Source organism: Cupressus sempervirens, chromosome 7 (assembly GCF_028749045.1).
Source record: "Cupressus sempervirens isolate cs-2001-9-10 chromosome 7, ASM2874904v1, whole genome shotgun sequence".
Classification (NCBI taxonomy): Eukaryota; Viridiplantae; Streptophyta; class Pinopsida; order Cupressales; family Cupressaceae; genus Cupressus; species Cupressus sempervirens.
In genome coordinates this window covers 482,286,600-482,430,778 of record NC_143124.1, presented here as the reverse complement: position 1 = coordinate 482,430,778, position 144,179 = coordinate 482,286,600, and positions in this window count along the sequence as shown.

Sequence of the window (144,179 nt, the reverse complement as noted above, 5' to 3'; positions counted from 1 at the left end):
TTCATACAATGAACTTCCAAGCCTGATCATAGGTATTCTCTAGAATTATATAGTGTTTTTGGGTTGTTATTCACTCCTTAGGACTCCTCTCTAAAACTTTTCAACTTTCTCACCAAAAGTTGGTCAAGCAACTTTTAAAAGTTGCAAAGCTGTACAATGCAACTTTTCACCAATTTAGTCAAATGGCCTCCCTATCTTCTAAAACATAGCCACAAACCTTAAATATTGTAAAAACCTCACTCTAACTCTTTCTAATCCCTATTTACCTCATTATAAAATTATCATAATGCCTTGTTTCAATCATAAGGCTTTACAATTTAGCCCAAATTGCACCTAGTAAAATGGCCCTAAGAACTTATGAAAAAAATCCCTAATGTATTCCTAGTATGCTCAACATAATATTATCTCTCAAATGAAAAATTCCCTAAGGATCACACCTACACAAAAAAAAATATGAAACATTATATTGCCTAGGCAAACCTTAGGTGCTTCTTGCTTGAGGAATTCACAGTTTTCCAAGTTGATAGAAAACTTCTCCTTCTATAACCTTTTAAACACAATCTCAAAATGTTTCATATGTTCCTCTTTATTTTTTCTAAAGATGATTGTCATCTAGGAACACAACCAAAAACCTACCAATGTAGTCTATGAGCAGTAAATTCATTAACCTCATGAATGTGCTAGGGGTATTTATAAACCCAAATGGCATAACTATTCACTCATACAACCCTTCAGTGGTCTTGAATGTCGTTTTTTATTCATCTACCTCCTAGATCCTAATCTAATGGTAGCCACTTTCTAAATTCAACTTGGTGAAGTACCTAGATCCTCATATATAATCCATAAAATCCTTAATCCTAGGTATGGGAAACCTATATCTAATTTTGATTCTATTAATAGCCCTAGAATCAGTACAAAGTCTCAACTTACCACCTTCCTTAGATGTCAATACCAGTGATACTTCACAAGGATCAATGCTATTGTTTATCAATCCCTATTCTAGCAATTCCCACACTTGTCTACCCACTTCTTGGTTCTTCACTGGAGTGATCTTGTAAGATTCCTTATTAGGTAACAAGACCCTTAGGATAAAGTCAATATGATGACTAGTATCCCTTTTAGGAGGTAGTGTTTCATGTGTTCCATCAGTGATTATTTCTTTGAACTTACCAAGAAAAATTTGCACCTCCTTTGGTATAAGTGTTGGCATAGTCTTCTCTTCTCCCTTAGGCTGTACCCCCTTAGGTTGTACCATGATAGCATATGATTCACCACCTTATTGTAGGATGTTGGAAAACTCTTTGCCACTACTCAACAATACTCTAGGGGTATTTGATTTTGGTTCTTCATCCTCTGTTAATGATTGTATTTTGAATATCCTACAATACTTAAAAGAAATGGTATTTTCCTTCCCATCATAAATGACACCACTTTTATACTTCCATGGTCTTCTCAATAGGAGATGACATTAATGTATAGGAAAGATATCGCAAATTAGTTTATCCTTCTATCCACCAATAGAGAACCCTAACCATGCTTGTTCATTCAGTAGGACACTTTTACCATTTTTGAACCATTTCACCTTGAGTGGATTGGTGTGGGATATCTTCTCAAGTTTGAGCTTCTTCATTGTCTATCCAGATATTATGTTATCTTTATACCCTAAATCCACAATAACCTTGCACACTTTAATAAGTATTTTGCACCATATTCTAAATAAGGCTCTCATTTGCTTTCGTTCTTCATTCACAAGTTGTCCAACCAAAAACCACCTAAATATTAGGTTCTTCCCTAATTCTAACTTAATGTGGTTGATCTTAGGTGACTTTATACCTGATGTGTCTTCTTAAACATATCCAATCCTTATCTCATTGTTAGAATAGGATGCCTTCTTAGGACACCTATAAGAAGGATGATCCAACAATCTATAACTATATAAATTCATATTAGACAAGCAAGAATTTATCCTACCTAAACCACTTCCTTTGTTAGAACTTCCTTAAGATCCTCTACCTCTTACATGTCCTCCTCTTGGAGTGGTTTCACCCTCATTCTCTATAGACTTTGACTCCCCTTGGTTCATTGACTCAGTTTGTCTGCCTTAGTAACCACCTCTTTGATCAATTTCTCGACCTCTACCTTTGGTGAATTATTCATGCTTTATTTTATTCTTTTCTTCAATATCTATAGCCAATTGATAGCACTGGTGCACTATTTTATGACTAAGAAGAGTCATCTCTTCTTGAATGGTCCATCTCTTCTTGAATGGTCCATCTTAGGGCACTAAGGTATCTATCAACCTTAAGGTTTTCATCCTCTACCATATGTGACCTCATAAAAAGCTTTTTAAATTCCTCATTATAGGATCTTACATCAAGATCCCTTTGCTTCATATTCTTCCTCTTTTAGTGCAACTAAATTTCATAATCCTCTGGGATATATGCTTCTCTCATCTTAAGAAACAACCCTTTCAAGGATGAGATAGGTTTCTTACCTTCTTTTTACCTCTCTCCCTAAATGAATTTCCACCATGTCAGAGTAAAGCCTCTCAATACTTGATTTTCCTAGCTTGACTTTCTGAGCCTCTATGATGCCATCACAGTCAAAATGTTTTTTTGTCCCTTCTATGCAGTCCATGACTAGATTTGCCTCCATCTTTCCACTAAAAAATAGAATTTCTTCTAGTGCCTTACCACTCATAGCCTTCAATTACTTCAACAAAGGCTTCCCTATGATAATAGGGTCTATTATATGAACTTCATTCTCTATTAAAAATTTTGGTTGTTTACTATAAACATTTTCCTTGACTTCATTAGTATTTTCTTCCGTCTGATCCAACTTATCCTCTAGTTGGATTAATCCCTCTTAGAGAGATTTTTTTCTTCCTCTCTCTCATTTATCTTGTTTTGAAATTCTACATTGGTCACCATTTTGGTTTCTCCTACTCATTATTTAGTCTAAAACATATATCCACAAGCCAAATCTTTTGGGGCTCTAATACCACTATGATAGGGAGGTTGGCTAAATCTTTCATTGATTTGTGCTCTTGATCTTCTTACAAGACTCTTAGGGTTTCTCTTCTTCACCCCTTATTACCTATAAGACCTTAACTATCTTATGGTCCCTTGGTTTCTCTATCAAACCCAACTACCAAGAAATATTATACTATCAAATCAAAACTTGATGCTTTCACACTTCATTTACCCTAGCACTTACAATAACATAAAGGCTCTCAACCTCTAAATCCTAAACCAGACCTTCCAAAGGTATGAAGCTCTCATTAAAAACCTCAACTCAACCAATTAGGTGAGTTATAGGTCTTATCAATTTGATCTTCTCACTTCATTTCTTGTTTTCTTCACAATTAGGCCTAAAGGGCTAGTAGCCCCAATTAGGTCTCCTATAGCGAGAAAATAGGGGTTTTCTCCTATAAAATACAAAGGAACTCTAAAATATATTTAGGTTTCTTGGTTCATATTCCAACTCCTTAGGTATTTTTTATGTCTTGGGGTCATACATTTCCATCCATTACCCTATCCCAATTTAGGTGAAAATAGGGCTTTTTAGGCATCACTAGTTTCTTTAGCAAACAAGATTGTTTTAGGCTTGTTCTTGGATTGGTATGATCCTCTCCTCTTCAATAAATTATGGTAATACTTCCTTATTCCATTTCCAAAATGAATTTGGACTTTATCATTTCTCCTCTAGAAGATATCTTGGTTTCTATATGGTCTTCCCTAGCTAGAATCACCATAGTTTGGCCTAGGAAAAGACTTTAAAAATAGTTTTTCTATATTTGAGGGAACTTTTTTCTATAAACATGATATAAATAGAGTCTACTCACTATTTTCAAGAGGTCATATAGATTGAATGGTGGGAAAGTGAGTTAGAACTCCATCTTCAAGAACTACCCAGACAAAACTAGTGGCAGTGTAGAGCCAAAGTAATTTCACAAATGGTAATTAAATAAATCAAGATCCCTATCTACCAGAACATAGATTCAATAAAAAATGAGAAAAAAAATGTGCACAAGTGATAGTATATATCTTTAACTCCTAACTACCTATTGTCATTAAAACTAAAGGATTTCCTCACAAAATAGCTTCAAATGCTTATTGCAAAGACTTTCATCCTATACAATGAACTTTCAAGCATGCTCATAGGTCTTCTCTAGCCTTATATAGGGTGGCTGGGTGGTTATTCACTCCTTAAGACTCCTCTCCAATGCTTTCAAAATTTCTTTCCAAAATTTTCTCATGCAACTTTTAAACATTACAAAGTTGCACAATGCAACTTTTATGATTTTTTGCAACTTTCACCAATTTGGTCAAATGATCTTTCTATCTTCTCAAGCTTAACCATAAACTTTAACTATGGTAAAAAAATACCCTAACTCTTCCTAGATCCTATTGACCTCATGATGATGTCATCATCATGTCTTGTGCTAATCAAAGGGCTTTACAACTTACTATCCCCTAGTTGCACCTAGTAAAAGGCCCTAAGAACCTATGAATAAAAATCTCCAATGTACTCCTACCATAATCAACATGAGGTTATCTCCCAGATCAAAAGTTCCTTAAGGCTTGCACTTAAACAAAAAGAAAGCATGAAACCTCATATTTCCTAAGAAATCCTCGGGTGCTACTGTACCAAGTCTACACACACACAACCTAAGTGTTAGTACAAAATAAAACCAAGATCTCCAACCCAAGAAGATACAAACCAAACCAAGAACTAATCTCACACTACCACCTCATCATTATCACAAGCTCCCACTAAATTGTGTATCCAATCTATCCATGACATCGTAGTGACAAAAAATATCCTCTAACTATGAGAATCAATCAATGCATAAGACCATCAAAGGAATCAATGTGCACATCATGAACTACTCAAAAGAAACCAAGTAACCATGATCCTCAACCAAGAAGATATACCACAATAACCAAATTAGGAATAAAAACCAATGAGTACCAATTAACTACTTGTATATCCAACCATGTCATTCCAAAATCTATGGTTTTTCCTTCTCTACCATTTTCTATTTCTAGGGATAAAGCATGTTTGTTATTGAGTCTTAAACATTTCCAAACCTATCTAAACAAAAAAAGGTCAAGACTCCCCTATCCTGTCGAGTTGCTTTGCCCTCAACAGGATTGTTTTCGACTACTGCTTGCTTCCCACTATCTTGTTCAAACACATTGCCTTGAGTGAATCCTGAAACATTGTCCAAATGTCTTATTGAGTTAACCTCATTTTCTGACCAATCAAATTTGTCTGATAAATCTGTCCAATATATTCGAATAGTCTAAAAATCTCTTTGAAATCCAATGTTGCTATCAATTTGGTCCTAATTTTTCTGCACAGACTTGTACTTTCTCACATGAGAATTAATATTTTTGCATGAGCCTATTTAGTCTTCGCATGAGATCTTGTGTATACTCATGCAAGATCATACCTCTGTCTTAGCTATCTTGTCATTTCTTTGCATGATACATAAAATTTGTCACGCAAAATTAAACCACTGAAATTAGTCTTCGTGCGACCTGTTAAAATTCTTTGCACGGCTTGTAGAGAATCTTCACATGAAATCATGCTCTAAAATTGTCAAATTAGTTAGTTTGACCAATCTACAATCTTTTTTTAGTCAATTTTCTGCACTGGGTTGTCCTTTCTATTTGTACACAATCCTAAGTAGTGGCATTTAGCTGGACCAAAGATTTTTGATCTGCATTTCGACTAGTCTCATCTTTTACTTCTTTGGATTCTTGTTCCTTATATGCTTGTCATACTCTGTGTTATGATAGTCATAACCTTTGTCTATTATATCCTTCAAATTAGACTACTCGTGCCTTAGTATACAACATTCTTGTCTTACCCTATTGAGACTCAGTCTTAGTGTAATCCTTGTCCAGGTTCTTGCTTCTTGTCCTTGTCTATGACTATTGCAACAAGAAGTGGCAACATGTTTTATCCTCTTAGATTTAGGCGAGGTCAAGCCAGGGGTCATAATCATGATAGAGGTTACTTACCTTTTGTTACACAATCTGTATCTAGTTCGACTAGTGAGGCATCTTCACAATCTCCCACACTTGCCAGGTCACCTCGAATTCAGTGAATATTTTCAATAAACTTGCAACAAATTAGGAATCCTTTTTACCAAGAAGACACTGAGATAGGTAGAGGTCCTTTGTAAACACAACACACTAAAACTAAACATGTTCCTACAATGACTAATCATGAACCCGAACATGGTAGTCATAGTAGACATCAAGAACCACCTAGGAATGACAAAGAGAAAGAGAAATAGCATGTTACTAATGAGGAATAGGAAGAAGTGGAAATACTCCCTGAACAACTATCAAAATGTTGAAGAGACAAAAACTTTCAAAAGGTCATGGGAATTCTAAACTCCAAAAGAAATTGAAATTTATGCAAGACCAATTTTCTCAAATGATGCATGAGAAAGAGAAACCCATGAAAACATACACATTGGATGCTCTTTGCTCATTCTCATTTGACAAAAGCATTAACATGCCGCCTTTCCCATGAGGCATAGAGCTACCTAAGTATGACAAGTACTTTGGTACCACTGATCACCAAGATCACTTGCAAGAATTTGGTGCTTTTTCCATGGAGTTTATACATGATCAAACCTACCTCATGCATTTATTCCCTAGAAGCTTAGGCGGTCAAGCTTTGGAGTGGTTCTCACACTTACCTCTTGGTATCAAGATGTTTGACAAAATTGCCAATCTATTTTTTCAGTAGTACTCTCATAACATTCAACATATTGTCCACATTTGAGATCTATGCAACCTTAAACAAAAATTTGGAGAACCTTTTCTCACATTCCTCCAATGGTGGAGACAACTGTACACTAAGTATTCCCACAAAATTCTAGAAATGGAGAAGCTTGACATTTTCAATAATAACCTTCTAACTAATTTTAGATATAGAGGCCAACTGCAAGATCCACATACCTTTGAAGACATGATCATAGAGGCTACCCGTATCAAGGAATTTATGGTTAAGGAAGGTGAACTCACTCTTTAGAGAGACATAAAATATGGTTCCACTTCCAACAAGGATAAAACCAAACATGTCAACAAGAACCGAGAAATTGTACATGATGGAGTCATTGACAATGTCACATCCAAACGTGCTAAACTGGCATTTAATCTCAAAGAGGGCCTCAAAGTGGCAAAAAATGTTGAGAAACCTCCCCTTGACAACAAGGCATCTAGGAACAAACTAAGAAAATCATGGGCAACATGCCCTAAGAAAGATTATACACCCTTGGGAGAACCTCTGGACATCATTTACAAAACATTCCTACAACATAAGATTATTTCACCAATGGATAATCCTCATCCCTATGATCCACAACCATGTCCACCATGGTGGAATGAAACCTCATTCTGTGAGTATCACCAAAATAAGGGACAGAAAACTAGCAAGTGCATAAATTTGTACCATAAAGTCCAGGACATGATTGATGTTGGTGCTCTTGTGGTAGATGGACATAAAAAAAAATTGGATCACAAGGTGTTCAAAGAACCTTTCCCAGCTTATGATAAAGGAGACCTCAAAACTACAACCCTATAACAAGGTCAACTATGCATATTCCAATGATGACAATGTCATTCACATGGTTGAACTTGTGGATTCTGAATACTACAACGTTATTACCATTAAGGGCAAACAAGATAATGACAAACCCAAGACACCATTTGTCTTAAGGGGCCCTTCTCCCAATGCAATGGATAATACAGCCTCACAACATTGTGCCAATGTTGTCACTCATTCTTGTGCCAAGTTGGTGCTCAAAGGCCCTGCTCCTCCTACTTCTAATCTTGAACAACACAAAGACAAATCCCTTGCTAGTCCATCTGGCAAAGGTACAAAACCTACAACGAACTTGACAACAACCAGTTATAGTGTTCTTGATCAATTGAAATGAGCTAATGCTCAGATTTCTATCTTTGAGCTACTTAAAATCTCGCTTGCTCATAGATAGATTCTAGACAAAGCCCTTGTTGAGGAAAATGTTCCTCAAGATTTTGATCTTGAGCAATTTCAATCCATGGTAGGTCACTTGACCTCACCTTATCTCATGACCTTCTCTGAAGAGGATGATAACTCACTGAGTCACTGACACAATCAACTGCTACACATTGAGGTTATGATCCATTAGACATGTGTTCATTGGGTACTCATCAATAACAACACTGGCCTAAATATTGTCTTTGCTACTCTCCTTAGAAAATTGAATTATTTGAAGGACTCTATTGATCCTCGATGTAAGATTATGATCAAAGTGTATGATGAAGTGGAATGAAAGTCTTTAGGTCTTGTGGTTTTACCCATTCCTATCGATCCTGTGGAAAGGGACGTCACCTGTCAAGTGCTTGACATTCCCTTGGCTTACATCGTTCTATTAGGATGGCCATGGATACATGAGATGTGTGTTGTACCATCCACATACCACCAATGCATCAAATTCCCATTTCATGGTTCTGAAGTTACTATTCCTACCACAACAAGCTACACCTGCAATATGCTCAAGGCTACTGAAACTTTCATCCCTGCTAATTGTGAATCCACTGATCATCATGACCATAAGTTGAAACAAATCGAGCAATCATTTAAACTAAAAGAAACTGGCATGGGATAGTATCACATTGAACCATTGTTTTCATTGACATCTCTTCTAGAATCTCCTCATCATTATAGGAGACCCTCAGAGGCAAAGAAGTCATTCATACTAACACCTTAGACTAAGTATAATGGAAATTTTGTCAAGGCTACAGTGCCCATAGAGGATGAAAGTGAAAATAGATCCATTGCAACATGGCTTTATAAAGAGGAAGCCCTAGTGGACCTAACAAAGAAAGCTCAAGAAATCACTCCTAAGAATTATGGACTAGGTCTTAGGCTTATGAAGTGTTTTTGTTACAATGGAATTGGCCCTATTGGGTGCAATAACAATGGCCTAATTGATCCTATCAAAACAACTACTCAAAGGAACTGTGATACAACTAGCTTAGGATTTAAGAAGGTCCCTTTCCATTTGGGACCAGATAAATTCATACCAACACTTGAGAGTTCATCTAAAAATGAGTCACAAGCTGAGTTAGATACTCAAGTGGAAGAATTTGATGATGAGGATTCCTATCTTCATCCTATTCCTTATGATGTCACTAGATTCTTTGCTGAACCAAATGACTTTGTGCCACGTGTTAGAAGTGTGGATCATACTAGTGACTCTTCTAAGGACAATGCTAAGCAACTCAAATATCATTCAAAAAAGGAAGAATTTAGTCAGTCATTTCATATTGAGTATTTGTGTAAGAACCCAGAGGATGAAGGTGAGTATGTCCCTATCACTATTGGGGAGTTCTATAGTCTCTCACCATGTAGCACTGATTCTAAGGAATATGAGTTTGACTCTTTTTTAGAAGTGACTACTGATAAAGACATTGACGAAGTGCATGTCTATAAAAACCAAATCAAAGTAGGTAAAACATCTAGGGTTAGGTCACATGGGTCTAATCCAACTAGTGGCCTAGAGTCATTAATTACTGAGGTTCATACTCAGAGGCATTTGAACACACCTATGGATGAGGTCACTGTAGGTCTCAAATTACTAGTCCAAGCACTTAATGACTATACTATTAATGCAATTAAACTAGCCACTACTCTCTCACTGACACATCCCTAGCTTATAGACTGGAACCCCAATGCATCTAGTGAAGTGCCCACGTTCCATAATGATTATTCTCTCACCTGTTACCTAAACACTATCAAACTTATAATATCTTCCACCAATGAGTAGAGTTTCAACATGATTGTGGCTGATATCAAATATCTCAATAATACAATTAAAAAGAAAAAATACAAAAGGTTTGATGGTGAAAACCACATTGTGGCAGTGTCAGAACCCAAAACAGTAAAAACAAAAGACATATCCAAGGGTGAAAACCTCTTTGAGGCACCCATGGATGAGATATTTGATGTGCTTCCCAATCACTTTTTGGAGAGATCATCAGTGTTGATAGAGCCAATGTAGAGAATTAACCTAGGCACAAAAGAACATCCTCATATGATAGATCTGGCATAGTCGCTATCACCTGAAGAGAAGGAAGAATTCATTACCTTTTTCAAAGAAAAGAAAATAAATTTTTCTTGCACATAATCTGACATGCCAGAATTGGATCTTGATCATATCATGCATCAATTTTTCATAGTACCAGGCATCAAACTAGTTAAAAACAAGCTTTAGAAAATGCATCCTCTCATTGCATTGCTCGTCCAAGCAGAATTGGAGAAAGCTCTAAAAGTTGGTTTCATCCGTGCAATTGATTATGCTAAATGTGTTAGAAATAAGGTGTCTCAACCTTGTATAATTCCTATTCTTATTATTATTTGTTTTGTAAAATGTATTTTTGCAAATAATATGTAAATGTGAGTGTACATGTCTAGTTGGCACGTTGATCACCTACATGTGTCGATATCTTGAAGTATGTGAAGGAGATCATGACCGAAATGGTTATGACAGATTCCTATGACATGTAAGAGCTATTTAAGGAATAAGATATGATAGGTGTAAGAGAATCTTATGACATGAGGCCTATTTGGGTTCCCAAGAATGAGTGATTGGTGTGTGTAAGAGAATATGCCAAAAATAGGTTGGTATGACAGATTCCCTTACACTTCTCTTATGACCGCTATTTTTGGCAGATTCTATGACAAGCTGTCATTGCCTATTCAAGGGATGGATGCCCTTTTCTTGGTATTGGATGTACATGTGGCATTGTGCATGTTTCTTGGTGGTTGAGCCATGAAAAATGCCCAACTCCTTTGTGGGCATTTTTTTGGGTCTTAAGATGTTCATAAAATGAGTATTGCATGTTGTAATGCAATAGTGTGATAGATGAAAGTTTGCAGGTACTGAGGTGCTGCTGGAGTCTTCTATTGTTGATGTTGAACTTGCATTGCAAGTGTATTGTAATCTTGTGTTGAAGATAATACATTGTGTAGGTTCTGGAGGGGTGGGGTTGTTTTACCAAAAGGTTTTTCCCCACCGGCAAATCTTTGTGTTATGTGTTTCTTTCTCTGTCTATTTTTTGTATGCATGGTTGGCCACTATATTGTTGTTTACATGATATTGAATCTATAAGTGTAGAATATTTTAAAAGGATTTGCACCATACTTTCCTTATGAGATTAGTTTAGGAATCTATTTCTGCACTTGAGTTTCCTTACAAGTGGTATCAGAGCTTGATCAACTTTTGATCCTAGTTTTTGGGTAGGGTTTTTTGAGCTAATCTCAAGTTGAGTGAGAGTCTTGTGTAGAGTATCCTAAATATTATTTGTAGATTATGATGGCGAGTTCATCATATGGAAGAATGGAGGTGGAGAAATTTAATGGCACTAATTTTGAGTTGTGGAAACTCAAGATGGAAGACATGTTGGAAGATCGTGACCTATGGGAAGCAACTACAAGCGCTACAAGACCAGCAACTATAACTCAAGCAGATTGGGATATCAAAGACCATAAAGCTAAGGGTCTCATAAGACTTTGTTTAACTGATGCAGTCCTTCTGAATTTTCTAGATGAGAAAACCACATATAGTTTGTGGGAAAGACTTGGGGCTATGTATCAGGCCAAATCTCTAGTGAACAAGTTGTTCCTAAGGAAGAAGTTGTATTCCCTATGAATGGAGGAAGGTGGATCCTTAACAGATCATTTAAATGCATTTAATCTACTGGCTGCACAGTTGACATCAGCTGGTGTCAAGTTAGAGGAGGAGGATCATTGCTACACACTTTTGTGTTCTTTACCGGATTCATGGGACCATCTTGTGATGGCTCTCGGAAGCACATTAGTCACCTTCAAAATGGATGATGTGGTGTCTTCGCTGCTATCAGAGGAGATGCAGAGAAAGGCTTCTATTTTAGAAAAAGAAGCCCTTGCCATTCGTGGGAGATCCATGGAAAGAGGAAATAAAAATGACAATAAGTTTGACAATAAGGGTAGATCCAAATCCCATGGGAAGTCAAAGACTTCTGATAAGTCCAAGGTAAAATGTTGGAACTATGAAAAGACTGGCACTTCCATAAAGATTGTAAAGAGCCTAAGAAGAAAGCCTCAGATTTTGGTTCTGAAAAATCTCAAGAAGATGGTGATGCATTCATCATAGCTTTGGCAGCCCATGCATTTGATGATGTGTGGTTGGTTGTCTTGGGTGCATCTTTTCACATGACCTCTCATCAAAATTGGTTCTCAAAATATAAAGACTTCAATGGTGGAAAGGTGTACTTGGGTGATGATTCGTACCTGAAGATAGTTGGACGCAGAAGGGTCACTATCAAATTTCCTGATGGATGAGTAAAGGGAATGAATGGAGTTATGCACATTCCAGGTCTAGAACAAAACCTATTATCTATAAGTATGCTAAATGATGTAGGTGTGCAAGTTTTTTTTTTGAAAGAAGGATGTAAGATGATTAGAGGATCGATGGTGCTTGCTAAGGGTACTAGGAGAGGTACTTTGTTTCAGCTAGATGCATGTATTCCTCTATGTAATAGTTCTTTATCCTCACCATCTGAATGAGCAGTCAAGAATTCTATGGTTATTGGTTCCGATGGCAATGCAAACACTTTGGAAGGTAAGCTTCCTACAGAAAAGACAATGTTGTGGCATATGAGACTTGGCCACATTGGTGAGAAGGGTCTCAAAACCCTGAAAAAGAAAAATCTCATTGAGGGGTTAAATGATTGCAATCTTGAGTTTGAATTCTGTAAACACTGTGTATATGGTAAACAAAATCGTGTTCAATTTTACTCTAGTTCTCACAAATCTTCTGATGTTTGGATCTTATTCATTCTGATGTATTTGGTCCTATAAAAGTTCCTTCGATCTCCAAGTCTGTATTTTTTGTATCTTTCATAGATGATTACAGTACAAGGACATGGATTTATTTCCTTAAAAGTAAGACACAAGTCTTTAGTCGATTCAAGGAATTTAAAGCCCTTGTAGAGAATCAAACTAGTAAGAAGATTAAGTGTGTGAGAACTGACAATGGTGGTGAGTTTTGCTCAGTAGAGTTTGAATAGGTCTGTAAAGAAAAAGGTATCAAGAGGCATAAGACAACTCCTTATACCCCGAAGCAAAATGGAGTTGCAGACATAATGAATAGGACACTGATGGGGAAGGCTAGGAGTATGCTTAGTGGCGCTGGTTTAGAACAAAGGTTTTGGGCTGAAGCTGTGGCCACTGCTTTCTATCTAGTTAATAGATCTCCTACATCAACTCTTGTTGGTAAGACACCCATGGAGGTGTTGTCTAGTAAGAAGCCTTCAATTAGACATCTTCATGTTTTTGGTTGTGAAGCTTATGCATATGTTCCAAAGTAGAAAAGATCTAAGTTGGAAAACAAAGCTGTTAAATGTATTTTCATCAGGTACAGTGCTGGTGTGAAAGGATACAAGCTTTGGGATCCTGTGACTAGTAAGGTGTTGTACAGTAGAAATGTTATTTTTAGAGAGTTAACATCTTCTCCTATTGTACTACAACCAGATGAAAAAGAAAAGGAAAAAGATGTTGTTCAGTTGCCTCCTACCCCTGAGAAGACTGAACAGAGAGACCATGTTGGGTCTAATGATGAGGAGAGCTCTAGCAGCTTTGATAGTTTAGAAGAAGAGGAAGAAAAACATCAACCTTAGCCCTTGAGGAGATCCACAAGAGAAAGAAAGCAACCAGAAAGGTTTGGTTATTCTATGTTAGATTCCAGTTGTGCTTTTGCTTTGATTACTAACACTGATGAGCCTAGATTTGTGAAAGAGGCTTTGGGCATGAAAGATGCAGGTTCTTGGATTGAGGCTATGGATGATTAGATGGCTTCATTGGAGAAAAATAAAACATGGGACCTTGTACCTTTTCCTAAAGGGAGAAAACCTATTGGCGATAAATGGGTGTTCAAGAAGAAATTCTGTGCAGATGGCAGTGTTGAAAGGTACAAAGCTAGATTGGTCGCAAAGGGGTATTCACAGGTATAGGGAATAGATTATGGTGAAATATTCTCTCCTATTGCAAAGTTGACATCCATTAGATTTTTGTTATCTCTTGCTTCATCATATGATTTAGAGATAGAACAGATGGATGTGAAGACAACTTTCCTTCATGGTGATTTGGAGGAAGAGATTTATATGTCATAGCCTGAGCACTACATTGTTAAAGGTAAAGAATCCTTTGTTTGCAGATTGAAGAAATCTCTATATGGTTTGAAGAAATATCCTAGGATGTGGTACCTTAATTTTGATGCCTTTGTGTTGTCAATTGGATTTGTAAGATCGAAATCAGATCATTGTGTTTATTTCAGAGTTGAAAATAATCGCCTTCTTATTGTTGCATTATATGTTGATGATATGTTTCTATTTGGGAAGGGTAAGGGTATGATTTCTGATTTTAAATCTCAGTTGTCAACATAGTTTGAGATGAAAGATCTTGGGGTTGTGAGGTACATCTTGGGTATGGAAATCAGTAGAGATAGGTCTAACAGAAAACTTTGGTTAAGCTAGAGTAAGTATGTGAAGTCTATGTTGGACAGGTTTAGCATGGCAGATTGTAGATCACTATGTGTTCCTATTCATGTGGGAACAAAGTTATCTATAGATGATTGTCCAAAATCTTCTAGTGAGGTGGAGGACATGAGTAGAGTACCTTATGCTAGTGCAGTTGGCAGTCTTATGTATGCTATGGTCTATAATAGACTAGACATTGCCCAAGTAGTGGGAGTCCTAAGTCAGTTTATGGCTAATCCTGGATGGGTACATTGGGATGTAGTGAAGCGAGTATTCAGATATTTGAGGGGTACATCAAATTACTCCATATGTTATCATGGTAACTCTTTTGGATCTTTGCATTCAGTTTGTATTCATGGGTTTGTGGATTCAGATTGGGCAGGTGATATTGATCACAGGAGATCCACTAGTGGTTATGTGTTCACTATGTTTGGTGGAGCAATCAGTTTGATGAGTAAGTGACAACCTGTGGTTGCTTTGTCCACTACAAAAGCTGAGTACATGGTTGCTACTCATGCTTTTAAGGAAGCCATTTGGCTTAAGAGATTGTGTTCAGATGTTGGTGTTGATGCAAAACAGATTACTATTTGGTGTGACAGTTAGAGTGTTATTTGCCTTGCGAAGAATCCAACTTTCCATGCCAGAATGAAGCACATTGATGTGTAGTTTCACTTTGTGAGAGATATGGTGGAAGATGGAAAGGTAAATTTAGAGAAGGTAGATATTGTGAAGAATGTTGTAGATGCATTAACAAAACTAGTGGGCACTGAGAAGTTCATATGGTGTTCGGAGTCTATGGGCCTTTCAGCCTATAGCGGTTAGTTCCTATTATGTTCCTATTGCTCTTACAAGGTGTTCGACAAGTGGCAGAATGTTAGGAATAAGGTGTCTAAACCTTGTATAATTCCTATTCTTATTATTATTTGTTTTTTAAAATGTATTTTTGCAAATAATATGTAAATGTGAGTGTACATGTCTAGTTGGCATGTTGATCACTTACATGTGTCGGCATCTTGAAGTGTGTGAAGGAGATCATGACTGAAATAGTTATGACGGATTGCTATGATGTGTAAGAGCTATTTAAGGAATAAGCTATGATATGTGTAAGAGCATCTTATAACATGAGGCCTATTTGGGTGCCCAAGAATGAGTGATTGGTGTGTGTAAGAGAATATGCCAAAAATAGGTTGGTATGACGGATTCCCTTACACTTCTCTTGTGACCGCTATTTTTGGCAGATTCTATGACAAGCTGTCATTGCCTATTCAAGGGATGGATGCCCTTTTCTTGGTATTGGATGTACGTGTGGAATTGTGCATGTTTCTTGGTGGTTGAGCCATGAAAAATGCCCAACTCCTTTGTGGGCATTTTGTTGGGTCTTAAGATGTTCATAAAATGAGTACTGCATGTTGTAATGCAATAGTGTGATAGATGAAAGTTTGTAGGTACTAAGGTGCTACTAGAGTCTTCTATTGTTGATGTTGAACTTGCATTGCAAGTGTATTGTAATCTTGTGTTGAAGATAATACATTGTGAAGGTTTTGGAGGGGTGGGGTTGTTTTACCGAAAGGTTTTTTCCCACCGACAAATCTTTGTGTTATGTGTTTCTTTCTCTATCTATTTTCTATATGCATGGTTGGCTACTATATTGTTGTTTACATGATATTGAATCTGTAAGTGTAGAAGATTTTAAAAGGATTTTCACCATACTTTCCTTATGAGATTAGTGTAGGAAGCTATTTCCGCACCTAACTTTCCTTACAGAATGGATATCCAATATTATTCTAGTTTCCAAGCACGATAAATCTACCCTGGTTTGTACAGACTTTCATGATCTTAACTTGGCATGTCCTAAAGATGACTTTCCACTCCCTAATATTGATATGATCATGGACATGATGGCTGGCTATGAGATGTACTCAATTATGAATTATTTTTTTGGATACAATTAGATAAAAATTGTGCCAGAAGACAAGGAGAAAATAACTTTCACATGTGCATGGGGAACTTTTTTTTGGAATATGATGCCATTTGGTTTGAAGAATGCTGGTGCTACGTATCAATGGGCTGTAACTACAATTTTCCATGACATGATGCATAGAACCATGGAGGACTACATTGATGATACCTTGGTCAAAAGTGCTAAACGTAATACTCATCTATAAGATTTGGGGCCCATCATAGATTGTATGGGAAAATTTAGTCTTTGACTCAATCCTAAGAAATGCGCATTTGGTGTCACATCAGGGAAGTTGCTAGGATACATTATTTCTGCAAAAGGAATTGAGGTAGATTCAAAGAAAGTACAAGAAATAATGGACATGCAACCACCTCAAAACATCATTCAAATGAGAGGACTACAAGGAAGGCTCCAATCTATTCGCAGGTTTATTTCACAATTGGCAAATAGATCAAAACCCTTCACAAAGACCTTGCATAAGGGTGTGAAATTCAATTGGAACTAAGATTCTGAGAAAAGCTTAACACAGATCAAACAATATCTTGTCAATCCACCAATCTTGATGCCTCCTATCAATGGGAAGCCTTTTCTCTTATACATCTCAACAACTAAAACATCTATGGGAATCATTTTGGCTCAGAAAGACAATGACAAGAAAGAAAGAGCTATTTATTACTCGAGTTGGACACTGATTTCTTATGAGAAGAACTATAGCATTATTGAGAAAGCTTTCTTGGTAGTTTTCTTTGCTTCCCAAAAGTTGAGACACTACATGCTCGCCCACCCTATGAGGATCATGGCTAAAATAGATCCACTAAAGTACTTGCTCAATAAGGCAGATCTCACAGGAAGATTGGCTAAATGGGTTATGATACTTAGTGAATTTGACATCCAATATGTTGAGTACAAGACCATCAAGGGATAGGCAATTGCAAATCAGCTGGCCGATGCACCTATATAGAGTCTTCTACCAATGAACATTGATTTCCTAGATGAGTCAATTTTGACACTCATGCACCACACATGGGTTATGTTCTTTGATGGGTCCTTCACACAACAAGGATCTGGTATTGGATTAGTCTTCATTACACCATAGAGATACTCATTACCCAAAGCATACAAGATTATGTTTCCCTATAAAAACAACATTTCCAAATATGAGGCTTTGATCAATGGCATGAAAATTGTAGATGAATGGAGAGTGGACTAGTTAGATATCTTCGATGACTCTTAGCTTGTCATCAACCAAGTTAATGATGTGTACCAAACAAAGGATGAGAAAACTAATTCATTACAAGCACATGGTTGATGACTTAAAGAAGTATTTTGCACACATCACCTTCCAGCAAGTTCCACAAGTAGATAATAAAGCAGCTGATGCCATGGCCACTCTAGCCTCCCTGCTGCAAATGCCTAAAAATGCTCTTCGACATGAGTTCTTGGTGGAAGCGTTACACTATCTAGCCTATGATACCCCCAATTCTATCATGGTCTATTCTATTGTTGGACAAGAATCATTCCACTACCATCACATTTATTCCTACCTCCATAATCAAAGCATTCTGGAAGGTTTGACCCAGAATGAGAAACATTACTTAATCTGTAATGCTTCACATTATATCATTATTGCTAATGATCTATATAGGAGAGGTGTTGATGGAACACTCCTTAGGTTTTTAGAACTCAAAGAGTCCAAATGTGCACTAATTGAAGTTCATGAGGGCATTTGTGGATCTCACTCCAATGGCCTAGCACTACCTCACAAACTTCTTAGAGCTAGTTACTATTACTCCAAGAAGATATCAAGTATGCTAGATCCTATAAGTAGTGTCAGCTACATGGGAATCTAATCCATGCTCTACCTTGAGATTTGATTCCCTCTACTACAACATGGCCATTTCAATAATGGGTCTTCGACTTAGTGGGATAGATCCACCCAACTTCCTCTGATGGACATAAGTTCATTATCACAACTACATATTACTTCACGAAGTGGGTAGAGGCAGTACCTCTCACAATTACCGATGGGAAAATTGTAGTACTTTTTATCACAAACTACATCATCTATAGATATGGTGTAATGTCCTCAATCATTACTGGTAATGGAGAACAATTCAAGAACAAAGACCTCGAGGAGCTCTGGAAGAAATTCAAAATCACACAACATTGGTCTTCCATTTATTACCCCTAGGGTAATGGGCAGGCTGAGGCATCGAATAAGGAAATCCTCAAAATTCTTCATTGTACAATCAAAAAATCAAGGAGAGATTGGCATCTCTAGATCAATCCAGCCCTATGGGCATATAGGACAAGCATCAGAACTCTAATTGGCATGACTCCCTTTGCTTTGGTGTATGGAGCGAATGTTGTGCTTCTAATAGAGGTTGAGATTCCTACTTTGAGAATCTCTATGAAGGGCCCTATTAATGATGATGACTACATGATATCTCAGCTTCAAGAGCTTGTGTTATTGGATGAATGTTGATAAGTATCATGTGATCATCTATAAGCATATCAACAATGAAAGCCAAGAAGCTACAATCGGAGGGTCAAGCCACGTGACTTCCAGCTGGGTGATCTCTTCTTGAGAGAGAACCCTAAGAATCAATAGCAACGAGTCCAAAAAGGGAAGTTTGAACCAAATTGGCTTGGTTCCTACATCATTACTATAGTATATGGATCCAACACCTATCAGTTTTCCATAATTGAGGGAGAAGTTCTAAAGGAGCCTATCTACACTCTCCACCTGAAGCAGTTTTATAGTTGAATGGATAGTAGTACCTCTTTGTACATATCTATATGTCCTAAAAAAAATCATAAAAATTGAAAAAGTCTTGAAATAAATTGTTACCGTAGTGAAAACCTAGCAATAGACACCTTGGTAACAACAAAAAAAGTGAAAAAAAAATCAAAAATACAAAAAAAAAAAATGAACAAAATACAAAAAAGTGCCATTTTTGAAAACCTAGAAACAGGCATCATGGTAGTACAAAAAGAGAAATTTCTACCAAGAAGGTGAAAACCTGGTAAACAAGTGCCTCTTGTTCCCAATGCTCGATCTTGTAGCGCATCTTTTGGCTCTCTGTACAATTGCTTCTACTTTCCTACTTTTCCTGCTTTTCGCTTATGTATCCATGGATTGAGTCTTGTCATAGCTCGGGGGGATTCCCCTTTAGTGTCACTATTTTTGAGATTCTCCTCATAGAATATCCTTCATGATAGTCATGAGTGGTCCTCACTATGTCTACCTACTATCACTAGTGTAACTCTTTTCGAGATTCTCCTCATAGAATCTCCTTCGCGACAGTCACCAGTCATCCTCACTATGTCTGCCTACTATCGCTAGTGTCACTATTTTTGAGATTCTCCTCATAGAATCTCCTTCATGATAGTCACTAGTGGTCCTCACTATGTCTGCCTACTATCACTAGTGTCACTATTTTTGAGATTCTCCTCATAGAATCTCCTTCGCAATAGTCACTAATGGTCCTCACTGTGTCTGCCTACTATCACTAGTGTCACTCTTTTCGAGATTCTCCTCATAGAATCTCCTTTGTGACAGTCACCAGTCATTCTAGCTATGTCTACCTACTATCGCTAGTATCACTGTTTTCAAGATTATCCTCATAGAATCTCTTTTGCAATAGTCACTAGTTGTTTGAGCTATGTCTGCCTACTATTGCTTGGGTCATGTCTTCGAATTTCTTTATGGAAGATCTCTTTTGCAACAGTCACCAGTGGTCCTCACTGAGTCTGACTACTATTGCTAGTGTTGGTTTTTTTCAAGATTCTCCTCATAGAATCTCTTTTGTGATAGTAACTAGTGGTTCTCACTGTGTCTACCTATTGTCGCTAGTGTCACACTCTTTTTGAGATTCTCTTCATAGAATCTCTTTCAGGACAGTCACTAGTCATTCTAGCTATGTCTGACTACTATTAGTAATATCACTCTTTTCAAGATTTTCCTCATAGCTTCCCTTTCATGACAGTCACCAATTGTTCTAGCTGTGTTTTCCTACTGTCACTAGTGTCACTCTTTTCAAGATTCTCCTCATAGAATCTCTTTCACAACAATGACCAGTTGTTTCAGCTGTGTCTGCCTACTATTGCTTGGCTCACGTTTCTAGATTCCTTTATGGAAGATATCTCTTGCGTTAGTCACCGATCATCCTGGCTGTGTCTATCTACTATTGCACAGTCCTTTTAGGTTCTTCATCAGGAATATTTCTCTTTGAAATTAGTCACCAGTCATTCTGACTGTGTCTACCTACTATTGTCACCTTACTAAAGAGATTTCATTCATGTTCTAGACACTAATACTTGACATCAATCCTGAAACATTGAACTCAAAATGACATACTTGTTTGGATATGGTGAGCATTTTCTTTGATTGCTTTGTTTTTTTTGCTTTCATCATGTCTCCTTGAGCAACTCGATGATGTCATTTCTGATTAGAGAAATAATGACTGGGGGTGTGATCTTTTCTTTTCTTTCTATTTGTAGTTTAGTTCTAATTAGTTGACATATTTCTATAAGAGGGGTGTCCACTATAAGAGCCTCTATCTCGCATTGGATGGCCGTGTGTACCTCGACTCCTTTTATATGAGTACATCAATAATGCTAGTACTTCTCCTTGTCTATTGGAGTGAACTCTTCATGTTATAGTATATACTGATACTCATCCTATTAAGTGAATGTATGCATCACTACAAGTATACCTAGCAAACTTCTATCTTAGGTTATGAATGTAAGGGTCATTGTGGATAGAATACTTACTTAATATTGAACATGAGATGAATCCCCATGTGTTTGGTGTGCTTTTCATGCAAGCAACATTCTGGTCATCCTAGCATTTGTGCTTTGATACTTTTATTAACTTGCTATATTAAAAGGGACAAATGTTTTGGTCATTCTGGCTTCTTGTGCCTTGAATGCTTACATTTAATTCTGACAAACCTCTAACGTATGGTCTATTCATATTCCCATGATTGCAATGTTAGTGGGAATTATATAACATATGAGCTTTGTTCTATATCCAGTAATGATAAAATGTCAAGTCTTGGTAACTAGACCTAGGGCCACATTTAATATAGTCTTGCATTACATAATTCACATGCATAAATACGCAATTCGGTTGTGATTCTATTTCTCCCCTGCTTGATGAAGAATTGGGGGCATCTTCAAACCTATCAAGTTTCTCCATGATTGCACAAGCATTTGGTTCATCGATTCGTGCTCCTCAATGGAATACCTATCACTATTAAGCAAAAATATGCAACACTACATGAGATGTTAGTCCATTTCCATATGCATTGCATCCATATACTCATAATATCTACTCTACATGCTCATAATCACATCACATAACATCAAAATACATACACATTTGTATCAAAGTACAACATACATCTAATAATCATCATATTGGCATCTCATGAACATTAAAGTGAAGCAGACATAGACAATGATATGTACACACTAATACTCAACTCAAAAAATCTCATATATATATATATATATTTATCAAAAAAATGGTTCAATACAATAATAGGCACGAGTCGAGTGCTATCGATCAAAAATGATACAAAATGGTGTTTGCACACCAATCAATACATAGCTAGAGATCAAAATCAAGAGCTAGGTACAACATCTAACTCTACCTTGTACTCTCATATCTAGGAGGAGTAGGAGCAAGAGCAATAGGTGGAGGAGGAGGTGGTGGTATGTTCAACCTCACAAGAGGTTGTGCACCTTAAGACTCTCGTGCATACTAAGAAAATCACTGCACCTATAGAGCCTCATTAGGCACCACTACTAAATATGCAGCAAAATAGTACACTACCCAAGCTGACTATAAGTAGACCTCATCCTGTAGCATCTCTGCTCTCCAGTAAATAGTCTCGGTGTGCTCTCACCATTGATCGATCTCCCACTGTTGCTCCACAAGATGTGCATCCTGGAAAGCTACCTATATCTACAACTCTCCCAACTATCGAGAGGCCTGACAAACCCACTCTTGGAAGCATCACCTTATGTCATGTGTTCTAACAGTAGGCTAATCAGGCATATCCTCATCCAATATCTCTATTGCCCGCTGTTATGGTGGAGCCTACTACAATGGTGTCTAATCCTCAGTCCTCAACCTCTATCGCCAATTGTGCTCTACCCCACTACATCTAGCCCCTAGGTCTGATCTCATCTGTCATGCAGGGATCTCCACCTACCTCACCCTATGTTGCACCTCTGGTACTAGACCCTGTGGTTTTTGCTATGGCTACATTTATGGCTGTGGCTATGCCTCCTACTACTAAGGAACCTATCACTGTGTCTAACCTACCATCCCTAGTGGATTAGTAAATCTCAAGAATGGATGGCTGATCAAATGAGCTTGATAAGTAGGTGTCATCCCTACATCTTCTACCTCTAGACGGTAGTCCCACTAAATCAAAACTATGTTATGCACCTCTATCATGGATTGGCCTGGATCCATATGTGGAGGCCACCCCCACATTATGTCCCTCTGGAGTCTGGTGTAGGCATAGTATTCCTGTAAAATATCCTATGGTCAGATGTACTACTGCCACACTTGTGAAATTGCAAACTACTTTATGATCTGTGTAGTCTTGCCCAATAGTGGCTACAAGCTGAACATCTAGGGAAACTCTCTCTAGGCATCATCCCAATCCTTTGTCTCTCACTAGGGCTACCATATGATGGAGACCAGGTCATCAAGATGTGTCCTCCAATGCTCTTTCCTACTCAGGAAGACCTGGGTAACATGCCCCTGATATCTAAAAATATATGGCTCCATCAGCTCTTCAGCATCCTTGTGAATGGGCCTACATATGGGAAGATTCTCCCATGCCTAGATCTACAACACATAAACACTGGCGGCCATAGTATTCTTCTCATGGAAGACTATCTCATGCATCTCATGGAATAGGTGGGCTAGCATACACTAACCCCACCCAAAAATCACAGGTTCCTCTACCATCCAATGAAGCATAACTCCCCACTGACATTCTAGCCCATGATGTCCTCTGTTAGGCATTAGAAAGCAACTCAGGAAGATCACTAGCACAGATGCTAGTCTATACATCTATCTGTATGTGTGCATTAGCTCATCCCAATTGATGGCTCAACCTCTCTGTAGCTCCCTCCCAAACACAATAGAAAGTGCCTCTGTACCTACTTGGGGAACTATATCATTAACCACTCAAGCTCTATGGAAAGGGATCCACAATATCCTCTAGATTTCCTCCAGGGTGATCGTCATCTCTCCCATTGATAGATTGAAGGTGTTCATCTTTGAATGGAAATGCTCCGCCAAAGCTGTGAGTAAGCCGTGATTCACCATCATGGCTAGGATTCGACATAGTGAGGAAAAGCCCAATCAAGTGATATGTGCTCAATCTTCATCATCAAGACTCCACAACACCTCCCCATATGGTGGATAATGTGATTTGAATGACACATCATCAAAGACCTCTTGTACACATAACCAACAAATGACAAGCAAATGATTAGTACCAAAATGAAATGATGAAACAAAGCTAATAAAAATGCAAATTTTAATTACAAAATTGAAAGTTTTAAACTCTGCTATCATGGGTTCTCGCATGAAGATATTCAAATCTCGCACAAATATCTCAAGATCTCATGTGAATTTTCTACCCTTCATGTAAAGAATCTCTTCATCGCATGAGAAATGAATTTGTGGCATGTGAAGAATATCATTCTTCATGCGAGAAGTGGGTATCTCGCACACAAGAAACCTCACCGATGCTCGCAAAGAAATAGTGCACCCTATTTCTTTACACGAGAAAAGAACATCTTCATGTGAGAAAGGATAGTCTCATGCAAAGATCGATTGGACAACCCTAAAATGTGCTAAAATATGCAATAAATAACCTCAAATTACGTAAAAGTGAAAGTATGAAGGTGGGAAATCGATGACTCACTGGTGGTCTATAGTCTGCTGGCCGATTACATTGTCTAGAGCACTCAAAATGATATCTCACATCCACTACCATGTCCTCCTTAAAGATCAAATAACTCAAGGACAAAAAAAGAACAAATGAATTAAAAATAATCTTTTGGGCCCTTTTATAGCTATTGACCTATTTTTTCAAAGTGCTTTGATTTGCGCAAAAATCACCCCCTAGCTAATTTGACCATTCTGAATCCTTTTTTGGGCTCGAATATGAAATCAAACAACTTAAGTGCCTCAAAAATGCATTTCAAAATTTTGGGGACCGATGCAATCGAACTCTTGTGTAGCCCAAATCTTTTTGATACTTCACAATTCTTCAAATCTTTTCAACTCAAAATCCTCCATGTTTTCAAATTTTATTTTTTGAAAAATTCAACTCAAGTCAACTATGGTCAAATCTGGTCAAATTTTGGTTACACTTGGTCTTTCGGACCTCAACATCTTTGCCAATCAACTCTAAATTTTCTTCTAATCATTATGATCTTCTCTACATTCTTTTGAATTTTTTATTTCTTTTGCATATCTTTCTCTACTATTTTACATCATATTTCTAGTGTGTCATCTTTCAATTTTGCTCCCAAGGGGGTAGGATGATTACATCATTGAACTTGATTTTAAATCAATTTGAATCTTCATCACTTAGGACATCTTGTTCCCTTCTTATGTCCTAATCACTTGGGGCATCTTGTTCCCCCCTTCTGACATATTTTTCATCTATGTCATCTTGTCATCAGTTGAATACAGGTATTGGGACAATCTAAACCTTGAATCTTGAGGATCAAGCCTCATTTTGGGGATGATTCTATGACTCATAATTCAATCTTGATCTCCTATCAATCTCAGGTATCTAGACATTCTATTTGGATCCTTAAAGGTTAAGCTCTGATCTAGAGATAATCTTTTAAATGCTATCAATCTTAGGTATCTAGGTGTTCTATCTAGATCCTTAAAGGTTTAACTTCATTTTGGAGATAACCTTTTAAATGTTATCAATCTTAGGTATTTAAGTGTTCTATCTAGATCCTTAAAGGTTAAGATCTGTTCTAGATGTCTGAATTCTTTTAGAATAACTAAGAGGGGGGAAGGGGGGGTGAATAAGTTATTCAAGTTCCAAAATTCCCTATTAATACTTTTTTAATGAATCCATACCCTTTTCATTTATTCAAACTTAAATCAGTCATATAGGCAAATTACTTTAAATCAACATGCAAAGATAAAACATTCAAGATCAACACATGACACAATGATTTATGTGGAAACCCAATTTGGGAAAAACCACCAGTAACATGCTTCTTGATTCTCACTCTTCTGAAGTGATGCCCTATTAAAGGCTTACAACACACTGTTAAATGTGACCTTGTTAGAGGATTTCACCAAACTGTTAGGAATGGGCCTGGTTAAAGGTCTTTAGAACCTTCACTTGGAATGTCACCCTATTAAAGGATTTATCTAATGGTTGTTAAACCAACCTAATTCCATAAGATTTATCTTATTGTTACAATTGCAAGAAAGTAACGATAATGGTCTTTTGATCTGACATAACTTACAACATACTTTGCAGATTTTAGATCACTCTTTCAGTTCAATCCTTATGCTTGGCTTCAATCACTTCAGCTCTGACTTCTTGTTTCCCTCTCAAGCTTTATCTCCTTGAGTCTTCTTACTCACTCTACCAATGCAATCATTCTTGTGGTCATCTATTTAAGCAAAGTTCCTATGCTTTCTTCTCCTTAGCACATTCTACAACACTTCATGCTTTTATGCTTAACCATGGCTCTCTCTCTCTCTCACTATCTCCCTCTTTTCCACACTTTAATTATTAACTTATGTCTTCTTATATAGAAGTCTAATTTGCCTTTTGCCGCTCAATTTTCCTTTCCAATTTTAGAGTTTCAAAATGGATTAGGTAGGATACAATATATTTACCCTATTTCTTGTTCTCTTCTAGAAACTTTGCCAGTTGTATCTATAAAAAAAATGTTCTACATCATATTCTGTGCCACCAACTCATCATTTTTATCTTCCTTTTAATTCACAGATTTCTAGATAACAACTTTTTTGGCTTAGATTTGATGAATCTTCGATTTTCAAAATAATGTAGCAACTTGGCATTATTGAGTTGCTGGTGCTCGCCACCTCTGTGTTACTTGGCATTATTGAATTACTAGTACTCGACACCTCTATGTTACTCGGCACTTGATTCTGCTCGGCACTTGATTCTGCTCAGCACTTGGTTTTTCTCGGCACTTGGTTTTGCTCGGCACTTGATTATGCTCGGCACTTAATTTTGCTTGGCACTTGATTCTACTTGGCACTTGGTTTTTCTCGGCACTAGGTTTTTCTCGACACTTGATTCTACTCTGCACTTAATTCTGCTCGACACCTGAACTTGCTTAGCACTTTAACTAGGAATTTTCTTGGCTCTTACTAGCTTGCTCGGCTCCTTTTCTCTAATGAACTTAGTTTGAGCTTTACAAAAGAATCAGCTAAAACCTTAGATCTTTAATATGTTTCATTGTGCTCATTCTTCGTATCTTATTAGTATGTCTTCCAATACACTTTTTCATCAATGGCTTAACTGATCCTTGTACTTCATTACAACATCATAACTTCAACCTTTTTCTAGGTGTTCTAGTTACATCTTATTGATTGCCTCCACCTTGACAATCAACTAATTGATAGTATTTGGATCACTAAATCAATTGTCATCCCTGCAAGTAGCAAGTTTGACATCAATGACAAAACAATGATTGAGGACATTCTTTACTAGTTCCATAAATTTTTCAACAACTTTTCTTATAATCATTTCTTATGATCATTTCAATCATTTCCAACAATCTCCCTCTTTGGCATTGATGGCAAACCAAACTGATCAAGTAATCAATTTAGTTACCACCATGTTTGTATATGTTAGCTTGCTTCATTTTCACTATTGATCTCATATATCTCACTCTTTCATATATATCTCCCTCTTTCTTTGCATTGATCAGTTTTCTACATATTTCTCCCTCTTTGACATAAATGCCAAAGATGTAGCATCTTTATCATACAAAATATAAGCTTTGGCTTCTTGTTGTCTTTCTCCCTCTGTCACCATGCTTGTGACTGATTTGGAGTTTCTGTTCCTTCTATCATCCTTTGCACCAACCTGTTAATATTTCAATGATTTATTCCTGTTGATGCAAGGTAGCTTCCTTGTTGCCTTAAACTACTTGACTTAGGGGTATAACCCCCAGCTTGCCTCTAAGATATTCATAGGCATCCTTGGGCAATGGTTTGGTAAAGATATCTGCAGTTTGTTCCTTTGTGTGAATGTATTCCAACTTCACTTGTTTATCTTCTACCAATTCTCTGACATAATGATACTTGATTGCAATATGCTTGGTTTTCACATGCATCACTAGATTTTTGGATATATTTATAGCACTTGTATTATCACAATACAATATCACCAGTTTCATTACTTCTTCTTTAATTCCATTCAATAGATGTGTGAGCCATACAATGTTTGTACAATTGACTGCAGCTGCCACATATTCTGATTTTGCAGTGGACTGGGATATACATGTTTGTTTCTTGCTAGTCTAGGTAACCAGCCTTTTGCCTAGAAATAATGCACCTCCACTTGTGCTTTTTTTTGTCATCAATGTTTCCTCCCCAGTCTGCATCTGTATATGCATTAAGTTCAAATTTTCCATTCTTTTGTAGTATAGACCAAAGTCATCAGTCCCTTTGAGATATCTCATTATTCTTTTTACTGCTATGAGATGATTTTCTTTAGGATTAGCAGAGAACCTAGCCACTATTCCAACTGCTAATGCTATGTCTGGTCTATTATGTACAATGTATTGTAGTTTTCCAATCATGAATCTGTACATTGTTTGATTGACTTCGGCTGACTCATCATTTTTGGATAACTTATTTCCTGTGGCCATTGGTGTGCTGACTAGTTTGGATTCCTCCAATCCAAATGTTTTAAGAATTTCTTTGATGTATTTTGATTGTGTAATACATATTCCGTGTTTGAGTTGATGTACTTGCAATCCAACAAAAATTTTGATTTCTCCAAACATAGACATCTCAAATTCATGTTTCATTTTGTCAGCAAAGCCTTTGCAAAGTACTTCCTTACCACCAAATACTATGTCATCCAAAAAAATTTCAGATACAATAATGTCTTTACCCTCTTCAACTTTGATGTACATGTTGCTGTTATCATCAATTCTTTCAAATCCAATTTGCACTAGATACTTGTGAAGTCTCTCATACCATGCTCTAGGTGTGCTTTGTGTAACTTACACACCATATCCTTGTTGTTTTCATCAACAAATCCTTTTGGTTGTTCGATGTAGACTTCTTCTTCTAGTATACTGTTTAAGAAAGTGGATTTTACATCCATCTGATAGACTTTAAAATCTATGTAGGCAGCATATGCAAGTAAAGTTCTTACTCCTTCCATTCTTGCAACACGAGCAAATGTTTCTCTATAGTCTATTCCTTCTTCTTTAGCATAACCCTTGCATACTAATCTGGCTTTGTTTCTAGTAATCTCACCATTTTCATCTAGTTTGTTTCTGAATACCCATTTGGTGCCAATTACATTCTTGCAGTTGGTCTGGAAACCAAACTCCAAGTTTTATTTTTTCTTATTTGATCAATTTCTTCTTCCATAGCTTTATACCAGTCATCATCTTGTAATGCGCCATGTACTATCTTGGGTTTAGATTGGCTAATCAGACATGATTCATGTCTTAGTTTGTTCCTTTTCATTGGTCTTGCATCTTTGTCACCAATTATTTGTTCAGTAGGGTGATGTCTTTTTACATATTTGGATAATCTTGGCTCTGTCCTTGTTTCCATGTTTGATCTTTCAGATTCAGGATCACTATGTTCTTCATTGTCAAGTTGTTCTTCATCATGTATGCTATCTTCAGAATCAGATTGTGCATTTTCTTCATTCTGTAACTCAGTTTCTGAATGCAACTCGACATTCACTGGTTGTGAATCGGCTGAAACTGACAGTTGTTGTTGATTTTCAATTTGATTGACATCATCCTCATCAACAGTCATTCCTTCATAAGAATATACAAAGGTTTTGTATTCCTAAATTTTCTTTGGTATTTCAGCTTGGACTTCTGTGTGCTCATCAAAATTTACATTTGCACTTTCCACAATTTTGTTAGTGTTAATATTTAAACACTTATATGCCTTACTTCTAGTGGAGTAACCAAGAAATATACCTTCATCACTTTTTGCATCAAATTTCCCATTTCTAACATCCTTAAGGATAAAACATTTGCAACCAAACACTTCGAAATGTTTTACATTTGGTGAGTAACCATACCATAATTCAAAAGGTGTTGTATTTGTACCTTTCTTGACTTGTACTTGGTTTAGTGTATGAACAACCACGCTTACAGCTTCTCTCGAGTATTTTAGAGTAGCATTCTTTTCCATCATTAAATTTTTGGCATAGTCAATTACAGATCTGTTTCTTCTCTCAGCAATTCCATTCTGTGGGGGAGTTCTAGGAACTGATATTTGTCTTTTGATTCCATTGTCATTACAGAATATCTCGAATTCATTTGATGTAAATTCACCACCTCTATCTGATCTTAGGAATTTCAAGCTTTTTCTAGTTTCCTTTTCAACTCTAGCCACATACCACTTAAACATTTGAAAAGCATCAGATTTTTCTTTTAAGAACATAACAGTCATCATCCTGGAATAGTCATCAATAAATAACATTATGTATTTATCTCCTCTATAGCTTTGTATTTCCATTAGACCACATAAGTCAGTGTGAACTAACTTAAGTATCTCTTTAGATGTATAGTTTTTGATTTTGAAACTTGACTTTGTCATCTTTCCTAGCTGACATTATTTGCACATGATATTATCAGGCTTCTTTAATTTTGGTAAACCTTTGACTTTCTTCATTCTACTGATGTTGACTAGATTGTCAAAGTTGACATGACATAATCTTCTATGCCATAACCATTCATCATCAAATTTTGCAAATAAACAAGAAACATCATCCATATCAAGGTAAAATAAGTTACTCTTTGTTTGATTTCCTTTTCCTATCAGTTTACCATCATTGTCATAGATTTTTGCAGTTTTGTTTTCAAATTCCACTTTGCAACCTTCATTGCCTAATTGTGAGACACTCAGAAAATTATAGTTTAATCCTTCAACATAGTATGCATTGTCACATGAAATTTGGTCTGTGAGCTTAATGGAACCTTTTCCTTTGATTTAACATGGAGCATCGTTACCAAATCTAACATTGTTTCCATCATATTGAGTAAAGTTAACAAACTTACTTTTGTCTCCTATCAAGTGATGTGAGCATCCACTATCTATGATCCATCTATCATTCTTTTTCATACATGTCACTAGTGCTATGGCTTCTTCTTCATCAGATTGGTCCTTCATGGCTACATAAACAACTTCATCATCATTATCATCAAAATTTTCTTCAACAATATAACACTTCTTACCTTTTTCTTTGTAATCTCTCTTGTCATCATCTCTTTTGTTCTTGTATTTGGTTCCTTCCTTGGAATCCTTTTTCTATGGACATCTTGCAGCAATATGACCTACTTCATTGCAATTGAAACAAATGATAGGCATCTTACCTTTGAATTTTCCTTTGCCCCTATGAAATCTTCTAGCGAGCGATGCTTCCAATTGTTCCACATCTTTCTCATCAGTGCTACTATCACTAGATACATACTTTATTTTTCTTCCTTTCCTTGATTTCACCTGTTCGGCATCTTTCAGTGATAACTTGGCCTTAAAAATAGATTCAACATTTTTAGGTTTGTAGTTGTCAAAGTTAGATAACTCAAATGCAGTGAGTCTACCTATTATACCTTCAAAGCTTAGATTATTTCCTGGTATACATCTTAGCTCTTATATTGCTGACACTTTAATAGCATAGATAGGGAGCAAGGTTCTTAAGAACTTACTATTAACAGTGTCTTCATCTAGTTGGCCACTCAAGCATCTTATTTCACTTAACACTTTATTTTTGCACCATACTGAGCAGCATTCTCATTTTCTTCCATTTTCATGTCATCAAATTTTCCTTTGAGACTTTCTCTTTTTTGCTCTTTGTACATTCTAATCTCCTCCATATATTTCTGATAGGGCTTTCCACATTTTGAATGTAGTGTCACATCCTTTGATATCATCAAATTCAGCATAGCTGAGTGTAGAGGCAATTTCCAACATTGTCTGGTTGTGTTCTTGTTTGTTTTTCATGTCTTCGACAGTAGGAACACATGTTGGATCTACATGTTCAGTGACAATTGAATTTTGAGCATAATCTCCTATGGATCCAAGACGTGGCTTCATCAAACTTTTCCATGCAACAAAGTTGTCTTTGTTGAGCTTGGGAACTTCTCTCCTTGGCATTTTGATTTTTTCTGCTAGTAGTCCCTTTAAACTGAATCAGCAGTCAGCTCTGATACCAATTGTTAGAATTCTTTTAGAATAACTAAGAGGGGGGGTGAATCAGTTATTCAAGGTCCAAAATTCCCTATTAATAATTTTTTAATGAATCCATACCCTTTTCATCTATTCAAACTTAAATCAGTCATATAGGCAAATTACTGTAAATCAACATGCAAAGATAAAACATTCAAGATCAACACATGACACAATGATTTACGTGGAAACCTAATTTGGGAAAAACCACAAGTAACATGCTACTTGATTCTCACTCTTCTGAAGTGATGCCCTGTTAAAAGTCTGACCTATTAAAGGCTTACAACACACTCTTAAATGTGACCTTGTTAGAGGATTTCACCAAACTGTTAGGAATGGGCCTGGTTAAAGGTCTTTAGAACATTCACTTGGAATGTCACCGTGTCAGAGGATTTATCTAATGGTTGTTAAATCAACCTAAGTCCATAGGATTTATCTTACTATTACAATTGCTAGAAAGTAATGATAATGGTCTTTTGATCTGACATAACTTACAACATACTTTGCAAATTTCAGATCACTCTTTCAGTTCAATCCTTATGCTTGGCTTCAATCACTTCAGCTCTGACTACTTGTTTCCCTCTCAAGCTTTGTCTCCTTGAGTCTTCTTACTCATTCTGCCAATGCAATCATGCTTGTGGTCATCTATTTAAGCAGAGTTCCTGTGCTTTCTTCTCCTTAGCACATTCTACAGCACTTCATGCTTTTATGCTTGACCACAGCTCTCTCTCTCACTATCTCCCTCTTTTCCACACTTTAATTATTAACTTATGTCTTCTTATATAGAAGTCGGATTTGCCTTTTGCCGCTCAATTTTTTCTTTCCAATTTTAGAGTTTCAAAATGGATTAGGTAGGATAGAATGTATCTACCCTATATCTTATTCTCTTCTAGAAACTTTGCCAGTTGTATCTTAAAAAGAAACATTCTACATGGTGTTCTGTGCCACCAACTCATCATTTTTATCTTACTTTTAATTCACAGATTTCTAGATAACAACTTTGTCGGCTTAGATCTGATGAATCTTTGATTTTCAAAATAATGCAACAACTCAGCATTATTGAGTTGCTGGTGCTTGGCACCTCTGTGTTACTCGGCATTATTGAGTTACTAGTGCTCAGCACCTCTATGTTATGCAGCACTTAGTTTTGCTCGGCACTTGATTCTGCTCGACACTTGGTTTTGCTCGGCACTTGGTTTTGCTGGGAACTTGGTTTTGCTCGGCACTTGATTCTGCTTGGCACTTAATTTTTCTCAGCACTTGATTCTACTCGGCACTTGGTTTTTCTCGGCACTTGGTTTTGCCCGGCACTTGATTTTGCTCGGCACTTAATTCTGCTCGGCACCTAAACTTGCTCGGCACTTTAACTAGGAATTTTCTTGGCTCTTACTAGCTTGCTCGGCTCCTTCTCTCTAATGAACTTAGTTTGAGCTTTACAAAAGACTTAGCTAAAACCTTAGATCTTTGATATGTTTCATTGTGCTCATTCTTCGTATCTTATTAGTATGTCTTCCAATACACTTTTTCATCAATGGCTTAACTGATCCTTGTACTTCATTACAACATAATAACTTCAACCTTTCTCTAGCTGTTCTAGTTACATCTTATTGATTGCCTCCACCTTGACAATCAACTAATTGATAGTATTTGGATCACTAAAGCAATTGTCATCCCTACAAGTAGCAAGTTTGACATCAATGACAAAACAATGATTGGGAACATTCTTTACCAGTTCCATAAATTTTTCAACAACTTTTCTTATGATCATTTCAATCATTTCCAACACTGGAGATAATCTTTTAAATGCTATCAATCTTAGGTATCTAGACATTTTGTCTAGATCCTTAAAGGTTAAGATCCATTCTAGAGATAATCTTTTAAATGCTATCAATATTAGGTATCTGGACATTCTGTTTGGATCCTTAAAGGTTAAGCTCCATTCTAGAGAGAATCTTTTAAATGCTATCAATATTAGGTATCTAGGTTTTCTACTAGATCCTTAAAGGCTAAGCTCCATTTTGGAGATAGTCTTTTAAATGCTTATCACTCTCAGGTATCTAGGTGTTCTATCTAGATCCTTAAAGATTAAGCTCCATTTTGGAGACAATCTTTTAAATGCTATTGCTCTTAGGTATCTAGACATTTTATTTGGATCCTTAAATATTAAGCTCCGTTCTAGAGGTAATCTTTTAAATGCTATTGATCTCAAGTATCTAGACATTCTATTTGGATCCTTAAAGGTTAAGCTCCATGTAGGTGATAATCTTTTAAATGCTTATCAATCTCGAATATCTAGACATTCTGTCTAGATCCTTAAAGGTTAAGCTCCATTTTGGAGATGATCTTTTAAATGCTATCAATCTTGGGTATCTAGACATTCTATTTGGATCCTTAAAGGTTAAACTTTGTTCTAAAGGAAACCTTTAAAATGCTTATCAATTTTGGGTATCTAGGTATTCTGCTTGAATTCCTTTGGATTAAGCTCTATTCTAGAGATGGTCCTTAAAAGCTTATCAATTGGTCTCTGTATCATCAACTTCTGAACCAATCTCATCTTCACATCATGCTTTCTAATTTTCTTTGTATTGAATGTGTTTCTCACACATTCATTCAAAGAGGGGGAAAATGTAATACCCCAAAATTGGCTCATTGCCATTATACCAATTCTAGTCTATTATGATCAGCTCTAAAGTCCTATTTCACTAGGCAATTCTCATTCTAATTCTTGCTACTTGACTTAATTGTCAAATGTAGAAAACCCTAATCTGCATTAATCATGCTATTCATTTAATTCCTAAAGTATTGACTCGAATTAGTCACATTAAACCTACTGATTACAATTTAATTTAATTTTAAGTATTTATACTTTAATTAAATTAAATTACTTCCTAAAGCTAATGTACTATGGAATTAAATTTATTTAATTTAATAACTATACCTATTTTTAATTCATTAAAAAAAATTATTTAATTAAATGGAAAGCTATTTCTAATTAATTAAGCAAAGTTATTTAATTAAATAGGAAGTTATTCCTAATTAATTAAATGAAGTTATTTAATTAAATAGAAAGGTGTATCTAATTGATTAAATGAAATTATTTAATTAAATAGAAAAATATATTTATGAGAGCATATATCATTTTATTAAATTAAATATCTCTCCTAATTTTCTCTTCAGTTCAAAAGTGGAAATTCCTAGTTCACTGCTGATCAAATTAGAAGTGATCCAGATCACTTACTCTCACACTACAGTTTATTTGAGCTGACTAACTCTTACACTTAGATCTGAGCCAGTTAACTCCCTCTAATTTGGGAATCTTCCACCTTAAATAAACCTCATCTTCAATCCTAACCATTGATTGAAGTCAATCTCAACTCTTGGAGTATTTTAGGAAAATATATTTAAGAGACCCTCATTTCTTCATTTTGGGGGATGAATTGAATTTCTATCGAAGTGCTATTGAAATTCATACTCACATTTTCTCTCATTTTCCCACATTTTGCATACACTTGCATCCTTAGTTTAATTTCATTTAGCTTAACTATGCATATGTTAATCTAGTTTGCTTTATTTTGTTCTTAGATTACATTTCTCATTTAAAATAATTTGCACATTCATCTAAACTAGTTGCATTCATCAAATCCTTTATTCTTAGAGGGTCGGGTTGCCTGCACCTCAATTCTGAGGATATCATCAGGAAAAATCCCTCTAGATAGAAGGCAATAGGTTAGCTTGCAGGGCTAATCTTGGATGAACAATCTCATGTTCATTCTAGGATGAATTCACACATAATGACCATGTTGAAGAGTGTGTGTTAGTATAGGCCACAATTTACACATACACCATGAACCAAGCATCTAACTCTCAAAGTGTCCAACCTATCAGCATAAAATACTAAACCAAAATCCTCAACCGTGACTATACCTAGTAACAACATTTTATCTCTTCTACCTGAAAAAATAATTAGAAAATCATGTGACTAAGGGCTTAGAAAACCCAAATCTAATCCACTAATTTGAATATGAATAAATGATGATATATCAATGGGAAAAAAAGCCCATATCCAAGCCATAAATGCATTGTGTGATATAGACTGGTTATAACACTACAAAACTTGTAGACCCAAAAAGTCATTATACATATCCAAACCAAATACTAATAACCATTGTTAGAATATATATAATCTACTAATATAACTAAGTAGGGAAATGAATAATTTATCCAACTAAAATCACAAATAGAAATCTTAAATAATATTAACCATATGACTAATTTAAACTAAAAGGGTAGTAAGATGCTCATACATAATGAAACCAGATATGTTAACTAGGGAAACCCTGATGAGAGGGAAAACTCTTGTGGAGATGTTACCCACAAGATGGTGTACTAATATAAATATTCCTCGTTAGAGTATAGACCCAGTTAGGAGTCTGTTACAACATTTAGTACATAGGATTCCCTATTAGAAGACTTTGAGTCCCTATTAGGAGATTCCAACACTGTTAGGAGTTGTGTCAACCCTATTAGGAGTTGTGGAAGATAGTTGGACCCACTACCAAAAAACTTTAAGAGCAAGACCAATGAACCCACTATCCAAATGATCTTTGTATTATTCCTTATAGAATAATAGAACTAAAATGTACCTTTTTCCTCTATCTCTATCTTGTCAACTAGACTTATGCTCGTTCAAATCTTGCAACCAGATCCCAAATCTTGCATCCAATAATGCCTTGAATTGTTTACACACATTTAGTAAGAACTCTTCTCCTTTTTCCACTTCACACTTCTTGAAATAATAGATACATACATCACACTTTTCAATCAAGGAAAATGTCTTTCCTTTATACCATATGTTTATAATAGTTCCTTGAGTTGGCCTTGAGGATTTCCCAATTAATTAAAATAAGGTAAATAATTAATTACAAATATAATAGCACTATCATCTCATAGTCTATGCCAAACTTTACACATGTGATTCTAAGTCTTGCACAATCACTAACATCATTATTTGACTATCTATGCATCTCTTCATTACATCTAGGATGTAAGATAGCCAACAATCATTAGGAACTACTTTCCTAATACTCTCTCTCTCTAAACTACTCTCTGTAAATTAGGTAAAAAATCATACGCCATCAACTTAGACTATATGCACTTAACCATATCATTAGGACACTTTTTTGTAAATGTCCATAACTACACATGACTAGACAATCAAACCATTGTCTATACCATCAAGATCTATGTCTATGACTCTGTCAATCTTTATAAAAACAATGCTATGTTGACATCAATAACAAACATGGTCATGAATGCAACATATCAATACTTTGTAATGCTTAAGATATTCCTCCAATGTATTATCATTAGTATTCATACTAAAAATCTCCCCCATTGGCATTAATGACAACATAGATGAAAAATATCTAAGTTCCAAGATTACCAAGTAGAATTCTACTACTACTTTTCTCCTTCATTTCATGCATATTCTCCCCCATGATTTAGAATTTTTTTTTAATCAGCTACTCCAAGTCATCAACTAGGTTGAGTGTCCAAAGACATTGTTCAATGCCAAATACCAAATACCAAAAGTCCTCAGTGACTTAGTACATACCAAATACTCCCCCATATATGATGCATCATCATTTAATTTATTCAAGTAATAGTGCTTCATACCACTAGACTGATGCACTCTCTACATCAACTATTTAGAAGTAGGCGGGGGCATAACACCAAGCATACCTCTTAAGTAATCAAATGTATCTTTAGGAAAAGGCTTCATAAAGATATCTACAATTTGATCCTTAATACTTACACACTCTAATGTTATCTCCTTTTCTATTGATTTCTCTCTCAGCACATGATACTTAATAGATATAAGTTTTGTCTTAGAATGCAATATACGATTCTTAGACATACTCACTATACTTGTTTTATCATAGTAAATGATAATTGGTTCTTCATTTAATTTTGATATTCCTTCAACATCAACTTCATCCACATAACTTGATTATAGTTATTTGTTCTGACAACATACTCTATCTCAATAGTTCTCTCTGAAATACAATCTTACTTCTTGCTTAACCAAGAAACCAATATTCCTCTAAGAAATAATGTTGCACTATTGGTGCTCTATCTATCATCCACATTGCTTGCCAAATCAGCATCAGAATATGTGCACAAAGTGAAATCACTTGATCTTTCGTACCAAATTCCACAATCCGATATCCCTTTCAGATATATGAAGACTTGCTTAACAACTACAAAATGACATTCCTTAGGATCAGCTTGAAATATAGCTACAATCCCAACTACATTTTCTATATCTAGTCTAGTGAATCATAGATCTATAGTTCTTCTACTCCACTAAAGGTATCTCATCTTTACTAGATAACTTGTGAAATATTACGATAGGTGTGCCAACAATTTTACAACTTTCCAAACCAAACCTTTTCAACAAATCTTTTAGATACTTAGCTTGTGAAATAAATATACCATCATTATTTTGTACAATCTACAAATCTAGGAATAAACTTTATTTCTCCTATCATGCTCATTTCAAATTCATTCTTCATCTCCTCAACAAATTTATCATTGTTTTCATGATTACCTCCAAAAATAATGTCATTGATAAATATTACAATGATCAACAAATAATCTTCAATTTCATTCAAATACAAGTTATTATCTATCATCCAACCTTGGATACTAGGTTCTTGGTGCTTGCTTTAGACCATAAAGAGATTTCTTCAATCTTCATACCATTTCTTTGTCTTTTGATAAAAAAATAACCTTCAAGCTACTTAATATAAACCTCTTCTTCTAGTTCTCCATTTAGAAACATAGATTTAACATCCATCTGACAAACCTTGAATTTCTTGTTTGTTGTATAAGCTGGGAACATCCTTATTGCTTCAATTCTCACTACAAGTGCATATGTTTCCTCATAATCAATTCCTTCTTATTGTGAATAACCTTTACAAAAAAGTTTGGTCTTATTTCTCACGACATCTCTTCGCTCATTCATCTTATTCTTGAAAACCCATTTCATTCCTATCACATTCTTGTCTTTTGGTCTAGGAATTTTTACCATGTATCATTCTTTACTATTTGATCCAATTCTTCCTTCATTTCTTGGATCTAATGATTATCTTTTACTACTTCATCTTCGAACTTGGGTTCAACTTGAGACATCAAGCATATCTCCTCATTTACTTTGTTCCTTGTCATAAAACCTGTATCTTTACCTCTAATCATTTTCTCAAGAGGGTGATTCATTGTCAAAATTTAGTTAGGGGTAGGAGTTGACATGTCAACTCTTATCTCTTCTCTAGGTTTATAACTGTGTTCTCCTCTATGCTCAAAGGTTAGCCATCATTATGCAAGTCATTGTTAGTCTTAAACAAAACTTTAGCATTTTTTCTAACAATTCTAGAATTATCACCTTCTTCATCTTAATTATAATGTATCACCTTTTCTTTGGTTCTAAACTTATCATCAATCCTCAAAAAACATTTAGGAGATTTTTTTATTAAAGGTAAATAAGAATCTGCTACTAAATTTTATAGCCAAGTAGGATCTTACATTTGTGTATTCAACATTTTCTTAGTTCTATATTTTATACATATATAAGCCTTAATTGTCAATGAATAGCCAAGAAACATACCTTTATTTCTTCTTTGATCAAACTTATCAATATCATCATCTCTCTTAATATAACAGTTAATTTCCAAATATCCTAAAATATTTGACTAATGGTGAATTTTGAAAACATAGTTCATAAGGTGTCTTGTCCATATCTTTTCTGATCTATACTTTGTTCAGAGTATATATTGTTGTATTAACTGGTTCTCTCAGGAATGTCTTAGAAACATTATTCTCAAATAATATTGCTCTAGGTACTTCTTCTATAGAATTATTTCTTCCCTCAACAATCTCATTTTTCTTAGGTTTTCTAGATGCAGATAGTTGTCTTTGGATTCCATTTTCTTCACAAAATATGGTAAATTCTGAATTATCCTCCTCTATTAGATCTCAAACACTTAATCTTAACACCAAATTCACTCCCAGCTCTATTCTTATATATCTTAAACTTCTCAAAAGATTTTGGTTTCTCTTTAAGTAATGCTACCCACATCATTCTAGTAAAATTTTCAACAAAATTCATAAAATACCGTTCACCATAGAGTCCTCTAGTTCTAGAAGGGCCACTCAAATCTATGTGAATAGTCTCTAGCTTCTCTATGGTAGTGAACTTCTTGCTAGGCAATGTTACCTTCCTTTTCTGAGCTAAAATACATTCCTTACACACAAAATTAGTAGGCTTAACAATCTTAGGCAAGTCTCTAACTACAAAAGTGTTACTAAGTTTCACAATATTATCAAATTGTATGTAACAGAATCTTCTATGCCACAACCAACTGTTATCTAGTTTTTCTATCAAACATGTCATCTTAGTAGGATCCAACTGAAATACATTACCTCTTGATCTATTGCTAGTTCCAATCATCTTACCATCTTTTTCTTTGATAGTGCATTTCTTCTCAGTGAATTGAAATAGGTAACCCTTCTCTACTAATTATCCAACACTCAACAAGTTATACTTCAATCCATCATCAAAATAGACATCATTAGTGTTAGTTTTACCATCAAGAGTAATGATTCCAATTCATGTTATATGACAAGCTATCTTGTTACCAAATATAACAATATCTCCATCATGATTCTTGAACTTAATAAACTTATTCATATTAGAATTCATGTGATGTGAACAACAACTATCAATTATCCAATCATACTTCTTTTCCTCTTGGATAACTAGAACTCTTTCTTCTCTAATTTTTCTATCTAGATCATCTTCCTTGATAGCCACAAATCCTAATATATCATCACTTTCACTTTGAACTTTTTCATCATATACTTATTCTTCATTTTCATAAAAATAATTTATAATGCAAGGTAGGTCAGGAGAGATTAAGGCCAAAAGGCACACTTAGATACCCAAACCACAATGCAAGAGTTAACACAATAGAAGCAAACACAAAAGAGAACAACACCATAGAGAGAGAACAATATTATTTATTGATTCATGAAAATATTTTCATATATGGCCATTTTTAAGGCCTTCTAGGTTACAACTAGATAGAAATACATTCATGATCTAAGATCTAGCTTCAAATTTTCACTTTCCAGTTCTGCTCTCCAATCCTCTCCTAAAGACTACCCTAGCTTTAAGCCTAAACACTCTATTTATACTATTCAAAATGGCTTATAGATCATTCTATAACATAAAGAAGCTACAAGTTATCTCTCAAAAAATATTAAATACACATCATGAAAATAAACCTAACATTAAATACACAAGTCAGCCTGCATCAACAATTAAATGTCCAAAAATCAATGTCTAAACAAAATCATGATATCTCTGAGTTGTAATTGAATTAGAACTCACAATTTGAACTATGGGTATTATTTTAGTTCCTCTAAAACCCCTTAAGTGCATAAGGGCTGATTCACTAAGGATAAGTATGCATCCATCGTAGAAGTCAAACATAGAAAATTGCCATGCAAGACTACCAGAAATTGATCCTCCAGGAGAATTGGCATTTCTCCCAACTCATGAGGAATTAGAACATGTTCCTTTAACCATAGATAGTACTCTAGTTCCTCTATTTTAATACCTAAAAAGTGTATCTTCTCATTAATTATGAAAAACTAGTTGTACATGGTTTGCAAAAGGCACCCAAAAACCATAAAGCACAGTTTCAGCAATAAGGTAAAAATTGAATACATACATGATAGTAGTGCAACCCAAGATGCTCCTACATCAATTTCTATCTCTATCTCTTCTAGGGTTAAACTTCCCTTTATAATTTTTCTCTCTTTTGGGACATCTAGATGCATAATAAACAAATTCATTACAAGTCCAACATTTAAAGATTTTCTTACCATTTTTTCTCTTCTCACTAGAATGGTTATTCCTTCGTCAATCTTCTTGTCATCATTAGCTCTACTGCTACCAAAAAAATCTCCATAGGTTCTTGTACTTATTGTCAAATTAGTTTAATTTTTTTTTTGGTACTAAAGGCTATTTTAACTTTTATAAGTTCATTAGATTATCTCAAATCTACCTCACCTAATTCTAATCTTCTAAGTAATGTTTCCTTAGTGAAATCCTTAGGGTATTAAGGCATCACTAGTTGAATCATCTGCATTTTTGGCTTAAATGATGGTATAAATCCTTCCAAGATCTTCCATATGACTTTATCATCTTCCTTGGTTCCACCATGAGACTGAATATAGGACCATTTCTGTTATTTTTCCAATATAACTTCTTATAGATTCATCTTCCATGATTATAGCATTTTGAATTGCACATTTCCAATTTTGTAATCTCATTCTTTTTGTGTGATCATCACCTTCAAAAGTGGATTCTAATTCTTTCCAAATTTCATGAGATGTTATAAGTGATTTTACTTGATTGTACTCATTCTTTGGAAGTTCTATCAGTTGGGCTTCTCTTATTCTCATTTTACACATTAATAGATTTCTCTCTTCTTCACTGCATCCTTTGAGCTTTTTATCTTCAATGATTTACTTCTCACTTTTTGTCAAGACTAATATCATAGACCCATGCACAATAGATGAGTCTTCCTCTTCTCATTCTAACTATCATAGTTAGCCCCATCAAATCTTGGCCTATCATTAATCAACATATTCACCATTGATCTCCCAAAGTTATTAAGCCTATTCTTCAAAGATCTGATGCTTTGATATCAATTGTTAGAATATACAGTCCACTAATATAACTAAGATGGGAGGGGGTGAATTAGTTATCCAACTAGTAACACAAATAACAATCTTAAAAAATATTAACCACATGAGTAATGTAAACTAAAACCACAATAAGACACTCATACACAATGACACAAGATATATTAAATAGGAAAGCCCTTGATCATAGGAAAAACCTTAGTGGGGATAGTACCCACAAGATGATGTACTAATATAAATATTCTTTTTTATAGGATAGACCCTATTAGGAGTTTGTTACAACATTCAGTATATATGAGTCCCTATTAGGAGACTTTGAATCCCTATTAGGAGATTCCAACCCTATTAGGAGTTATCTCAACCTTGTTAGGAGTTGTATGTACCCTCTTAGGAATTGTGGAAGATGGTTGGACCCACTGCCCAAATAGCTTCTTTCCAAAATAATCTCTATATTATTCCTTGTAGAATAATAGAACTAAAATGTACTTTTTCCCTTTATCATTGTCCTGTCGACCATACTTCTTCTCCTTCAAATCCTATAACTAGATCTCAAATCTTACATCTAATAATCCCTTTGATTACTTATGTACATCCAGTACACACTTTTTTCCTTTTTTGCACTTCACACTTATTGCAATAATAGATACATATATTACACTTTTCAATCAAGGAAAGTATTTTTCCTCTATGCCATATCTTCATAATAATTCCTTGAGTTGGCCTTGAGGCTTTCACAATTAATTAAAATAAGATAATTAATTAATTACAATTACAATAGCATTGCAAGCTCACATTCTATGCAAAACTTCACATGTGCAATACTAAGGCTTGCACACTTGGTGACATCATTAGCTGATTGTCCTCTATCACTAACTAATTGTGCATCTCTTCATTACATCTGGGATGTAAGATGGCCAACAATCATCAAGAACTTCTTTCCCAATACTTTGTATCTAAACTACTCTTTGTAAATTAGGTACAACTTCTATACACCATCAACTTAGACTCTACACACTTAACCCTATCATCAAGACATTGTGTTGTAAATGTTCATAACTACACATAATTGAACAATCAAACTATTGTCCTTACCGTCAAGATCGTTTTCTACTACTCTACCAGTATTTATAGTAACAACATTATGTTGACATCAATGACAAACATAGTCATGAATGCAACATATCAATACTCTCCAATACTTAGGATACTCCTCCAATGTAGTATCATCATCATTCATCCTAACAACCATATCATCATGAGACCAATCTAAAATATAAGATGAGTATACAATGACATCAAATCTCAAATTTCCAAACATATAATTCCATAAACTCACAATGTTACCATAGTTAATATAAGTCATAAAACATTCAGATTAATATATCATCAAATAAATTGTGTCAAACCTACACCAAATATTAATCAATTTCTAAAGCTCTCTAAGATCTTTTTGATGATTATTTGAAGTCCATAATATAATTTTGCATGCGCAAGTTATGCCCAATTATGTGCTCAAAGTAAATAACATCTAACTTTTTAGCTTTTAAAACTTGACAGAATGTCAAAATTATAAAATCAAACCTACACCATGTTGTATTTCTCTAAATTATGTTTCTAGCTACTATAAGAAGTCCAAAATCTAACATCCTAAGTGAAAGTTATGGTCATTTTGAGACAATCTTTTTCACATTACAGCTATGAATTTTTTTAAATTTTTTTGTGGTGATGAAAATTCTGATAGGATTAAATTTGACAACCATCACATGTTGAAACTTGAAATCTTTTGCATTTTCTATCAACATGGTCAAACTAGGGCATATTATATATCAAAATTTATGGAAAATCCAACCCAAATCCAATAGTGAGCTCTATTTTTTTTCTAGGAGGTCATTTATGCAAGATCCCCCCTAAAACCTTCATTTAAATTAAACATCCAAAAAAAAAATTTGACCAAGAATTTTGCATGCTAGAAATCTATCAACATTCAATCATAAAAAAAACTCAAAACCCTCATATATACAAGAAAAAACTTATAAAATTCATATATATTTCCCTCACTTTTATTCTTTCATGCACTCCCATGGATTCAATCTAGGATTACAACAAGAAAATCATAGCTCTAATACCCCTTGTCAGGAAACATGCATCCAATTAATATTACTATTTCCACATAACCCATAGTAAATCTCAAATAAATATGTGATTGAAATCCACATATAAGAGAATAGACAACATACCTATAAAAATGTGACACAAAATATACCTTAGGAAACCCTCATTGAGGGAAAAGAATAGCCTCCAAAAGAATACATCACCTTATATTTTTTTAGAAAAAATACCATTGCAATACAACCATGGAAGCCTTCAAATCCATAGCCACAACCAAGGAATCCATGTGAACAAGCATGAACCCACACATCCCATCCAATGCTTCAAACCTTCACAAATTCTCTCTTGGCTAAGTTGTGAAGTCTTATCTTTCTCAACTTTCCTTTTTTCATTTTGCCTATGCCTTTGTAACTATGCTTGTGGTTTCTTATATAGTAGCAAGTCCCACAAAACCACCAAGTGGTATTACACAAACCATGTGCTAAATCCAAATGCTACCTTACCCATTGAGCCCAAATTTAATACCAAAAATTTAATTCTTTTCCCATATTAAATAATTACATCAAATATTATCACAATCTTGCAATACAACTCATCAAGGATATCTCATGGAGATCTCTACATGTTGTGCATCCATCACGGTGCTCCGAGGTGCAACATTATATTGTAAAATAAAATAATACAATATAAATAATATTATGTAATGTGTGAAAAACTCATTTTCTCAATAGTATCATATTCATACAAGAGTCATAGGTGTCATGCTTCCTTGATGAAATTTTACTATTGGAAGGAATCCAAATTCAAATTCTCCTAATTGCTCCTCGATATACTAACATGTCACTATTAAGTGTAATGATGAGTGCACTCCTACACTCTCATGACATGGTAGTCATGAGTATCTTACTCTATTCTTTATTTTCTAACTTGTCCAAACCATTTGGGATGGCCATTGTTCTATCTTATTTCCATTTTTCTTGGCATCCTTCTACTCATACAAACTTCACTTAGCATACTTTGACTAAGTGGATCACCTATGTCATCACCTTTTCTGGGCTCATACTTCTTCTCTTCTATGATTATCATTTTGAATCTCATGAAAATCTCTACATGTTGCACATCCATCTAGGTGCTCCTAGGTGCAACATTACATTGTAAAATAAAATAATACAATATAAATAATATTATGTAGTATTTGAAAACCCATTATCACAACAGTATCATATTCATATGAGATTTGTAGGTTTCATGCTTCCTAAATGAGATTCTATTGTTGGAAGGAATTCAATTTTGAATTCTCCTAATTGTTCCTTGATATACTAACATGTCACTATTAAGTGTAATGATGATTGCACTCATACACTCCCATGACATGGTATTCATGGGTATCCTACTCTACGATTTATTTTCCAACTTGTCCAAACCATCTGGTATGGCCACCAATTGATCTTCTTTCCTTTTTACTTGGCATCCTTCTAGTCATATAGACTTCACTAGCATACTTTGACTATGTGGATCACCCATGTCATCACCTTTGTTGGGCCCGTACTTCTTCTCTTCTATGATTACCCTTTTGAACTAGAGTCACACATCAATCTTCCTTGAAATTCATTGCTCCCTACTAGTCTTTGTCCCTTCTTGTGTCTCAAAATCAATGACAACACCTTTGATAACTAAGTATTCTAGTTTGTCTACTGATTAGCCTTTAGGGTTCAAGATGATTATGCCAATTATCTCCCTATTTAGCATTGATGCCAACACTTATACATGTTATCACCCTTTTGGTCTATTTCCTTCCCTTTTTCATCTTCATTTAACATCTCCCCTTGAGATGATGCATTTGTATTCTTTGATCATTCTTTGACTCCTTTTCTTCTCTTTTTTTTTATTTCTTTCGATTTCTCTTCTCAGCTTCTTTTGCTTGTATGCTCCCCATTTATTTCTCTTCTTCTATCTTCTCTCAACTACTCCCCCTTTAAAAGAAAATTCCAAAGGTACCCATCTTTACTCTTCTTTTCTTTTGACTACTCCCCTAGTGGAGTAGTCCCTTTCTCTCATCAATCCACCATTAGAATTCTTTATTTATGGATCATGGATTGATGTCTACCTATTTATCATTAGTTCACTCTAGATAGGGGTAAGACCCCAAACCTTTCTCTTAGATACCTAAAAGTATGCTTTTGAAGAGACTTTGTGAAGATATCAACCAATTACTCCTTGGTTGTTACATATTCCAACCTGGCTTCTTTTTCTTACACTTTCTCTCTCACAAAGTGGTACTTTATTGAGATATTTTTTATCTTTGAATGCATCACTAGATTCTTGGATATGTTGATTTCGCTAGTGTTATCATACTTTATAACTATTAGTTCCTCTATTTTCTCTTGAAATCCTTCAAGTAGTTATTTTATCCCAATATTTTGAGCATAATTCATTACTTCAACAACATATCCTACTTCATTTATTAACTGTGATATGCATTTCTACTTTTTGTTGACCCATGTAGCCAATCTTCCTCCAAGAAAGAATGCACCACCAATTGTGCTCTTCCTATCATCTATGTTTCGCACCTAATCAGCATTAGTAAAGACACTAAGCTCAAATTTTCCCTTGTGAGAATGCCATAGGCCATAATCTTTAATCCCCTTTAGATATCTAAAGAGTCTCTTCACATATACCATGTTTGATTCTTTTGGGTTGAAAAGAAAGATGTCTAAACATTTGTGTTATATATGCTCTAGTATGCATGACATAATATAGTTTACCAATCATGGATCAATAAAGTGTTTCATTTAAATTAGGGCATTCATCCTTCTTTGAGAGCTCACAACCCATCACCATTGGAGTTTCTATAGGTTTTTCTTCCTTTATACCAAACATTCTAGTATTTCCTTTACATATTTTTTCTTCCCTATGAAGATCCCTCCTTTTGGTTGGGAAATCTTAAGTCAAATGAAGAACTTGTTTTCTCTGATCATGAAAATTTTGAATTCTCTCTTCATGGCTTCAACAAACTTAGAACTTATCTTATCATCTCCTTTGAAGATGGTATCATCAAAAAATTATTCTAATGAGGTCTCCATGGAGATAAAATTGTCTTTTGAGTCCATGCTCCTCACAATAAATTTATAACTCTTATTAGGTGAACTCACCTCCTTGTTCTGATCTCAAGATCTTCAATGTGCTACTAGTCTCCCTTTCCACTTTTTCCTTATAGAATTTGAACATGTGGAAGGATTCTAACTTTTATTTTTAGTAGAAATTCCACATCACTGTACAAAAATTATCAATAAATAACATGAAGTATCAGTCACTAGATACACTCCTCATCCTCATGGGATCACATAGGTTAGTATGAACTAGATGTAGAACTTGTTCAGAAGTAAATGACTTTCTAGGAAAAACTAGAACTTCCCAACTTTCCTAGTTGACAATCTTTACACATAACATTGTCTGGCTTAGTAATAGAGGTTAAACCCCTTACACAATTTTTCCTTCCTACCTTTAAAATTCTTTGAAAATTACCATGACATAGCCTTCTATGCCACAAAAAACTATTATCATTTTTAGCTACCATACAAGTATTATAAGAAACATCATGTATTACCTCTACTTTATTATCTTTTAGCTAAGAGCTTTCCTTTCTTATCAAATATCCTGCAAGACCCTTTGTTAAACTAAAACTTATAACCTTTATACATTTTTGAGATACACTCAAAAGTTTATATTTTAGTCCTTCCACTAGATATACATCTTCACAAGTAGTAGATTCATTTAGGGCTATAGTTCCCTTACCTATTAGTGTTCATGGTGAGCTATTTCCAATCTTCACCATTCCTCCATCATAGGCCTTGACCTCATGGAACTTTCATCTATCACTATACATGTGGTGTGATAAATCACTATCTATTATCTAGTTCTTTTGAATACAAGTACTAGATATTAGGACTCTGTCCACCATTTCTTCTATGATGGAAACAAAGGATACTTCATCCTCATCCTCATCATCATCACTAGTTGTCTCCTCATCAGTTACACCTTCTTTAGAATGTATCATCACTTCTCCTTTTATTTAGTTTTTTTCCACCTCTTATTGGTCCGTTTCCATTTTTTGTTCTTACTCTAATTATTGGCCTCTTTTTCTATGGGTTCTGGACATCTGGTAACATAATGTCCTCCCTTCTTATTGTTAAAGCACTTGAATGCAATCTTTTCTTTGTACTTCCCTTTTCCTCTAACCATTTTTTTTTGTGCACATGGCCTTGGTCTCTTCTTGTCCATTTTCTTTAATATACAAAATCTCCAATTCTCTTATGTATCTTGATGCAATTTCCTCCACTCTTCCATTTTGTGTTGCAGCCAGTGCAACTAAGTCTTTGAAAGTGGTTTCAACCTTGGGTGTTTGACTATTATTAAATTTTCTAAGATCAAATGCAGTGAACTTTCTTACCAAGATATCAAGAGATACCTCCATCTAGTCTTATGTATCAAGAGATACATCCTTCATCCACTTGTCATTGGTCTTAATATCTTCATCTTTTTGCATCCTTGTGTCAATAAAATTTCCTCTTAGGCTTTTAGCTTTATACTTCATGACATGGTTGTTTCCACCAAAGATATTTTGAGCTTCTCCCACATCTTATATGTTGTTTCTAGGTTTTCAACATACTTAGAGTAAGATAGGGTTCTCACTAGAGAATTCATTGTGGTTATGTGTATCTATTTCTCATTCAATTGGTCTAGGTTGACTTGAGAAATAGTTTCAACATATTTGACCTCAACATGGGTCTAGTAAGCATCATTGAGAGTTCTTAGATGAAAAAACATAGTTTTACACCATGAGTTGTAGTTTTCCTTGGAAAAATTTTGTACATCTCTCTTAAACATCTTGATCTTTTCCTCAATTTGTTAAGATTTGTACTTCAGAGGACTTAGGATCTCATGCCAATTATTGGTCCTACCATAGGTTAGTATATTGAGGGGGGAGGGGATTAAACATGTATACTTTCTATTTTCAACTTGTCACTCTCTACTACACTTCACAATATTTTATGGACTTTTTTTGGGCTATAACCTAACCCCTCAAGACTAGGAAAAAACAAAGAAAATGAAAGTAGAGAAACATAACATAGTATTTATCTTGTGGAAATCTGATTAAGATAAAAACCATGATGTAGGAGTTGATCTTCAAAAATTATTTCAATATCCTAAAGTTTGTTTGGTCAAGATTTTATCTATGTTAGAAGATTACAAAGACACTATTAGGTGTCACCTAGTTAAGGTATTTTGATAAGACCTATTAAAGCCTTGCCTTGTTAGAATTATCCTTGTTAAAGGACTTATTAACACATATTAATGTGTCACCTAATTAGGGGATTTAGTAAAAAAAAACCCTATTAGGTTCCACTCACAACATAATTTGTTATTGTGAAGATTATTAAAGAATAGGGAATGATCTAACAAAGTAACTACTAAACTTACCTTGAAATAGATCCTTCTTTGTCTCTCTTTACTTTTCTAGAAATTTTATCTACTTTCTCTTAGCTTTAAAACTTCAAAATTTGATCACATGTGTACTTGTCTCTCCTTTCTCTTTCACATGGTTATGCTTGTTATGTTCAAGATTACTAGCTTTTGCTCAACACATCAACTCTTCATCGGTGACTTCTCTATCACTCTCCTTCATACCTTGAGATTACACTTAGTTGGTCTCCTCTATCTCTTTGGCTAATCACTCAACAATATAACCTTTTATCTTTCAATTCTATCCCGGTTTATACTTTCTTCTTGCTTCACTTAGAAAACCTAGTCTACAAATTCAAATTTTGAATTTGCACCCCTACTTTGAGCTAAATTTTTTGTGCACCACTTTTTTCAAATGTAGCATGTTTGTAAAGGATTCATGAGTGTTATGTATCCTTGATGAATTTATCTTATTGGAAGGAATTAAAATTTGAATTATCATGACTATTCCTTTATATACTAACCCATCACCATTAAGTGTAAAAATGAGTGCACTCCTACCCTCTTTCTGACATGGTAGTCATAGGGTATCCTTTTCCATGATTTAGTTACTAACTTGGCCAAACCATCTTGTATGGACACTGATCAATCTTCTTTCCTTTCTTCTTTGTATCCTTTTTCTCATATAAACTTCATGTAGGATACTTTATCTAAGTGTATCACCTCTATCATCACCTTTGCTAGGTCCATACTTATTCTCTTCTCTAATCACCCTTGTGACCTATAGTCACAAAAAAAGTACCTTGATAGTCATTTCTCCCTATTTTTATTAGTTCCTTCTTGTGTCTTGAAATCAATGAAAACACCTTTGGTAACTAAGTTTACCATTCTATCTATCAGTCAATTCTAGGTTCAAGATAGTTATGCCAATAGAACATAGGTAACATCCAAGACATGAGTAAGGTATGTAAAGGACCTTGTGGTTGCTTTTTACATCATGCTCCAATTTATGTTCCTTATGGAGGCTTTTGGAGGTTTACAAGAATTAAGTGACTTATTATTCTTGATTTCTATTAAATGTATTCAACATATTTAAGTTTTCCATAAAAATGTGTTCATTCCAAGTGGTATCAAGAAAACATCTTTACACAATGAAAGTAAGAAACAAATTAATATTTTAAATTTGTGAGTTATTTTGGGGTAGAAATTTCTCTTATTTTTGAAAGATATTTTCTTTATTTTAAACACTTTCCAAGGATATCCTAGAACATCTATAGTTTATATTTTAGTCCACTTGTAGAAAAAATCTTGGAGCTATTATAGAATTAGGTGTCTAAGAAAATACTCTATTAGAAAATAAATCAATGATATTTTTTTGGATAGTTGAACAATGTCATGTTGGTCACTTTATAGTTATAATTTCAAGGTACTTAAAGTTTTAAAAAAAATATTATGAAGGGAAAAATAGAACATTCACTCTCAATAAAAGTCTAGGGAGTGATGATGTAGTTGTATGCATTAGAATCAAAATACAAAAGATATAAGGCCAAAGCCAAACATCTCACAAACTAAATCAATTAAAAAACATTTATGATAAACCAAAAATGAATGTAAATAATAAAACATGCAAAACTGTGTCTCCATGTAGCCTTCTTCATATGTAGATGTGGGTATAATTATGGATGTGTGCTCAAATTTGGTGCTCAAGCTTCAATAAGGATGAATTTGACAGATGCATGGAAATCTGAGTATCTCTAAATAGCACTTTAAAACTAATTAGCTCTCAAAATGGTATGGTAATTCTATCCAGAAGGTGGATGATTTGTGAGAGGAGAGGGGTTCAATTTATTGGCAATTTGGTGAGAACGAGATAAAAATTCCTGATGGATAGTTAACTGGGTGAGGTGTGAGATAGGATTCAGTTAACTAAGATAGATAGAGGAGATGAAATTGTGTGTTTAGAGATGGATGTGGGAGATGTGGCATGAGAGTGGACTTGATCTTGAGTTAGAGTGAATAAATTATACCATAATTTATGCAAGTGATCTAGAGAGGGATTCTAGACATGCAAGAGGAGGTGATGTGGTTTAGTTAACGTGGGTGAGGTGGATCAATTAACTAGAGGATGTGGGAGGCTCATAAATAAATAGTTTAATTAAAAGAGGAATTTTTTTTTTTGATTAAGGAAAACAAGTTTTAATAGGGCCCTAAAACCCATAAAAAACAAAGAATAGGTTAAAAAGGGACACTTAGATTAATAGTATTAACTAAAAGGAACAACTGAAATAGCCCCTAATAAATAAAATGAAGAAACCTGAAAAGACTAGGGGGTCACAAAAAAAAACCAGGGCCAGCTAAAAAGGATAGGAAGGCCACTTAAGTGATTTCTCTCAGAATTCCCATTGCACTAATTTCTAGCTCCAACAATCTACTAGTTACCTCCTTCATGTCTGGGAGATCCTTATCAGGTTCTAAGACGTCCTTCTTCATCATGCTACATCTAGTATGCTTCCTTAAACTATCTCTAGGTGTCTCATCCTTGGAACTATGGGGAGCTAGGTCCTCCTCCTTCTTGGTACTATGATCCTCTACTTTTTTAATGAGAAACTTTATATTCTCATTAGTGTAACACCAAAAAATTGGTTAAATGCATAACATACTATGAGAAAATCACAAGACTCAATAATCATATATTAGCACCCACTAGTCTACCATGAAAGCCAAACTAATCAATAAAGCAATAGAAACCCCCTCTTTCATTTGTAGCTCCCATGTCCTTCTTTCTTCTCCAAATGATTGCAGCTCCAATTTTCCTATAGTGCACACAAGCTTGAAGCAAAAGCCTATGATGTAGATAATTCCATGAGAATACTAAAGTGTGATTTTAATGTGAGAGCAAGAATGCAAAATAAAAAGAAGCCAAGGACTTGAAAAATTCTCAAGAATTAGGACCAAGGACTCAAGACTTCAAGGATTCAAGGACCGAAAATGAGAGAAAGAGTGTCCAATTTATAATCAACACTCAAGGTGAGAGCATTGGATTTGTCACCCATAGATATCTGATGTGGAAAGAGATTCCTTTCAGAATCCATGATGCATATGACAAAAAATGCAAATTTTAAGATTCTATGATGCATGAAAGTCAAACTTGGCTAAATGTGGAAGAGAATCTATGACGTGTCATAAGACACCTCAACCCACTTAAAGCCAAGAATCTATGACGAATAAGCCAAATAGGGACATGCGTAAGAGATAAGAATATTTGATTATGACAAATCTTATCCAAGTGTCAAAGGAGAATCCACGCAGTGTCATATCCAAGTGTCACGATTATGCAATATTTTATGGAATATTCAAATTAAAAATCCTTTTATTCCACAAAATAAGAATTAGTAGAAAATGGATTTAATGATGGAAAATGGAACTTAGGAAATTGTAAATTTCCATGGTTTGCCGATAATGAATCAATTAATTAATAAAATTAATTAATTGAGGATGATAATTAGGAAGAATAATTAGAAAGAATAATAGAATTAAATTATGGGTTATTTAATCCTATAGAGAAAATTAGTAAATGATTGGCCAAATTGATTAAATGAATGCGACTGTATCCTTTGATGAAAATGTGATGATGATATAGATATCAAGTAAGATGATGAAAAGTAGACCAAAGCCATGGTCATATTGATTGATTGAAGTTGATAACATGCCAAGGACACATGACATGAATTGGTTGATATGTAACATTTAACCGACATTGTAAATGCTACAGGATTGAAATTGATTGAAAAGGTTTGATCATAATAACATTTATGGACACTGTCAATATTATTAAAATGGTTGATGATGCCATGATCTAACATTGAAAGCCTCAACAATGTCAAAGATTGGATGACATGAATCATAGTTTGACTTAGCACTGTGAGCCGTGACAATACTAAGGTCAGATTGATAAGATTGATAGGTTGATTGGTTTCCATGGAACTGAAAGCCACAAAAATACCTAGGAATAGATAAATGATGATTGATTTGGGATGTTTGATATGTTTTGGGTTGATTACGACTGATTCCAAGTGATTCTGGGTTGATTTGGGGTGATTCTGAGTTGATTTGAAATGGTTTCTGAGTTGATTTGCTATGCTTCCGAGTTGATATAAAATTGATGTGAAAGAGGATACAAATGATAAAGTATGATCAATTTTTTCCAAAAGATCAAAGTTGGTAGAATGAGAAAATGTGTCAAATTAGTATGAAGAAGTGATGAAACCATAGATGCAAACCATTTTTTAGCGTCTACATTTTGCCCCTCTTTGACACAATGTGATTTAGAGCATTGTGTCAAAGAATGCTAATGGAAATGGCATAAAAACATGCCCCAGCGATATGGTATATATTTATGCCCCCTTGAGAAATTGACCAACATAGGCATATGATAGGTCAATTTCATCAACAACGAGAAAATAAAGCCATAGCAACTGACATATTGAAAATTAGAGTTAAAATGCAAAAGTTATGGCCTTCGGACTACAAATAGGCATCACGACCAACACAGAAAGGGTTTTTGGCATAGCCATCTAGGCAGCAACAAGTTATAAAAGGGCTTGGAGAGGAGTTTGAAAGTCACTTTCACTCTCTCATTTGGAAGGAAAGAGCTCTAGAGCAAGGAGGATGGATTGACTACCTAGGGAGCAACATCATGGGGAACGGGTGCAGACCTTCTGACGGCGAGCAGATGCTGGACCTTCGGTGAGTACATCGAGGACATCTTTGGACTTTTTATGTTTTTTTCATGCTTTTTACTATATTTCCATGCTTTTTTACTACTTTTTAGGCACCTAAGAGTCTGTCAGGGGGAAATGGGGTCAAATAGGGTCAACCAAGGGTCTTGGGGCTAGTTAGGGCTTCCAAATGCCCCAAATACACCCAAAATGCAGCCAAGTGCATCAATGATGTAGTTGGTATGACCAACTATGTCAATGACGCAATTGGGAACCCCAACTGTACCCTAGGATGCTTTGGGGCTCTGATCGGGGTCCAAATGGTCTCGGATCGAGCTAAAACTTGGTATGGGTTAGCATAACCCTAGGGGGATGTTAGAAACATGAGAAAATATAGTCAAAATTGGTCAACATGATAAGAATTTGGTCAAACATAGGGCAGATGTAGGTCAAACCTAGGTAAATGCTGATAGGGAACTGTGCAAAGGGCACAAAAGAATGCAAAAAAACTCGAAATGACTCAAAATTTGGAATACATGTTCAAAAACCCTAGGAAGAGTTGAAAACATAGGTTAACTAAGGCTAGGATAGTTTTTTTAAAAAGTCAAAGTTGGTCAAACTTAGTGTTGATGGAGGAAAAAAAGTTGACCGATGGATAGGGATAGGGTCAAAATGATGCAAATGAGCTCAAAATGGCCTGACACTTGGAAGACATGTTCAAAACCCTAGGAAGAGTTCAAAACATAAGTCAAATTAGTCAAAAATGCTTAGAAAAAAGTGAAACTTAGTCAAACTAGAGTCAAACTAAGTTAAACTTGGGTGAAAGGTAGGGTAAACTAGATGTAAACCATAGAAGGTGTACATAGGCTATGTGATTATGCAGGAGGAGCTGCCCCTATTATGGGTACAAGGACATAAGCCGCAAAGCCTTAGACTATGTCATTAGATGACACCTAGTGAGCAGGGGATATTGGCTACATTAGGATTATATCACATGACGTTTATACCAGAGATGAGGGGGAATAGGGCTTTGCTAACAACTTTGACAGAGAGGTGGCACTCAGAGATGAGTTCATTCCACCTACTAACTGGGGAGGTGATCTTGACACTAGAGGATGTATGGTGCATACTTAGGATCCCAATCCATGGAGAGCTAGTAGTGTATGACTTGGCTATAGGGTGAGTAGCTCTACATCGATTATTTGGATGTGAAGATGCAGAGCTAGGGATATGAAACTATGAGATCAGATGGGACTTATTGGTGGCACGCCATGAGTGGCTAACGATTGTGATTTGTTGGGTTATTGGTGGATTGCTGACATGGATTCCAAGTTGGATGGGGTTGATTACTTGAGCAGATGATCATGGAGGGAACTATGTTTTCTTGGGGCCCATGCATGTTGGGGATGCTATATTATTATCTGCATCAAGTAGTGTACAGAGGGGAACCATCCTTTAGCACTGGTGGCACCTTATTATAGATTTGGGCCTATGAGCATATTGCAATATTTAGGCCTCTAGTAGAGCAAGTTTTGGTGGATGATATGCCATATGGTTACAGCTATAGAGGGTTTCCTAGCCCGAGGACCATTGAGATATGAGAGGTATTTTTGTCATCAGATAGACACAATGACTCAGTTCATATGGAGACCATATAGAGATTGCCTCAGATGAGATGTTGATGACATCCACTTACCCTATTATAGGTAGTAGGGCTACCTCATAGGGTGCACAGTGATTGGTCACCTGGTTATAGAGATGTACCTACTAGAGTAGGTACGGAGACCGTTTTGGGAGACACAGGATGTAGCTATAGGGTTAGCACTGTTTACTTGATCTAGAGTAGAGGTGCTAGAGTGGGGACCACCATGAGGACATAGGTAGCATATGCATAGTTAGTAGAGTTACAACTGAGGCTATGGGGGTAAGCAATAGATATAGTGGATGTAGGCACAACAACAACATATGATAGGTGGTTTGCATAGCATCAACCAAGACCATTGACAGATCTAGTAGTACTAGTACCCTAAGGGAGGCCACAAGATGAGGAGGATGATGAGGAGGAGGAGGATGGGGGAGAGGATGAGGAGGGATTTGATGATGGTGATGATGAGGAGGGAGATGACACTGAGGATGATGAGAGGGGGGATGATTAGAGTGAGGATGAGGGTGATGATGAGGATGTAGGGGATGATGAGGAGGATTTTGGGGGAGGTTATGAGGGAGCTAATGATGAGGAGGGTAGAGGGAGTGTGGGTGGGAGTGGGGATGACTACTAGGAGGATAGGGATGTAGCTATGATGGATGTGGAGGGGGAATCCTGTGGATGACACTAAGAGAACATTAGTACTAATACAGGTAGGGCATAGTCCTTTAGATCTCTTGGAGGTGATCAAAGGGCTACAGATTCATTTGGGTCAGGTTGTGGTAGAGAGGGATGTTGTTACAGTGGAGAGAGATTAGGCGATGGCTAAGAGAGACCAAGCTAGGGCCGAGAGAAATGCAGCTATGTACAGGGCAAAGATGGTAGCATAGGAGTCTCAAGAGTTCATTAGCAATATCAAAGATGCAAACTTTTGAGATCTAGTGATGATGATGAGTAGGGCTCACAAGGAGGCATAGTATTGGCAAGATCAGTATGGGAGGGTGGTGCCACCAGGGTAGAGAGTAGAGAGTTTTTGTGCATTGAGATCTCATTCCCATAGGACATAGAGGACACAGAGTAGTGCAAGGGTGATGGGGCCTATGAGGCCACCACAGAGAGCAGAGGGATCATCCCCAAGGCCAAACAGAGGCCATGAGGCTAGGGATAGCACGAGATGACACTGATAGACTCACATATAGAGAGGCCTCTCTATGTTACTTTTTGGCTTCTATTATGTTCTTTTATGGTTCACACCTATAGGCAGTTAGTGTTGATGTAAACCATGGTCACATACTCTACCACCTTTGTGTGACATTTATGAGATGGACTTATGTTATGTTGACTATATGTTATGGATTATGCATATGCTTTAGATGTTTTATATGGATACATTTATGCTTTTTGTGTAGACTTATATATGATGACATCACATGTTGATTCATTAGATGTTAGGTGTAGGAAATTCCATCTTTTATTTTTGCCACATGTTTTTCTCATGAATGAATGCTTAATGTAATGCGAATGATATTGAATGGATGTAAATGAATGAAAATGAAAGTTAAAATGATAGGGAATGAATGCATATGAAATGTAACATGGATGCAAATGAAATGTGAATGCCATATTTATTTCTTTGGATAATTTTGGACTTTGGACATATGTAGGAATGTAGGATGGCAATGCTTTTGGTGTATCAGAGTATGAAACCAAGGTAGCAGATGAAGAAGATAAAAAAGACCAAGGAAATGAGATGAAGAATTGTTAGTATGATGGAAAGAATTTTTCTTGAAGAAAGTGTACTATATGTCAAATGGAGCTTTATTTTGATATGGAAAATAGAATGCAATGCATCATGGCATAAAGGGCCAGAGCATGAATGCAAGCCTTTTGCATAAACAAGCACGATGCAGGAAAAAAATGACCTTATCCTTCCTAAGGCATGTGTACATGCCCGTGACTCTCAAAGGTACATTAGAATAGACAGAAATAGAAAAAGATGACCATGAACCATCTCGTCCACTCTCATAGATCAATTTATATCATCAACTAGCATAGGGCCATGATAAAAAAAAAAGCAAAAATAAATCACTCACTAAACAGCATGAGCCAATAGCTATTCTTGTCCATTATTATGTTCTTGTTAATGTTTCAGGTGTGTAGATAGTGTTTCACATGTTGATAATCTTATAGTTTTGGTTGTGGATTCAGTTGATAAGTTCATAGTGACATGTTGGATTGATTGTTGGTTCATGTTACTCAGATATTGTGATTGGCATTGAAGTGTAGTGCTTTGAGTTTTAGTCTACAAAGTGCAAGTATTTATGCAAAAGGGGTGGTTATCCACAGTGAAATGTGTACAAGGTTTATTGCATATTTTTTATGGGTTTTCTAATTTTAGGGTTTTTGAGGATATTTGATGTTTTGCATTTTTTTTTTATGACTTTTTGTTATTCGTTTTGATATTTTTTCATGACTTTTTTCAAATTTTTTGGTATTTTTTCAGCAATTTTAGAGAGAATCAAGTGTAGTGCTTGCAAAGATGCATGCTGTTGATGGACATGGGCAATGGTTCACCCTCTAGAGTTGCAAGTTGATATACTTTGGACCCAAAAGATGTAGTAACTACATAAGGTCCTTCCCAATTTGACTCAAATTTGAATTGTTTTTCTCTATGCTGTTGTGTTTTGTAGTTCATCTTTAGGACCAGATCACCAACCTCAAAATGAAAACCTCAAACATTCTTGTTATAGCTCCATTTGAGTCAATTTTGGTAAGCTTTCAAGTATGTCAAGGCAACTCGTCTTCTTTCATCAAGCATTTCCAGCTCATGGAGTCTAGATATTCGGTAGTTTTCATCATCATCAACATCTTGTAGGGATACTCTTAATGATGGAATTTCAACTTCAATGGGATGTATGGCCTTAGTGCCATAGACAAGAGAGTATGGTGTTGCACCAGTAGGAGCACAGACACTTGTTTGATTTGCCCAAAGAGCTGGATTTAGCTTGAGGTGCCAGTCTTAGCCCAAATCATTGACAGTCTTTTTGAGAATCTTAATGATGGTCTTGTTAGATGCTTCTTCTTGGCCATTTCCCTATGGATGGTAAAAACTAGAATATCTATGGTATATGTTGTACTTCTCATAAAGCTTTTCTATAGCTTTATTTTAGAATGGAGTACCATGGTCAGTAATAATAGCCAAGGGGACTTCATACTAACATATGATGTAGTTTAGAATAAACCTTGAGATCTACTTGCTAGTGGTGAAGGTCAAAGGGATAGCTTCAACCCACTTGGTAAAATATTATATTGCTGTGATAATGAACTTATGACCATTAGAGGATAGAGGAGAAATAGCTCTGATAAGATCAAATGCCCATTGTGAAAAGGGCCATGGTGATATGACTAGCTGAAATTCTTGTGCTAGTGCATGGATTAGATTGCTATGTATTTGACACTTATGACATGTTTTGGAAAAGTCATGGGAATCCTATTCCATGGTGGGCCAATAATACCCAGCTCTGACAAGTTTTTTGGCTAGACTTAGACCATTCAAATTTCCTCCACATATACCTTTGTGAACCTCATGTAAGGCAGTTTCAGCTTCTTGCAAGTCAAGGCATCTGAGAAGGGTTTGGTCAAAAGATCTCTTGTAAAGGGTGTCATCGATGATGACATATCTAGTGGCTTGATGGATAAAGGATCGACGGTCATTTTTGGATAAGTTGGGTAGTGGGATTTGGGCATGTAGGTAATCATAAATGTCTTCATACCAAGGAGAATTAGGACCAACAAGTTCACACACAAACTCAGATTAGGGGAGCTCAAATGTTGGAATCAAAAGTTGGTCAACAAGGAATTCACAGTGTTGCACATTCTGAGGCATATCAATCATAGAAGTGATGGTAGCCATAGCATCAGCTTTCTTGTGGTGTATTCTTGGGAGGTGACAAAAAGAGATAGTAACAAAATTAGATTTAAGGAAGCCTGCCATCTACTTGTAGGGCATTAGTTTATCATCTTTGGTTTCATAGTCATCATTGACTTGGTGGATAACCAACTGGGAATCCCCAAAGACTTGTAAATGTTGAATGTTCCATTGGATGGCTATCTTGATCCCTGTGATGAGTGCCTCATATTCTGCTATGTTTTTTGTATAGTGGAATGCAATCCTATATGACTTGGGGATTATGTCTCCTTGAGGAGTGATAAACATAATGCTAGCTCTTGAACCATTTGTGTATGTAATCCATCAAAATAAAGCTTCCATTCATTAGCTACATCCATGTGAAATATGGCTTCATTTGGGAATTCCATCAACATGGGATTATCACCTGACATAGGGGCTTCTACTAATTGATCTGCTATCACTTGCCCTTTGATTTCCTTTCTATCTTCATATTCTATGTCAAATTCTTTAAGGACCATGACCCATTTGGCTAAGCATCCTCTAAGAGCAGCCTTGCTAAGGAGGTATTTCAGTGGGTCGATCTTAGAGATGAGCAATGTTTTCTAATGGAGCATGTAATGTCTAAGCTTTTGGGATGCAAAGACAACAACGAGGCATGCTCATTCAATTAGTGAATAATTTAGCTCATAGCCCAAAAGTGTTCTACTGATGTAATATATGGCTTGCTCTCTTCCTTGTTCATCATTTTGTGCTAAGAGAGCCTCTAATGCTATATCTGTGGTAGATATATAGAAGATGAATGGTTTTATTGGAATAGGAGCCATTAAAACTGGTGTATGTAGAAGATAATCCTTGAGTTGTTGGAAAGACTCATGGCACTACTTATTCCATTGAAAGGATACTCCTTTAGATAAGCGGTGTTGAAAGGAGTGACACTTATTGGCCAATTGTGCAATGAATCTGCGGACAGATTGCAATCTTCCTTGTAGCCCTCTTAGAGTTTTTAGATTTGTTGGAGGAGGCATGTCAAGTATTGCTTTTACTTTCTTAGGATCCACTTCAATGCCTCATTGAGAAACAATGTAGCCTAGGAGCTTTCTAGAAATAACTCCAAATACACACTTTTTTTGATTTAAACGAAGCTTATAGCTTTTCATTCTAGTGAATATCTGATCTAGGATGCCCAAATGATCCTTCCTTTTATAGGATTTGAAAAGTAAATTTTCAACATAGTCTTCCATGAGGATGTGCATGAAATCATGGAAGATGGTGGTCATTGCTCTTTGATATGTTGCCACCACATTTTTAAGACCAAATGGCATGACATTCCAGCAGTATGTTCCCCAAGGACATGTGAAATCTTTCTTGTGTTGATATTTGAGGGCTATTCTTATTTGATTATAGCCAAAAAAGCCATCCATTAGTGATAACATCTCATACCTAGCTGTCATGTCTATGATGATATCTATGTTTGGTAAAGGAAAATCATCCTTGGGACATCCCTTGTTAAGATCATGAAAGTAGGTGCATATCTAGATGCCCCCAAAGTGTTTTCTTACTGGTACTACATTAGATATCCACTCTACATAAAAAATGGGTCTTATAAAGCTGGCATCCAATAGTTTCTTCAATTCAGCTTTGACAAGGAGGGAAACTTGAGGATGCATTTTCCATAGCTTTTGCTTTACTGGTTTCATTCTTGGTTTTAGTGGTAAGAGATGAAGGACTAGATCGGGGTTTGCATAAGACCAAGCAAAGTTGATCTACCTCTCTAGAAAAAATCTAATAAATTCATCCTTCTCTTCTGGTGATAATGAGACTGCAAATTGTATGACTTTAGGGTTGTTAGGAGTTCCCAGATTAATCTCTTTTGTCATCTCCACAAGTAATGTTGATCTCTCCTTTAATGGGGGTGTGTCCAATCTTCCATCCTCAAGTGCCTCAGAGAAGTTTTCACCCTCAGATATGTCCTTTATTTTTACTTTTTCATGATCTAATGGTGCCTTTTGATTTTCATCAAGAGACCTACTTGTGTCTTTTTTTGTTATTTTCTCAATTTTGTGACTAGAAGATGGAGTTGACTCCCTAAAATATACCATGATGTTTAGATTAATGGAAAATCCAAACTTGAGATCACCTTGTGGTACATCTTCATAGAGCTCAAAAAATTCTGTGATGGCATCATCATTTTCAAAATCATCAAACATTGGTGGTCCTTGTCGGTCCCAATCAATAAGTTCAGGGAAAACTAAGGAAATGCCATCATCGGTGTTGAATAAGCTTTGGTCCAAGGCATATATATGGATATCTACTTCAGTAATGTCATCAGGATCATGTTCAGAAGTAGGAGGGCCTAGATCCCAGAATGTTTTGATCCAAGGCGAAGAATTGGTTTGAGTGATAGGTGTATTGACATATTTATCTTCCGTAGGTAAGCTATCTGGGTCTACAAATATATGATCAAGACCAAGGGAGGTATCAAGATCATCAATGTTAGATACAAATTGGGTGGGTTCAGGTTGGTTGTTCTCAGATGCCTTGTCTTCATTTGAAGCATTCACCTCCTCAAATGAGGATGACTCAGTATTAGGAAGACCCAAAACAAATGGTTTGAATCCAAGTCCCAAGCTATGAGGTCATCTTGATGTAGTGATGGGTTGAACAATGCCTTTTTTTTGGAGTCCTAGGCCACTACATCCATCATATCCCTTTTTTTGCATGATGCTAAATCTAGGTCCATACATGTCGGGGGATATGGGAGTAATTTCTTGTTCTACTTTAGCCTTTTCAATCCATGTATAGGTATTTTCATAGACATGTTCATGTAGCCCACCTCACTAGTGAATGCCATAGAAGGTCTCTTTTTAAGTGCAAACTTAGGCTTGTTTTGTATAAGTTGAGGTTTACCGTATGACTTGGAGGATAAAGGAAGTTTCCGAATGTGAAAGGCATGAGACACGGAGTACTCACCGTAACCTTGGTCTTGTATTTTAAGCTTTCCTTTGGATGCAGGTGTGAGCGTGGAAGGATCAACATACTTGGAGAACTCTAGGGGATTTGTTGCATGGTTTGTTGGGACCTAGTATGCAGTGGTTCCTTTAAGATTGGCATAGAACTAGAAGGGATATAGATCACTTGGGATGGTTACCTCTACATTATTATAGGAGAACTTTAGGCACTGGTGATATGTAGAAGGAACTGCTTTCATAGCATGGATCCATGGGTAGCCTAGTATCATATTGCAATTCATCTCTATGTCTAGGACCTGGAATAAAGTGTTCTTAGTAGCTAGACTAATTTCGATAGGTAAGATGATAACCCCTATAGAGAAATTCTCAACATCATCATAGGCTTTGATTGTGATCCTTCGAGAGGGATCCACATCATTTTCAAAATAACCCAAACCTTTGACTACTTTAAGTGTACAAATATTTAGCCCTACTCCTCCATCTATCAAAACACGCCGAACTTTAACATTGTGGACAAAGACTTCGAGGTGGAGGGGATCATTGTGGTTTGGTTTGTCTTTAGGAACATCCCAAGGGGAAAAAGTGATATGTTTTGATGCAGATAGGTTCCCAGCCATGGCTTTGAACTGGGCAACATCAATGTTATCTAGGATGACTAACTCTTTAAGGGCTTGATCCAAGATCTTCTAATGTTGGGGAGATGCACGTAGTAGGTCCAAAATGAATATGTGTGCAAGGGTTTTTTTTGAGTTGTTCAACAAGGCTATAATCAGATGAAGTAGGAGTAGTAGGTCTACTGGGGGTTGTAGGTCTAGTAGAAGTAGTAGGTCTAGATGGGGCTCTAGGTAGGGTGATCTTGCTACGGCATGTAGTGATAGCACAACGAGGGTCTTTAGCCTTCAATGTGAATGTGGATATGCAAAAATTAGACTCATTAAAGCAATTGATGGTGTAGTCATATCTGGTGCATGTGTAATTCATATTACCTTGTGAGTTTGAGTTTGAACTTGAGGGTTTCTCTTTGTCATGATTACCCAAAGGATCTTTGAAAATAGTGTGATTAGAGTTGGATGCTAATAGTGATGGATCAACTATGATTACACCATCATCAATAAGTTCTTATATTGCATGTTTCAATTAGAAGCACGATGAAGTCTTGTGTCCTTTGGTGCAATGGTAATCACAATACTTTTTGTCATCCCACCAATCTACTTTAGTTAATGGTTCATCTTTGATTGGGGGTAGCTATTGGAAGTTATTACTCAGTAATTATTGCAATGAAATCTCAAGAGGTATCCCCAATGGTGTGAATTTTCTATCCTTGGTACCAGGATGTCTTTGAGGTTTGTCTTGCATGGAAGTCTCAGTTTTCTATTGTTGAGGTGTTGTTTGATTAAGAGTTTGTGAATTTGTAAGATTTGCACCTTTCAAAGTCAGTTGAGGTTGTTATGTGCTAATTTTGTGGGCATCCACAATGCCATCATTAGTCACATTCTTGTTTTTGGAGAAATTTTTTTCCTTGTCATTAGACAAGTTGGTGTTTGTGTTTTCTTTGTTTATCTTGACGATTCCCTTACGGATAAGAGCATCTTCAATACTAGCCCATTTTTTCATTAGTTTAGAAATGGTGCTTGGAATCTTAATTTTGAGTTCATACATTGAGTCTGGGACTAAGTTTTCAATGCACAAGTTTACTTGTTCTTCAGGAATGTCTAGTGAGCATTGACTAACTAAGATTCTACAACGTAGTAAGAATGTGATGAATGATTCTCCTATCTTCTATTTAGTTGAGAAAAAATTAGAAAGTGTCACCTCATTTGTAATGTTGAAGGCAAAGTGGGAGATGAACTTGTCTGCTAGCTCTAACCAAGATTTGATATTACCAGGAAGTTTGGAGTACCATTCAAGTGCGGGCCCACTTAGAGAATGAGGGAAAAATATCATAAGGTAAGTGGGTTCATCACTGAGTTTGATACATGAAGCACAAAATTCTCAGATGTGATCAATAGGGTTTCCTTTTCCTTAGTATTTTTTGAACCTTGTTGCTTCAAAGTATTTTGGGAATGAAGGCATATACAAACTTTTATCGAATGGGTTAGGATGTAGGTCCCTTTCTATTTATAGACCCTATTTCTTTTGGACTCCCAATCCCTCAACTTGTTTGGAAAGTTGCTTGAATTGTTGTCATAGTTATTCATTGGGGTTTTGCATGATGGTCTTTCCTTCAAGTCTTTTGTGTCTATGAGTAGACCATTTTCTATGGTGGGAGCTATGTCTACTCAGTTCTGACATTTCTGTGTCTGATGAGTCTGGTGAAGTGTCGCTAGGTGGTGGAGTTATGTTGGCACCTCGAAGATAGAACAGTCCTTGTTGTTGGGGAAATTGTTGTGGTATTTCATGTGGCACTTGTTGAGGGATTGACTATGATTTTTGCACCATGTGTTGTTTTTGTGCCATGTGTTGTGGTTGTTGTTGGGATACCTCTGTTGGTTGTATGTGAGACCATGTACGTGAGTGTTGTTGTAGGTGTATCTATTGAGGTTGTTGTGGCACATGTTATTTTTGTAACAAATGTTGCTGGTACATAATTTGTTGCTCAAGGTCTCTTTGATATTATGTTTGTCATTTGAGTTGTTCTTATTGTTTAGCAAACATTTCTTCTTGTTGTTGGAATTTTTGCTGAAATTGTTGTTGATAAGTTGTGTGTAAGTCAAGTGGTTTCACATGGGACTACATATTAGGAATGTTGGATGTTTGCCCCACTTGAGGTTGTTATCATTGTGGTTGATGTTGTTGTTGATATGTGGGATGTGTGTTAAGTGGATGTAGACTTGGTTGTGCCTTGTAACTATTGAGTCCTTGTACCACTGTAGGTTGTTTTTTTTGTGGGGGTTGACTAAGTCCTTGAGAATTGAATGTAATGTTTGGATTGTTGTTTTGGTACCTTTGTGTGTTAGATGTTCCTGCTTGTGACATCATATTGACTTGACTATGAGATGTGTCCCTGTTGGGAATGGGCATAATGTCAATAAGACTTTTCCTCTATGTTTCCATAGGGATGGTTGCACTTGATGTTTAACATGTTGTAGTTATGAGAGGCTCCATAGCATTTGATGTCATAGCACTTGGTAAAGTTAGGAGCAAAGGTGTATTTTGTTGATTTACTTCTGGAGAAGGTATGTCTAGCATCCCTAGAGCACAATTCCCTTTAGGTGCATCTTTTTGTTGCATCATGTGACTAAAATCAAGTCTTAATGTCCTTTTGGGGTGTTTAGGGATTGGTGGTATTTCGTCGAACAAGGGTTTAACATTGATGTTTTCAAATGTACTTTGGAGGATTTTGACGGTTGATTCTTGATGGGACCTTATAGGTGTCATTGTCATGTTCAAAAACTCCAAATGTTGTTTTCCCTTTCTAAGTCCAAATTGATCATGGGTTTTATTTTTTCAATAGTTGTGTTGGTTTGATGTTTGGACTTGGGTCCTTCCACATCTAGGTTGAATTTGACAATTTCTTGGGCTGCCAAAAGTTTGAAGTTTTTACAAAAAAAATTTTCTTGACATGCTCCAACCATTTCTTCTTCGGTGATGCCATAGTCAGTGTCAGAGTCATCACTAAGGTGTATAGTACCTTGTTGTATGTTTGATGTGTTATAGTTGAAGGTACTTGTGTTAGGCTAGAAAAATTCAAAGGAGTGTGATTGTTCATCTTTAGGTGTGGTTGGTATGCTTCCTCCTCCTAATGGTATTGGCACAAATATAGGTTCAAAGTCAGGACTCCATTGAACCATTCCATGTGTGGGGGAAGTCTTTGGAGGAAATATCATGGTAGGTGCATTTTTTGAAGTTTTTTGTGTCATAGCTTGATTATGAGGATCTTGCGGATACATGTTCAAGGGGTCTGCTAGTAATGGTTGTGATGCCTCGATTTGGTCTTTGCCGAAGGTTTTTTGGGATTTATTGCTCTTTCTCTATCTTGGATGATGTTTTGGTTGTGCTTGTGTCTCAGAGAAAAAAGGTTGATAGAGTTCCTTGGGTCTCTAAGCTGATTGTGTCCTAGTAAGTGTTGGCATGATACTTAAGAATGCAGATACAATGGAAATTTTGAGTGTTTTGAGTGATTTAAAGTGGTGGGTATGCAAGATGTGAGTGTTTTTGGGATTTTTAGGTGTTTAGGAATGTTATGAAATGTGAGGAAATGCTAAATGAATTAGGGTTTTGATGTGAAATGTGAAAATGTCCTAGGGATGTTATGCAAATGCAAATGCAAGGTGATGTTTTGAGGGTATGCAAAATGAAGGTATGCCAAATGAAGGTTAGGGTTATGTTTTGAACTTGGTAATGAAACTAATGGTAGGTGTATGGAAGGTAGACTATGAAAAGGATGGTTTCCAAGGGTTGATAATGACATTTAGGATATGAAAAATGAGGGTAAATGATCAAGAAGGCAATTTGGTTGATGGGTAATCTGATAGGGTTTGGTAGTGAGAATGATACTAAGGTTTGGACCATGCAATATGAAAGGGATATACCACTAGGGTAAGTCAAAGTGATGTTTGGGGATGCTAGGGATATGATTATGCTATGATAAAGGTATATGGAAAGTTTTGAACTTAGGTAAAACCTTTTAGAAAGTATTTTGCCTAGGAGTTTAACCTTGTGATAAAGGACTTTGGATCTTGACAAAAAACTGATAAAAGTCAAAAATATCAAATTAATAGAAGATGACAAGGTCCAATCTATCAAGACATAGAGATATTTTGAGCCAAGAAAATGATAAGAAAAGATAAAAAGACTAGTCAAGATCCATTATCCGTCAACACTAGGAGATACTCTAAGACTCATACTTTTTCTATATTTTTGACTAAATTCAAAGGTTTTGGGGGTTCAAAATGATGTTTTGGGGGTTCAAAATTTTGGTGATGCTGAGTGGATATGGATATGGACAATTCGTATAATGTAAAATGGGATTTTGGGTGCAAGATGCAGTTTTGGGTCAAGTGCAGAATGGGGAGGTGTAGAGGCTCCTAGATGCAATTTTAGAGTTCTAAAGTGTAGTTTGAAAGGCCAAAATGGTCCTACAAGTGACCAAGTGTGCCCTAATAGTTCCAAGTGTACTAAAACAGTACCAAATGCATCAATGACATAGTTGGGGATGGTTTGGGTGCAGTTGGTAGTTTCTGGGCACAGTTGGTAAGTTAAGAAGAATGTTTGCTGATCCTAAATGGTATGGTTACCAAACTGATATGCCAAGAAGCTAAGATGATAGGGTTGATGTTAGGATGGGTTTTGAGATGAAAAAATAATATTATGATCTATTTAATGATTTCTTAAGTGAAGTTGATGAAGACTAGGTGATGCAGAATGCAGATCTGGGCAAGCTAGTGCAAGGGGAGCTAACCGAGTACCTAAAGACATAATTAAAGCCCCAAAATGTTATCTAGAACCCAAAACTAGGTCTTAGAACCACCAAGTGTTCCCAAAAATTGTATATTGCATCAATAAAATAGTTGGTAGTTTCTTGACGTAGTTGGTAGACTGGGCTAAAACCAAGGCAATTTTGGGACCTATGATTTCCAGATTGATATCACAGAGAGGTAAATAGTAGGGAACAATGTTAAGACTAGTATGAATGTTCAAAATGATGGTTAGGACACCTAAAATGATGGATAAACTGGTCAAGATGATGAATAGGTATGCAAAGATGCGAGGTGGTGAATGCAAAGTGTTGATTTTGAGATGGGAATGCAAAAGACTAAGGGAGGTAAAACTAAACCTAAATGGATGCAATATGAAAGGTAATAGATGCTAAATGAGGAATAAAAGGTGGAATGTGAAGTCAATATGATGAAAAAATGAGGCCTATACTAGGGTGAGTTCAAGTGAAGTCTATACAAGTGTGAGATCTACATTTTGCAAGGCATGTTTAGGAGCACAAGTCGCCATGTTTTCCAAGATTTGAGTGTGTTGAACCAAAGTTTGCAAAGTTTGATAAAGGTTCAAATGTTTTGGCAATGTGTAATTTTTGGAGAAGGTTCAAGGTGTAAATTTTAATGTTATCTATTATCTTCATTATGTTTTACACACACGCAAGACACATTAAGACAAGAATAGTTGTTGTTAAAAGTTAACAAACACACCAGAACCTAGGCTTTTAGGACTGTATCCACTGAATTCCTACTTGAACCAAAATTTAGCCATGCTTATCTAGGGTAGAAAACCTAGGATCTTGACACCATAGAATCCCCCTTATAATGCACTCACTTGTCGGGGCTACCAAGATCTGCTTCCTAAGGGGCATGACTTGCAAAGGGACTGTTGCCTCTACTAAGGACCGCGAGAATGTAGGATGTCTTCATGGGCATGGGTGACCCCTTGAGCCAGTGGATAGAAAGGATTTTGGCCACTAAAACATGGTTTTTAGTAAGGACATTATGTTTGAAAAGTGAATGATAAACTAATGTACAAGGTCTCCCAGCCTCGAGAACCAGGGTTTGACACACCACAAGGGTACTAGAGGAGAGCTATCACACAGTAATACTGCTGACACAACTTTCACTGTAATCAAATTTTATATAGCGACTAGAATGTTGACCTAGCTTTGGCTCATTAATACTCTGAGGTCATCCATTGGCATACCTAATATTGAGTATCTTGGTCCAAGGGAAGCCTCTTATAGAAGTTACACAAATTTATCTTACACCCAAGATCCATGAATGGTGAGGGGAGAGGAAACATCCAATGCAACTCCTAGGGATTTAACACTATAGAGACACTAGGAAGAAAAGAAAAAGGTTCATTTTAAGCACCAAACGAAGTGTTATCTAATCTAGGAAATCCACACATATAGTTTTGAAAGACACACAAAGTCTTCGACAACGTCCTACAAAGCACACATTAGTAGTTTCCTTTGATCACGTCTTCATCCAATGATCACCACATGCTGAAAATAGACCATTAGTAACAAAAAATCACCTAATATATGTCCTAGAGAGTGATAGGAACCTTAGATGCAGATTCTGATTGATGCATGTTCTTACTGTGAACCCAAGTGTGCTTTGACAGAGCAGATTGCTCCCCAGAAGGCCAAAATGGCTCTGAACACCCCCAAGTGCACCTAGATAGTGTAGACTATGTCAATGACATAGTTGGGGCCCAATTGGGCACAATTGGTAGTTTTAGGGCATAGTTGTGAAGTCAGGTGCAAAGTGTGGGGAAATGGTGCCTAGACAAGACCTAGAAACTAAAATTCTCCAAGTTACACTCCCAAGTGCACCCAAACAATGTAGACTACATCAATGACATATTTGGGACCTAGTTGGGTATAGTTGATAAGTAAAAAACAACAAAAAGAGGTTTTGGTAGCTTTTGGACTCCTAAAACTGCTCCTAGGGGTCCCAAGTGTGCCTTTACAGAGCAGAGTGCACCCTAGGACATCAAGCTAATAGAATGCATGAAATAAGAGAATATAAGAATTTAATTGGACCCCTAATTAATATAGCTCTAAAAAGGAATAGTAGATTTTCGTTATACCCTTCCAAGTGAGCTCCTTCCTTGTGTAGAAAAAGATTTTAGTGTGCAAGGAACATTAACATTAAAGAAAGCATTCACAAACTAAAACTTAATTCACATATATGCTTAGACAAAGAAAAAAAAGCAAGAGATGCAAAACTCAAAGGATGAAGCACTTCATTGCTTTCTTGATTTTGCAGATGTGTCCTTTGATGTGGATGTATGCTCAATTTCTCAAAGTTTCTTCAATGGAGATGGATAATGGTGAATTGGTAGCTTTGTGAGCTCTCAATTTGGCATTATAAGGGTAAGATTGATGGCTTTTGTTCTCAAAATAGCATGGTAACTTTAGCTCAAAGATTGTTGGTTTTGAAATGGCTTGGGATGGGATTCAATTTATAGGCTAAGGGCTTGAGGGATGGAGGGCTTAGATGCAAGGATGGGGAGATGGTTAAGGAGGGTTAAGATGCACTCAAAGGGGAGAACATGGATTGTGCTTGTTTAGCACCAATGGGAAGGTGACACTTGTCACAAGGAGGATGAGTGTGAGAGGGTAGGGTGAAGGGTTGGTTAAAGGCATGATGAGTGGGGTTGAGTATGTAAGAGAGATGTAAGAGGAATGAGTTTGGAAGAGGGAAGAGTGTGAAAGATGGATGTAAGAGTCATGAGTGGGCTTGTAAGAGTCTTTTATGGTTTGTAAGAGCACTAATGACTTGGTGCTTGGGATTTTTGAGGGGAGACTTTGGTTTGGTTTAGGAAAGTCTTAAACTTTTTTAGGGAATGTGACATCATTAAGGGGTGGATTAGGCTTGGGTTTAGGATTAGATTAGAGATGTTAGAGATGTGAAAGTGGATGGCATTAATGAGGGTGGGTGAGTTAGTGGCTAAGCTAGGTTAGTATGGGTGGATGGGGTGAATTAGGGTAAATGGAGGATTAGGGATAGGTTAGGGGTTTTTAGATTTGAGGATTTTATTTATCAAATAGATTTATTTAATAAATGAGGATTTTTGGAATTAGATAGAAGAATAGGATTTTATTGATAAATAATAGGTTATTTGATTTATCAATTAGGACTATAGATGATTAATTAAATTAATCAACTAGGGATGGAAAAGGATTAATTAAATAAAAATTTAATTAATGATGCCTTTAGAGATAGCTAAATAGGATTACTAAAGCGATGTAATCAAATTTAGGTGTTTACACCTTGAACCTGCAAGCACAAAACAAGAAAACTTGAGTTAGATATGCATGTTCACATCGGGTTCACCAAATGTAGCAACAGAAAATGGGTTAAATGCATAACATACTATGAGAAAATCACAAGACTCAATAATCATATATTAGCACCCACTAGTCTACCATGAAAGCCAAACTAATAAAGAAAGCAATAGAAACCCCCTCTTTCATTTGTAGCTCCCATGTCCTTCTTTCTTCTCCAAATGATTGTAGCTCCAATTTGCCTATAGTGCACACAAGATTGAAGCAAAAGTATATGATGTAGATAATGCCATGAGAATACTAGAAGTGTGATTTTAATGTGAGAGAAAGAATAAAAAATGCAAAGAAGCCAAGGACATGAAATATTCTCAAGAATTAGGACCAAGGACTCAAGACTTCACGGATTCAAGGACCAAAAATGAGAGGAAGAGTGTCCAATTTATAATCAACACTCGAGGTGAGAGCATTGTATTTTTCACCCATAGATATCTGATGTGGCAAGAGATTCCTTTGAGAATCCATGATGCATATGAAAAAATATGCCAATTGTAAGATTCTATGACACATGAATGTCAAACTTAGCTAAATGTGGAAGAGAATCTATGACATGTCATAAGACACCTCAACCCACTTAAAGCCAAGAATCTATGATGAATAAGCCAAATAGGGACATGCGTAAGAGATAAGAGTATTTGATTATGACAAATATTATCCAAGTGTCAAAGGAGAATCCATGAGGTGTCATATACAAGTGTCATGATGATGCAATATTTAATGGAATATTTGAATTAAAAATCCTTTTATTCCACAAAATAAGAATTAGTAGAAAATGGAATTAATGATGGAAAATGCAACTTAGAAAATTTTTAATTTCCATGGTTTGTAGATAATGAATCAATTAATTAATAAAATTAATTAATTGAGGATTATAATTAGGAAGAATAATTAGAAAGAATAATAGAATTAAATTATGGGTCATTTAATCCTATAGAGAAAATTAGTAAATGATTGGCCAAATTGATTAAATGAATGCGACCATATCCTTTGATGAAAATGTGATGATGATATATATATTGAATAAGATGATGAAAAGTAGACCAAAGCCATGGTCATATTGATTGATTGAAGTTGATAACATGCCAAGGACAGATGACATGAATTGGTTGATATGTAACATTTAACTGACATCGTAATTGCTATAGGATTGAAATTGATTGAAAATGTTTGATCATAATAACATCAACATACACTGTCAATATTATTAAAATGGTTGATGATGCCATGATCTGACATTGAAAGCCTCAACAATGTTAAAGATTGGATGACATGAATGATAGTTTGACGTAGCGCTAAGAGCCATGACAGTACTAAGGTCGGATTGATAAGATTGATAGGTTGATCAGTTTCGAAGGAACTAAAAGCCACAACAATACCTAGGAGTAGATAAATGATGATTGATTTGGGATGCTTGATATGTTTTGGGTTGATTAGGACTAATTTTGAGTCATTCTAGGTTTATTTGGGGTGGTTCTGAGTTGATTTGAAATGGTTTTGAGTTAATTTGGTATGACTCCGAGTTGATATGAAATTGATGTGAAAGAGGATGATCAATTTTGGCCAAAAGATCAGAGTTGGTAGAATGAGAAAATGGGTCAAATTAGTATGAAGAAGTGATGAAACTATAGATGTGAACCATTTTTGAGCATTTACAATTAGCCTCTTTGAGAATGTTACAGCTTTGTTCAATTATAATATGCATTGAGCTCTCGATCATTTGGCCCCTATTCTTCAAATCCTCCACTCTGTTGTCCATGATCTTTTCATTCTTCATTATGCTATTCTTTAAGTTTTAGTTCTTCCTCTCTAGGCTACTCACTCTATATTTGAGCTCTTGGATTTCATGAAAAATCCATTTGTTGGTGCGAAAGTTGTCCACTATGCTATTTTTTGCATTATTGAGGACATCCCATTTGAGGATTTTCCTTTGTGGTGTCACTAAAAATCACTATGGTTGGGTCAATCAACTCTTCCACTTGGATTTCTCCCTCTTCATTCTCTTTGACCAAAGTTTTGATCAATTCTCTATTAAACCTCATTTTATAAAAAATAGTGTCAAAGTTTCTCCACACCATATATTTATCCTTTCTCTTAATCGAGCATTCGTATGTGCTAGATCTGAATTCCTCATAGCCCTGCTCTTGCTCCTCCCCTTGACTCTAGTTAAAAACCCCTTTAGCCCCATCATTCCCCATCCCCTATTTATCCTCCTTGGAATTAGAGACTTCCTCTCTTTTCTAGCCCCTAGAGGTCATGGCTTCCTCCTCTTTGCTGGTCAACATTTTGATGGTGAAATTTCTCTTACCCCTCTTCCTCTCCATGCCCTTTCCTTCTTTGAGATAAGTCTTCTCCTCACTTTTAGTACTATCATCCCCTGTGCCCATGCCCTCAACCCTGTTGTTATAGTCCCTATCTAAGGATGTGTCAAACCCCTATTTAGCATTAGTTAGTGATTTTTTCAACTTCTTTTCCTTTCTAATGGTTCTTTTACCAGAGTTTTCAATGGAGACTCATCCTCTTCTGAGTTCATGTGCATGTCAAGGTTGTCCTCAGTTTTAGAAGGCATATAGTCTTCACCTGACTCCTCAAAGTCCCCTCTGCCCTTCATTCCCTTCTTCCTATTCTTAATTTATTTTCCATAGACTTAGCCTTAAAAAAATTGTAGATTAATAGAAAAATCTCCTCATTGAGGGACAAGTTGCTAGAATGTTTTTCCTTATAATCATTAATATTCTCAGTGATAGAAGAGTAGAGGTAGAAGGGAATAGATATCTTTACCCAATACCTAAAATGGTTGAGAGCCATGAAATGATGAGTGCAAAGGTAGTCAAATCTGGTGTTGAGGGAGATATACTTGATAATAACCCATAGCACAAACCTCCACAATAGGTTTGATGGAGCTTGATAGATTGTAAGTACCCTTCTATACCAAAGCCTTTTTCTCTTGTAAATCCTTGGTGAATTCAGTCACTACTTGCCCTAATTTTTTTTTTGTCCCTATAGAATTTATTCCCCATAATAGTAATGTTAGTCATAGTGGATATAATATCCTTCATCACCATGAAATCCACTCCCATCAATTTTAACTATTCTCTCATTCTAGCTCTTCACCATAGTCCTAGTAATGGAGGGTTTCCAACCATGGAGATATTCAATGAAATTCATAATTTCTCATTCTTTTAGAATGCTCCACACCTTGGAGCATCTGCACCACTTCTGAGCTTTGTCCTCTAGTTCCCTCCTATGTCTTTCCCCCACCATGATATCTTCCTCTATGAAAGCTGTATTTCTGGTATTGATGCCTTTCAAATTTGGAATATCTTTGGCCCTCCTCATTTGCTTGAAACTTCATTTCACTTTGTGAGCTTTCTTCCCAATATCAATCCTTGAAGTAAGTTGATGGATGTTGTTGGTGTGAAAAGTACAAGTGCTATTGTACTTACACATCACATTTTTGCACATTCCCCATAGCTCATAAATAATCATAATAAATCTACACACCATATTTCTAACCATTCCTTGTAACTCATAAATAATCATAAAGGAGTATTTATGATTCCTAATGTACCTAGGATCCTTTCCCTTTTGATCAACTCATTAATATCTGACAAGAAATTATACCCATCCATCCACTTAGCCACTTCATTATACTTGACTTCCTAGTTAGCCAACCTATTCACCACTTGATTGGTTTCCCAATATTTGTGAGGCACATAATATTTTTTGAATGTCTTGTGGTGTTGGATTCATTCTTCTATGATATGCTCTATCATCCATGTCGACTTGTTCTTCTCATTAAGGAAATCTATAATATTTTTTGAATCTCCATCTAGAAATAGATTTTTTAACTCCCATTTATCAAGCTAGTTCGATTGTTTGATGAGATGAAATCACCTTCACATAATGATTAGTTTGAATTCCTATGGGGGTAGAAACCATGATAAACCCTTTATCAAAAACATTTCTAATGATACTACCCACCCCTGTCTTTTTTAGGTTGCCTTTGGCCGCCCCATCAAAATTAGATTTATGCCAACCCTTAGGTGGAAGTGTCCATCTACAATCATCCTTCTTATTTTTGTCCCTTCCCATTGTGTAGAGATAGGGGATAGGACCTTTGATTTTGGTGTATTTTTCCAACAAAGCATTAAGACATTTTTGTAAGACAATGTCTACCTTAGTTTCCTTCTCCCTAAAAATTATGTTGTTTTGCTCTTTCCAAACCCCCAAAAACACATGGGGTAAGGTCCAATTCCACAAAACCATGGTATCACTCCCTAATACCCCATGGTGCCATTCTTCAAAGAGCCCCAAAATGTTGGAATGAAAGCACCAGGTCATGTTGAAAAAAGACTAGAAAAGAGACTAGATAGATTTGATGAAAGGGCAATGGATAAAGATATGCTCAACACTCTTATAGTGATTTTTGCATAGAATGCATCTATTGGGCATTATATTCCCCCTCTTGGTGAGGTTATCTAACATAAGAATGTGGTTTTGGAGCATAATCTAGAAAAATAATATTCATTTTTGGTATGAGACCCGAATACTAGACTTTGTCCCAAACAGGGGCAGGGCCATTATTTTGCATAGTCTCATATCTAGAGGCCATTGTGTAATTCTAATACACAATTTCCCCCTAGATATGGTATCTTTGTTATGGGATAGGGGAATATTCCTAACCATGTCCATCAATGGCTTGAGCTCTAGGGACATCTCAGCTAGATCAATCCACTAGTTATGGATTATGTAGTCCCTCCCCTTGCTCCCAAATCATTCCATGCAATCATTAGCCTACCTATTAAATGGTTCTTTGTCCCATAGAGACCCAGATCTAATTCAATCATCATGCCAAAATTTATATCTTCTCCATTACCTAGTTTCCATTTAGCTTTCTCAGAAGCTAAGATCATCATTCTCAAAAAGGCATTCCAAATAATAGAGCCCCGTGGGTCAGGATCCCTACTAATAAATTGTCTAATATTGATGTTAGCATCATACTTAAATTGAAAAATATCTCTCCATTCCCCATTGGTTTTTAAGATCCTCCAAATCTAATTTCCTTGAAGGGAACAACTGAATTGTTTCAACTTTCTTATCCCCAAACCCCCCTCCTTCTTGGATCTACAAATGTTCTCCCAAGCCACCAAAGAATTATTTATTTTATCATTAGTGTCTAACCATGTGAAATTCCTCTGACTAGCTTCTAGATTATTAGCCACATTAGAAGGGAGAGAGAAGAGGCTAAGAGCATAAATGGATAGATTCTACAAAGTGGATTTGATTACCATCACTTTACTAGCTTGACTCAGAGTGATGCCTTTTTATCCTACCAACTTCTGATTAAATCTATCAATGAGATTCCTCCAAAAAAAATTAGGAGGTTTTCTCCCCAAGAAAGGGGAGACCCAAATAGATGGATGGAAGGACCCCAACATTGCACCCTAGTATGCTAGCAATTTTCCTCTGTCTATCTAGTTAGGTGTTAAAAAAGAACACTTAACTCTTGTTCCAATTGATGAGCTTCCTAGAAGCCTTGGAATAAGTATTGAGAATGATTTTCACAATCCTAGCTTCTCTCACCAAGATCTCACCCCCCAAGATGGTTTCATCCATGAATTTTTGGTGGATGAAGACCAAGGGATTAGAGGAAGGTTTTAGGCACACTAAATTCCCTCTACTTATTTTGAAATGAATGAGCCTACCTAGGCCTTTAGCCATGATGATGAAAAGGATAGGAGAGAGAGGGTCTCCCTACCAAAGCCCCCTTGAGGATTTGAAGAATTCAAAGGGGGTTCCATTAACCATGATTGCAAAGGAAGGGGTAGCAAAAAATTGAGAGATAATATTTCTCACTCTAGCATTGAAGTTGAAAGCTTCTAGAATTCTATCAAAAAACCCCTAATCCACCCTATCATAGGCCTTAGAAAAATCAAATTTTAGAAGAAAACCCTCATGTTTTCTAGCTTCAAGGGAATGAATCACTTCATGAACCTCAATGATGGAGTCTAGGATTTTACTACCAAGGAAAAATCTTGACTGTTGAGGTGCAACAATCTCTAGAAGTAATTTGATAAGACCTTCATGAAAATATTGTAAAAAGGAGTTGCAAATGCTAATCACTCTAAAAGATTCAAAAGAATATGCACTAGTGATGTTAGGAATCAAAATAAATAAATAGAGCATTGATTTCTTTAAGAAAGTTCTTGGCACCAAACCATTTTTGAACAGCTTTGACAAGATCATATTGAATACATCTGAAAGAAAAAGGTGAGGAATCCATTAGGGCTAGCGACCTTCTTAGCTCGCAGAGAAAACAACCTCCTTAATTTATTCTAACTTTGCAATAACCACTAAGGCCCAATTATAAGAACCACTAATAACACTCATAATGGTGTTAAGAATAACATTTTGGTCCTCTTCTTCCAAGTCAAGGTCTTTAGCAAGCATGGAAGAAAAGTACTTGATAGCTTCCTCTGCTATCTCATTATCTTCACTAATAGTATCATTCCCCTTTTTTATCTCACAAATTCTATTGGTAGCCCTATGTTTTAAAGTGGAGAGGTGGAAGAATCTTGACTTTTTGTCCCCTTCCTTGAGCCAGACTAACCTAGACCTTTGCCTCCAAATTATTTCCTCTTTCCCCACAATGTTGTGAAGCTCAGCTAGAATATCCTTCTTAGAATTTAGGTTAATATCATCATGACCTCAGGTCTAAATCTCTTCCTAAAATGTTTCCAAAGTCCATTTTGTTCCATTTTTGAATCTCCAATTTGATGAATCCAAGTTTCTTAGCTACCTTATACATGGTAGTTCCTTCAACCTCTATCCCCAACCACTCCTTAAATTTTTCAAATAGGTCAAGGTGTATAGGCCACATATTCTCAAATATAAAGGGGAAAGCCTTCTTTCTATTTACAAAATCTAGTGTAAGAGAGATCAAGGAATGATCTAATTCAAGATGCATCATAGATGAGACCTTGCACTAAAAATGATTCATCCAATCCAAAGTTATGAGGGCCCTACCCAATCTCACCTGGATGCATTCTGTACCAATTCTCCTATTGGACCATGTAAATTTAGCTCCCCCAAGATCAAAATCTAGAAGGGCCAAGTCCCTCTTCATGTTAGCCAAATGTTTCCTACTATCCACATCAAACGTGAGTCCTCCTAAATTCTCTAAGGCCAAGAGAGGGGTATTGAAATCACCCATAATAATGTGCTTTGGTTCACCCATTTGGGCCACCAAATCATAATATTTTTTCCAAAAAATTCTTCTACTATTCTTAGTATTAGGGGCATAGATGTTCATCAAAAACCAACTAACTTAAGCATTAGGATTAAAGAACTGCATGAGAAAAACATTAGCTTCTTCAAAGAAGATGTTAGCTTCGAAGGTATCCTTCTAGATTATTAACAAGCCACCAAAAGCCCCATCAGAGTCTATAGCCATGTTCTTCATTCCTTTACAGAAAAAATATCTTTTCAACTTTCTCCTCAATTTTTCTTTCTTGTATGAAAAATAAATCTAGCCTATGATCTCTAATGATATTCCTAACAATTTCCTTTTTGTGGTTTCCATTGAGTCCATGAATGTTCCAGGAAATAATCTTCATGCTTTATATTGGTTGCATGTTTCCAGGATGGTTCTTTGGGTCCCATCCAGAATATTCTTCCTTGTTTCTTCCTTTCTAATTTGGTTCTTATTCTTCTTGCCATGAGTGCTAGATTTTCTTCTAGTATCAAATTTTACCCTGCTCCTTGTTGCTACAGGCAAGACCAGCAAGGGGTCCTTGTTGTTTTTCTTTTTCTTGCATGAGATTTTATTAAATAAGTAAAGTATTTAATTAAAATAAGAAATTTTGGTGCATAATATTTAATTAAATAAATGAATTATTTAATTAAAAGAGAAATATTTAGTGCAAGAGTTATAATTAAATAAATAAATAATTTATTTAAAAGAGGAATATTTAGTGCATGAGGTTTAATTAAATAAATGAAAAGAAATATTTACTACATGAGTTAAGTTTGGGTAACTCTTGGTTTAGGGGATGAGTTTGTGGGTGGAGGGATTTAATTAATTAAATAGGGAGGGGTTTTGGAGATTAAATTAAATGGGTTTTGTATTTATTTAATTTAATAAATGAAGGTAAATTTTAGTATTAAATTAGATTTTTGGTTATCTATTAATTTATTAATTTGGCTATAATAAATTAATTAAATTAGGGGATAGTGAAAATATTATTTAATATTTATTATTTAATTAAGATATTCTTTAGATGACTAAATTTGACTACGAAATTATGTGATTAGAATTAGGTATCTATATTTTGTGCCTCTTCGATATAGTGTCTGTACAACACTATTTTGAAGACATTTTTTAAATAATAGATGACAAGAAGAAGCTTTTAAAGCAACTATATTGCCCCAATCTTGAAAAATGAATGTATTGTCTGATGCCCCATTAAGAAGATGATGAAGAGAGAAAATAAGATAAGATGGCATCTTGAAAAGTGACCCATACTCTCACTATGGGAGTACAAGAAAATAGGAGATTACTTGTACAAATTAGACAAAATTGTGAAATAGGATAGAGACCATGAGGGAAATTGAGGATTCTACTTTTTAATTGAACCCTTAGGATGTGGTGGATGAATTGGTGGGATTTTGGAAAATTTGTAGGATTTTTGGATAGGTTTGAAGATGGGATAAGTATCTAGGATAGATGTTAATAGGATGATTTTAGGATGGATCCTAATAGGATAAGAATGCACTATTTTTGGTGTTTCCTTGTTGTGAAATGGGTGGGTGAGATGGAATCCATTTGAAGCTTGAGTTTTGGATTCTCCATAAAGAGAATCACCATGTAGTTGAGAACTTAATTTAATATAGAAATATTAATGATAGGCCAAGGTTGCCAAGAACATCAAGGCCTAGTCATTATTCTTGCATAGAACTAAAATAAACATGCAAGGATTGCCCCAGCATCACACATGAAACCCAATAAGAATCAGAGTGAAAATCATATTGGGTAACTAACAAACAAAGAGATATTTCCCAAGTACAAGATGTAATCATAAATTATCATATGTTTAGATGTACAAGGGTTATACTAGACTAACTCATAGGTTAACAAAATGAAAGATAGATCAAGACCTTTCTTGCCAATTGGCTCATTTGTAGCATACCATGATATGAATGATCATGGTGACCTTGAGGAGGGGATAACCAAATTTAGTAGAAAAGATAATTAAGAACCAAAATTGAAATCCAACATCAAAATCAAGAGTAAATCAACAAAAAATATATTTGTATGACCCGATACTAATGGATCCAAATCTAATGAGAGGAAAGATGTGTCCTACAAGGACTTATATTAGAACCTAGAACCTAGACTCAAAAAGAAACAGTTAGCCATTTTAGCCTCTCCCCCTCATTTTGTTCTAGTGTTTCTATGCTCATGAAATGCTCAGGGCGATAGTCATGTCCTACATTCTGATACATTGTTCATAAATTACCATGCAAACATAAAAACATTGGTTATACATCCTTTTTTTTTATATTTCTAAGTTTTTAATTTCTTCATATTATATGTCAAAATATTTATGAGTATTTCAAGTTATGATAGTACAAAATCCTTTCAATCACCTTGTTGCTCCAGCTTGTGATCTATCTATTATAAGGGATGTGAGGATGCAAAAAGTCAAAATAACAGTCACCATAGCTTCACAGCTCTTAGGGCTAACTATTAAGACAAGTTCATGAAGGAGCAATTAAATAGGAATCACATGATTTTAGAAAGTTTCTAGCTAAATGTTTTAAGTTACAAAGGTTTGAAAGTCAACAACTTTAGTCAAGATTCATAGCTTTCAATGCATTGCAAAGAGTTAGGAGTGTGACCTAGTGGTGATGATGTAGCATTGGATAGGTGTCAACATTTTAGGAGATCTTGAAGAATCAATTGAAGAAATGTCTTAAAGGACCATGATCAATCATAGTCATTGATCAAAAGTAGATCAACACCTATCACTTTCTCACTTCTCAAAGATGTAGGAAGTATAGCTAAAATGAGAAAGTGACAAGATGACATGTGTCCTATTTGCCAAAAGAGAAAACTGAGCATTATTCCATGATCACAAGTGATCAAATAAACTCTAGTTTCTAAGTTGTGAAAGTGCAAAAGACAATAGTAGTTAAGTCAAATGGTTATTGCAAAATTGAAAATGGTTAAGGGTAACCCAAGATTAAGGTGGTAAGGAAATGAAGCCTAATGTTTTGGATTTGTAGGGTTAAGAAATGAGTTAAGGATTTAAGTTGTGAGGTTACAATGGCATAAAATAGTTAACATTAAAGGGTTATTGCAACATTGCAATTTTTCATTAGTAGTCATGGTCTTTACTTGCAAAGTAAAATATTTGTCAATCAAAATAGTGATCACAACAACACATGATTCAGAAGGGCATTATAACTAGTGGTTACAAAGAGGTGACATGGTTAATATCTAAGGTCTTTGCAACATCGCAAGTGATGTAAATGTTAGGTTCTAAACCATTATGAAGATGTGAGCTAGTAAATTTCATGATTGTCACAAGATCACATGGGTTAATGAATAGGAGTGATGGAAACTATGAACTAGTGATAAAGCATATAATCAAGAGGCCATAGTTGTGTAAAGCCATGTAGTCAAAGAAGGAAAACTAAAGTGAAGTGGTGAACAAGAGCAGGCACATCATCGTAGGATTGACATGATAGTTAGAAAAAAAAGGAATGATCTAGTAGAAGGCTTCAAAGATATGGGTCCACATGGCAAGGTCAACTATCAAATTCAATTAACTTAATAACATAGTTGACTTGACATTATTGTGAACACTATCAAGAAACTCATCAATGGTGAGCAAATCTTTTGATCACCTACAAGCACCTTTTGTATTCTCAATGCTTAATAAGTGCAAGTTTCATTTAGACAGTGGGAAAAATTTTTGCATTATGCTCCTCATGAGGTATTAGATTGATGCTATCTATAAAGACAAGGAGATGTGGCTTTCTGATTCTTATGTGCATCAGGTTATATCTGAGGAAATAGTTTTTTAAGAGAGACTCAAGAGGCTCTCTTCTAATTGCAGTGGGAGGAAGAACTAAAATAGAGGAAATATGAGGAGGAGGCAAGACCCAAGTTTTCCCAAATGCAGAGAGATGAAATGTAAAAGCCTCCAAGGAAGAAGTTTGCCAACTTCAGACAAAGCAACCCTCCTTATATTTTTATTTCTTTCTTCCCTAACCCTCAACCTATAGTTCGGACACCTCCACATGTCAATGACTATAAGCCCCAAAATGATGATTGTCCCTCCTTTTTTGTTCATGAAGAAGTGGATATATCTTTTCCCATGCCAAAGACATTAAATGAGCAATTTTTAGCTTATGATAAGTGGCTTGATGAGGTTGCAAGGTGGTAAGAGATAGAGAAATAGTAGGATTAGATGGTGTACCATGCCTATCTCTGACTACAAAATGAAGAGAGCGAGAGAAACATAAATTTGTAAGAAAAAATGTTATAGCAAAAGAGGAGGAAATGAGGCTACATGTGGCTCATTTTTAAACCAAGGAAGAAGAGGCAACCCCTTCTCAAAAGTATGTCACCCCAAGATTCAAGAACCCCCCTCCATTACAAGAGCCTACTATGGCCCCATGAGTCATCCATACTTGTCACAGTTTCACTCTTTGAGGGTGGACTAGTTGTATGGACTCCTGATGGCCCAAACATGGAGTTTTAGGAAAAATAAATGAACTAAGAAAAACCACAAAGAGAGGAGTTACAACTTGCTGAGGAGAACAAAGAGGTAGTTGTTGAGAAGAAGGAATGAGATGTACTCCTCTTATTTGAAGAGCTTCCCTCCTTTGTTAAGGAGAAAGAAGAAAATAGGACTTTTTCTTCTCATGAGGAAAAAATCATGGCTTTTGAGTCTTTACAAGTGAATGAGGACCTTCTGTAAGTTGAGCAAGAAGAAAATAATTTTTAACCTCAAGGATAGCCCTATCCTTGAGGAGGAACATGCTGATATACATGAGATTGTCCCTCAGCCTATGTATATTACTACAAAAGAGCAGGAGGATTCTGATGAGGAGACCTTTTGGGATGAGCTGGAGATGTTCTGTTCATCCATGGACATAAATAAACTTTCCCTTTCATTAGATAATCATGAGCTATAGCAACAATAAGATTAATATGAGCCACTTCCAAACCAGTTGGATTCTACCATTGTAGAGAATTGCATGATCAAGGCTAATTTCTTAGACCTAATATCATCAAGAGGATGTCACATCAAGTATCTAACTTTGAAAAAAATTAGTAGGTTGTCCTCAATCATCCTTGCCCTTGAGCATGAAGGTGAAGATAGCAAGGAGGAGCGAGTGATTTTTTCTCAAGAAGAGAATGTCCCAATACTGGAAAGCTTCACTGCCTCCAGCATTGGGAAGCAAGCATTCCATGCAACAACATGCTTGTCATGCTTGCTAGTATTTTTTAGTTTCCCATGTACATAAGAGAAAAAAAATTAGCTAGTGACGAAGGGTTGTTACTTCAACAAACCAATTAATGGGTTTGTTTGAGCTTTCATCTCTATAAATTTTTGTAAATAGTAGATTAGATGTTTTATACTTTTCAAGAAATGCATGAGCACATGTTATTTCTCTATGAAATAGAAAGTTTTAAATTTTTTTGGTTACAGAGGTTACAATTTTATATGGTTTTTTTCATACTAGGGTTCATTTTTTGTGACTCTATAGCCCAATGGATTGCGTAAGGCCATTGGTACATGCTCAGTAGGAACACATACATTGGTACATTTTTCATTTTGGCCTCCCCCCTCCTTTTGTTCTAGTGTTGCCATCCTTACAAAATCCTCAGGGTGATAATCATGTCCTACATACTATTGCATTATTCATAAATTTCCATGCAAACATAAAAGGGATACGTAAAAACTTTGGTTATAGGTTCTTTTCTTTTATATCCCTAAATCTTTAATTTCTTCATATTATGTGTCAATATCTTTATGAGTATTTCAAGTTGTGAAGGTGCAAAATCCTTTCAATCACCTTATTGCTCTAGTTTGTGATCTAACTATTGTAAGGGGTGCAAGGATGTGAAATACTTAAGATAACAGTCATTAAAACTTTATAGTTGTTAGGGCTAACTATTAAGTCAAGGTCATGAATGAGAGATTCAATGGGAATTGCATGGTTGTAGTAGGTTTCTAGCTAACTGTTTTAAGTTACAAAGATGTGAAAGTCAATATCCTCAGTTAAGATTCATATCTTTCACTGCATCACAAGGAGTTAGGAGTGGGACCTAGTGGTAATGACATAGCATTGGACAAGTGTTAACATTCTAGGAAATCTCAAAGAATCAAAGGAGAAAAGACCTCAAAGGCTGGTGATCAATCATAGTCATTCATCAAAAGGAAATCAATGTTGGTCAATTTCCCTCTTCTCAAAGATGCATGAAGAATAGCTAAGGTGAGAAATAAATGAGATGACACATGTACTATTCACCAAAAGGGAAAAGTCAGTGTTATCACATGATCACAAGTGATTAGAGAAACTCTAATTTCTAAGTTGTGAAGGTGCAAAAGATAGTAGCAATTAAGTCAAATGGTTATTGCATCATCACAAATGGTTAAGGGTAATCCAAGGTTAAGGTGGCAAAGTAGTGAATTGTATTGTCATAGATTTACAGGATTAAGAAATGAGTTAAGGATTCAAGTTGTGAGGTTGTGAGGACATAAAATAGTTAACATTAAAGGGTTATCACAACATCGTAAGGTTTCATTTGCAGTTAGGGTCTTTACTTATGAAGCTATAAAGAAAAATGGTGGTCAATAAAAATAATGATTGCAACATCGTATGATTAAAAAGGGCTTTGTATATGGTGGTTTCAAAGAAATAAAACAATTAATATCTAAGGTCTTCATAACATCATAGGTAATGGAGATATTAAGTACTAAACCACTATGAAGATGCAAGCTAGTAAGTTTCATGATCGTCATAAGATGACATGGGTTAATGAATGTAAATGATGGACAACTATAAAGTAGCAATAAAGCATAGAATCAAGATGCCATAGTTTCACAAAGCCATGTAGTCAAAGAAGGAAAACCACACCAAAGAAGCAAATGAGACCAAGAGCATCATCCTAGGATTGACACGATAGTTAGGAGAAAAAAGGGAATGATCTAGTAGACCACTTCAAAGATATGGGGCCATGTGGTGAGGTGGACTATTGAATTCAATTGACTTAATGATACAACTAACCTAGTGTTATTGTGAATGCTATCAAGCAACTAATCAATGGTCAATAAATCATTTGATCACCTACAACCACCTTTTGGTGTTCCTAATGCCTAACAAATGGAAGTTTAATTCTAATGCCACCATGGTTATCCATACTGATTAGAGAAATTTCAGCCATTGTTTATGTCTCTTCAAGGCCTGAGTTGCATGTAGAGATCACATTTTTTTAGTGTTGGGATGGTGCATCTAATTAGATATTTCTCTTATCAATAGTTATTTCACTTCTACAAGTTAAACTTAGTGGTTGAAATTAGGGTTTTAGCAACATATTTGAGTTCTGCCTAAACTCTATAAAAGGTAGTTGTAAATATGTTTTAAGGGTTCTTCTTGATTTTGTTATATTTACTTGTAGTAGCCTTGCAATATACAATTGTATTCCTCGCCTTTCATTAATGAAATAGTTGGTTTCTTACCACTTCTTGTCATTCACTAGTTAGTGCATCTATCTTGCCTCTCCTTGAAAGTTTCTTTTATTTTTCTCCCAATTCTACATGTTGTGTTTGATCTATTGATAAAGGTTGTATTGTGAAGATTTATTCATTTCAATGTTCTTATTAGTTTATGAAATTCATGTGATTATTTGGGAGTATAATAGAGGTAGGACATATGTATTTGGGCTTTTCATTGATGTATTGTGCATATAAGGGTAGAGTTGTAACAATTTCAATTAAGTGCATCACTCCCTTTCCTTTTCAGCAATTTACTTTCATGCATCTCCTTATCCCTTTCCCCCTCAATTAGTAGTTAGGGGCATCATTTTTTTAAGTAAGTTAGTCTTCTCTAGAGACTCAATGTCATATTTCAAGTGCCATAGCTTGGAGATTGTTTCCATGTTTCGCAAGGTTTCCTTTAGGTCAAACTTCAGGAAAGAGTGAAAACTTTTGTGACAACAACAACCATAAATTCTAAGGAAAACACTTTAGTGACACATGATCTCATTAGGACTTTTTGAAGCACAATGTAGTGAGAACTAAAGGACTAGATCTAATGTTATCTGACATGATACTAGACTATGTATAATGGGACTAACTAACAATGATTACTAGGCACTAACAAAGGATGAGTTGATGACCATTGATTCATATGGGGGGATAGTATGTACAATGAAACTGACTAAGATATTTATAATGGGATATTTATAATGACTAACATATCCAATGGTCTGGATATGTTTGTGTTATGTACAAGGGATAGTGAGGATATGTTTGTGTTATGTATAGGGGATAGTGAGAATATGTTTGTGCTATGTACATGGGGTGGATTTGTATAGTACATATTTTGAGGGTGAAGGATAGTGTGACACATTTGTGTTAATCTAAGATTGGTTTTGACAAGTGAGTGTCTATACACTTAAGTGATTTACTTAGTTCATGTCAAACAAGTAAAATATGTCAAGCACAACATATAAGATAGAACAAGTCAAGTAAATAGTGAGTATCAAGCCACTCAAGTACTGAGTCACTAAGATGCCAAGTAGATAATATGTGTTGAGTAAGTAGTACATGTTGAGTCATTTATATGCCGAGTGATTGAATTAAAGTTACAGTTAGTGTCAAGCACTAGGGACTTCAAATGTTGAGTACCATAGTTTTGAAATAGTTTTTTGTATTGGCACAAACTACTATGTAAATTCATTTTATGTTGACTTAAGGATTGATTTACGATCTTTTGTTGATAATGATGAATCTTAATTGTGAATCCCTATGTATTACATGCATCGAATCAATAAAAAGGAAGGTTAAAGTGGCAATATGGGGGAATCATAGCCATTGGTTCATACCTAATCTTAAGTCACCTAGGTCTTCTTAAGGAGGACAAACCCTAAATGTTCTAAGTGTAGAGGAGAGTTTGTATGCACAAATAGGGCATTCATATTGTCTAAGGTATTATAATTTGAGTTTCATCGTAGAATTAGTTAAAGGATAACAAAGGAAAGGAAATAGTGGACAATAGAGAGACACTTGATTAGAAAGGATCAAGTATACATTAGTATAGAGGTGATCTAACAACAAGCAATAGAGTGTTAATTGTAGGATCATTGCTAAGACATTCCAATAGGTGAATTAGTAAAATCTCTTAACAAAGTAGTCCTAACAAGCTATATTGAAATCCTTTAACAAGGTGCTTGCTTAATTATGAATTCAAGTCCTTTAATTAGGCACACTTCTATCAGGGTTTTGAAATCCTTTAATAAGGTAAGACCTAATAGTCCTTGCAAGATTTTAATAGGGTAGACCTTTCAGAGGGTAGATCATGTTTTGTCATCAAACATTGTAACCTTCATTAAATACACTTCATTACTATGGTAATGAAGATTTGTGGGTGTCATCCCCATCCCAATTTTACCTTCTCATTAGAGGGTTTCTAGGTAATAGTATCTTGTGTCATACATGTGTGAATGCTTACTTGTTTATGTACTTTAGATGTATATGTGTTATATTGTATTTCAGTTTACTTCTTGAATTTTGAGATGGATGTATGGTGAATTTTTTTATGGGTAAAATTTTCAAGCATTGATTCACCCACCCCCCACCCCCCCTTTCTTAGAGTTTACCTTTCCTATTTTAATTCCAACAATTGGTATCAAAGACATCTAGGAAATAGAAGTCTACAAGTTGGAAAAGATTATTGAGAATCAAGTGATTAAAATACTACTAATTCTACATCAGTTGAATGAAGCAAGAGATGATCTAAAGAAATCATTGAGAAGAAGGAAGGAAATTTATATTGAAGAGAATGACACACAATATCAAGAGATGGACACTACTAAACTATTTGCAAATGAAAAATCCAATGAATTTGATGTAGTATTTGCAGATCTAATGGAGAAGAATAGTACACTAGTTGAAGAGATCAAAATTCTAAAGAAAGAGTAGGAATCAAAAGCCATATTGCTATGTGAGATGACTAACCAAAAAAGGAAAGTTATGGAAGACAAAATAATGATTGAAGATGATAAAAGAGTTTTGACTAGAAGACTAGAAGAGAAATCATCAAAGATAAATAGGGTTGCTAACATGCAACTGGAGATAATGAATCAATTCATGATTGCTAATCATTAAATAAATAGTAAAGACATTGAGATCACAACACTAAAGTTGTAAAATGAATAGTTGAGCAATGATCTACAAAGGGAAAAAGAGTTTGTTGAAAGCTTCAATAAACCTAGTGAATCCATCAAGTACTTTGAACAATTGATGAGATCCCGTAGATCTAGCAATGACACTTTTGGATTGGGATATAATAGTAGTAAAGAAGGAGAATCATCCAACAGAGCTAAAAATAGAAGTGACAAAGCCAAGAACTCCAAATGTACTTGTTATAATTGTGGTAAGATAGCTCATACTGGTAATGTTTGTAGGAGCAAGACTATAAATCTGAATTTTAAGTAGAAGAACATGGGAAACTACCACAAGTGTAATAAACAAGTTCATCAGGCACATGAATGTAGAACCAAGACCATGCATAGTCAAAGATTTGAAGGAAACTACTATAACTATTAGAAGTATGGACATAGAGCTTTTGAATGTAGATCCAAACTCAAGTGGTCATTAAACAAGTAGAGAAAGGGGGAAAAAAATGGAAACTCTTAAATTGGGATTATAATACAAGGTATAGTTGTTACTACCATCAAGAGTATGGATATATTCCTAAGAATTGTATTGCAATAGATTTCAGAAGTGATTACAAAAGGTGGTTGAGTCAAACCATATGTTTTAGTTATTTTAAGATTGGTCACATAAGATGAAATTTTCCAACAAGGTCAAAGTAACCAAGTTGTGAGTTCAATAAAGGAAAAGGAAAGACAAATATTGAGAATGTCAGAGATAAGATGAACAAGACATGGAGGAGAAAGGAAGATTGCAACACATCATGTGTAGATGGGATAACTTAACCCAATTGGTTAGGCAATCACACCTCCTCAAATTAAGAAATCAAGAGATATGTGGGACTAATATTTAAAAGGATAAATAATAAATTAGTTCCAAGGATTTAGTTTTGAAAAGATTACATATGCATGAATAAAGATGCAAAGTGTTGTTAGGAATCAAGAATAGATCTTTAAGTTTTTATCAGTATTTATCTTACTGCTAAGCTAGAAAAGTTGTTAGTGAAGGTTGAGCTCGTTGTGGTTGTCATGTGTATCTAAAAGAAAATGGATTCTAGGTGAGCCATAAATTCAATTGAATCTAAGCTTACAACTATGTAGGAACTTAGCATTAAATGTAGTATTTTAAGGGCTATTGATCAATTTCTACTCATTTGACATCATTCAAATTTGATGTAGAGAAAGATTGCTTAAGGTGATCTAAAGAAATTGAATTAAGCATTTGTAAGAGATATAAAACATTGTTTGATACCATTCCAGCAAGATTCACAAGGTATTTATCATGTACTGAGCTATGGAGTTTTAAATTTTGCAAACCTTAGTTTAAAGTAATGGCATCTAGTTCTTCAATACCCAAGATTGTAGAGGGAAAAGTGGTTTTAAATGTGCAATTGATAAGAAATGAAATTGAACAACCTACTTTTAGGGCTATCCCAGATATAGCTTACAAAAAGAATATGTTCGGTGCATTATCTATGATACCACCGCAAGTTTTGATGATACAAGATGTTAGAAACTGTTGTATATGCAAAATTGGAAGTATAGGTGATATGGAAATCAAGGAGACATGTGGAAAAGTATGTGAGAATGGAGCATTGGAGGAAGAATTTAAAGTTGTTGAGAAGAAAGCATTAACCTGTGCCCTAGATTTCCCCAACCTATTCAAAATAAAGTGGATACAAATTATTTTGAGTAGAATTTAGGACAAATCTATATGGCTAGAGAGTGGAATAGTAAAAATGACCAAGAAGATTGTATACAGAGTCACAAGCTATCCAACCCTAGATTAGCCCAAGACAATGAGAAGTAAAGCTAAAGAATTAATTGAAAGAAATATAGGGGTTATGCAGAATAAATGAGGGATGAAAATTGATACAACCACAAATCCCTAATAGATTTTGCAGTAAGGATTATAACACATAAGTTCTAGCATTCTAGTAGATTAAATAGTTTACCTTGCATTGTAGTTGACGTGGGTTACAAAATAGTGAAGAAGGATCATACTTATGATCTTGTTGAGTTGTAGTTGCAAAAATTGATTAAGAATTTGGGAGCTATCAGTAAAAACAAAAGTGCACAATGTAAATTTGAATCCATTCATGTATGCATTTTATTTTATGTATATAATACATTTCCCATATTTGGTTAAGTTGCATGGAAAGTAAATAGACCTAGTGTAGTTCAAACAGGTGAATTTATTGAGCAAGTAGGTTATAACTTTCAATATGCCATAACAAGTTATTTTGAAGATTTCAAACAATCAATGAAGAAAATACTGAAGATACCAGTCTCACTATGGAGAAACATTTTGATGACGTTTGCTTCCTAGTTGACACTGGCTTCACATATGTTTAGGCAAAAATTCCTAGAGTGTGATGGCTAAGGCCATTAGGATATGAAATAAATGATGGTGAGGCCTCTACAACAATCATAGCATTACTTGCAGAAGAAGTGGACAAATAAGTCACAACATTTGGAAACTATGACATGGCAAAATCAAAGATTACAATGGAATTGAAGACTAGCTCAATCATCAGGAAGAAGAATAAACTAGTTAAGAAGTTGAAAAATATATTTAGTGAAGGAGTAGAGGAAGAGGAAGAGGAAGATGATGAAGAAGAAGATGAAACACAAGCTTAATGACCATTATCATTAATACAAGGTTAGGGAGAAGACCAACAAGAAGAAGTAGAAATTGTAGAAGGTGCCAAGGAAGAAGAAGCCAATGAAGCACCTACATCTACTAAGAAGAAAAAGTGAAAAGAAAAGACACAAGTAGTGAATAAACTAAAGAAGGTTGCTAAACCTACTCATCCTAAGAATATAACATCTACCAGAAGGGCTAGCTCTAGATTCACTACACAAAAGGCTAAAGAAGTAGCTAAGCCTAAGGAGAAGAAATTTGAAGCTTAGAAGAGACCAAAGAGGAAATATGTTTCTCTAGTTGAATCTGATGAAGAGAAGATTGAATTGGAATGACAATAGCCAATTTCAAGTGGTAAGTAATAATCCCTCTTCAAATTGAGACAATCTATGTGAAAATCTTAGGAACAATGTTGATTTATCAAAATTCTCTCATATTGAGCTTGAAATCTTGGGAAGATTGAAAAGAACCAAGTTGAGGAGGTAGTATATGTCATGATGGAAATATTAAAAAATACTCCTCTAGAACTTCCCAACTTCATGCCTAAAAGCTTGTATGATAGAGTTGAGCAAAAGTGGCATTATTGTTTAGACACCGAGAAACAAATTAGGGAGATAACTCTCGCCCAAGTTATTCCATAAGTTAGTAAGGTTGACATGAATAAAGTCATTAAGAGGTATGTTGTAATATTTGTGCCAAAATATAGGGCATTCTGTATACTAAAAAACAATATTGAGGATGTTATATAGAAGTCTAAGAAAATATAGAAAATTGTTAACCTCATAATGGTTTTTGACACTTGAGTGCCAATACACTTACCTACTTTCTATATTGGAGCTAAGTACACCATGCATGTTGAGCAATGACAAATGTTGAGTTAGGAAAGACTTCAGATGCCGAGTGAAGATCAGATACCGAGTGTTAACAAGTGCCGAGTAACAGAAGATGTCGAGTGTTAACAAGTGCCGAGTAACATAAGATGCTGAGTGTTAACAAGTGCCGAGTAACATAAGATGCCGAGTGTTAACAAGTGCTGAGTAACATAAGATGCTGAGTGATACAATTTTTTTTAGGTGCCGAGCTATACAGGAAACAGCATGTGCCGAGTATCAACAATACTTTAGGAGTCGAGTAACTCAGAATATCAGCATAAGAGTTCGTAATTGCACAAACTATGATGCTAACAGTTTTTGCAGCTGACATAAGGTAAATCTCGAAGGATTTAATGATAAGATCAAATCTTTTATTTTTCCCATGCAATCTACATGCAGCCAATAAGAAAAATGATGAAGGCATGCAACCAATAGAAGAAGTGCAAATAATAAGCGAAAAATAAAGATTGAATATGGATCGTAGATCCATACCTAACCCTAAATTCTCAAATGTCTTTATAAGGAAGACAAAATTTCATTGAAAAGGAGTGAGTGGACATACAAGGGTGCACAAGGAAATCTATTTTTAGAAGCAAGGGTTATCAGATCTCAAAAGGATCAAGATCAAAGAAAGTGGAACAAGTGCCTGCATTCAGCAATCAAGGATTGTAATCTATCACGTTCATTATACCTAATACTTTCTAGCAATTGTATTAGAATGAAAATCCTATGGTGATAGGTTAGCTTAACAACTACTTCGTAGATCCTTTAATTAGGTGATGAAATCCTTTAACAAGGTGACACTTCATGTAAAGTGTTTGAAAAGCCTCTAACTAGATCACTATTAATACAGTGTAAAGCCTTTAACAGGGCAAACCATCAGAAGTGGTTGAACAATATTGCTGCAATAATTTTTGTGGGTATCATCCCCACCCCAGTTTTACCTTCTTATTCCTGGAGGGTTTCCAGCTCACCAAACACCAGTTTTATGAGTTGTTGATGCATGTATTGGTTTCATGTTTACTTGATGTATTTACATGAATGCAATTTACTTTCAATTAAAAGTTTTATTGGTTAAAGTGTGATACTTCTAAATCACCCCCCCCCCCCCCCCCCCACCTCTCATAAGTATTCTTTCCATATTTAAATATTCCAACAATTGGTATTAGAGCATCCAGATTCTCACAAGGAAAAGCCTAACAGCTTGGAGGAAAAGATCTAAAGATGGAAGCTTTCAAACTTGGAAAGATAATTGAAAATCAGGTGATAGATGTGCAACTTGCTCTGCTTAGCTTGGAGGAATTTAGAAACAAGTTGAGAAACTCATTAAAAAAAAGGAAGGATCTAGCCATAGCTGAAAATGATATACACTACAAGGAGATTGATACCACCAACATATTTTCCAATGGAGATACTAAAGAGTTTGATGCAGCAATAGCAGAACTGATGGAGAAAAATAAAGTTCAACCAGATGAGATAAGATCTCTCAAGATAGAACATGAGTCATAGGCCATAATGATATGTGAAATCACTGAACACAAGAAAATAGTAGTTGAAGATAAAGTTATGATGGAAAATGACAAAAGAAACCTTGCAAACATACTTAAAGAAAAATGTATTGAATTGACAAGGATGTCAAACATGCAGATGGATACACTTGCCCAACTGATGAACCTTCATCATGTACTCAATATGAAAGATATTGAGATCTCTACTTTAAAGATGCAAAATGAACAAATGCAAAATGAATTAAATAGAGAAAAAGAGGTAGCAGTGAACCTCAACAAGTCAAGTGAAGCTATCAAGTATTTTGAACAGTTTTTGAAATTCCCAAAATTTGCCCATGATACATCAGGACTAGGATACAATAGCACTGAAGTTTGGGAATCATCAAAGAGTGCTGAACAAAGAAGTGATAAAGGTAAGAATTCAAAACCCACTTGTCATCACTATAATAAGAAGGGGCATACAACAAATGTGTGCAGGAGTAGAAGATTCAATCAATCAAACACACCCAAAAATAAGAGTTTCTATCACAAGTGCAACATGCAAGGACATATGACACAAAATTGCAGATCCAATGTCACAAGGACTCAGAGATTTGATGGACATTTTTATAATTGCAAAAAGTATGGACATAGGGCATTTGAGTGTAGATCAAAACCTATGTGGACATCAAACAAACCAGAAAAAATAGAAGGGAATGAAAGTCATTATCATTGGGATTACAATACCAGGTATAGTTGTCATTATTGTCAAGAATATGGACATATACCACAGAACTACATAAGAACACATTTCAGAGGAAACTACAAAAGATGGTTGAATTAAAATACATTTTTTAGTTGTTTGAAAATTGGTCATATCATCAGAAACTGTCCTACAAGATCAAAGGCATCCAAGACTGAAGAAAACAAGGGAAAAGGAAAAATTGATGTCGAAAAGATAAGAAGGCAAATGAATAAGACTTGGAAAAGGAAAGATGAGTGCAACACATCAGGTGGAGGGATCACTTCACCCAATGGGTCAAGTGATCACACCTCATCAAACTAAGCATAAGAAGTATATTGGATTGATATATAAAGCTATATCTCACATTAGTCTCAAGACAAAGAAGCCATGCTAAGTATAAATCTGCATGAAATAAGATGTCAAGACAAAATCTAAATGTTGTTGCCTAAATATCTTTGGATGCTGACTTAAATTCCAACACATGCTGAGATCCTACTAGTGAGTGAGCTGATAACTGATGCCAAGTTGGTTAAATCCAATGGAAGCCGAGTAAAAGTGGAAATATAGTGCAAGCTGAGTTGGCGGTTGAGCATTTAATGAGATAGAAATAGGGTATATTATCGTAATTTCAATCAATTTTACTGATCATGATCAAAGAGAAAAGAAGAAAAAAGAGAGATGAGCAACTTCATAGCAAGAATCTAGTGTTTCAAGTAGATTTCAACCTCATTCAACATGTTTTTCATTGATCTCAAGGTATTTTCATTTGTGCTGAGCTACGCAGTTTCGTATCTTTTTATTGTAAAAGCCCTAGTTTGCATAAATGGCATCAAGTTCGAAGAAAACTAGGGATAAAGAAATATTTGAAGTTCAGTTAGTTCCAAATGAGATCAAGCAACCCAATTTTTGACCCATTCCCGAAGTTGCCTACAAAAATGACCCAGTCGGTGCTCTCTCCCAAATTCCCCCAAAAGTTGTAATGGTCCAAGATGTGAGAAAGTGTTACAACTGTAAGATAGGTTCCCTAGGAGACATGGAAATAAGACAAGCTTATGAGAAATTGTGTGTAGATGGAGTCTTAAAAGATGAATTCAAAATCATTGAAAGAAAGGGTTTAACCTGAGTTTTGAGCCTTCCCACCGTATTCAAAACAGAATGGGTTAGACTTGTGCTGAGCAAAATTCATGGTGGAAATTTGTGGTTAGAAGATACTCCCATCAAATTAACAAAAGAAATCATACATAGAGTAATAGGGTACCCAACCCTAGATCAGTTCAAAACTTTGAGAAGTGAATCAAAGTAGGTTATTGAAAAGAACACTAGTGCCCAATGGAACAAAAGAGGAATGACAATCCACACCATACATGATCCTCTAGTTGAGTTTGTTGTTAGAGTCATCGCCCATAAATTCTACCGATCCAGTAGACTCAACAGTGTACCATGTATTGTAGTAGATGTAGGCTACAAATTGGTGAAAAAAGATCATACTTATGATCTTGCAGAATTGCAACTATAGAAGATCAATGAAAACCTAGCTACCATAAGAAGAACAAAGGGCACTCAATGCAAATTTGGAACAATCCTAGTTTGCATATTCTTTTATGTTCAAAATGAGTTTCCTTCTTTTGGAAAAGTGGCATGGAGGAATGACAGAACCATCATTGCCCAAATTAATGAATATATAGATCAAATGGGAGAAAATTTTGATACCTTGATGACAAGCTATTTTTAGGATTTCAAGAAATCCATGAAGCAAAGATCAAGGATACCAGTTTCCTTAGTGGAAAAATGTACTAATGATATATGTTTCTTAGTTGACATTGATTTTACCTATATTCAAGCAGTAATACCAAGGGTAAGATGGCTAAGGCCATTTGGATATGAAATTAATATTGATGAGGCATCTGTAGTAATAATTGCATTATTGGCAGAAGAAACAGATAAAAGTGCTCCACATTTTGGCACTTATGATGTGGTAAGATCAAAGATAAACATGGAATTAAAAACTGCTTCCACATTGAAGTAAAAAGACAAATTATTAAAGAAGATTAAGAAGAAATTTGGTAAAGAGATTGAGGCTGAAGCAGAAGAAGAAGAAGATGACAATGATGATGAAGATGAGAAAGAACAAGGGCCAATGGAATTAACTCAAGGTCTTGGAGAAGACAAGGAGGAAGGAGCAGAGGAAGAGGAAACCAAGGAAGCACCAACTGAAGATGAGCCAAAGAAAAGAAAGGCAACAGAATAGCCTTCAGCTAAGCTCAAATCAAAGAAAGCTGCCACACCATCACCTCAAAAACCAACAACACAAGTAGCAACAAGGGCCTCCAATCAAAATTCCAAAGAGGAAGTTACAAAGAAGAAACAAATCAAGGAAACATAGGAAGAGGTTAGGAAAAGAAGAAGATATGTTGCTCAACCTGACACTGATGAAGAAGACCAATCTAAAAACGTAAGCCACTCTTCAGTTGATACATTATGTAAAAAGATTGGAATTGGTGAGTTAAGTAATTTAAATAAAGTTGATTTCAATAAATTTACTAAAGAAGAACAGAATAAGATAGAAGAAATAGTTTATGGAATGATGGCACAGTTCAAGTACACTCCACTTGAATTAGATGGACAATTGCCAAAAGAACTGTAAAAAATTGTAGAATACATATGGCATTTCTGTTTGAAAATGGAGAAGGAGATGAGGGAATCAACCCTAGCAAGTGTATTGCTTGATTTGACTAAGGAAAAAGTAAAGAATGCAGTCAAAGGGCACAATAATAGGTTTACACCTAAATACAGGGCATTCTTCATACTCCAAAATAGGATGGAAGAAATTGTTCAAAGAACAATGAAATCATGCAAAAACTTGTACAAAAAGATTGAAGATTTTCTTGAAGAAGAATACAAGGAAGAAGCTATTGTACCAATAGGGGAGAGGAGAAAAAGGAAAGAAGATGAAGAAAAGAAAAGAGAAGAAGAAAGGAAAGAAGAAGAAAAAAAGAAAAGAAAAGCGAAGAAGGAAGAAGAAAAGAAAGATGGAGAGGAGGAAGAGACACAAAAATAGGATATAATGGGAAAAACTGAGCAAGAGCAGCAACCAGATCAGAGTGTGCAAGAAACACAATTGCCACCTCCTAGCCCTCCTCAAGCATCCATCTCACCTGCAGATACTATAACTATTATTGATGTTCTTGATACTTCTGGTCAAAATATCAATCCATTAACTGTAGAAGATGTTAAAAGAATTCTTGACCAATCTACCCAACAAGCAATATTATGTGCAGATCCAGTATTGGTTAGTATGGATGAATTGTAGAAACTAGTAGAAAGTACAGCCAAAGATAAGGTGAATCCACAAGAACCACCTTCTATCATCTCTACAACTACTAGTAGTCAATTTCAAATGCCAACAAGCATAGTTGATGCTGCAACACAGAAGCCAAGTGCAGCTGTAGAAAAAGGAACAGAACAAACATGACAGACTATTACATCTAATCCTACAGCACAAACACAAGATGCACTTCCCAATATTACAATAATTGATCATGGTAGATAGAAGGAGGAGGAAACAGTGAAAACTCCTAAAGAATAGGAGGAAATACAAACATTAATAGATTTTCCTACCTTGAGAACTCCTTTACACCAGCCATTGCAAATATCTGTACCAACATCTAGTACTACCAGAGTTGCAAGGGTACTTCACTATGGAGAACCTGAATTAGATGAGGAGATAGTCATACCAGGCTATGACTCAAAAATAATAACCATTGATCAAATCAATGAGGTGCAGGAAGCACTGAATAGGAGGAAAAGACAGGAGATACTCAGGAAGGAGTATAAACAAAAGCAAACACTCTATGAAATTAAGGACATCTTTATGGATTCCTTCAATTTGTAATCACTAGATGAGTCAAAGCATATCATGGAGCAATTATTAGATATTATTGACCAGGTGACAAACGAAGATCTAGAAACAAATGCAAAACTTATGGAATGGCCAGAGAGAAAATTCCAAGGAAAAGTAAATGAACAAATATCAAGTCAAATTGCACTTTCACAGGTTGAATTAGCAAAGCTCATTAACAAAGTGAAAAAGGTACTTGAGAATATATTCTCATTGTACAAAAAGCTGTGTGATTTTTTGTACTTCACACAAGAGACAAGCCAAAAGATACTGAGCCTGGAAAGAAATTTAAACATTTCAAGCATGCAACTACCAAATGATCCAGCTCAAAGTGAGAAACATTTTGTTCAATCGCTTCACACTCACAAAGAAATAGCTATATTAACAATAGATGAGGCTAATATCAAGGCCAAACTAATACAGCTCTAGTCTTCCATTACCCCACATTTAGAATTACTCCATAAAGAGAAAGTATATGCTGAAACTATTCTCAACAAAGACCCAAATCTTTCTACTTCAGAAGGACTTATTCATCTTTTTGTCGAGACTGCCATCCAACATAAGTCAGTGGAAATTGCTTTGAATAATTGAGATGCAGCTCTTAGGATGATTATGGAAGTAAACAACACATTTTTGGCTAAATATGGTCTTAACCCTTAAACATTCTTTGACATAAGTGTTAAAAAATGGCGAGAAAAGAGACATAATAGGGGGAGATACATATATTATGAGATGAATTAATAGGGAGAAAAGATACAAAGGAGGAACTTGATATACAAATAAGGCATAATCAACTCAGGGGGAGTTACAAAATTTTTGAGGTATATATTGTAAGATTGTTAGTTACAAATTTTGATCAAGTTTTCTTTAAACTTTGTATATACCAATCAGATTAGTAAATGTACTCATAAGGTTAGTTAAGTGTTTTGTCACTCATGTCAAAGGGGGAGATTGTTAACCTCATAATGGTTTTTGACACTTGAGTGCCAATACACTTACCTACTTTCTATATTGGAGCTGAGTACACCATGCATGTCGAGCAACAACAAATGCCGAGTTAGGAAAGACTTTAGATGCCAAGTGAAGATTAGATACCAAGTGTTAACAAGTGTCGAGTAACATAAGATGCCGAGTGTTAACAAGTGCCAAGTAACATAAGATGTTGAGTGTTAACAAGTGCCGAGTAACATAAGATGCCTTATTTTTTTAACAAGTGCCGAGTAACATAAGATGTCGAGTGATACAGTTTTTTTTAGGTGTCGAGCTATCTAGGAAACAACATGTGCCAAGTATCAACAATAATTTAGGAGTAAGTAACTCAGTATATTAGCATAAGAGTTTGTAATTGCACAAACTATGATGCAAATAGTTTTTGCAGCCGACATAAGGTAAATCTCAAAGGATTTAATGATAAGATTGAATCTTTTATTTTTCACATGCAATCGCAGCCAATAAGAAAAATGATGAAGGCATGCAACCAATAGAAGAAGTGCAAATAATAAGTAGAAAATGAAGATTGAATATTGATCGTAGATCCATACCTAACCCTAAATTCTCAAATGTCTTTATAAGGAAGATGAAATTTCATTGAAAAGGAGTGAGTGGACATACAAGGGCGCACAAGGAAATCTATTTTCAGAAGTGAGGGTTATCAGATCACAAAAGGATCAAGATCAGAGAAAGCGGAACAGGTGCCCACATTTAGCAATCAAGGATTGTAATCTATCAGGTTCATTATACCTAATACTTTCTAGCAATTGTATTAGAATGAAAATCCTATGGTGATAGGTTAGCTTAACAGCTACTTCGTAGATCCTTTAATTAGGTGGTTAAATCCTTTAACAGGGTGACACTTCATGTAAAGTGTTTGAAAAGCCTCTAACCAGGTCACTATTAATACAGTGTAAAGCCTTTAACAGGGCAGGCCTTTAATAGGGCAAACCATCAGAAGTGGTTGAACAATATTGCTGCAATAATTTTTGTGGGTATCATCTCCACCCCAATTTTACCTTCTTATTCCTGGAGGGTTTTTGGGTTACCAAATTCTAGTGTTATGAGTTGTTGATGCATTTCTTAGTTTCATGTTTACTTGATGTATTTACATGCATGCAATTTACTTTCAGTTAAAATTTTTATTGGTTAAAGTGTGATACTTCTGATTCACCCCCCCTCTCATAAGTATTCTTTCCATATTTGAATATTCCAAAAATTAACATATAGATTGTTAACATCTAGTAAGTTGAGAAAACACCTATTGAGGTAGGTGAGGATGAAGAAGATGACAGTAAACAAGGAAAAATTGAGAAAGGCACATATATAAGCATTGATACCTAGCCACTAGCTAAAAAAGAGAAGCAAACAGAATAGAGTGTACAAGATACACAAGTGCTGACTACCAGTCCTCCATAGGAGATAAATCCAAACACTAAAATTGTCAAAGTTAAGAATGCCTATGAGACTATTGCTTAGAAAACCAATCCCCTTATAGAGATTGATATTAAAAAGATACTTGTTGAGACCACTCTCCATGCCAAAGTATGCGACAACCCTATACTAGTGAGTGTAGATGAAATTTAAAAGAAAGATATAATAATTGTAGGGGAGGAAGTAAAAATACTAGGCACACCTATAGTCACTCCTCAAGTCACAAGAGTACAACCTTCATTACCTATAGTGGTATATCAAAGGAAGGAGATAGTAAGTTCCAATGTTAGTACACTTATGCAAGACACTCTAGTCCCAATGAATATGCATGAAACTAAAAAAGCTAAGGATGAGATGGATAGAGAAGACCAAGTAGAGACACAGGAGAATGAAGGCACTCAAGGAAAAATAGGTCAACTAGATATACTTACACCTCAAACACAAGGCCAAGGTGCAACTAGAACTATAGAGGAAGAGAAGGACAAGACTAAAGAGTTAAGTTTGACATCCAAGCCAAAGGAGCATCTAGAAATTCAAACACTAGCAACATTACCATAATCTGCTACTCCTTCTAGTCAAGCTCCTCATAGTCTGAGCACAAATGCTACACCATTGCAATTTTCAAGGTTGAGTCCTAGCTCATCTAAGGAAGAAGAGGTAACACCATATGGTGATGTTAGCCTAGATGAAGAGACTATATTTCCTAAATTTGAATTGATAGTAATCATAATTTATTAGATGGGTATATTACAAGAGGCCCTAGAAAAGAAGAAAAATAAAGAACTACTCAAAAGGAAGCATAGGCAAAAGCAAGATTTCATTGACATCAAAGAGATTTTCCCAGATGCATTTAGTCTACTGACTCCAAATAAAAACAAGCTCATCATTGAACAATTAACCAATATAGTGGAAAGGGTTAATAACACATACCTAGATACAAATGTAAAACTACTTGAATGGTCTAAAAGGAAGTTCCAAAATAAGGTAAATGAGAAGATATCAAGTTCTATTGCATGAAGATAGGTTGAGCTAGCAACCAAGATAGAGAGTGTGAAGAAGGTAATATAGAATATTTTATCTTTGTAAACCAAATTGTGTAATCCTTCACTCTTCACAAAAGAAATAAGAAATGAGTTTGGAGAGCCATATATAGTTATTTGGCACTATTTTGCCCAAGGCTCCAACTCAAAGTATGAAATACTTCAAGTACCTCTTATAATCCCAGAGTTAGTTAGCACCTCTACAAGTAGATGAAACCAACATTAGGGCTAAATTGATCAATATCTAGTCAACATTGACTCCACACGAGGAGATATTGCATAAGGAACTAGGCTATGTTGAAATTCTTATGTAGAAAGATCTCCATCTTTCTACACTGGAAGGCTTAGTCCACCTTGCTACCGAATTGGCCATCCAAATAAAGTCCTTGGAAGTAGCTTGTGATAATTGGGATGTAGCTCTAGAGATTATACCTAAGGTCCATAAATTTTTTCTAGGAAAACACACTATTAGTGTATAACCCATGTAACATATGTTGAGCACAACATATAAGATAGATCATGTCAAGTAAATAGTGAGTGTTGAGCTACTCAAGTGCCAAGTCACTGAGATGTCAAGTGGATAGTATGTGCTGAGTGATTCAAGTGTTGAGCAAGAAGTGTATGCTGAGTCATTCAAATGTTGAGTGACAACATTGAAGTTAAAGTTAGTGTCAAGCACCAAGATTTTAGATGCTAAGTAACATAGTTTTGACATAGTTGTTTGTGTTGGCACAAACTACTATGTAAACCATTTGAAAGCTGAATTAAGGATTGATTTACGATCTTTTGTTGATATGGATGAATCTTAAGTTTGAATTTCTATGTATTACATGAATCCAATCTGTAGAAGGTAAGGTTTAAGTAGAAATATGGATGAATCACAATAGTTGATTCATACCTAATCCTAGGTCACCTAGGTCTTCTTTAGTAGGATAAACCCTAAATTTTCAAAGTGTGGAGAAGGAGAGTTTGTATTGACAAACAAGAAATTCATGGTGACCAAGGTATTATGATTTCATTTTCATTAAAGGAAAAGTTAGAGGAGAATAGAGGAAAGGATATAGTGGATAGTAGAGAGACATCTTGTCAGAAAGGATCAAGTAAACATTAGTATAGAGGTGATTTAACATCAAGCAATAGATTGCTAATTGCAAGACCATTTCTAAGACATTCTAATAGGTGAATCAATTAAATCTCTTAACAAAGTAGTCCTAATAGGTTGTATTAAAATCCTCTAAAAAAGGTGCTTACTTAATTGTAAGTTAAAGTCCTTTAATTAGGCACACTTCTAATAGGGGTTCAAATCCTTTAATAAGATAAGACCTAATAGCCATTGTAAGCTTTTAATAGGGTAGATCTTTCATGGGGTAGATCATGTTTCATGTTCCAAAATTTTAACCTTCATTAGATACACTTTATTACTAGAGCAGTGAAGGTGTGTGGGTGTCGTCTCCACCCCAATTTTACCTTCTCATTGGAGTGTTTCTAGTTAATCATATATTGTGTCATACATGTATGAATGCTTACTTGTTTACATACTTTAGATGTATATAAATTAAATGGTATTTCAATTTACTTTTTGAATTGTGAGATGGATGTATGGTGAATTTTTTTATGGGTAAAAGTTTGTAGCACTAATTCACCCCCACCTTCCCCCCCCCATCCCCCCCACACCTCAAAGTTTACCTTTCCTATTGTAATTCCAAAAATTTATTGATAAGTATATTAGATAGGTTACATTTGGATGTGTTTATAGTACATTTCATGATTTGGGATGGTATCATACACAGTGGAGCTATAGTACACATGGATCATGATTGAGTACAATTTTTTTTGGAATTTTAGCAAGTATTACATTTTGGACAAGTACATCTTGATCATGTTATTTTGGAACACTATGGGGATATGGGTAAATGGATGATTGGGTCGAGTGACATAGTGGGATGGTATGAATCACTGATACATAATGGAAAGAGAAAATACACATGGCTCCTATTGCTAAGTTTTCACCAAGGTACCTATCTAAGGTACTTGAATTGCCAAGTTTTTACCATTATATTGTATTTTTTTCTTTTTCTTTTTTGTATCATCAGGTGCTTCAATTGCCAAGCTTTCACCATGATGAATTTTATTTTTGTTTGTTCATGATTGATAGGATACATTGAGGGGCTCAACCATAGAAATTCTTGAGATGAACAATTTTGGTGAGGTAGTTGAGAGTTTCACATTCTAGTGTTGATAGATGATATGCTCCTGAGCCAAAAGATGTTGTGACAACATATGGACCAAGCCATGTGGACTCAAATTTGTCCTTCTTCTCTCAATCTACCTGGACTTTCATGTTTTCTATGAGGACCATATCACCTAATTTAAATTTTCATGGGTGAATATTTTTGTTGAAGTTGTGCTTGAGTTGATTTAAATATATTGTTAGGTGGTCATAGGTTTGATGCCTTCTTTCATCTAGTAGATCTAGTTGTGTGAGTCTAGCAATTTGTAGTCCTCATTTGATATTTTTCCTCATAATGATATGCACACGGATGGAAGTTCAACCTCAATAGGTAGGACTACTTTGGTACCATAGACTAGGGAGTATATAGTTATTTCCATGCATGTGTGAAAGTAGGTTCAATAAGCCCATAAGGTCAATTTGATTTGTAGATGCCAATCACAACCACAATCATTGAAAAATATTTTGAGGATTTTGAGTAGGGTTTTTTTAGTTTCCTCAACCTAATCATTACCTTGTGTAAATTATGGGTTGGAGAAATGGTGATGAATGTGGAGGGAAGTGCATAACTCTTCTATATTGAGGTTTCCAAAGTTACCTCTATGTTCTATAAAAATGGTATCATCAATAGTAAAGTGGTGTATAATATGATGGAGGATGAATTTAGATACTTGAACTCTTGTGGTGGTGACAAGTGGAACTACCTCAATCCACTTGGTAAAATAACCTATAGTAATGATGATCCATTTGTAGCCTTTTGAACATAGGGGTGTAATGACTGATGAGGTCAAACCCCTAGCATGCAAATGGCCATGGTGATCTGATAGGTTGGAGATCTTGCTCTAGAACTCATATCAAATTTACATGCTACTAATAGGGTACACATTTTTTGACAAATTTATAGGAATCATGTTCAATAGTAGGCCAATAGAATCCTTCACTTAGTATTTTTTTTGCTAGGACTATGCTACTCATGTGAACACCATAAAGTTTGTAATGTACTTCTATTGAAACCATGGAGACCTCACTTTGGTCTAAACACTTGGAGAGTGTATCATGATATAAACCTCATTAATATAGGGTGTTGGCCATGATAGTGTAGGAGGTGCTCTACAAATGATATTTTGGTATTCATTTTGTCTGAGGTGAGTAGATATGATACCATTTTTAAGATAAAGATGAGTTTTCTGGTACATTTAGGATTGGGGACCAGCCATGATGCATAATTGTGTTGATTCATCATTCTTTTATATGGGCTCATGTAACTTCTTGACTAATAACTCATATTATGTAGCTTACTAAGGAATTTCCAAGAGTGAATCAATGGTGGTCATTGCATTTTCAACCCTATTTTGTAACCTTGGTACCTACATGAATTGGATCTTGCTAAATTATTGCTTTAATTGATTGACCAATTCTTTGTAGGGTAGCAACTTGTCATTGTTTGTTTGGTATTCATCAAGAACATGTTTGATAATTAATTGCAAGTCTCCAAAGACATGTAGCTCTATTATGTTCCATTCAACTGCTATCTTGAGCCCTATGATTAAAGCTTTTGATATGTTATTAGTGCACTAGAATTATATCTTGAATGCTTTAGGAATGTATTCATCTTGAGGGGTAAGCAATAATATTTGTACTACTAAGCCATAGGAGGTATATGATCCATCATATTATCACTGCATCATTGTCCTCCATCTTCTTTTCTTGATCCTACAAATTCTTGTCCATATTTTGCATCAATGTTTCCATCATAGCCTCAATCTTATCAACTCCATTAGAATATGTGGAGGCTATTAGGACCATAGGAAGGGGTTAAATTGTAGATGAAGTATGAATAGGGGCTATAATAGGCTAATGATTGGGCATGTTAGGAAAGAAAGAAATTGAAGGCCTTAGAGATAACTTCCCTTCTTGTATCAAGATATTTTCTACTCTTGTGGCAATCTCATTAGCATTTGGTAAAGTTTCCCTTCCCACATATTGCAAAGTGGTAGCAATATCACTATTGAAGGCTCTAAGGTAATACAAGAATGCATTATCCAGAGAAGGCTTTATTGTAGTGGGTATTATATCCCATGTCTTCTAAAATATATAATAAAAATCTATCATATATTCACGGGGTGCCTTCTTGATGGTTTTTATCTACTCTAAAAGTGATAGGTGATCACTTTTGTCCTCGAAATGCTTGCAAAGTCCTACTCCTAACCCATCCCAATCAATAATAGAGTTATAAGGTAAACCTCTATACCATTGTTGTGTTTTTTCCTTTCAAGGATGAAGCTAGAACCCTAACAGCAACATCATCCTCTACAATACCATGTATACTATAAGTATTTTAAATCTCTTGAATATATTCCATAGGGGAGATGGAAGTTTCATCAGTAAAATCAGGTATACTTTTGAGAACTGACACTTGAATATCATGTCTTTGAGCCAAAAGGAGAGGACTCCCACCATTAAAGGTGGATAATTCATGTGCTCTAGGCTAAGACATATGGAATAATGACCTATTTATATGAAAATATGGCAACCTAGGTTGTGATCTATCAATAGGAGGAGTAGAGAGAGAACTTGTAGGTGTATGTGCCACTATTGCACTCCTAACTAGTGATAGAGACAATCTATTTCTCTTTTTCATAGGGTTTGAAAATGAAAACTTAGTGTCTTGAAAATTACCTCTAGAAGATGTCCTTGTATGAGCTTTGGGCATGAATCATAGAAAATTGGTATAGGAACCAAATATATTCTATGATGAGTTGCCAAGTACTTGAAAATGAACCACTTGAAGGCTTGAAAATATAGAGCAGCACTGTATTCTTAGCACATATTGGAACTTTTCTTCTTTGACACCATTGAACTTATAAAGCTTCAAGAGTTTGTCCCACAAGCCATTCCAAAAACTAGTGCACCCCTTGCCCAAATTTTTTTACCTAAAGAAAACCTTTTGAAACATGGAAACAACCTCCAAGTTGTGGGACTTGAACACTAAAGTTGAGCCTCCAAAGAAGATTGTTTTCCTTTGTTATCAAGATGCACCAAAACAACACTTGAAGAGGAAAAGGGAGGAGAAATACATGAAAGCATCTACCTAATCTATTCTAAGGAGGTGATGCACCAAAATAGAGTGTGCAATCCTATCTCTACCCATACATGCATAGTTAACTATCATGACACCAAAAGATATATAGATTCAAACGTGTTTAACCTATCAATCACATGAAGATCAAAAAACCAAATGAGTGACACAAGGAAGAAGAGTTTCACTATATATCATTCATAGGAAAGATGAGATATTATCATAAAAATTATAGATATTGACACTAAATTGAAGAGAAGCAAAAATATCTTGCATAGTACATCAATGGTTGAAAGAGATCAGGCAGAATATCATGAATAGTTCATAGGAAAAGGGAATTTACAATGTGCACGCAAAAACATGCCAAGGAAAATAGAGAAGATTCGACCCTTCAAAAGATTACAAAATGTGATTTTATAGCTTAAGCATAACTTGGATAGCTTCTACCATAAGGAAAAACTCAACAACCATATTCAAGATGCCAGAGAGCAACCACTACAAATCTGGGAAAGATTTGATCATGGCACACATCTAGACATAGGAGAATTGCTTATTCATTGAGTAGAGCCCTTGATGTGAGAAAAATGGCTGCCATTAATGTTTTGACAAATTAGATGGACTGATAAGAAGCAATGGAGTGTCTCTCTTCATTTATCAAACATGGGGAATGATGAAAGTGGTTGTAGGAGATTGAAAATATTTAACCTACCATCAAAAAGTTGCTTCCTTTCTTATCAACTTTCCATGGCAGCCATAACATTTATCGACTTGGAGTCAATCCCTAGTGGTTTCCATGTGGACAACTCATATTATCATATTTTCCATCATGTGAAGTCTCCCTACTTTGACCATCTCATATGATTGTGGCTTCACCATCTTTTCTTTTAAGTAACAACAAATGCATGGGATTGGGCCAACAAACTATTTTTGCTACTACACAACTTTCCCTTGACATTTCTTACAAATCATCATGACCTTGCAAAGGATATAACTTAACCACACTCACACCATCACTACCTTAACCTAGGGTCAATCTTAACTCACCACAACCCTACAAAACAAGGAAGATCACTTGATTTCAATGCTAACTATGGTTTTTTATTTAATTCATGCATTTGTACAATATAAGGAAAATTGAAAAGTTGTCACTTAAACCCAAGTTAGCCACTCTATCCTTGCAACCATGTACAAACATTGGAATCACACCATTGGGACTTATAGTTTAGTTAAATCTTAACTCACTACAATCGAGTGAAAATAATGCAGTTGCCTCATCACCACTTTAACTCTAGTTGGGTCTTACTCCATCATGACTGTGTGAAACAAAGGGTAATTTTCATAGTCACAACTTAAAATATTTCAAAGCAATAGCATAAAAATAAGGGATGCAAGACTTAGTATTAAAGATATGGCCAGAGTTAAATCATTTCACATAAACCTTTCAAATATCTAAACTTTGAAACCTTAGGTGACTATTGAGTGGCTTATCATTTGAAATCAATTTTTTGGTGGGAGGGCATTTTGGCTAACATTTGTAGCAATTAAGAGGGAATGCAATACTACTATGCATTGACCAGTAACCATAAAACATCCATTGGACTATGGAGCCTTTGAACTCTAGAAACCTATCCATTTCATCACCTTTGTTTCATTCTAAGGCATAAAACATGTCCTTCTACCTCTACAACTATACAAAACTTTTCAAAATTCTCACTTCAAAGGAACAACACCATGTGCACCCTACACATTTTGGAAAATAGGAAAGGATAGAAAGAAATCTACTCTAACTATTTACATAGAACAACAATCATTGGTTTCAAGGCTTAAGATATATTCCATTGATTGGAATAGGAAAGATCTCATCATTAGGTCTACTTAACTAGAAAGCATTAGCCTTCTTTCCATTGATTATCACATAGGGACCCCTTCGTAATGCATCACAATTTGAAAGTCTCCCTAGTTTTTCTCTATCTGTGTCCCATTTCACCACAAGATCACCCTCTTTGAAATCCCTAACCTTAGCCTTCTTGCCAAAGGACCTTTTCATCTACTATTGATGTGTTTCCAAGGTTTGCATTGCTTGATTTCTCTTCTTTTACAACTCCATCAACTTTTCTATCCTTACTATCATAGCATCATCTTCAACTAACTCAAGTTGATGAGCCAATTCAAGAGATATAGGAAGCCTAGCTTCTCTACCATAAACCAACATGAAAGGAGAATTTCCTATGGCTCTCTTAGGTGTTATCCTATCAGCCCATAGAGCTTTTTTAAATTTCTAATAACAACACCTCTGATTATCCTCTATGGTTCTCTTTATTATCCTAATCAGATTCTTGTTGGATGACTTAGCTAATCCATTACCTTGAGGGTAGTAATTGAAAGTACTCAAATAAATACCATGAACTATTGCCCATGCACAAATTTGACCTCCAATAAATGATTTTACACTATCTGATATGATGGTGGAAGGAGTACCAAATCTTGTCATGATTCCATTTAAGAACTCAAAAACTAAATTCTCAGTAGCATCCTTTAGTGCAATTTCCTTTGTCCACCTAGTAAAATAATCTGTAGTAGCTAGAATCCATTTATGACAAGAACTAGAAGGAATATTAATAGGACCTATGAAATCCAATCCCCATTGATAAAAAGGTTGGTCCACCTAAATAGGATGAAGTGGAAGGGTTGCAAGTCTTTTCTTACCTAAAAAGAAGACACATTTTTTACACTTCCTAACATGCTTATGGAAATCATGTAACAAAGATGGCCAAAAGTAACTTTCCCTCATTATCTTCATGGTAGTGGTTCTTGCTGAAAAGAGGCCACCATTTGTACCATCATAAAGCTCCTTAATCATTCTCTCTTCTTGATCTGCATCAATACATCTTATCAAATCTTAATTAAATTCCTTCCTAAAGATAATACCATTCCCTATAGCATAAGGAATTAATTACAATATAAACTATCTTCTTTTGGCTCTATCCAATCCGTAAGGGTATTTATTTCATGATAAGAAGGTCATCATGTCATTTATCCAACTCTTTAGATTGTCATCTTCTATCTCATGTTGTTCTATCAACACCAAGGAAACCTCTTGATTTGATTCTTGAGATGAGACCATTTGTTTGCATAATCCCTTCCCTCTTAACAACTTGGTAATCTATATGTCCACATCCATACTCCATCACTTTAGTGATCCAACCTACCCTTTTCTCATTAATATCCTTGTTCAAAAGGAAGTCCTTGACATTGGCATGAGGCATTGGCATGAGGCACTAGAAAATGGATCTTATTGTGGGATAGAAGATGTCTATATTTCTTTAAAGACCTTATGACTACAAGATCTTTCTTCTCTACATAACTATAGTTATCTTCATACTCCTAAAGTGCTTTTCTAAAGAAGGCAATAGGTTTTTCTTCATTCTTATCATTCAATTGAGTCAAAATAATAGAATTACTTGGCTCACCTTCTAAGGTGTAAAGGATGAAATCTCTCTCAAATTTTGGATTGATGAGAGTAGGAGCTAAGGCTTTGGCTGCTTTGATCTATTCAAAAAAAAAATTCCCTTCCTTGGTCCATGCAAAGACCATGTTCTTCTTTAGCATAGTTTTAAGAGGTTTCAACATGGTAACTAAATTAGGAATGAATCTCCTCATGAAATTTATCTTACTAGGAAAACGTTGCAGCCCTTTCTTGTGGTTAGGAAGAGAGAGAGAGAGAGAGAGAGAGAGAGAGAGAGAGAGAGAGAGAGAGAGAGAGAGGGAGGGAGGGAGGGAGAGAGAGAGTATTGCCTTAGTTATTTCTAGATGAATAGTTAGACCCTCCTTGGATACAATGTGTCCCAAAAGTTTTCCTTGATTAGTAGGAAATATACACTTGCTTGGATTTAGGGATACTCCATGCTCTCTACATCTTATGAATACTTTTCTAAGATGGCCCAAATGATCTACTACATTCTTTGAATACACTATGATATCATCAAGGTATACCAACACAAACCTTTAAATAATTTTCTTGAAGGCCATCTCCATTGCCTTTTGAAATGTGGCACCTAAATTTGTTAGTGAAAAATGCATTTTACTATAGTCATAGGTGCCCATTTTATTGTGAATGTAGTCTTATATTTTTTAGACTCCTTGACTAAAACCTAATTGTAACCAGATAATCCATCCAAGAAAGAGAACCTCTCTGAACCACTAACCTTAGACAATATTTGTTCCATGAAAGAGAGGGTATGATGATCATTAAGGGAGGTTTGGTTAAGATCTCTAAAGTCTACACATAGTTTGATTTATGCACACTTCTTCCTAATAGGGACAAGATTTTATTAGCCTCTATTAGCTTGGATAATTCATATCTCATTAATTGTTCAATCTTAGGATTCACTAGCCTTTGCTTTTGTCTTACTAATTTTGGCATTTTCTCTTAAGTCTATGGTATGCTGAAATAGGCTTGGGTAAAAATCCTTTAGGTCATCATATGTCCATGCAAACACATCACTAAATTATTCACATACATGAAAGAAATTTTTTGTTCTACTTTGGTACATAACTTTCCCATATTTAGAGTTCTTCCATTAGCAGCAATGACTAGTATGCTTAATGGTATCCATAGAGAGCTTAATGGTACTTTTATTGCTCTTATTCCTAAGAAGTTGGGTGCTAATTGTATGGATTAGTTTAGGCCTATCAGTCTATGTAATTATTTTTATAAGATCATCTTCAAAGTTTTGACTCTTAGAATTCTCTCTATTCTTCTGATTATTATTTCTAGACAGCAAAATGGTTTTGTTCCGAGAAGATAGATTTTGGATTCCATTATATCAGTTCATGAAAACATTCATTCTCTTGTGGTTTCTAAGAAGGAAGGGTTTCTTCTTAAGCTTGACCTTTCTAAAGCGTATGATAGAGTTGACTGGAACTTCCTTCTAAGTGGGTTGGAAGCTTTTGGCTTTAATAAGAGATTCAGGGATATTATTTTTATGTTAATTTCTTTGGCTTCCTTCTCTATTCTTGTTAATGGCTCCCCTTCCCCCTTTTTTAAGGCTTCTAGGGGCCTTAGACAGGGAGACCCTATTTATCCTATTCTTGCTATTATCTTGGCTGAGCATGTGGGAAGATATGTTAATAATATGGTTGTCAAAGGAGACTTTGTGGGTCTTAGTCCATCTTCCTCACCTCTAGTTTGCTCACATCAACAATTTGTGAATGATTCTATTGTCATGGGGGAGGCCTCAATGTGTAATGCAAGGAATACAAAGAGGGCTTTGACTGACTATGGAGATGCTACTAGCCAGATCATTAATTTGAACAAGAGTGTGATTTACTTTAACAATTTTAGTGAAGCTGGACAATGAAAGATTAAAAGGATTATTGGGTGTGAGAGTGGTTCTTTGCCAGGAACTTATCTAGGGTTACCTATGGGTTTATCCCCTCCTAACAGCTTTTGGAATTCTTTGATTGATAAGATTCATGTAAAACTTGATGGCTAGAAGGGTTCTCTCCTTAGTTAGGCTGGGAAGGTGATTGTTTTGAAATGTATTCTTCATAGTGCTCCATTTTATGCCTTGATTGTATTTAAGATTCCAAGAAAGTTTTCTCTTGCTATTGAGAAAATTTAGATGACCTTTTTGTGGACTAGTATGGAGTCTGAAAAGAGACTTCATCTTATTGCTTGGGAGAATGTTTGTATTCCTAAGGGGAAAGGTGGGCTTGGGCTACAAATGATTTCTAGTATGAATGAAATTTTACTAGCTAAACTTCTTTGGAGATGGCGCAAGGAAGAGGGGGAATGGAGGAACATTTGGGTAGACAAATACAATTTTGACAACTTTGATTTTCAACATTTCCTTTTCTCTGATGCTGATCAAGGGGGATCTCAGATATAAAAGAATGCTAAAAAATTTAAACATATATTAAGGAAAGGAGTTAAATGGAAGGTTGGTAATAGATTGAAAGTCCTTTTTTGGGAAGACATTTGGATTTTGGATCACCTCCTTTGTGATGACCCTAGATGGAATGGGTTTATGGTGCAATGAAAGAATCAATTTGGTACTTTGGTTAGTGATTACTGGAATAATGATATGTGGGTCAATCTTCTTAGGTTGGACCTAAATCTGGTGGAGCTTGCTAAATGCCTGAATGCTTGTTGTTTGAGTCATGAAGAGGATGTTCTAATTTGGAAAGATGATCCTAGTGGAGAATACTCCATCTGATCTGCCTACACAAATTCTTTTGAGGATTATGATGTACCTTGCTGGGCTACGGCTTGGGTGAAAGGTATGACTCCTAATGTTATTTTTTTTTTTTGGATTCTTTTGCAAAAAAAAATTTTAACTCTTGACAATCTTAATAAGAGGGGGTTTTTCATTGTCAATCGATGTGTCCTCTACAAAAATGATGGGGAGTTGGTGGACAATATTATGCTCCATTGCTCCTTTACTAAGCAAGTGTGGGATTTTATTTGGAGTTTGATGAACATGGACAAGGTATCCCATGCTACCATCTAGCTTTTTTTTGTTAGAGTAAATAATTAATTTACTCATTATTTATTCTATTACTTAAGCTTACTTAGGTAAATGCATTTATTTAATATTTTTTATTTAATGCATGTAGTGGTTAGTTGTTGACAACATGGGAGTTTGTTCCCTTCTAACATGTTCCACCTTTTGTGGATGTGTGCTAAGTTGTCATCCTTATCTTCTACCACCTTCTAGCTTGTTCTACAAGCTTCTATGAGCTCTTTATATTCAGGCTCCCTCATTATAGTTTTATCACATCACTTCTCATTTTAAATACATTTTCATTGTGTTTCAATATCTTGTGGTCTCTAATGTCCGTTTAGGGTTTTACCCTTTCTCCATGCTCTTCCTCTCCTTGGCTTCTCTTTGAAAAGTTTTTGCATGCAGGTGATCTTGAGCATCTTTGGAGTTGGCTTTCATCAACTCTAACATGGTATCAGAGCCTCCCTACTGCTGCTTCATTGAAGATTTTTGAAGCCATGATTTGAAGTCACAAACCCTAGTTTGTTTGTGTATTTTTTCTTCAAATCAGCTGATTAGCAATTTTTCAGAGCACTTTCAACCCAAGCAGACACCTTCATTGGATTTGGAAGGTTGTTTGTAGTTAGGATTCATATAAATATTTTCAATTTTGGACACAGGGAATTTTTGGAAATTTTTTGGAGCCTCTAGGTCGTAGTCATACGGTTGTACGGACATTTTTGACCAAAAAAATAATATTTTATAGCACCACCAGTGCACCACTAGGCAACCACCTGCACTCTACTCGCCAACCACCACAGTCGACTGAGCAGCCGTTGGGCCACTCTGGACCAGCCATCACTGGCGGGCAACCCAGGCACCGCTTCTCCAGGCGGCGCCCCCCCTCTGTGCTAGCGGTCACCACCTATTTCACAGCATCTTCTGATCTCACTACCGCCACTAGCTTTTGCCACTCTGCCTCTACTCAGTACATTCTTTTCCTAGTCAATGATAGGTGTCCCTCTCCTTCTGCCAGCTCAGCTCTACGTCAATAGCCACGTCACCCCTGCCACATCGAATTTTTCCATGTGACTACCATGTGGCCTATTTTTTTGCTGCAACAGCTAACGTGGCCTTCAAATTTTGTGAAGTGATTTGTTGTTGTTAGCATGACATCAGCATGATGTCATGAGACATTGCTTGCACTTTCCTTTAGGGTCATTTTGGACCTACTCTCAGTTTTTTGGCCATAACTTGAGCATACGGAGGTATTTTTTTGATCTGAAAGAAGTGCCAAAAAGCTAGTTCTAAGATGGAGACATTGGTGTAGGTTTTTTTAGGTTTTGATGCTTTTTTATTGCCTTTTTTTAGTCAAAGTCTGAAGTTGTGTTTTTGACTCTGGCAAGCATATCTTTTGTGTCCCATGCCCATTTTTTGAAAACTTTATATTTTTTTTAGTTTTGATCATTTTAGTTATCATTTTGAAGTACTTTTATGTCTTGCACTAAGATAAAGTGCCACTTTTGCATTCCAGAGATCATGAATGTTGTTTTGAGTCAGTTGTACATGCATTATTTTTATAAAGCACCATGGGGGGGATAGTTGTTTGATGTTTTACGCATTCTCCCTTTGTCAAGTGGGTGTCCCTTCCATGGCATTAGCCCATGTAGATTTAGTTTGATTGTGTCTTTATAGGTGTTTGTACCTCTTTTCCTCTCTCATCATTCTTGGTTCGTCTGTAGGAGACTTTGGCCCACCTTCTTAGTTGCCTGTCATCACACCCCATTTGCATTAAGGGGGGGTTATGCTATTGTTCTAATGCATCCATGGTTTGATGGTTTGATAGTGTGAACTATGTATTCAGTGGTTGATCCTATGTACAAGGCGATTGCAGTGGCTGGCTACCTATGCATTTCGGTGAGATGGATCATCTACCATATATACATGCTTGGTTCTTCAGTTCCTCTATTCATGCCTTCTTCTTCCATGGAGGTTCTTTAGATCAATAGTTTGGTAGATTTGTGACTTCTTCATGTTTCAGTGATGCTTCTTCATGATCAATCCTTGTTCTTGTTTTAGGGGACATTTCCCTAGGTGGAGGCTTCTTCAGTTCTTCACTAGGTTTTTACCTCTTTTTGGGGGACGATTTTTCCCATGTGGTTTTCTCTCTTTCCCCATTTTATAGAGGTTGCATTTTTTTGCATTGTTCATGGATACCTAACATGTCCTCGTTGGCGGGACCCATTCTACATTTCATCTTAGTTTTGTGAGCTTAAGGCATTTCCCTAAGTTGCACTTAAGGGGGGGTGTTAGAGTAAATTATTAATTTACTAATCATGTATTCTATTACTTAAGCTTACTTAGGTAAATTCATTTATTTAATATTTTGTATTTAATGCATGTAGTGGTTAGTTGTTGAAAACACAAGAGTCTATTCCCTTTTAGCATGTTCCACCTTTTGTGGATGTGTGCTGAGTTTTCATCCTTATCTTCTACAACCTTCTAGCTTGTTCTACAAGCTTCCATGAGCTCTTTATATTCAGGCTCCCTCATTGTATTTACATCACATCACTTTTCATTGTAAATACATTTTCATTATGTTTCAATATCTTGTGGTCTCTCATGTTTGTTTAGAGTTTTACCCTTGCTCCATGCTCTTCCTCTCCTTGGCTTCTCTTTGATAGGTTTTTGCATGCAGGTGATCTTGGGCATCTTTGGAGTTGGCTTTCATCAACTCCAACATTTTTTTCTTCTTGGAGAACTCCTTCCAAGAATACTTTAATTATCAAATTGTGGGACCTTATTCTTCCTTATCTTTGCTGGGGTATATTGAAGGAATGTAATGACAGAATCTTTAGAGGGGTGGAATCCAATCCTACTCAAGTTTTCCATAAAATCAAGGTCCTTTTGCATGAAAATATCAAAATTTGTGGTAAGGGATAGAAACCTTTTAATGAATGGGATGTTGGGGTGATGAATAACTAGAATATCAGGAATATGATTTTGAATACTAAAGATCCCAACCCTAGGGAAAGTGCTAGATGGGATTGCCCTCCAACTAATTGGTGCAAAATTAACTTTGATGGGGCCTCAAAAGGGAACATGAGCATTGATAGTTGTGGAGTGATGATTAGAAATTCTAATGGGGACTTTGTTGGTGGTATGGAAATACCTTTGGGTCACTAAATCAATCATGTTGCTGAAGCCTCTACTACACTTTATGGTCTTATTTATGCTAAAGATCTAAACTTGAAGAACATTTGGATTGACCGTGATTCCCTCAATATTATAAATTGCTTAAAAAAAATTTATCCACCTTCATGGACCATTAGTAATATTATGTCTAAGGCTAGTTATATTATTAACTCCTTTCAAAATTGCATTATATGCCATAATTATAGGGAAGCTAATGGTTTATCTGATTGGGCTTCGAATATTGCGTGTTATAATGATCAAAAAATCATATGGGATTCATATGACACTTTACCTATTGATGGCCGTGAGCATGTTAAGTAGGACAAATGGAAATCCCAGCAAAAATCCTTTAATTATGATGTCAGAGAATTATGATTTTAACTCCTTTGGAGTGAGGTGGGCAATTATTTTTAGAAATGTGGGCAAAACACATAGTTTATGGGTTGCCTCTTTCTATCCATGCTCAGCTAGTATTATTTGTAGAGTTTTTGTTGGCTTTATGTGCATGCAAACCAGTGCTTTTATTGTAGAGATCATGGGAGGTAAGAGGAAATGGGTCAAAGAAGAAAACTGAGGTGTGGGATATCCTTACACGAGGCAGTTTTACTAGTTACATGGAGAGACTCAAAGGTAACAACTTAGCTATTATGCACCAGTTTGTGAAATCTTGGAAGGATGGTTCTGTCATGGTTAGGAACCAGAGGCTAGAGGTTACAAAAGAAATCATTGCGAAGGCTACGAGTTTGGAGTTAGATGGGATGAATTTCTATAGGGAAAGGAAGATCTCAGATAAGGTGATTGATGACTTTATCGAGACCAAACAGGAAAGAAATTGACTGGTTAAAATAGGTACTTCTTATTTTAACCTGGCTTCTGTGTCTCATCCATGCCAGTTTGTGTTCTATGTTAATATGGAATATCTGACTTTGGATGGAAGATATACAAAACTATATGGTTACCATTTTGTATTGGAAAATCATTTTTGACATGACATTAGGGTAAATTTTCCTCCATACCTATTGCAATCTCTCTCCAATTCTACCATAGCTATTTAGTGTGACCCGACTGGTGAACATGTTTGTCATGAAGGATTAATGATTTTGATTATGAATGTGCTGAAATCTAAAAAAATCTCAAAACCTAGAAATTTTAAAGGGGAAGATCAAGATACTGAAGGAAGTATTCAGGAAAAGGGCTACGACTTTGAGACATAGGATGAGGTGGAAGGGGGTTTGGTTAGTCCTAAAAGAGGTTTGGGTGGTAGGACTAAAAAGAAAAAATAGAGTGTTGAGAAGGATGATTCTAATCAAGAAAGGGAAAGTGATTTTATTGATGAAATTGTTAGAGAACATGCAAAAAATAGGGGATGTAGGAAAGGGAAGGGCAAAGGTCATATTGATGAGAGGGTTTCTCCTCTATTAGATGATGAGCCCCTTGCTAATTTTTTGGAAAGAAAAACAAAGCCTTTATGGCGACAGGAAAAAAAAAAGTGAAAACAGGGATTGAGGCTTCCAACTTTGCTAATGATGGTGAACAAGGGTCCAAATCTAATTGAGGTTATTGTATGGGTGGTAGAATCGGGCCCTCTAAAGGCATATTTGGTAACCTTGGTTCTATAATGAAGGACATTGACATTCTTAAACATAAAATGGTGTTGTTGAAAAAAGAAATGGAGCATCTTAGCAAGATAGCCAGAGGGGAAAGAACATTAGGTCAGCATATTGACAAGCTCTTGAAGGTCATAGGTAATGTAGAAGAAGTGATAAATTTGATGCATAAGATCTCTGTGTTGGAAGCCAAGCAAAAGGTGATGGACAAGGACATTGGTAGTATCCAGGGGAAGGTGTCTAAATTTGAAACTAGGTTGGGTAACATGGATAAACAATGCAAACAATTGGGGGATAACATGACCAGCTTCCTCAAAAAGAATGAGGTAGATAAAAGTTAGGTTTCTCTCCTAGGGGTAGACTCTCAAGGTCCTAGCAAGCGTACTTAGGCCAATTCAAAGAAGATGGAGGAAACCACTAAGAATAATGAGGTGAATGCTATTGTTGAGACTATGCATTCTCTGGTGGACTAGGCTATGCATCTGATTAATACTCCTTAGTTGGTCAGTTGTTGTTCCTTTGCTATCTTTTTGAGCAATGTTGTCTATGACCTCTTTTTGTTTTCTAAGGTCTGTTTCATGTTGTTTGTTTGTACTCTTTTCATGATACTTTCTTAATACTCTACTGATGTAAGATTTTGGGTCCTTTAAAACCTATTTTTACATAATCAAAACAATGATTGGTATGCAATCATCTTTACTTGGAGAAAGGTTCATGCCTTTATCTATTTCTTGATCATTAGGAGTGAAAGCACTTTCTAAGGTAATTAGACCCTTATGCAGCTTGTTGGAACTAAAATTAATGATTTGATCCCCATACTAGTCATTTAATCTTGATTAGTTTCTATCTAAGAACTCTACTTCATTCTGCAAGAAACTCACAATTTGTGCATCAAATTCAAACACTTGTCAATTGATATTATTATTAGAGATTGCAGGCTTAACTAACACTCTAATTTGCTACTTCTTTTCATCTCCAAGGCTCCTTAGCACATCATAAGACACACCCACTACTACAAGTTTATCAGCATATCTATTTTCTCTCCTAAGGATGATTTGAATATTAAATGCATTGAAACTCTTAAGAAAATCCCATACTCTATGTTTATAAGACTTGAGCTAATCATTTTTGGTGATATTCTAGTTTCTCACCTGATGGAAAATCAACTCACTATCTCAATATACACTTAAGGATTGAATTCCTCTTTTTTGAGAAATTAGGACACCTTGGATCAATGCCTCATACTCTATTAGGTTACTAGTGTTGGAAATATATATGATAGGCTAAGTTACTAAGAGGGGAGGGGTGAATTAGTAACCAATAAAACTTGATCCTTATTTATCAATTAATCTTTTATGTGTATTCTAATATAATGGCATGCATGAAAAATTGAAAGTATTAAAACATTCATAAAACTTTGACACACAATATGGTGACCCAAATACCTTCTAAATAGAAAATAAAATTGGTTTGGGGATGATACCCACAAGCTTTAGTATTGCAGTATAAAGTTGGCCTATTAAGGCTTACAATGATCACTTCTGATGATCTGCCCTACTACAAGCAATAAGGATTGCTAGGTCCACCGTGTAAAAGGATTTACAAACATACAATGAAGCATGCACTCAGTAAAGAGATTTACAAAAGACTATTAAGTCTACCTTGTGAAAGGATTTAACAGTTCCATGTACTAGGATGAACTAGTGGTTGATCTCTGATCTACAACTTGATTTGTTGAATAAGATAAATTTATGTGTAATGATCACCTAGCTATGATAGATAAATCTTTTCTACTCCTCATACTACTTATAGCCTTGTACTTCATATTTCTACATTTTTTACTACTTGTTACATACATATTTGGATGTGATACAATACATTACATATATACAAATCCAATTTATAATTCATCAAAGTTAGCTACAATAAAAGTTTCATCAAAATACATAAAGTTGGCCCAACTATAGGAACTCAAGTTCTAAAGACAAATTTAGTGAGGTTTTGATACTTGGCATCCACTGTCAATGCTCAGCATCATCATGCACTTGGTAGACATAGAAGCTTGGTGCATACTAATCATTTCTAGTGGTCTAAACTTAGTCTATACTAGTGACTCAGTGAATACTGTGAAACTTGGGATATAAATTGAATCACTTGATTCACACTACATACCTCAGTCAATGCTATTACTATGAGCTCGGTATAAATTGAATCACTTGGTTGACATTGCATAGCTTGGTCAACACTAGATTTACATCATTAAATTTCAGAACTTAGTAACCACTAAAAAACTTGGTTTGTACTAAGAAACTTTGTAAACACTAAGAAGCTTAGTTTACACTAATAATCACCAACTTAGTAGAAACTACTTGGCACAAACTAAATACTATTCGTGATACTTGGTAGTGATTGTAGAATTCAGTAGACCTTGAATTACTTGGTTAACACTGTTAATTGTACAATAAGCTTGGTAGCTATTAGTTGTGTGATCAAGTGTATGTGTCACTAATAAAAAAACTTGACTAAGATGTCAACAATCTTCCCCTTTGGAATTAGTGACAAAAATAGTTATCAATTAAAATTGAATTCTCAAAAAGTTTCAAACAATCCTTTGTCTTCAACTTGTGTCCTCAACTCGGTAACATACTTTGTTTATGAGATTTTTTAAAATTTCTTTTGTAAGAGATGTTTATTTGAATATCTGTCCATGTATATGTATACTATTATGATGCTCCCCCATACATATATATTCAATATACTTTACATCATATACATCTTCTCATTTCTTATCTTCTTTCTTTATATCACATCTTCTTCCCCCTTTGTATATTACATCTTATATTATATCTTCTCCCCTTTTACAATATGATATATACATCTTCTTGCCCTTTTAAACATAAATGCAAAAGGTGTATTTTACATGGTAATACCAAAATGTGATAGGAAATTATAATGTACCTTTAGAATTAGTGCCACTATCTTGTCCTAGTTTTCTTGCAACACCTTGCATTTATATAGTGCAATTTGAACTTTTGCTAATAATTCTATCATGTGATCAGAAATGGAGAAGTTGTTATCATGGATGAGAGTTTTAGCATGTGTAATATGTTTTTACAATTCATCCATTTTTGGGAGAATCATGCCTTTCATATTTACAAGCGTATCCCTTATCCTAGCTTCTTCCCTAAGCAATTCTGCTTACATATTAGTTAAAAATTTGATCATTGTATAGTGAGCAGAACTATAGCTTGGGTCAAGTGACAACTGATGTACATTTTCCCTCAGGTCTCCATCAGTCTTGGAGATTTTATCTTTAATTTCCTATGTGAAGATAGATGTGTCACAATGTTTACCAAATAGAGAAGTCATATTGTTGCAAGAGGATTCTAGTAATCCTAGAATAGTAGATAGATATACTTGATATATTGCAATCTTTTGTGTAATTAATTCCAATTCTTTATTTTTAAACTTCTTCTCTACTCTCTACAAAAATTTCTCTTGTCCATTCAAATATTCATTAAATTTCTAGACCACTTCTAGTAACTGAGCCAAAATAGGTTAAGAAGTGTCAACATCAGTGGTGAGTGCCTTTGCAAGAATGCTCTTTGCATCTTCAACCACTTGAAATTCTTTTCTTCTTTCTTCTCTAAGCCTTTGTTTCTTAGCTCTCTTCTCTAGTAGCTCTCCTACTATACACATCTGATCAAGATTTAGTTCAAAGATATTCCAATTTGGGATGACTATATCCTCATCAAGATTAATGTCTTCTTCCTTTTCTTTTCCTTTGTTAAAAAATTTTGTACTCAGTTGAGGCTTGGTCTCAACTATCTTCATACTTATTATTTGCATGCTTGGAATAGAAATAATGGTATAAATAGAAGGACTAGCCTAAAAAGTAGATATGGCACTTATTGAGGAAATACCTTGTTGTTGAGTAACCAAAATTGATAAGGGAGGAATCACTGACTCCTCAGTAGAAGAAGTGTTGATCACTTAAGTTAATGAAGTACTAAGTTGAATAGGTGCAAATATTGATTGAGTACTTGTATTTTCAATGTTTGACACAACCAACTTGGTAGTAGCTTTCTCTAAGTTGGATGGCTTTGATGCTTTGCTCGGAGAGTGAGTAAGTGAGGCTATAATTGTTGCTGCAATCTTCTTAGGGTCGGTCTCATCAATTCTCTGAATCTCAAGGAGATTCTCCTCAATAGCTTCATGTTCATGTTCCTCATCATCTTTATCACTGACGTTAACAATAAAATCACTCTTCTTATGAAGTTTATAGATATTTTTCCATGTGTTGGTAGCATTCTTTACTACATGTTCAATGGCATTGATCAATATCAAGCAAGTGTTAAACTTCAAAGTAAATTTCTCTTCATTTTTCTTGATAGATAGTTTCACTTCTTTATCACTCAAGCTTGGCATGAGTTGCCTCAAGATCTACTCATATATGTCTTTTGTAGTTTTCTTGGCATGTTCCCATCTTGGCTTGATTTTCTCTATTAATTCACTTGGAATCTATTGTGCAAGGTGGTCAGGAGAATATTTCCATTTACCCATCTTAAACATAACCATGTCTTCAAATTGCTTCTTCTCCATTGCAGTTCTTATCTCATACCTTAATGATTTAAAGTTAGCCATTCCGGCTCCAAAATCAATTTCTTTCAACTTTTCTTGGAATGTGGGTGGTGGCTATTTGAAAATTACATCTCCTCATTCTTTTCCCAATTTATGTTTCTTCCTAGATGCCCTTCTTGTAAACACTACAATAGATGTCTTGATAGGTTTGGTTATAATAACCTTACCTTTCTTCTTTAATAGCTCTTCTTCTTTTGATTTTTCATTATCTTCTACATCATCTTCTTCTATTTTATCTCCTTTATCTTCTATCAACAAGAGAGTGGTGCTAGATTGTTTCAATTTTGCTATTATTTTCTTCCTTTTTTTGACTACCTAAGGGAGTTTTATCTCTAATTCAATTTTGGCTTTAGCTTCATCATATGTCCCAAAATATGTAATCTTTGGATCAATAGGTTCATTTAATATTTCTTCAATGATATCCTTGGTTTCATCAATATTAACCTCATAACCTAGAGGCTTGACCCATATAGTTCTCAGTCTGATTGATTATATATACACTTTATCACAATCAACCATAAAACAAATATCATATTTGCAATATTCAACAATTTTCTTTGGGATCTTGAATCTATTATTCATCTTATCTTTAAATGAATCAAAGTAATTGTCCATGATACTAATATAATTTTCTCCCATTTTTGCTACATACTCATTGATTTGATAAAGAATACGTACATCCTTTCTCCATACAACTATGCCTTTTGATGGGAAAAAATTTTGCATGAAGAAAAAAAAATAGTTTAAGAGTGAAGCGAATTTACAAGCATTATTTTTTGAAGTTCTTATCCTTTCCATATTCTTGTTGAACTGATTCAACATCAACTTGGCAAGTGTAAGGAAGCAAAGGTGTGTAGAATCACTTCCTACACTAATCTTTGAGAGGACAATTTTGCAAATTCAATAAACTATTGCAAAGATCTCAAGAAATGCATTATAATATCATAAAAATAAAAATAAATACATAACACAATGACAATCATTAGGAAACCTTTCTAGGAGAAACACACCACCCTCCAAAACCCACACAATGTATTCTCAAACCAAGAATATTACAATACACTTGCAATGCAAATTCTTACATAAGTGCATCAACACAACCTAAACTAAGACACAAACTCAGAGATACTTCTTCTAGCACCTAGTCTTGCAAACAAAACTCAATTATTCAAACACCTCCCCAAGTCCTCCTTTCATAGTGATATACAACTTGCAAACCATTTGTGGTTTTACAAAACCAGGGGCAAAACAATCATGCCACATATTACCCACTTGTCATTTGTAACTCCAAGAATAGCATTATCGTCCATAATTTTGTCCTCTAGTTTAGACCCCCATAAAATTCATGAGTTGTTTATACTCTAAAAAGAGCCCTCCTATATTTTTCTAGGGACAAGACACATTTTTAACAACTCATACACCTTTTTCCAAATCATAAACATGTTGAAAACTACCACAAACAAATTCTAGAATTTTCTACAATTTTATTGAAAAAGCTTGTAAGGTTGAGAAAAAAATTTCTACATTCTCCCACTTATTGAACAGCTTGCAAGAGTTAGGGGATCCAAAATTTCATAGACTTAATTGCTAGGGGCCAAGAGGCCCATAGATTCTAAACACCATCTAAACTTCTCTGTGCTCATGGGCTTAGTTAATGCATTAGCAACATTCACCATAGTTTCTACCTTTTCCAGATTCACCTTTCCATCTTTGACCATATCTCCCATAAAATGATATTGTAAATCAATGTACATGGTCCTCGCATGAAATTTCAGGTTCTTCACTAGGTAGATTGCACTCTAATTGTCACTATAAATTGTCATTACAACCGATTTGAATTCTATATCTAAACATAGTCTCTTAAGCTAGATAGCTTCCTTGTAGGCATGAGTAGGTACCATATGCTCTACCTCTATAATGGACAAAGCAACCACAACTTTTTTCTTGCTCATCCAACTAATTTCACCACCAAATAATGTAAACACATATGTAGTAGTGGACCTTCTTCTATCAACATTACTAGCCTAGTCTAAATCTACATAGCCTTGAATATCCAAGTAATGCTCTTTTCCTATTCCATGGAAACATATAGAGTACTTTGAGGTACACTGCAAGTATTTGAAAGCTCTTTTTACTACATCCCAATGTGCTCCTCCTAGATTAAACATTTAACAGGAAAGTACTCCCACTACTTAGGAAATGTTTGGTCTTTTATAGACCATAGCATACATCAAACTTCCAACAACACTCTGATATTGTACTCAACTCATCTCTTCCATCTCCAATGGGGATGTACGACACTATGAGAAAGAAATATTTGTTCCCATTATAACAAGAACACTCAATGTTCTATAATCCTACAAATTGTCTCAAAATATTACCAACATATTTACTCTGGCCTAGCCAAAGCTTTCTATTTTGTCTATCTCTTATAATTTCCATTTCCAAAATGTGCTTTGTTGCACCAAGATCTTTCATTTAAAACTTTGCTAAGAGTAGACATTTTAATTCTGCAATCAAACTTTTTCCTTTACCAATAAACATGTCATCAACATATAAGGAAATAACTAAGAAATAATCACCATTAGACTTGTAATATATACAATGATCAAATTTGGATTGCACAAATCCCAAATTCAATACATATGTATCAAACTTTTGGTACCACAACCTAGAACTTTGTTTTAAACCATGCAAGAATTTTTTCAATTTACAAACCAAATGACTTTTACCTTTCACCAAAAAGTTCTCTGGCTTTGTCGTATAAATTTCTTCCTCTAAATCCCCATGAAGAAAAGTTTTCTTCAAATCCATATGCTCAACTTCTAGATCATAAGTTGTTGCAATAGAAAGTAAAAATCAAATGGATATCATTTTTTCTGCAGGAGAAAAAATTTCACCATACTCAATTCCTACAACCTAGGAGTAACCTTTTGCAACCAATCATGCTTTATACTTCTCAATGCTTCCATCTGAACCCATCTTTCTTTCTAACAACCATTTACAACCAATAGGATTCTGTCCTTTAGGCAATGGTACAAGGTCCCATGTATCATTCCTCTTAAGAGATTCCATCTCTTCTTCCATGGCTATTTTCTAGGACTTTGAATCATTCATACCAAGAGCCTCTTCTACAGATTTTGGTTCATCAATATTAGCATTCAAAGAAATTATACACCTCCAATCATTAGGATAATATCCATACCTTTGTAGTGTTTTTCTTTGTGTACTAGACCTTTAAACAAGATCTGCATTGGGTTCATGTTCATATTCATGATCAAGTTCTCCATCTTCCTTTGATGATTTAGAACTTGTAGGTCTCTCTTCAAAATCATGTCTTTCTAAGGGCCTCTATTCAACTTTCTCAGGTGTAGCAAGAAGTTGAATCACATCTTTCTTTTCTTCTATTTGTTCTAGCTAGACTGTCATAGGAGAAGGCTCTGTTTCTCTAAATATAACACTTCTAGAAAAAAATACCTTTCATGCAATAGGATCCCAAAGATTTTACCCTTTCACACCATATCCATATCCAATGAAGATAAATTTGACAACCTTGTTGTTTAATTTTATCCACTTCTCCTTTAGCACATGAGAAAATGCCTCACAACCAAAAACTCTTAGATGTCTAAGTGAAGGCCTATGGCCCGACCATGCTTCTATTAGTGTCTTATCAAAAAGAGCTAATGTAGGAGACCTATTTATCAGGTAGCAGGGAGTGCCTATACCTTCAGCCTAGAACTTTTGTTCTAATCTAGCTCCACTCATCATACTCCTAGCCTTCTCCATCAAGATCATGTTCATTCTTTCTGCAACTCCATTATGTTGTGGAGAGTACAGAGTTGTCTTCTCTTTTTTAATACCACAATATTTACAAAAAATTTTGAAATCATTGGAGAAAAATTCACCATCATTATTGTTTCTCAATTACTTTATCTTCTTTCTAGTCTATAACTCAACCATTTCTTTAAATTCTTTGAAACAACTTGAAACTTCAGATTTACTCCTAGGGAAATAAACCCATGTTCTTCTACTGAAATCATTAATGAAGAAACATAATAAACTAATCTACCAATAGAAGGAACATCAATTGGACCAAATTTCCTTTGATAATTCAGAGCTTGTATATCTCTCTTCAAAATATTGTCTTTCTAAGGGCCTTGATACTATAATAGAAGAAGGCTTTCTTTCTCTAAATATAACACTTCTAGAAAAAAATACCTTTTGTGCAATAGGATCCCAAATATTGTACCCTTTCATACCATAACCATATCCAATGAAGATACATTTGACAACCTTGTTGTTTAATTTTATCCACTTCTCCTTTGGCACATGAGAAAATGCCTCACAACCAAAAACTCTTAGATGTCTAAGTGAAGGCCTATGGCCTAACCATGCTTCTATTAGTGTCTTATCAAGAAGAGCTAATGTAGGAGACCTATTTATCAGGTAGGTAGTGCCTATAGCTTCAGCCTATAACTTTTGTTCTAATCTAGCTCCACTCATCATACTCCTAGCCTTCTCCATCAAGATCATGTTCATTCTTTCTGCAACTCCATTACGTTGTGGAGAGTATAGAGTTGTCTTCTCTCTTTTAATACCACAATCTTTGCAAAATGTGTTGAAATAATTGGAGCAAAATTCACCATCATTATCAGTTCTCAATTACTTTATCTTCTTTCTAGTCTGTAACTCAACCATTGCTTTAAATTCTTTGAAACAACTTGAAAATTTAGCTTTACTCCTAGGGAAATAAACCCATGTTCTTCTACGGAAATCATTAATGAAGAAAAATAATAAACTAATCTACCAATAGAAGGAACATCAATTGGTCCAAATACATCCAAATGGATTAGATCCAAAATACATGAGGACTTGTGAGAACTTTAGTAAAACTGAACAAGGTTTTTTTTACCATAGATATAATGCTCACAAAAATCAAACTCAAGATTATAGTCATTCAACTAATCAACAAGGTTTTTAATTTTTAAGGTTTGTAGACCCTTCTCACCTATGTGGCCAAATCTTTAGTTGCATAACATAGTCTTTTCTATAGATAACTTTGATTCAATAGATAGAGCACCCTTGGGTACCCAAAAGCCATGACCATCTATTGAAAGAGAAACCCTCTCATTCTCCAAAAAAGTAGTCCTCTTCACAATCTTATCAAAAGTACTATTGCACTCAACTGTGCATGCATCAAGCTGGTATAATGTACCCAACTTGCGTCCTCTTGCTATCACCATAGCACCTTTCACCATTTTCACTCCTGCTTCAAAAAAAAGTACATGCACACCCGCATCTATTAGTTTTCTAATAGATAAAAAAAATCCTCGCTAGTCTTGGTATATGCAAGACACCATAAAATCTTCTAATTCTACCATTAAAAAATTTCATATGAATACTTTCACAACCAAAAATATCAATAGCTAAGTTATCACCCAAATACATCTTACCACCATCAAACTTATCATACTTACTAAACCAATTTCTATTAGGAGCCATCTAATAATATGCACTTGAGTCTATCAGCCATCTATTGTCACCTACATAAGTGGCCAAGGTTGTGATGAAAACTTCTCCATCTTCCTTCTTAGACTTAGAATCAGAATCCCACTTCTCTTCTTTTTTTCTTCTCCTCTTTGTAGTCCTCTTAGAGTGTCCAAGTTTGCCACAATTCTAGTAGATTGTAGTGGACTTACCAAGAGATTTTGATCTCCCCTTATTCTTGGACTTAGAAGAGCCATGCTTTTTGTTCTTGCCTCTTTCTTTTGGTTTTCTTTAAACACTCAAAGGCTCTTTAGTATTTAGAGAGACCTTTCTTCTCATCTCCTTAGAAAGTAGACAACCAACAATATCCTCCATCTTCAAGACAACTGAAGTGCTCCTTATGGCCATGACAAGGTTGTCCCATGAGTTTGGTAATGGACATAGCATGATTTGGCACCTTTCTTCTCCATCCATTGACACCCCAACTAAGGTTAACTAATTCACCAACATATTAAAACTTTCAAGATGCTCAAAAATCCATCCACCTTCTTCCATTCTCAAGGAATACAACTTCTTCCTCAAGAAAATATTGTTCACAAGTAATTTCTCTTGATAGATGTCACTCACCTTCTTCCAAATCTTCTTCATAGTAAGTTCTTCATGGACATTAATTAGAATAAAGTCTACAAGACACAATCTAATAAGATCCTTAGCCTTTATGTCTATCGCATCATACTATGCAACTAAAGTTGGATCTATGGGCCTCAACTTCTTCTCATCAATCACATCCCATAGATCTCAATCATTCAATAGATCCTTCATTTTTAGCTTCCATGTCTCAAAGTTTCTGCCAAAAAAATTATCTACATTGATCCTCCTAGATATGCTTGCCATCTTTGCAGTCCTGCAACACAAAAATGAAAACCTCTGCACAAGCTCCCACTCAAAGCTTGATTAGCTCAAAAAACCCTTTACCCAACAAATAGAACCAAAAATAGCCAAGCTCTAATACAACTTGTAAGAAAGAAAAGGTAAATGGAATCGTTTCCTACACTAATATTTGAGAGAAACATTATGCAAATTTAACTAATTATTGTAGAAATCCCAAGAAATGTAGAATAACATAATAAATAACAATGAACACATAACACAATGATTACCATGGGGAAACCCTTCCTGGAGAAAAACCCAACCCTCCAAAACCCACACAATGTATTCTCAAATGAAGAAGGCTACAATACACTTGCAATGTAAGTTCTTACATGAGCACATCAACACAACTCAAACTTGAACTCAGATTTAGATATACTTCTTCTAGCACCCAATCTTGCAAACAAAACTCAATGATTCAAATGCCTCCCCAAGCCCTCCTTTTATAGTGATTTACAACTTAGAAACCATTTGTGGTCTTACCAAACAAAGGGCCAAAACCATGGGTAAAACAACCATGCCACATGTTAGCCACTTGTCATTGTAACTCCAAGAATAGTATTTTTGTTCATAATTTTGTCCTCTAGTTTAGACCCCCATAAAATTCATATAATGAGTTGTTTGTACTCTAAAAATAGCCCTCCTCTATTGTTTTAGGGACAAGACACATTTTTTAGAACTCATACACCTTTTTCCAACTTATAAACATGTGGAAAACTACCACAAACAAATTCTATAATTTTCTACAATTTTCCAAAAAAAGCTCGCAAGGTTGAGACACAATTATCAATAGCAAGGTCAAATGACATGTTGTTCTTGACTAGTTTGAGTGTGAGATTCATAGCTTTACATGATATGTTATTGATATTTCTAGAGCTATATATCTTATGTTCAATTACATGTATTTTGAATTTTAGTTCTATATCAGCAGCACAACTAATTTGCATACCCCTTCCATCCCATTCAACAACGATTTTCTTCTATAGTTCCACCTGAATTAGGGTTTTAGTTGTTTTAGACTTTGCCAACATTGGAAGCCTTGTGATTTGATGAATCATTTTCTTCATTATGGTAATAGGCTACTTCAATCATAACTACCTATTGTGCACATAGTTGAGGATAAATCTTATCCACTTAATCTGAAATTCTTGGGGCATCTAAGGAATGTGGGTTAAACCCTTTGCTTCAAGGTATTGATTTTTAGGTTTTAACACACCATTTGCACACATTTTTTCCAAAATTTCATCCATTTCCAAGGTTCCTATATCTTGAATAGAATATCAAAAATGTGAGTGAATATCATTTATAAGAAGTACCTTTGATGGAATCTGATATTGTGCTCTAGTGGGATCATGGGTTTCCACAATAGCTAGACTGAAATTAGGTGCCTTCCATTCAACTCCTAAAACCAACATCTTTGACCCTTACTTTGTCTTAGTGCTAGAGGATTCCATCGCTTAGTAGGGTTTGAAAAAATGCAAAAAGATTTGACAAAAAATCACATAGATCACTCAGATGCACAAAGATCACTTCTTCACAAATAGCTCTTGAAAATTCATGATGAAAAATGAATATTGTTCCTAATACTCGGTAGTAATTTTAGAAATTGGTAGAGCCTAAATTAATTTGTTAAGACTATTAAGTGTACAATAATCTTGGTAGCTATTAGCTATCTAATCAAGAGTATGTGTCACTAATAAAAAAACTTGACTAAGATGTCAACAATTAGTACAGCTAAATTGAAGTCTAAGTGAGAAGTAGTACCTTTCTAGTGTAAGAGAAACCAACATCACACCAGCTTGTAATCCATTTTTATTTCTTGATCCATCAAATTACATGCTCCATGTCTCACTTGTGTCCTCTTTGATCTTCATAAGGTTAGGGACAAGAGCATCCTTTTCTAATATACCATAAGTACCAATGCCTATCTCCAAGGTTTCTAATATAAAATAATTACCAATGCCTATCTCTAGGGTTTCTAATATAGGATCAAACTAGTATGCATTAGTCCATTCATCTAAGATAAAATTAGGTATCTCTACTAAGGAAGTGGCAAGCTCATTTAGCATGTCATTTTCATCTATCTCTAGGATATTACAATTCATATTGATGAGATTAGAAATGTAGGGTTCAAAATAATTGAGGGCTAAGGGTTCTACTCTAATTGAATCTTTAGTTCCATATCTTGTTCTAAGAAACATGTATGACCAATTAGAGGATATGTAACCAGCTATTTGGGAGGTGAAATCTCTTAATAGAAAAATGGAAAAGTATGGCTTAACTTCAATAACTAATATATCTTGAACTACAGTATAACTAGGGAATGCATGTAGGGTCATTTCAACATTCTAAGGATTCCTATAGTCTTGACAGTATTTCCATCCAACTATAATACATCCCTAACAATGGGCTCATATTTCATTCCTAAGACATCATCAACACACTTAGGCATCACTCAACTATTAGCTCGTGAATCAATCATGCAATTATGGACTACCCTATAACCTATAATCAAAGAAACATAAAATGGAGGATGTCTAACCTTTTTGCTTGTTTCTACCTCCTTTGATAGTTGTACAAAAATTGTGTCACTCTCCATGCTTGGTGGCTGATCATTTGGTTCAATTCTCTCCAATTCTTGCCACAATAACCTCTTTTGCATAGGTATAATAGCAATAGCATCCCACATATAAATATTCACATTTGTCTTCTTTATCTACTCTACAGCATTGAACAAGGCATTAGGTTCTTTGATAGAAGCCTTGGGAGCTATATGTGCAAGAGGTGGAGATGGAATAACTTGAGGACCATTCACATCTCTTCTATTATTATTCTTTCTTTGTTGTTGAGGAGCATTGGATTGATCATTTGTTTCTTATACATAAGATATTGCATTTGATGTTGAAGCCTGATTGGGAGGAGGAGGAGTAGCATCTTCAACAACTCTTCTCTTGCTCATAGTGTTGTGAGCAATAGAGTCTCGGTTTACATGAAAATTCTCTTCTACTTGATGGTTCGTGAAGGAATAATCACCTTGCCATTGTGGGTGAGAAGCATCAGTAGGTTGATTAACATTGTGTTCCTGATCCACTACTTGTTCTTATGTAGTTAATACCAAATAAGACTCTACCATTTGACACATTCAATATCCATAGGAGTAGTTACAAGAAGGGAAAAAATCTTGATCTTGAGCAAGATTATTTAGAGGGACTAAATCCCCATTTACTTTGGTATTCATAGTATGGGTGTTGTTGATAGGTCTATTCTAATTGTAGGGGATATGACTCTAGTTTGGAGGTCTATTATGTATGGGACCTTGATACTAAAGTTGTTGAGGCTTATTATTTTGAGCTTGTTGCCTCTTCATAGTCACCAGCTTGTTAGTCATTTTTTGTATCACTGCACCATTGTCCTTCATCTTCTTTTCTTGATCCTACAACTTCTTGTCTATATTCTACATCAATGTTTGCATTATAGAATCAATCTTATCAACTCCATTATAAGATGTGGAGGCCAATAAAACAATAGAAAGGGGTTGACTTGACGAGGAGGTATGAATAGGGACTAAAATAGGTGTATGATTTGGCATGTCAAGAAAGAAAGACATTAGAGGCCTTGGAGCTAACTTCCCTCCTTGTATAAATATATTTTCTACTCTTATGGAAAGCTCATAAGAATTGGATAAAGTTTCTCCTCCCATAGATTGCAGAGTGGTAGCAATATCACTATTGAAGGCTCTAAGGTAATACAAGAATGCATTACCTGGAGAAAGCTTTATTGTAGTGGGTATTCTATCCCATGTCTTCTAAAATCTATAATTAAAATTTGTTATATATTCACAAGGTGCCTTCTTGATGGTTGTTAGCTACTCTAAAAGTGATAGGTGATCACTTTTTTCCTCAAAATGCTTGCAAAGTCCTACTCCTAACCCATCCCAATTAGTAATAGAGTTATGAGGCAAACCTTTATACCAGTGTAGTGTTTTTCCTTTCAAGTATGAGATTAGAAACCTTAAGAAAACATCATCCTTTATAGAAACATGTATATTATAGACATTTAAAATCTCTTGAATATGTTCCATAGGGGAGATCAAAGTTGCACCAGTAAAATCAAGTATACTTCTAAGGGTTGACAATGGAATATCATGTCTTTGAGCCAAAAGGAGAGGACTCCCACCATTAAAGTTGGAAAATGCATGTGCTCTAGCCTAAACCATATATAATAATGACCTATTTATATGAAAAGATGACAACTAGACTATGATCTATCAATAGGAGTAGTAGAAAGAGATCTTGCAGTTGTATGTGCTATTGATGCACTCCTAACCAGTAATAGAGATAATCTATTTCTCCTTTTTCTAAGGTTTGAAAATGAAAGCTTAGTGTATATAAAATAACCTCTAGAATATGCCCTTGTATGAGCTTTGGGAATGAATCAAAACAACTTGGTCTAGAAACCAAATATATTGTAGGATAGAGTCACTGAGTACTTGAAAATGAACCTCTTGAAGGCCTAAAAATACTGAGAGTAGCACTTTCTTCACAGAACTTATTGGAATTTTTCTTCTTTGACACCAAGGTATGTGCAAGATCATGGTGTGCCAAAAAGTGGCGATGTGAAAAAAAAAGAGTTTGAAGATGCCTAAAAGCACTTCAAAATCCGCTCTGACTTTTTTTTACCTATCTTGGAACCAAACCTGGAAGGTTAAGCCGAGCCTTATCAGATATCCGATATCATATCGGATATCCGATTTTAAATCCAATATCCGACTAATAATTAAAATCATATAATAGTATGATATATTATTTAATATTATTATTATTGATATAAAATAATAATAATAATATTAAATAATATATCATACTATTATATTATAATAATATTATTATTATTTAATATTATTATTATAATAATTATTATACTATAATATAATAATAATAATATTATTATATTATAATCGTATAATATTATACTATAATAATAATATTATAATAACATATTATATTATAATAATATAATATAATATTTCATATATTATAATATATAGTAATGTAATATAATATATATATAATATAATATAATAATAAAAAGTAATATCTTATAATATAATATATAATAAAAAAGTATAATATATTATAAATTATAATAATATAGTATAATAATAATATTTTATACTATAATATATAGTAAATTAATATAATAAATATAAAATATAATATTAAAATATATTAAATGTAATATATATGTTATATTATATATATTATAATATCGGATATTCGATACCTACGCATGGATTAAACACAAAATCACAGACCAGCGGCCCTTATTTTCACGTGAATTTGGGCCAATCAGATCAGATATCAGATAATAAATCGGATATCAGATAGCAAATCGGATATCAAATATCAGGTATGTCCCCCCCCCCGCCGACTCATTTTTAACCTAAATTTAATAGATTTTAACAAGATTTTGTTTGTTTTAGTTGAATCTAGGGTTTTTTTAAAAAAATGGTTAAAATTTAGATTTTTTTTAATATATATTACGTTTTGCAATTCAATAAGAATGGCTGATCAAAATGATGACACTGAGGCAGGGAATAATATTCCTCACAACCCACCACCAAACGGTCCAGTATCCCCACAAAATCGTCCACCAAATGATCCTCTACCTCCTCAAAACCCTCCTCGAATTGAGGATTTGATAAATGAAAATCTCACTGAGTTGAGAGGTTTGCATAGAACATACAATAATGTACCTGCACTGGCTCCTATGTTATCCACGTTAAACACCATAGTGGATAACATTGAAACTCTTACAAACCAACAGAATGCCACTCTTCGTTGGCATGATGAAATGCACCAGATGTTTGATGATGGTTTGGATTATGATGAGGTCGCAACCCTCAACATAACCAAAGACAATTTGGCAAGCCTTTTTGCTAACCCAAAAACGGGTATACCAGTTGACCCAAAAAAAACCAAACTATCGACTAAATGGTGCACAAATGATGCCATACGTGCAAATTTTTGGGACCGTTGGTGGATGGTCTTTGATATCCCTCCACATGGAAATTTAGACATACCATTTTATTTCCTTAAAAAATTATATGCAGAATTTGTGTTGAAACTTAAAGTGAACTATTGGAGCATGAAGCCCAACATGGGCTTAAGACTAGGAGCTCCTCAGGATAGACCCTCTTCCCAGCGGAAGAAACTTGGCACTTCCCCCCCCCCCTGATATCTCCCCCCCTCCCCGAGTGCAGCATCCAGATATTATGGCAGAGGCTAGCTCTCAGACCATCAGAGCCATTCATAGGCTGAGTAGCCTAATGATATCTCAGGCTAGGTCAGTCTTGCCTCCTCGTGTTGATGATGTTGGTGCCAGTTCATCATCAACTAGCTCATCACACATTTGTGTGCCTCACACTTGCATTACATGCAAGAATATTTTCCTAGGTCCCATAGGTGATCTTCCTAAGTATCATTTTGTATTAGACGAGGATACACCAGACGCACGTGTAGAGGCTACAGACCCTGATGTGAGAGAGGAGGGGAATGTAGAGGCATGGACTCCTTCGGTGTCAGTACGTGTATACATTTTTTTGTTATGACATATGTGATTTAAAGTTAATTTTTATAATAGAGTAATTTTAATTTTTAAGCCATACTGACTTTTACATGTATGTGATCTTCATTCATGTTTAGTTGATGACCGAGGAGGAGCACAGACAGATAGATGATGCTACACTCTTGGCCATTTCATTTGGCCTTGAGACATCTACGGTACATTATGTTATGTTCGCATTTCTTTTTTCTATTTGATATTGTAGCATATATGGTTGCTAATATTTCTTTTATCTTGCAGATACCACCTGCCCCGGGGGGACAAAGTGCGGGGGGTGAGCCAGCATGCATTGACAAAGGAAAGGTAATTAGATGTTTTCTAATTGATTAAATATTGATGCATTCTTGTAAAATGTTTGTGGTAATCTCATTTAATTACATTATTTATTGTATATAGGGTGTGGCTACTGGTGATGAGCCTGTATAGATTCGGCGTCCTAGATCATCAGGGATTTTCATTCGCACAGAGAGCCCCATTGTATGTATAAGTATCATTTATTTTTTATTTTTTTAATTGATGTAGAGGAAAGTATGATTGTTTTTCTATACAATTTCTATGATTTTTTCCATACCAATAATTATTCATGTCTTGCATATGTTCATTACAACTTAAATAGGCTTATATGCACCTGTCCAACCGACCAAGATGGTTACAAAGGTTTATTTAATCAAACAAATACCAAATTACTACTTTCCCTCCAAAACTAATATGACCATTTGAATTTGAAATTCAAATTTCAAACTATAATTTTTATGCATTCCCTAACTTTCTAAACTATTCCATTGACTCAAAATTGATCATATGGATTTATTAAATGCAACTAAGTAAATTTCAAGAAAATTGAAGTTTTTATTATTTTTTCTCCAAACCACTGTACACTCTGATCTCCCCCTTTCAACTAAGATCACATATGACATATATAAAGGTCTACATGACCGTTGGAACAACCATATAGGCATTCCCAACCATAAAACAAACAAACAACCACTTTTTGCTAATACTGTTTAGACTCTAAATACCCTATTCTAAGGCCTTTTGGTCCCATGGAGTCACTTGGTTTATAACCACACCAAAATGCTTGTGGGCCTTACATGTGCCTTTATTACAAAACATAGACCAACTTGTAAAATATGGACCAAACCTTTATTCCAACTTCCTAATCTACTTGAATCCTCGCTTTCATGGAGTGGCAAGGTGTCCGACAATAGAGATACTTGTTCCCCCCTGCCACATAGGTTAGGTGCCCTGCACCACCTTTCCTCTCTCTCATTCTGAACACTAGTCCACCAAGTGAGTGATGTTCCTCTCAGTCTTGTTGTTGCTACTTTTACCTTCTTATCTGTCTCTATGTCTTCAAGATCAAAGTAGTTCTCAAGGGCCTCTATCCACCCTAGCACTTCTTCACTATCCATTTTACCCTGGTATATTGGAAAATCAATATGTTTCTTCCCACAATTACCTTGTACTGCCTTAATGATTCTCATAAATCTCCTTTCTTCAGGATCATCTGTTGTCTCATGCTCTTGCCTTGCATTACCAACCTCTTCTTCTTCATGGTTCTCTCCATGATTTCTTCCTCTAACCTCTTCTCCTCTAGGTTCTTGCCTTTCCTTTTCTAAGGATTCTATCCTTGCAATAAGCTTTAGCCTCTCTCTTCTCATCTATCTTTCTTCCCTCACTCTAGATGCTTCAAGTTCTCTCCTCTCTCTTTTCTCTTTTGCCAACTCTTCTCTCAATTCTTCAAGATCTCTAGCCATTTGATTTTTAGGAGGCATTTTCACAACAAGTTTTCTTCCTTCCCAAGGGCCAACTCACTGATTCTCTTTCTTTCCTCACCAAGAAATCTCTGGACACCACTTATGTACTTTTCAACTCTGGGACACACAAGGAGGAATTAGACACACCAAGGCTTCAACAAAGGGACCAAAACACTAAAGATTTTCAAGATTATAGGTCTTGGTCACACTCCTAAACACCCAAACTTCAAAACCCTCCTTAAAATGGCTTAAAAACCAAGGCCTACTTGTTCAAACCCCAAAACTCAATTCTAGAACGTTTTGACTTGTCTAATGACAAGATATGATCATGAAAACCTACATGAACCTATCAAATGACACATCTACCATATGAAATCCTAAAATCCTATCTCATGCCCAATTACAACTTTCTTCCACATATGACTCCAACATTATAACTTTGTATGCTTCCATGATCCATAATTGGTGCAAGGATTTCCCAATTGACTTCAAGAGATATTCCATGACCTCTGTAATGCCTTGGATCTTCAATGTTCCCCTGATGAGCATGGGATGCTCTTGCATCACTTATCTTCATAAATAAATTCAAAACTAATTTTCATGATATTAACAACTACTATTTTGTATCTCATAGGAGACTCCTAGTGCACATGAGGTTCGACGGTACAGTTTTGTAGATTTGATGACGCAGCCACTCACTCCTGAGGAGGAGCCTACAATAGTAAGTTGTAGTTTGAATTCATGATTAAATATGTTATAAATCTAGCATGCTATGAATTATAATGTTATAGTTTAAATTGTAGATTCATCTGACAAAGGTATTTGAACATATACAACCCACAATCACAGAGGTACCAGCATTGCCGAGGGAATACGAGAGGACTCCTGATCGGCGCAAGAGGTCAACGAGAGAGGTATTTATTATGAAATTTTGATAGTATTAATCTCCAATACGGAAAAGATCATTATGCATTTGAGTAATTCAATGTTAGATACGTAGAATCATATAAATTTAGTAGTCTAACTTTGGGTTTTCCTTTTTTGTTTATGTAGGAGGCATCTGATCCACCTAGTGCAGCGAAGAGGCTGCATTTTGATCATCCACCAGCACCCTAGGATAGTATAGTTTTCGTAGGATGCATCATGAGACATTTTGAGATGGCATATTCCACATTGTATATAGAAACATTGATATTATACACATTCTGATGGCAGGATCAGCCACATTTTGTATTTTGATATATATATATATATATATATATATATATATATATATGAGTACTTTGTCTATGGATACATGATCTTTGATATATATTTGTGTAAAATTTTGTCTATGGATACATGTATTTTGATATATATTTTTATCATTTACGTGCACAATGATATACATATTAATTTAGTATCTAGTATTGTTCAATTTATCGTGGATCATGTGTCATGCCCTAAATTTTACTAGTAAAAACACAACATTTTTTTTTTTTTTAATCTTATGAAGTCACATAAGAAATTACATATTGTAAAACAAGGTTATCATTGAATAGGAGCTCAAGACTCATGTGAATAGTGTGAAGGTGTTAACATTTTAGTCACAGGTGGTTTTCAAATAGATTGGATGATAGTCTAGTTCAAGTTAGCGTCACGAGTCAAACGAGCAAGTTCAAGATACAACACTCATAAATTAGTGAGGTAATTCATATCCTAACAAGCCTCTGATACTAATATTCTATTAGGGTCTGTCAGTTGTATCATATGGACTAGGTCGTGATTCTAACATGTAAGGGAAGGGGATCAGAATTACTTGTTATCCTCATTACCAATGTACACACATTCATTAATCATTACAATATATATTAATGTGAAAATTAGTATATTACTATATCCTCATTATCTATCAACATTGCTTCCTCACCAAATTATTGAGTGCACAACAAGATTGTAAGCAATCTACTAAGTTTTAAATTTATACAATCAATGGTATCACATAACATCTATGGATTGTTATTATCAACTAGTCATTTACAATACCACAAGGAGAAAACTTTCTTTCACATTTTCAAATGATAGCAATGATGTCAAAGCAAATCTGTGACTCATACCAATGCTTTCATAACAATATAAACTCCAAATGAAACATGCATATACAACCTTATCAATATTTTCTTCTACACATACATTAGGTAACAATGATACAATCTCCTTCCATCACAATGGGGCAACATAAGGGACTTTTCAAAATCATAAGGAACATGGACATTGAAAGATATGGACAATGAGTAGCATGAACATTGTCCAACATGATCATTGAGAACATGAACAAGCTGGTGAATCCTCCTTCACAAATGAGGGCACAATGTCAAGTTTTCTCATCCAACATCAATCTGCAAGATGATCATTCCAAGCCATTTCCATTGCTCCCTTGGACACAAATCTGCATATGCAACACAACAAAATAACAAGGACCATGGGTGCTTTCCACCCAACCATAGGCCTCAAAGAGACCACCCCCGCGCTAGGGAACAAGGCTCAAACTGGGATACACATACAATCTTTCAATGCATAAACGTTACATTTCAAACTTGAACAATTTCCTCCCAAGACTATTTCACAATGGCTTCATAGATGGAACCATAAACATAGGGTGAAGGTGTGTTCTAAAATGGAGACTTGCCACACCAAACCATATTTGCAATAAACAATTTTCATGCCCTCTCGGGGCTATTAAAATTCACCAAATTTCATGCCCTCTCGGGGCTATCATAAATGAACCATTTAATGCCCTCTTGGGGCCTCCACATTTCCTCCTCCAAACCCACTACCATCAGCTGTACTCCTCAAACTTCCTTTCTACACCATACTTTCCTTATCACCCCCAGCAAGATATGAAATGTTATGGCATACAATGGTGCCCATACTCCAAGGTTCTCAATACATTTTTCGAACCCAACTTAAGCCCTTCACCCTGGACTTCTCTTCTCTTCCCAAAAGGGTGAGTGTAAGTCCCAATCCCATAAGAATACTCAAGCACAAAACAAGAAAACAAAACCAAGTAGAAATAAAACAAGAAATTTTGGCAAACACCCCCCTAGTTTGGCCAAGACCCTCTAATAAAGCCTTCCCACTAACTTATTTTAGCAAAAACACTAAGCCACTCCATCCTTACAAACTTGTCTCCTCTAATGGTTCATCGATAGCCCTCACGAGCTCTGAGTTATGACCCTCGAAGGATTGACCTCAAAATGCACTTAGAGCACCTTGAAGACTCCTTGGGACAGGGTGGCCGCAAATGATGGATGGTCTTCATGGCCAGAACAAAGGTGTGACTAGGGTTCACCTGCTCATCTGGAGCTAATGGGACTGACGATTCGATGCCAAGATCAGCGGTTTCAAAGTTACGCTGTGGTGCACCTATGAACTGAGGCACACTGCAAGTTTTGGCATCGAGCGAGATCATTGTGCTGAATCCAAATGGAATGTGATCTCTCAAAAATGAGATAGGTTATTTTAGGCCTCAGGATCACCGTCCTGTAGCATTTGACAGTTTGTCGATAGCCCTCACGAGCTCTGAGTTATGACCCTCGAAGGATCGACCTCAAAATTCACTTAGAGCACCTTGAAGACTCCTCGGTACGGGGTGGCCGCAAATGATGGATGGTCTTCGTGGCCAGAACAAGGGTGTAACTAGGGTTCAACTGCCCATCCGGAGCTAATGGCACTGATGATTCGATGCCAAGATCAGCGGTTTCAAAGTTACGCTGTGGTGCACCTATGAACTAAGGCACACTGCGAGTTTTGGCATCGAGCGAGATCGTTGTGCTGAATCCAAACGGAATGTGATCTCTCGAAAATGAGATAGGTTATTTTAGGCCTCAGGATCACCGTCCTGTAGCATTTGACAGTTCATCGATAGCCCTCATGAGCTCTGAGTTATGACCCTCGAAAGATCGACCTCAAAATGCACTTAGAGCACCTTGGAGACTCCTCAGTACGGGGTGGCCGCAAATGATGGATGGTCTTCGTGGCCAAAAAAATGGTGTGACTAGGGTTCACCCGCCCATCCAAAGCTAATGGCACTGACGATTCGATGCCAAGATCAGCGGTTTCAAAGTTACGCTTTGGTGCACCTATGAACTGAGGCACACTACGAGTTTTGGCATCGAGCGAGATCGTTGTGCTGAATCCAAACCGAATGTGATCTCTCAAAAATGAGATAGGTTATTTTAGGCCTTAGGATCATCATCTTGTAGCATTTGACAGTTCATCAATAGCCCTCACAAGCTCTAAGTTATGACCCTCAAAAGATCGACCTCCAAATGCACTTAGAGCACCTTGGAGACTCCTCAGTACAGGGTGGCCGCAAATGATGGATGATTGTTTGAAGACTACTCCATGTGTCACTATCTTTCTTAGAAAAAAAATTGCTTTTGAACATCAAGCTTGCAATATTATCAATTATTGTCAAACTTTTTCAACCAAGTCAAAATGTCAAATGCAAATATTTGTTTGCATTTTTTGCTAAGGGGAGTTTCATAAATTGACTTTGATTTTCTATGTCTCTAGTGCTTGAACATACTTAAAATGGCTCTTTGGTCTTAGAGCTATTGGTATTTTCTAACTTCATGGTCTATGATATGCATACTAAGAATTTCTTTCACTAAATGGTTTCCTTGATCTATTGACTACACTTAAATTTGTTCACTTGTCATCTCTCTTTCTATATGTTCAATACAAAGAGCTAGAAGAGACAAATGATCTTTCTTACCTTCATCTCTCAAAGCACATGATAGAAATCAATTCTAAACTTGAGAAAAGGTTAGAGGAGAATATTGCATTCTTAAATTAATCTCCCTTAAGACCTTTACATACACACGGGGCATTCTTAAATTAATCTCCATGGAAGAAAATTTCATAAAACTAAAGATTCCATAGTGTTGAAACATAAAATCCAAGATATCATTTATGATGGGATTGTTGATACCTCTAATGACTCATCCACTCATAGCCTTCATATCCAACTTCATATCATGTCAGTATGCATGTGCTATCTTGCTTATTGGCTTTAATTGCTTATCCTACATGCTATCTTCTTTCATGGATTTTATGGCTTATCCCAAATGTGCTTCATACAACTTTTCAATATGAAATTCTTTCAAAACATTATACAATATT